The sequence below is a fragment of the Cloeon dipterum genome, chromosome 3 (assembly GCF_949628265.1).
Source record: "Cloeon dipterum chromosome 3, ieCloDipt1.1, whole genome shotgun sequence".
Taxonomy (NCBI): domain Eukaryota; kingdom Metazoa; phylum Arthropoda; class Insecta; order Ephemeroptera; family Baetidae; genus Cloeon; species Cloeon dipterum.
This window is the reverse complement of record NC_088788.1, coordinates 3,350,612-3,494,199: the sequence shown is the minus strand read 5'-3', so window position 1 is coordinate 3,494,199 and position 143,588 is coordinate 3,350,612. Positions and strand designations below refer to the sequence as shown.

At 39.6% G+C, this 143,588-nt stretch overlaps 4 protein-coding genes and 1 long non-coding RNA gene across 55 annotated transcripts; 2 read left to right on the top strand and 3 right to left on the bottom strand.

Annotated features, from left to right (window-relative positions):
- Nucleotides 1-26,848: 26,848 nt before the first annotated feature.
- Nucleotides 26,849-27,722, top strand: LOC135939444 (cytochrome b5 type B-like). Its single transcript, XM_065483839.1, has 2 exons — nt 26,849-27,052; nt 27,323-27,722. Exons 1-2 carry the CDS (start codon nt 26,942-26,944, stop codon nt 27,530-27,532), a joined length of 321 nt encoding a protein of 106 aa, XP_065339911.1. The 5' UTR covers nt 26,849-26,941; the 3' UTR covers nt 27,533-27,722.
- Nucleotides 27,723-42,051: 14,329 nt separating this feature from the next.
- LOC135939956 (carboxypeptidase E-like) lies at nt 42,052-48,790 on the bottom strand. Its single transcript, XM_065484584.1, has 9 exons — nt 48,475-48,790; nt 46,158-46,354; nt 45,948-46,103; nt 45,519-45,682; nt 45,333-45,469; nt 45,027-45,166; nt 44,835-44,967; nt 44,611-44,777; nt 42,052-42,377 (listed from the first exon to the last, which is right to left on the bottom strand). The coding sequence occupies exons 1-9, from the start codon at nt 48,719-48,721 to the stop codon at nt 42,252-42,254; spliced, it is 1,467 nt and encodes a 488-aa protein (XP_065340656.1). The 5' UTR covers nt 48,722-48,790; the 3' UTR covers nt 42,052-42,251.
- A 3,127-nt stretch (nt 48,791-51,917) lies between these two features.
- Nucleotides 51,918-55,093, bottom strand: LOC135940365 (ankyrin repeat and SOCS box protein 12-like). 2 transcript variants are annotated; one of them, XM_065485211.1, is made up of 5 exons: nt 54,757-55,093; nt 54,329-54,703; nt 54,117-54,264; nt 52,898-53,226; nt 51,918-52,316 (listed from the first exon to the last, which is right to left on the bottom strand). In XM_065485211.1, exons 2-5 carry the CDS (start codon nt 54,622-54,624, stop codon nt 52,142-52,144), a joined length of 948 nt encoding a protein of 315 aa, XP_065341283.1. In that variant the 5' UTR covers nt 54,625-54,703; nt 54,757-55,093; the 3' UTR covers nt 51,918-52,141. The 2 variants fall into 2 exon arrangements, with proteins under 2 accessions (XP_065341283.1, XP_065341284.1); XM_065485212.1 differs by having other exon boundaries at nt 52,898-53,205; nt 54,757-55,078.
- Nucleotides 55,094-55,793: 700 nt separating this feature from the next.
- On the bottom strand, nt 55,794-116,491 carry bent (projectin protein bent). Of its 50 annotated transcripts, XM_065486791.1 has the most exons (109): nt 116,334-116,491; nt 110,781-111,200; nt 109,779-109,803; nt 106,110-106,272; nt 105,084-105,225; nt 103,976-104,111; nt 103,477-103,680; nt 102,856-103,157; nt 102,239-102,459; nt 101,400-101,711; nt 101,250-101,340; nt 101,021-101,193; nt 100,820-100,960; nt 100,682-100,759; nt 100,532-100,651; nt 100,384-100,437; nt 100,155-100,220; nt 100,037-100,099; nt 99,900-99,962; nt 99,773-99,832; nt 99,661-99,714; nt 99,538-99,594; nt 99,184-99,231; nt 99,063-99,107; nt 98,650-98,718; nt 97,954-98,016; nt 97,675-97,725; nt 97,499-97,564; nt 96,967-97,023; nt 96,654-96,710; nt 96,390-96,434; nt 96,128-96,241; nt 95,067-95,687; nt 94,606-94,764; nt 93,892-93,936; nt 93,424-93,465; nt 92,715-92,768; nt 91,462-91,609; nt 91,121-91,185; nt 89,925-90,096; nt 89,736-89,869; nt 89,148-89,291; nt 88,066-88,152; nt 86,516-86,641; nt 86,310-86,454; nt 85,971-86,255; nt 85,296-85,562; nt 85,098-85,239; nt 84,818-85,032; nt 84,529-84,735; nt 83,857-84,165; nt 83,441-83,740; nt 82,904-83,060; nt 82,711-82,847; nt 82,342-82,647; nt 81,909-82,211; nt 81,153-81,437; nt 80,787-81,098; nt 80,429-80,731; nt 80,093-80,374; nt 79,732-80,031; nt 79,427-79,593; nt 73,331-79,370; nt 73,142-73,277; nt 72,850-73,016; nt 72,070-72,787; nt 71,718-71,881; nt 71,079-71,660; nt 70,529-70,710; nt 70,355-70,475; nt 70,018-70,296; nt 69,860-69,965; nt 69,593-69,798; nt 69,308-69,480; nt 69,123-69,252; nt 68,812-68,969; nt 68,514-68,751; nt 68,159-68,455; nt 67,904-68,098; nt 67,475-67,662; nt 67,147-67,422; nt 66,668-67,091; nt 66,252-66,438; nt 65,801-66,201; nt 65,185-65,327; nt 64,367-65,122; nt 64,015-64,315; nt 63,333-63,914; nt 62,970-63,272; nt 62,391-62,675; nt 62,046-62,333; nt 61,461-61,853; nt 61,041-61,338; nt 60,851-60,984; nt 60,430-60,790; nt 60,150-60,376; nt 59,797-60,087; nt 59,541-59,734; nt 59,302-59,479; nt 58,945-59,001; nt 58,637-58,752; nt 58,439-58,577; nt 58,242-58,387; nt 58,031-58,187; nt 57,849-57,974; nt 57,474-57,671; nt 57,300-57,413; nt 56,992-57,240; nt 55,794-56,365 (listed from the first exon to the last, which is right to left on the bottom strand). In XM_065486791.1, exons 2-108 carry the CDS (start codon nt 111,091-111,093, stop codon nt 57,041-57,043), a joined length of 27,027 nt encoding a protein of 9,008 aa, XP_065342863.1. In that variant the 5' UTR covers nt 111,094-111,200; nt 116,334-116,491; the 3' UTR covers nt 55,794-56,365; nt 56,992-57,040. The 50 variants fall into 50 exon arrangements, with proteins under 50 accessions (XP_065342863.1, XP_065342862.1, XP_065342861.1 ...); XM_065486790.1 differs by lacking the exon at nt 109,779-109,803 and adding an exon at nt 110,095-110,116 and having other exon boundaries at nt 100,532-100,759; XM_065486789.1 differs by having other exon boundaries at nt 100,532-100,759.
- An 18,907-nt stretch (nt 116,492-135,398) lies between these two features.
- On the top strand, nt 135,399-135,986 carry LOC135938886 (uncharacterized). The gene is made up of 3 exons (XR_010574699.1): nt 135,399-135,466; nt 135,522-135,621; nt 135,671-135,986. It is a non-coding gene; the product is annotated as an uncharacterized LOC135938886 (long non-coding RNA).
- The last annotated feature ends 7,602 nt before the right edge of the window (nt 135,987-143,588 follow it).

Here is a 143,588-nt window from a genome sequence, read left to right as displayed (position 1 = left end):
CGTTTAAATGATAAAATTATATACATGTTTTGTAATTTTCATATTATGAATATTAAATTAAAAATGAGCATTTAAAATTGTTATTATTATTTTAATCTGTATATTTTTGTGTGCTATATATAGATTGAAACGTTTTTAGAAGAAAATATTATTTTAAGTTTCTAGTCATTCTCTATTAATTATCATTTTTATTCCTCACGGTGGCGACAATTGAGTAAATGTGACCCCGGTTATTGGCCAGGTCACGGCGTGCGTGTTTTGTGGTAAAAAAAAGATGCTGCGTATGAAGGAAAATTGATCGAAAGTGGCGAATAAATGGATTTTCATGTCGGACTGCCATCGAGCATGATTTACAAGCATCGGCGTATCAATTAATCTCTGAAATAAGCGGCATAAATTAGATTGATCAGCATCATCGCAGAGGGCAGGGAGTGCGCGCGAGAAGCGAGAATGTGGCATGCCACTCGGCAGTAAAATCGAGGAAAGGGAAAATAATAAAAATCCCGGTGCGTAATTTTATTTTCTGTCGCGCGAGACGCTGAACGCAGCGCGAATAGCCGGGAAAAGTGCATATGATTATATATACACCATTCTACTGCTATATTATATAGATCAGAGTGTGCCTGCATGCTGCTTTTTTATTATATTAGCCCCCCTAAAAGGTGATGTAAATCAATGGTAATACGATCGGGCATGAAGATACGAGAGCGAGAGGAATTTCGAGAGAAGGAAATTATGATGATTATGATATATAAAATGGAGCCGCTTAAATTTAATCCGTTCTATTTTCTTTGAGTTAGAGAGCAACGACTGCAGTAAAAATTAAACTAAATTACTGCTAGATGAATTAACATATTATATATTAAATTAAATCTTTACTATTGCACGAACGTCCCGTTAACTGCGGAGCGTGCAGACATTTATGTATTCACTCCCTCTTCCAGAAAGAAAACTATTTTAAAAAGTTAGATCCAACAGTATTATAGGGGCTCAAAGTTTTTGTGATTTTTTTTAAACGGTTGATTAATTGAAATAGATTTTGGTACTTCAATTTTGAGTCCACATCATAAAAAGAAATTTCCGATTGTTGCAGTTGCATGAACCTTCGCAATGCAACAAAAGAAACAGGATTGGAATAAATTGCTTAAAGTGGAATGATACTGGGCAACAATTGAAAATTATTTGAATTGTTGGATGCCTTAAACAATGACCGATAAACAATTTGTTCAACAATTTGCAATACTAAAAAAGGACCTTCCTACAGTAAAAATTCAAATTGTGCCAATTTTCTCCAAAATTTAGAGTGCTTGAACATATTTTCTTGGCAAATTCCGATTCCTCTCTTCGAGATCTGTCCAACGGTGTATGCCACTTATTGGGGAAACAATTAAATCGGATTTCAAGTAAGGAGACAGCCATTGCCATTTGAAAAGCACGCTAACTTTCCAGCCAATTTTCTAAAAAAATTACAGCGCTCCTTAGGTCAATTTATGCTTTAACTGAATCCTAAGGGACGAGTTTATGCATTGGCAACAAGCATTTTCCAGGCTTTTCCAGTATCATTCCTCTTTAAACACAACATACAAGTCTGTATAGCTTCTAGCTTTCTACTCTTCTTGATTTTATTTTTTGTTAGAAAATTCGTAAAAGAGCAAGGTTTTTCCAATGTACATAGGCGTGAAAACTGACCATTTTCAAGCGCAAAAATGCAGCTTTCATGCGGACTTGTAGTAAAATGATATATAGAGGCACCGGCGCCGACTTTGAACGATTCTTATTGAAGCTCAAAATAACATGGGATTATCCCCCTATTGTATAAGCATTGTGTTGCTAGTCCTTTAGGGACTATGGCTGCATGGTGAGAGGTCAAAAAATAAATCCATACATAGCATAATAGTAGTTACTCCTGAGAATAGGTGAGGACAAAAATAAAAAGCCACCTAGAAAAATAAGGCCTTTTGAATCGGTTTAACTCATGTTTGTTGTTGAAAACCCTCGTTGCTTTTATCTGAATATACCAAGAATCCAGTAAAAGTCACGATCATAATTATATATCTTTTCTAATCCCGATTTCTTGTCTGAAATTAGGTTTAAAACATGCATGTCCATTTTGAAATTTTTGTACAAAGTTTGCATTTATTTCTAATGTCATATGCTCCATTTTTTGATTATTTTAGCAAAGACCTCTCTTTAAAAATTGAACAAACAAAAAACACAATGGAATTTCTGGTTAGAAACCAACGCATGGGCAGCCATAATTCATATTAATATCCACATTGTTGTGCGCCTCACTCACTCTTACCAATATTCCTCCCGAAACGCGGGCGGCAGTGCACGCAATAACTCATATAGGAGTTACGTGTGTGTGTATATAAATAATAAAAAAATAATCGGCTTCGAGCTCCACTCATCGTTCGCCCTTTTGCTTTTCGCACGCGGCGCCGAGCATTAGCGCAGACGGGTTCATAAATAAAATCAGAATTATTGTTGTTGAGCTCGCGGCGGCGGCGGCGGTGGCGGTGGCGGCGGCGGAGACTTGTAGCGCTGCGCGCTGAATATTTGCATGGCGCGTGAGAGTGAGTGAGTGTGTGAATGCCAACTGGTCGGACAGGATCCCAGGTCGGATGGCCTAAAGTATCGCCTACGGTCAGCCCAAAAGGGCTCCTTCGTGCATTGTCGTCGTCGGCGCACTACACGCGGCGGCCCCCGCGAATTCTTGAACCCACTATGTCATTACCTCTCAGGTAAAAACGCCGCGCGCGCGCGCGACTATGCTCCGACGCCACAGGGGCATACCCAAGGGGCTCTTTTGTAACACTACTAAAGCGATTTTACACATTATACACAGAGCAAAAATGCCATCAGGTGTCGTCGCAGGTCGTTCTTTGACTATTTCGTCCTCTGAACTTGTTGGAACTTGTCTCGTCGTGACTTTCAATACCGTGACAAATCGGTGCATCAGTGGATTTGCTCAAATAAATTAAGGGCATGAATGTGCATCATCTCTTTGAGAAAAATGACTGTTGAAATTGCGAGAGCTATGCAGGGATTTATTTCTAGACAAACAGCGGGGGCCAGTTTTGCGATAAAATTGGTTCATACTGCGCAGATCCAAGGTGGCGTTTGAATGTGGGAAACAATGGATTGCCGTAGGAGTGTCAAGAGTTTGTTTTTACGATCCAAAAGACCCAATTAGTTAAGAGTAATTCAAATTATTTCACAATATTGACCAAAACTTGCTTCTTTTCGCGTATTTTTACGTGACCGTACTCCGCCGGACGCCATATCTGCGCATCGCACGAATCTGGCCCCTGCTGTAGACAAATCATTTTTATTTAAATTAATGAAATTACTGTGTAATAAAAATATCAGGATTTTTGGTTTAGTCTTATGTGTTTTTATTATTTTAAGAGCAACCGTTTCACCACCTTCATGGAAACATCATCAGGTCTGCACTTATTTAAATTAAAAAATCAATAATCAATGGTGCCGAAATGTTGTTTTTAGAATGACTAAACCGAAAATCCTGTAATTTTAATTTTTGAAGATGCTATATTGTAAAATATCATCAAGTGTTTCAAAATATTAGTCAGATTCTTTTTAAAAAGCTGGTCGTTCCACACTATAAGATACAATAACGGACTTCATCGATCCTTGCTGCTTTATATATGGATTAGTCAGATTGTTTTTGAAGCTGGCTCACTCTATAAACGATCTAAACTCTTTTAAACCCCGTTTGAAAGGTTCAAAAACCTTTAAATTTTAACGATACGCAGAATTGAAATGGAGGTATGCATGAAAAGCTGTTAAATTAAAAGTAATATATATTTTTTATCAATTATATATGAGAATTTAATTTCTAATCCCAAATTATAACTCTTCTTGGCTAATGCGAAATCGATTTTGGCGGCGGTATGCGCGGGTGGTCCGCAACAGGAAGCGGCAAGCGTGCACGAGGACTCTTTTCCTGCAGCATCAAAATATTTTACTGAATTACCACCGGCGTGTGCGTGTAACTCGAGCCTCATTACCATAATATACGACAAGGGTGGTTCAACACAAAGTGGAGGGAGAGATATTGTAAAGCGCGTGTACTTGTGGACTCAAATTGCAGCTATTATATCGAGAAAAAACCCTGCTTTATAATTTATATCTCTTCTGCTTAACTGTAGATGTTTAAATGTATAATGAGATGCATTTAAATGCGGTCTCACGGGGAGGAACATGATTTTTAAACCATAATTATTATCATTCTTCCGGATTAATTTAAATTATTGCGTGCGTGCGGTGAGGCAATATATAAAATTTATTTAAAAAAGCTCTTTAGAATGTATTCATCAGAAAATGAAGATTTCAAGATTCGTGGCTGTCTGGTTCACCTTTTTTAGTAGTTGTGCCGGTTGTACACGTGTTTGAAGGCGAAGGACGAATATATTCTAATGACGAGCAGCCAAAAGCGAAAGAGCGCGCGGTTGAGGCTGCCTTTGCTGTGATTACAATTTATTAAGTGGTCGAGAGAGATTGTTTTGTGTTTGGAGACCTTTTAAGTCCGCCACTCCACCCAACATCTAGTTAGTGCCTCGATCTTTCTCTCGCCAGCTCGCCCGTACAAAAGGTGGATATTCACGCAAGATGCTTATATTTTAATTTATTCTATTTGCTCTTCCAATTAATGGCGGCGCGGATGAGGTGTCAATTGGAAATACCTGGAATTCCCACAAAATTAACCACCAAAGACGCATTCCACACATCACCTATACAGCGCGCTATAAAAGCTTTTAATGTCCTGCATTATAATGTATTTCAAAGTGTGGAAGCACAAGATTAAATAATTTTGATAACTTTAAATTACAAAGACTGTTGGGGGAAAATTTCTAATTAAAATATTATTTTTCTGGAGTTATAATTACCTGAGCTCAAATTATGGTCATTTTAAGCGACAAAGCAGATTAAAATTCGTCAAAAACTTTCCGAAACCATCTAAGAGTGTCTATAAATCCATTGAAGAGTAATTAAAGAGTAAAACTGTTCTAATGAGATTTGAAATTTAGATGATCAACTATTTTTCTGGGCTTCCAACCATTAAATATGAGTACTAATCGAATCATTCAGTTTTAAGCAACTTGAACCATACTTTAAACCGTCTAAAACTTCCAAAACCATCTTCAATTGGTTAAAGGCCAAGAAAAAGTGCGTATTTTTTACTTGATTCAAAATCTTTCTCATGGTTCCATTTGTTAGCAGTACAATAAATTTCCAAGGAAAGGATTTAAGCTTTAGGGAAAGACTTTTGAAAAAAAAATAACAATGAAGATTGTAGACGTCTTATAAAAGTTGAATTTAAAATGTTTGTTTTTTTATTGTGAAAATAAATTCCTGGCTCATGAGTAAAATAGTCGATAGTTGAAAACTATTCAAAGATATTTTAGTTAATTTTGTCCTTTTAAAAGAATGACAAAATGTGTGTTTTGATTTTTTGTTTAGTTTGGTGTCGTCATCCCTCGCAGCGACACATGAGGGCAGGAGCAACGCGGAAGGAGAAATGTGGAACACAAACAAAGTGCACGCGTGCCAAATGCAGCTCAGAGAACACGTGGTGGCCATCAGGAGGACCCTATAGCGACGCGCAGCTTGTTATCGCGACTAATTGAGCGCAGGCTGTGCGCCGTGTACAACAATCGCGAGCACACCAGGAATTATGAAGAATATGAGAAGAGAGTGAGCTAGAGCTGCGTCGCGCTCTTTTTCTAATTAAGTGAATCATTATTTTTTTCGGCCAAATCTCTGCTGAATGAATGGAAGAGCTGTATATCGTTGCGGTAGCGGCTAATGACTGTAACTACACTTGGTAGCGAGCGGCGAATGACTGGTAATTCAAATACCTCGGCGTTTTTTACCTTTAACTGCACTTCGTTACCAAACACGGTTTCGTGCGTCTTTTGTTTTTTTTTACAATGATCTACACCAGGACAAAATTTTACACCATTATGATGGTTAGAAGCGTGATTTTTATGCCATCTAGTGTATGCGATGACAATACATGCAGCAATCGCAGAAATCAAAACTCAATAATCGCCGACATTGTCATCGCCAAATCTCGGGTTTAAGACATCAGAATTACAAGAACAGCACACCGTTCAACTCGTCTAAACCTTCCCTAGATAGCAGAAGGGTTTGGAAGGTGATCAACCCTCATCCCCCCCTTCCACCCTGTGCACTACAGATAAGATAAAAATTGCGTTGCTTTGCACTTTCAGACACTTTTTCTCTACAAAACAAGTCTCTTAAATTAAAAAAATACTACCCTAAATTGCATTGGCTATCTATAGGAAATTGAGATGAGTCGAACGGTGTGCAGTTTTTACATTTTTTTGTAATTAGAACCCAAGATTTGGCGGTGGCAATGGTAGCAAAAATGCATGCACGCGCTCATAATATAACGTTTAACTTGATCTTTGCCGACATAGTCATCCCTAAATCTCTTATTCTAAGCTCTAGACGAGTCGAACGGTGTGCCGTTTTTGCATTTCTGACACTTTGAACCCGAGATTTAGCGATGACAATGTTGGCAAAAATCAAATTTTATGTATGCGTGTATGGCATGTATTTTTGCTAATATTTGTCAAATTATCACATAATTACGATAATAACCATAATAAATATCAAATTGCATAACTGTATCTTTAATTATTTGCACAAATCAATGTCTTAAGGCAGCATAATCACTTGGTAATCAAACTCAAATGTTTAATACCACCTTCAGGGTCAAGTTTTGGCTATAAAATAAATTAGTGAGACGAAGATTTCTTATGGTGTGACGGTATGAAAATAGCTTCACGATAATGCAGATTTTAAATATCGATATCGATTCTACCAACTCATAACGCAAATTTAATAAACTCGTTTTAAGTCTCTCCTGTAAAATCGGTATCGATGTAAATAAAGGTAAAAAACGCCGAGGTATTTGAATTACCAGTCATTCGCCGCTCGCTACCAAGTGTAGTTACAGTCATTAGCCGCTACCGCAACGATATACGCATATAGCAGGGTGCCGAGTAATTTTTCAAAATTACATGCGCGCCGAGCGTGACATCTCGGCGGAGATTAATAGTCTTCTGCGTAAGACTGTCAAGACAAGTGGTTATAATTATGATATTATGAGCGAGCAGATTATATATTGCTACGTCAATGTGAAGGATGGAGAAGTTACTGCATTTATCTGTTTTAAATTACTTTGTAGAAACAGACTAAACATTTTTCTTTTATTTTAAAACAATGTTTCACGAACCTTGTAACTGGTATCGAAATATTCACCGGGCATTCTTAACTTATTGAGAAGCAATGATTTTATTTTGTAGAAATTCAATTCAAAACTCGTAAAAATTGGAAAATTTCACAATTTTGTTGATTTAATCTTTTGTTTTAACCATCAGAATTGTAAAAATTATGCACCGTTGGACTCTTCTTGACTTCGCTTGACCAGTTGAAGGGTTTAAGAGTGCTTAGGATTACCCTCTATCACAAATAAGTTGCTTTACTTCAATCTTCAATCCCCTTGGAAAAGTAAAGCATTTTATCCCTTTGGATTTTTTTTTTAAATGATTTTGCACTTAATTTAAACACACATTTTTTTGTTTAGTGTTGAGAGAAGGGACGGGGTGGTAATTTAGAAAGAGTTTTGGATATTTTAAAATATGTTTAAGCCCAGAGAAGTATATGCTAAAAAAAATTTTTTTTATCGAAATTGTAGCAATGGGGTTGAAAGAGGATGAGGGTAAGCACCCCCTGAACACTTTGGCTGGTTAGTTGAGGTTGGGGTGAGTCAAACGGTGGGTAGTTTTTTTAATTCTGATTGTTAGAACCCGAGATTTGGAGGTGCAAAGAACCCAAAAAATCGAAAATGTTAATTTTTTTAAATTTCAGAAAAGGGATTTCTTAAAACCAAAAATAACATCACGCTGAAATTTTCAGCTTGGGAATTACCAGGTGCGCCCGATGGGCTATCCGGGCCTGCCTTTTAAATTAAATTTTGCCAGTTTTCAAAACAATTCTTGTTTTTTTTATTAAATAAAATTTAATTAATTTCCTTGATTCTGTAATTCGCAATACTTTGATTATTTGGCATTAAAAGATGTCAACCAATAATTTCCCTTTCAATTATTTCGGGTGCTTGGAGAGTAACAGTGAAACGATGCCATGCTGTCGATGACTAACTGTATATATAAGCTTAGCGTCTCGGTGGCAGGCCTTTTAAAGTCAATCTGCTGGAGCTGTCAACGCGGCGGACCGATTTTCGGTCGGGGGCGTAAAAAAGCGGGGTCGTCGGGGGTGTCGTCACTTGTGCCAATATTCAGCGTTCACGCGGCTGGAATTATGTGCGGAGGGCGCGAGGGCACGAGCGGCGGGCGGGCGGGCGCACAATATGACACCCAATACCGTTCACCTGCCCCCAAGACATCAGCTAAAGGGCGGAAGCAGCCTCATAATGGTCATGCACAACTAGGAGCTAGGCTGCTGCATCTATATAAAGGAATTACAGGAAACAGCTGCCTTTTCACTGAGAGCGAGAGCGAGCTAAATGCATCTCTCTTGTGTGTGGCTCTCTCAGTCTCGCCGCGCTATAAATTAGCCCGTCATAACGTTTACCTTGCGCAGCGCCCCCAAGAAAGAATACACACACACACGAGCGCGCGCGCGCACGCAAACGAGAGCGTTTATTCCTTCAGACAAAGACCTAGAGGTATGTGTGCGGTGAAATTTGTACCTCTGCCTCTCCGCAGCTCCCTGGAGAGGCAGGAACAAAGCCAAGCTCTGCAGAAATTATTAGGTGGCACCCATGCGGTATACAGACGGATTGTTTGAAAAAGTGGAAAGCATTAAAAATAATATGTAATGTATATTAAAGTGGAATGATACAGGGCAACAATTGAAAATTATTTGAATTGTTGGATGACAATTGATCGGTAAACAATTTGTTCAACAATTTGCAATATTAAAAAAGGACCTTCCAACAATAAAAATTCAAATGTTGCCAATTTTCTCTAAAATGTTCAGCGCTTGAACATATTTTCTTGGCATATTCCGATTCCTCTCGTCGAGATCTGTCCAATTATTTATGCCAATTATTGGGGAAACTCTTGCTTTTGAAATTAAATCGGATTTCAAGTAAGGAGACAGCCATTACCATTTGAAAAGCACGCTAACTTTCCAGCCAATTTTCTAAAAAAAATTGCAATTTAGGCTTTAACTGAATCCTAAGGGACGATTTTATGCATTGGCAACAAGCATTTTCCAGGCTATTGCAGTATCGTTCCTCTTTAAAAGACTTGCAAGGTAACCCTGGGCTCGTCCCACTCTAACATGCAAATATTTTGCCTGAAATGTATAGACTTTCATGAAATTAAATGCAAAATAAGCAATAAAAATGTTCAATTTAGCATATCATTCTCGAGTTTTGAAGGTAATAATCACTTTCGAGTCTTATGGGGAGTCCTAATATTAAATATATGAAGATGGGCCATTTTAATCCGACAAAATTTGGCATATATGGAAAATCAAATCGGATCGATGTGCAATTTTCATTTTTTTTTTTGCAAAAAATACCTTTGATCCTCGCTGGTGACCTGAAATTTGGTTTCTGTTCTATCAAGGATGATGAGCAGAATTTGTCAGGGTTTTGCCTGACGATATTACGAGCCATAATATTGTTATTTACATTTTTTAATTTAACCACAAGAAGATTGCATTCTCAAATTTTCCAGAGTTGCACTTGAAAACCAACAAATATGAATATTTTGAAGATTTTTTCATAAGGCTTAGGCAGAAAATTGGTGTTAATTTTCTTAAATTTGGCAAAACCATCCTGTTGCCAGTACTTTTTACTCAGATCTTCATTTTTACCAATTCACAAACCAAAATCACACATCAAGAAATAATTATTAAAATTAATGGAAGCCCTTTCGCAATTTACTAGTCCTTTATAATTATTTTTTTATTAAAGTCATTGCCAAAAACCTTAAAAATTTAATGCTGCGTTGACGAATTACACAGACTTTTAAATTTGCCTCGTACTCGTAATTTTACACTCTCTCGGCGGGATCAGGCGTTATCAGGGTCTCTTTATCAGGCAGCGAGGGCTCGTGTACAGAGCCGTGTGCGTGTATGTTTTGTACACACACACACACACACACACTCACTCGGAAGGACCACGAGGAGCTCGGAGCGTCGCCGCCGCCGCCGCGGCTGCATTTGCTCAGACACTCGAAGGAGGCACGCGCGCCCATTGTTGGCTTGCGCCGCCGCCGCCGCCGCTGGATTTCCGCCGTTATTCTTTTTTGTATTATTCCTCTAGATCCGTCTCTCTGCTGGGAGCATTATTTTTTACGTGTGTGCTTTTTTCTTTCTTTCTTTCATTCCCGCGACGACTGCTAGCTCTTGGGTCTTTATTTGATTTATTCAAGAGTTTCGCTTTGCATTTTAATCGCCGCGGATGGATGCTTTACGAGAAAGAGAGAAGGGAGAAATAATCTTTTCTTCTCTATTCCAGAAGTGATTCATTCTTCCTCCTAAATGACTAATTTCCAGGTATTGCAGACCTCCCCAGCGTGTGTGCAGCACTTGACTAGAATGCATGATGCACGAGGATTTTTATTTCCTTTGATGTATTAATTAAGTCCTAAATTTCAAAAGGGAAATATTCTGATTTATTTTATTTTTACTTTTAAATTTATTTCATGATGCAAAAAACAGCATCAAAAATTATTTTTAAGGGGTTGATTAAATAATTAATAGCCGAAATTTCATGGTAAAAGCATATATATCAGTAGGTTTTTATTTCCGAGGCTTCAAAAGTAACAAAAACGCCAATAATCATATAGTTTGGCTAGTAAATACCAACTACAAAAGGCCCACAAATTAATCCTGGTCTCCCGGTGGTGGCACCAGAGGTGGACGAGGCGTATACAATCGATCGGCAGGAGGTGGTGAAGGAGGAGGCATGCGTTGGTTCTCCAAAATTCTCTTGATCACGTTGGCGAGATCCTCGTCGAGCCCATCATATTCTTCAAACCTGAAATCAGAAAATGGAAATCTTGTTGAAAGTAGGACTTGGCAGAAATAACTTTTGCTGGTTTACAAATGTTAAGTTTTGGATTATCTGAGGGCAATTGTCATAAATGTACAAAACAAAAAATTAAAAATGAATCAAAAGGGAAATATTCTAATTTTTTTAATTTAATATTTTTAAATTTACTTGCTGATGCATCAGAGAATTAGAATTGCAATTCAATTAATAGGAGCTAAAACTACTATTTATCAGGAGTTTTAAGGGGTTGATTAAATAGCTTTTAGCCGAAATTTCATGGTAAAAGCATAGATAAATAAGTTCTTACTTCCGAGGCTTTTCAATAGTAACAAAAGCGCCAATAATCAATGTTTTGGCAAATAAATACCAACTCAAAAAAGCTTACAATAAACTATTCGGTGGACGAGGCGTGTACAATCGATCGGCAGGTGGTAGTGGAGGAGTGGATTCGAGATTTTTCTTCAACATTTTTTTGAGCACTTTGATGATATCCTCGTCGATCTCATCATATTCTTCAAACCTGAAATCAGAAATTTGGAATCTTGATGAAAGTAGGACTTGGTAGAAATCATTTTTGATTTACAAATGTTAAGTTTTGGCTGATCTGAGGGCAATTGTCATAAATGTACAAAACCAAAAATTACAAATGAATCAAAAGGGAAATATTCTTATTTATTTAATTTAATATTTTTAAAGTTTAAATTTACTTGCAAACGCATCAGAGAATTAGAATTGCATTTCAATTAATAGGAGCTAAAACTGTTTATAATCAGGAGTTTTAAGGGGTTGATTAAATAACGCCAATTATCAACGTTTGGTAAAAAAATATCAACTCAGAAAAGCTCACAAATTTTCCGGGTTTCTCAGTAGTTGCACCAGAGGTGGACGAGGAGGTATTGGAGGTGGGAATTCCAGCGAGCGTTTTTTCTTCAAATTTGTTTTGAAGACGTTGACTTCATCCTCGTTGATCTCATCATGTTCATCAGACCTGAAATCAGAAATTGGAAATGCTGATGAAAGCAGGACTAATTTTTGGTTTACAAATGTTATGTTTTGGCTGATCTGAGGGCAAATGATTTGCCCTCATTGCCATAAATGTACAAAACAAAACTTATTCTGTGCATTCTAAAATAAAATAAAATAGAAACTACAAGTAAACTTTTGTTGTTGTTCCTACTGCTAGAGAAACTATATGAAAAAGTAGTATTTAATAAGAAAAAAAATCAGAATGAAAGTGCCCTGAACTTGTTGCGAACGAATGATTTAATGCTTGAAACACCAAAGGACCAATAATTAAATTGCTTACCCTTTCACTTGTGCATCCGGACCAATCGTCGCATCTCCAGGGAATTCAGTTGTAGGCTTTTCATCACAACCGTATCGGTGCACGATTGTTTTATAGACGTTGTAATTGATGTTAAACGGGCCTTCGTCTGATTCAGAGGAGCTGCTGGAGCTGCTGGAGCTGCTGGAGCTGCTGCTCTCGTCCGCCGACTCAGATGAATCTTTAGCAGGTGGAAGTCCTATGATTTGCGAAAGGGTTTTCGCCGGGACATCTTCTTTCTTGATCGTTGGTTCGGTCTGGGCCGAGGCGTTCAAGCTGAAGGCCAGCAGCACCACCACCAAAAACATCTGGAAAAGCATATAATACAATAATTTTGTGAACCAGAATAAGCAGAAGTCGGATCTTACCCAGTTGGTCACCATCGTTCCGGAGAGGTGTTTGAGCCTTTGAGTCAGATGGCTTGTATTTATACTCCTTCTGCGGCATTGAGTGAGGCGCCGGGGAATTTTAATTTTATCAAACCAAATATTCACACGTTTGTTTTACATTTTTATGCAGTGGGTTTTTCTAATCACTAAATTGACAAACGACGCCAGAGAAAGCGAAAAAGAAAATTGTTATTGTTGTTTATTCTCACAGTTAGTCAATATACTCATGATAAATTGATAGGATATTATTATTCTTGGTTTATTTTTATTTCTTGTTGAACAAGAAATCTTTAGTGGCAACAGAAGAGATAATATTTTAGTATGATTAAACTTCATCTTTGTGGAATGTAAAAATTTATATTTTACTTTATGACCGTATTTAAAAAAGATATATATTTTATGCTTCGAATTAATAAAATAATATATATATATATATAAAATACAATTAAATTTGATTAGAAGTTTTTATTTCTTAAATAATTTAAATTAAAACGTTATAGACTGTTTTAACGGAATACTGTGAAAAAATAAAATACGTCTTTTGTCATTATCTTTCTTATTTAGAACTCAGAACATATATCATAACACCGCCTAACGGGTAACATGGCCACAGAGGAGCTTGTGCCCAATGGGAACATCTTTATTTATTTAATTATTTTCAAGTAAACAATCTTAATCAGCCCTTAGAGGCGGCTTTAGACAACTTTTCCAGTTTTAAGTGGTCTTAGACTTACTTTATTGTGGATCTAATCTCTTTTAATTGCATGATTCATGCTCGTTTTATTGCACTGTGAAAATTGGAAGCACAGAAGGAATAAAAAAACGTTTAAAATTTACAACTCCTGTCACAGTTGTACTGAAAAACGTCATTTTTCATGCCAAAAACTAAAAATGTATCCTTTGATATAACCAAAAACGCATTACCTTTTAGTAAAATTTCAGTTTATTTCTTTCAATTTGGGAATAGTGTCTTTTGACTCGAGTTTTCATGCAACTTGGACAGAAAAATCAATAACTCAAGCAGGGTTGCATTTTTCACCACTGGTTTTAACGGTTTTTACCACTCAATGTTTACCAATTTCTTGCGCAAGAATTTCAAGAAATGAATTTATTCTATTTTTCTTCTTTAAAAATCTAAAATTTTGGTCGGAGTGCTCAAAATTTCCACCACTGTGCAGATATTTTCTTTTAAATTGCTATTTTGCTGCCTCAATTTCTCCAAAAATTTATCTCTGACAATTTTTCAAGTCGCAAATAATTATTAAAAATAAGGTAAAAACATTGCCTGCAAGAAACTGGTAAAAATTGAAAAAATAACGTTTTTACCACTGCACCGCGGGTTTTTATTACACCCCTGAACTCAAGACTATCATTTTGTCTTGAAATTGGTCTAGGGAGATATTTTCAACAAAAACTGCCCTTTGTGTCATCAAGCTCTCTATGCAAGGCCGTTCTTTGTCTGGGAACAGTATAGAAAGTCAGGCAGGTAGAAAGTGATGCTTTTTTATGGAACCACAAGTCGTAACAACGTGATTGTTATATTTTTAGTCAAAAAGCTTACAATATAGTAAAAAAGATGTACATTTGAAAGTGACTTTAGGCTGCTTAAAATTCGTATAGTAATGCGGCGTGCGGGCAAGGAGTGCCAATGTCAGAAGGCGCCGAGTTAGCTGGCCCCCGGAGGCGGTGACTTGGCTGCTGAGGCCCCGGGGGCGTCGTGTCGCGTGGCTTCTGCAGAGGCTTTCATCTGTGTCGGCCTCTAAACAATAGACACGCCATCGGCACCTGCACCTGCTACCTATCTCCTGCCTCGCTGCCTCCAATGCAAACAACGACCTTATCAAACAGATCCCTCCGTGTTTTTTTTTCTCTCGCTCTCTCCGTTGCCGCTGCTGCCGCCGCCACGGCATCTCGTCTGCATGCGTTCTGCCTTTTTACCTTGCCGAGCTACACAAATATTTAGGCAGATGTGGCCCCCGAATTCACGCACAAGCCTTTTAATCGTGTCGTGTGCGTGCGCCACTTCAATTTTCCATCCGCCTCTCGATTATTTTTGTTTCCATTTCATTGGATTGTTTTGTTTTATTTATAATGCCGTAATTTTTATTCGTATAGCGTGAATGTTTTGCTTGGCTGCAACAGAAGATTGTTTATAAACACGAGGTTTTTGATGTAATTTTATAATCGGCAGTGCGATTTAATAAATGTGTGTAAATTTTTTAAATGAGCGAATTCCTTAATTGCCTATCGAGAGACCTCCCATAGATGCCTTTCAGTTTAGTATTGGGTAATTAATATGAAAGAAGAAGAGATTCTTTTTATAGATTGAATTAAAATGGTTTCACTCTTTCACTGGCAAACTTCAAATATTTTATTAGAAGGATTTTTAAAAACTATTTCCCAAAGCAATGCATGATTATAGATGGATAGCTTCGTGCAGATCCCACTAATAACAAGATTAACTCGAAATTAACTGTTTGAATTAAAATTAACCTTCTATGTAAAAGGAGAAAATGCACCAACTTCAAATTATTTTCATATAAAAACAGATCAAAAGTTATTTTATTGGATTAAACTCATTGTTTAATTGAATAGAATTTTCCCGAATAAATACTTTGCCCTAATTGACCGAAAAAACAGTTGAGAAAACTCCGAATTTCTAATTTTTGCGTGTTTTGCGGGCGTTCAAAAGTCAAAATCTGTAAATGACGTTTTTCCTTTTCTTTTTTTTTAATAAAAAATGAAAACTTCGAAAACCATGATTTTTTGAGGTTGGTGAAAAACGATGATCGACCAAATCTCGACTTCTAATCATCCTATTTTAAAAAAACCGCATACTGTTAGACTCGTCTTAATGTCCCCAAGTGCACTAAAGGGGTACGAGACCCACCAACCCCCAACCCCCTTTAAACCCCCTCAATAACGTGAAATTTAGCATTTTTTCGTCCGTTTCAACACCTTGACACGACGTTGACGAGTAATTGTCTTCTTCAAACCAATTCAATTACTTAGTTCACCTCAAGACGAGTCAGACGGCACGTATTGTTTTGTAAATAGAACCACCACAACCCGAAATTCGGGTGCGCAAAGTTTTTTTTATCGAGATGCGATGCAATAAAATGCTCGATGATCGACCAGTTAGTCGTAGTAGTTACCTCTTTCGAGCTGGACGACCCCTTGATAGCGAACAATTCGTGAAAAGAACTCGTGTCTCGTGTCAATCTTAATTTTTCAATTGTAAAGAAAACATGGTCAAACGCTTTTAAATATTTTTTTCATTTTATCCTTTAACAGGGATTAAATATTGCCTTTCTCATAGTTTAAAATTGATTATTTACAGTCTGTAAAAGTATTAGAATTTTACAGTCATATTAAAACCCGCACACAAAATAAATCGTTTTTATTGGAAAAGTAAACGGGGCCAAATATTGTTATTGAATGATGCATTTCATTGCCTTGTACCGACCGATTTCCGTAAATTTATTATGTTTACCCAAGTGCGAATCGAAATGCAGCGAAAGTGCTAGTAACCGCCAGCATTGACATGTTCTCAGAACTTTGGCTTAGCAGATAAACCTGCGAAAGTATAATACAGCGTGTTTGCGGCAATAAATATTATCGCGCATTAGCAATTTATTTAAGCGGGTGATTTATTTGGCCATGCTATCGGCCGAACTTGTAAAGAGCAATTTGAATAATATTTACCCCGTGGACGCGGGGAATAAGAAAGGACAAAAAGGCAGTCTTTATTACCAGCTTTGTTCGACGCTGCTGACATCGCGAGGGCTCCGCACGTGTGTTTTTTTTATTATTACGATAATATTATTACCGCGTGCCGTCTGCTGAATTATATAAAATGAATTGAGTGTGTACGCGGCTTACTTTTTTACTATCGAGCAGGCTTCGTCAGTGCTTGGTACACGCGGCTGCTTTTGCATTCGGAATAAAAAGCACATGCATAAAATATTTGATCAGAGCCGAAATGTCGTCACGCCACACAACAATAATCTGTTTCCACTCGGTAATGTCTATTGATTTGCCATAATGGATGGCCGCAGCATGGGACTCGCGGCTGCAAGGTCGCCGCCGCCGCTTTATTTTGAATGCATGATTATGTCATATTACAATCCGCCGAGCCGAGGGATGCCACGGCGCTTTTATGAATTTTTCATAATTCACTCGCTTTTGTTTTCAAACCGTTTCGCTGCTCTCACTGTCCATTTTCATTGAGGTATAAATTATTACGACTGCTGGAATAAACTATACGATCCAATATCCATCGGCTCTGCTGACGAAATTGACTCTTTTTAAATTTGAAACAGATAAAGAACGAGTATAATTTGGAGAAATCAGAGAATCAGTCAAATTTGCTTTGTCTCTCAGCAGTCACGAATTCAAAATGTATTCGTTATTTAACTAAAAGTAAAAGCGGTGCCGTCTGATTTATCGCAAAGGAAACGGTTTATTCGGAAGGGTTGCTTATTCGGATTCCGTGATGTGCGCCCCACGAATTGGTCGAGTGTACCAGTCACCGGATCAGAAATAAAAGACTTATAAGAACCGCGCGGGCCAACAGCACAATTCCGACATTCTGGCTTCATAAAGCATTTTGCGTGGAATTTAATATATCTTAAAGAATGACAACATTTTATTCAAAGGGAATGGAAAAATTTATTATTGCTGAAACTCTTAAAAGAGTAACCTTTCTCTTTTTTCAAATGCGAATGTTGTCTCAAATTTAAAACTGGAATGATACAGGACAACAATTGAAAATTATTTGAATTGTTGGATGCCATAAACAATTTGTTGAACAATTTGCAATAGTAAAAAAGGACCTTCCTACAGTAAAAATTCAAATTTTGCCAATTTTCTCCAAAATTTGCAGTGCTTGAACATATTTTCTTGGCATATTTCGATTCCTCTCGTCGAGATCTGTCCAACGGTGTATGCCACTTATTGGGGAAACTCTTGCTTTTGAAATTAAATCGGATTTCAAGTAAGGAGACAGCCCTCTCCATTTCCAGCCAATCTTCTAAAAAATTACAGTGCTTCTTGGGTCAATTTAGGCTTTAACTGAATCCTAAAGGATGATTCCATGCATTGGCAACAAGCATTTTCCAGGCTTTTGCAGTATCATTCCCCTTTAAAAATTCAAAACCTGCCTGGAAGAAAGCCGGAGTTTCATATTATTTTCAATGCACTTTTTGAATATCTGCAATATTCTATTTACGTGATTTGCGGTTTTAAAATGGCATATAGTGCTAACGCTAACACAACACAGATGTTTCAAAACAAAAACAAGGAAGTGGATAGCAGCATTCCTTTTATATAGTTTTATCTCTTCGTCATTGACTGCGTGAATGTCAAAATAAGTGCCGCCTCTTGACTTGCCAAACAAACCTGCCTCTGGACACGCTGTTTTTTCCACCTCGCTCACGAATGCAAATAACTCGTGTGATAAGCCTAAGCGCGTACTAAATCGGATTTACAGCTGAAATTAATTTGGAAACGAGCGATAAAGAAAAGGGGAGTCCGCGAGATTTATACACTGCTGGTAAAAAAAAGCGTCGGCGCTGCCACTGTGAGGAGATAAAACAATAACAAAGAAATGCCACGGCGGTCAATTATTAATTACTCTCGGCTTTAATGGGGGTCAGTGACGCATTCTGGCGTAATTTTAGCGCGAGACATCGGCAGTGGCGAATTAAAAATAACCCTGACCTCGCTGAAGCCGATCCTCCATAAGCCAGCGAGTCGGATCCGTATCTCGCGCGCAGCTGACCTTAAAATTAGACCGAGTTCATTGATGCCCTCGACGCGCCGAGTATAAACGCGCGGCGTGTTTTGCTTCTCATTCTCATGCGTGGCGCGAGCAATAGAGGGAGAGACGCGGCATGGGGTGTCACTAGGCCAACTGCGCGTGAATAAATCCATGAAAAAGACTCGATTATTACAGCTTTCTGGGCTAACTAAGTGGTATTGATTTGGACTTTTTTGTCGGCAAGAAAACAAGAGGTCTTTCCCTTAATACCTTTTATCTTTAATTTCTTTTTACAATGCCATTAGAATGCCATTAGAGGCCTCAATTATAGAAAGTATTATTTAATTTAAATCTGAAAATTAATCAGCTTTGCACGCGAATTACTCTCATGATAGATAGGCTGCCAGGTTTAAGTGTTTTTTAACTGGCATTTTAAAACTTGAGAATTGACCAGTTGCATAAACTCTTAGTTATTGAAGCCGCCAACAGATGGCGCAACCACAGACGTTCTTAAAAAATTTGTTTTAAGCGGTTTTAAGGCATTTCCGCTGCGATTTCAGACTCAATTTAGCTATTTTGCATCTTTCATTTAATTTGCTTTTTTTTGACGCGCTGAAAACCAAAATCGGTTCAGCCATTCGCCGTAGAAACGTTGGAAAAGATTTTTTTATTTCAAAAAATAGTTTTTCACGATTCTACGGCGATTGGCTGAATCGATTTTGGTTTTCAGCACGTCAAAAAATAGCAAATTAATTGAAAGAATGCACAGTAGCTAGATTGAGTCTGAAATCGCAGCGAAAGTGCCTTAAAATCGAAAGTTTACGGGGGCGCCATCTGTTGGCGGCTTTGAACACTTAGGGTTTATGCAACTGGTGAATTACTTCACAAGTTAAAAGAATTTCCTCACAATCAGAAGCTAAAATATTATCTAAAAATATACAGTCTGACTTTCAGACGTGCAAATAAGTTTATTGATAATTTATTTTATGCGCTATAGAAGAGAAAATTTTTGAATCTGTTGCCATACAGTGTAGGAAAATAACCGCAATTAAAAATGAGTGAGTCGACTGTGAGGTTTCAAAGTGACCGCCCGCGGTGAAATTCGACTGTGAGGTTTAACCAGCTGATTTTTTGCACATTGCGAAATTAGCGAAGCCTGTTCCAAAACCGATCTCCCAACCAATACACTTCTTTTACCTGAAAATTACATTCCTCCTCAATTTCCTAAAATACCTAAAATATTCAACTTCAATTTAGATAAAGCAACTGCGAAAATTTGTTAATTGTCGTCAATTCTATAGCACAAAACGCAACTTGTAGCTTGCCACGGATCACCAATTTTGCATTGTGTAAAAAATAACCATTGTTTTTTGCGTATAAAACCAGGGGGAAAATCCATCAGTTTTAGGTTCTACTGCATTTTCCGAAAAGGTCACATTTCGCGTCAAAAGAGTAAGGAATTTTGGAAAATTATGATGACAGTTGACCTCCTATTGATAAAATTTTTGGATTTTTTGCTGCTGTTCTAAAAATTCATTTTTTCTTCATTAAAATTGCACAAATGTGATCCGAAAAAAAGCGTGAAATTTCAGAAAAAATTGAGTTTTTTTGCAATGCAGTGTGTTTTTCCGGAAAAAAATGCGGGTTTATGCGATCTGTGCAGTTTACAGCGTGTTACAAATAAGTTATGATTTACGATTTTGAGTTATGTAGTCTTAAAAAACACATGAGCCGGTTGCAAGCCAGCCGCCGACTTCTGTATTGACGGCTCGGAGCCGGAAAGCCAGCCGCCGATGAAAATGTGGGCGGCTCAGATGTCTACTCCCGATTCATTAAACTATCATTAAATATAGTAAAAAGGTACGAACAGAATATGCTCTTACATGTAATCTGCTTAGTTCTACTCCCTGTAAATGTTAATGGTTTGCACTCCCTAGAAGTGTATTTATTTTGCGCTACTGGGGGTGCAAGCTAGAAAATGACTCAGACAGAATTCATCAACTGACTGACGCGTATTATTGTGTTCGGATAAAGAGGGTCCAATAAGGTAAAGTCGCCCTTTATGGGACACGTATAGATAGATATTTCTATTGTGAATCTCTACAGGGTGTTTTTACAACTGCCTGCAAGTTTCGACTGGTATGAACGCGATAAGAATTTATCTCTTGCATTTTTGCTTGAAAACATTATTGCTATTGACACGTGTCCACAGCATTAAATTTACAAACACATAGACTAAATTAGGATTATTATATTAGATTTTAAAATACATATCTAATCCTAACTCTGATTGCCAATTGAATTATGAATTATTGAATAATTTAGTCCATTTATGAATTGAAATTGTTTATTTCACTGATGGAAGTGTAAATTTTGTACAATTTTCCGACATTTTTCTCCAGACGATGGAGGTTTGCTTAATTTTTACCAATAAAATTTCAAGAGGGAAAATATTTGCGCTGCATACTCTGAAATTTGTTTTCATTTCATTCCTGGACATATGCGATAAAATTTCGCAGTTAATTATATTTTTGTCGCAGGAATTGAATCTTACGTTCCAGTTAATTTTAAATCTGCAAAAGTAAATTAAAAAAATTTCAGCTGCATAAAATTGTGAATTTTTTTCTGAAAACTAAAAAGTTTGGGTATATAATTCCCTTGACGTGGCTATTTTAACAACAATTCAATAAAAGGAACTATGTAAATTTTGTCTATTTAGATATTACTAACCCGTATAACCGATTAAAACGCTGAATAGGCCTGTTAAAAAAACCATAAACTTCCGGGCAACCAGTATGACGGCGTCTCTCTGTTCTGGACTACCCCTTAGGTTGTGTTTTTTTTTCGCGCCGGACATGCAAAGATAACAAACGGCCGGCAAAGGGTGAGTTTGCATGCGAGCACACCCGCGGGTTTTGCCAAGTCGATGAATATTCAAATAATCAGCCGGGATGGGTACGTCCACCTCCCAAGGGTGAAAAGGGGTGAAATGTGACACCCGTAAGTACGCGCCCCTCGTCTTCGGCTCAAACGGAATAACGCAATTTGCAGCAGAGACATATAGAATATATAAGCTGCTGGAAGTGGTGTTACGTGTTTCTTCTTGGGTTACTCTCTTTTTTCTGCAAGCGTATAATGATTAGCTGTCTGGAAATTGAATTATTGTCGAGAGCCACTCTGCGGATCGCGACACAAATGAGGCGTTCACCTACATCGTGTTTGTGTTCCGGGGAAAAGGCTGAAAAATGCGGTGCAAAATGATTTGCATATAATAAAGAAGTTTGAAAGGACTATAATTTCATGCTCGAGTCGCCTACTCTCTCGAGAGAGAAAAAAGCAGCAAAATCGTTACGATTATAAATCAGGCTTTGTTGTCTGGCACTTCTTCTGTACTTATATATACGGCCAAATTAATCGCTCTGATAATATTGGCGGGTCTTCACTGTTAAATTGCGTGGAAAGAATCGCCGAAGGCATAAAAAAAGACAACAAGAAGTTATATGTATTATGCTTTTTTGTAAGAAGCTGAAAACGCTGCAGTTTTCTTAAAAGGCGTTTTCGATCCAAATTTAAAAACAATCCTTCCCATTATTGTTTCTCGATTTTGCTGTAACGACCTTAATTATTCAGGCATTTGTTCCAATTCAGGCGGAGAGACATTGTTGCTAAATTAGTTCTGGGCTCTAAAATACAAGTAGATTTTTCAAAAATCAAGCACAAAATACAATTAACATAGGATTGTTACAATTAATTGTAAATTTATGTGCAATACCAAAATTTGCTGACACATGTAGCTGTGTAAAATAATTCATTTATTTTTATTTTTGTATAAAATCCTTCCCTTTCTTCTTTGATTCCTTATTCGCGCGAACAGGATAACTTTTTTGAAATCACTAATTGCGAAAATAAATATTACTATCTCCGGGTTTCTTAAGAAATTGTTTAAATTTAATTTGTAATTTTAAGGTCGTTGTGACAAAAAGGAAATTTCTTTAAAAAAATGTGACAGCTTGCCGTGACTACGTCTGTTTCCATTTTATATTAAAAATAAAAATATGTAACATTTTTAATAACAACTCTCATAAATTTATATTCATGAATTTGATATTCTAGCTCTTCCAAGAGAGGTTTCCGCTTAATTCTGCATTATGAGGGGAGGAAGTTGTGGAGATAAATCTTGAGCAAGATGCGCCAAATGTGATTACTCAAAGGAGCAGCCACTCGAAGAGCAACACAACAAAAGCATTATTTTCGCGAGTGTCTGCAAAAAAGGGGGCTGGACCGCCTCCAACTCGTGCGCATTTTTCACCAGAATCTCGACACTTTTATCAGAGCGACGAGCTCTTTTGTGTGTCTAACACAAATGCACCACGACAAGCGAGCGCAACCCTTGCCTCTTACTCACGTTTTATTTTATACATATATGTTAACACACACGAGTAGGGAATTTTCATTTTCTTATTTTACTAAAATGCAGACGGGAAGGCGGAAGAAAAATGGAATCGCTGCTGTCGCCGCGCTGCAAAATGCAATTATCATTTTTCACTTTATGCACTGGTCTGCGCCTCGCTGCGCTTGCAGCAATTATATTTCTCTCGAGTGCAGCTTGCTTGCTTTCTTTGCACTGCGGAGACAATGTTCTCCAGCGTTAATTGCGTGTTTATGAACCGGCTGCACAAATTGTTTGAAACACTGCAGCAGCTGTCATTTTTTGTTTGCGCAGAAATTGGTATTTAAATTTGCTGTTCATCTTCGAAACAAAGAAAAATAAATTATACTGTTCACTGCATTTAAATTTATTTAAAATAATAAATTTATCTGCAGATTGGAAACCCGAATCTTTGGATAAAAGAAAATCACAAGAATTATGAATAATTAAGTCTATGATTGGTTTTGAAATATTGATTTTCCTCTTAAAGTAGTCGTTACATTCGCTCTAGCAAATTTAAAAAACTTAAATTAACTGATTTATTTATTTTTTGTCCTCAGGAGGGCAGAGGAAATTTTAAAACTAACAAAATATTTGTTGTTCCGAAAAATTACCATTAAATATTCAAAATTTGACTAAATTTCTCCGACAAATCTGCAAGGTAATAGACGAGAATTATTTAGGCAATTGATTCTAATTTTTGCATCCGTTTATAAATATTGTAATTTTTATTTTGCAGATTTGTTAGCATGTTTTTGCCCAAAGTACTGCACTCTGAGTAGAACCGTCTGGCATGAATTTCAAAGCAAAAATAAGATGAGCTATTTAAATTCAGCTTTCTGTGGTAGACGCGAGTCCGTTTTCCGTTTCCTTGCCAAACTGAAAAAAGACGCGGCGTCTGGTGACCTGCATATGTTTGAAGAAGAGATCGTTTAGCCAGAAGTCATAAAGAACAATAATTCTGCCATTTGCGCCACGAGTAACATGTGCATATACATAATAAAAGCAAAGTGCAACAATCCAGCTGCTCTCGTTTGGCACGCAAATCCCCTGTCTGGCGAATAACACCGAGCGAGCACTTCTTTAAAAATGCATAAAAGTGCATGCTCGAGCAGGCAGCCTGTCAGACCGAGAGCATTTTTTATGCCAGCTTCAAAGAGAGAGATATTATTGAATATTTAAATTGTTCAGTTGCAGCCAGGAAGAAAGAAAGAAATACCTTTTTATGATGGAGAGTTTTATAACTAAATTGTGCTCTTCTTTATATACAGACCACCTATAAAATGTGAATTTTTTGTTTACCCACATGAAATTTTGGTGTGTTAAATCGATTAGGTAACTTTTGTTTCGTATTCTCGAACTCAATTGCACGCACGGAGCACATTCGCTTACAAAACAAAACAATACAGAAATTGGGATCAATTGTTCTCCAGCGCGCAGAGTCAATATTACAATAAGCCTGCTATTACGCTCTCGGAAAGGACAAAAAGGCTTTTTCCCACGGACAAAAGATGCGGTGCATGGTGTGCGAGCGGCTCATTTCCTAATTTGGTCAAACGCCAGGCCAGAACAAAGAAACTGACGCGTCCGTCAATGCCGCGCGGCGGTGCACCAAATAATGACACACACGCCGTCATTATCGAGTTTTGTGTCGCCGCGCGGCGAGCTAGCCTTTCGTTGTAATTTGTTTGCTCATCACGTGGGTGGCAATCGACGCGCAGTGCTTCTCTTGTTTGACTAAGATAATGGAATTGAGCGTAGAAAGAAAAAGAGTTGTATGTTGGTTGTTGATGCGTTTATCCTGCGCCTGTCTGCAGCGGCGAGCACCGATTTTCTTCAGGTGAAACGCTTTTCTTTGTGCGAGAAACGGAGCAGCAGTGGCGGATCCAGGAATATATGTATTTTTTTGTTCTTACGTCAAAAAGTGTTAATTTTGAAAGAAGTGTGTGTTGCGCAGGTGCCGCGGAGGGTTGACCTCCCCTTTCTCAGGGTATCGCTTTGAAGAACATCACGCTGCCATCTATGAGCAGATCTAGTAAGCGGATCTAGTAAGATTCACTTTCAGCATGCTCTCGCTTGCTCGGAGAGAACTTAGGGAAGTTTTTAATTCAATCAAAACTGGGCAACAATTGAAAATTATCTGAAATGTTGGGATGCCATAAACAATTGATCGCTAAACAATTTGTTTAACAATTAGCAATAATAAAAAAAGGACCTTCTTACAGGAAAAATTCAATTTTTGCCAATTTTCTCCAAAATTTGCAGTGCTTGAACATATTTTCTTGGCATATTTCGATTCCTCTCGTCGAGATCTGTCCAACGGTGTATGCCACTTATTGGGGAAACTCTTGGTTTTGAAATTAAATCGGATTTCAAGTAAGGAGACAGCCATTACCATTTGAAAAGCACGCTAACTTTCAAACCAATTTTCTCAAAAAACTACAGTGCTTCTTAGGTCAATTTAGGCTTTAACTGAAACCTAAGGAATGAGTTTATGCATTGCCAACAAGCATTTTCCAGGCTTATGCAGTACCATTCCTAAATTATTTTTTCTAGATTTCAAAATCATCATAATCGCAAAACTTGTTAATTTTTTTTTTTATTAAAATTCAGAAATTCGAAGAAATGGTCACTTCTTGGTTCCAGTCTCGCCACTGAGCCGAAAGCGGCAATTTGGTGAAACAAAAGGTGCAGTCAGCACGCCGTGTGTGGTGATGAAGTCACACAGGTATAATTACCTACTCGAGCAGAACGTCATGTGCATATGGTTCTGCGGTTTTGTCGTAAAACTTGCTCAGCCGAGTCACCTCCTTGCGTCTACTTTTCTACTAGCGATCAACACAATGCACAGGAAAAATTATTGCATCCATAGGCTCTTATGAGGAAAGTCTAAAGACAATCTTATCTGCAAACAAATGAAGCAGAAAAATAAATATTTTTGCAAGACGTCATAAAATTTAATTGAATCTTCTTACTGTCACAAATTTATTATCTTTTGCTTTGAAGGAGAGACGTGTGCACAAATCGTGAATCAGCTAGAGGTTTTGGAAGTGTGACAACCGTATAGACTTGAACCCCAAAATTAGATTAAAGTTCAAGAAATCTTGATAATCGGGTCCTTCTAAAACCATTTATCAATTTCACGTGGCTTAATACTCTGTAAAATTCCTGGGAGATTGATAGATTTTAGACCTAAACCTTCAAACTCCTAAAAATGGAAAAAAATCACGCATGTATAGGAGATAAATGACTAACCAGCGGGGTCCAGATTCGTGTGACGCGCAGATATGGCGTCCGGTTGAAAATCGGTCACGTGAAAATGCGCGAAAAGAAGCAAGTTTCAGTCAATATTGTGAATTATTGGAATTACTTGACTAATTGTGTCTTTTGGATCGTGAAAACAAACTCTTGACACTCGTACGGCTTTTGGTTTCCCACATTCAGACGCCATCTTGCATCTGCGCAGTGGGAACCAATTTTATCGCACATCTGGTCGCCGCTTTGACTAACTAATAACCAAATTTACGTAAGTTGAAATTAATATTAAGTTAGACAACAAACCAAATTATATATATAAACTTTAATTCCTTTAATTTTTCCTTGAACAGTAAGATTATAAATATAGTTCTCTGAAAATCAATCATGTCAAGTAAAAATTCCAACGTCACCGTGGTGACGAATCCACTTGTTTTCGCAAATCACGATTCACTCGTCAATCGTGTTATCAACGGAGTGTGTCATAACAAATTGGGCTGAAGCCTGTTCATCCCGCCAGCCATATAAGATTTCCCATAAAAACTGGCTCGTTATCTGCATTGTAAACACTCGGCACGATTAGAGATAAGGAGAATTCGAGACAAAATTGCATTTATCAACAATGATGAAAACGTTGAGCGGCCACACGAAACCGGCCGACTCTTTGAGGAAGATCAGCCCTCGTCTCCGCGGATGAGAAATGACGGAAATCAGGGAAATCGAGTTGGCTGAAGTGCGACAGCACAACACCGAAGAGTCCCTCTGGATTGTGATTCGAGGAGAAGTCTTCGACGTCACAAAATTCGTCAAGGTGAGACATTCAAAGGAAGAAAATGTTTTCCTTATCTAGGAGATAAATCCGTTTTATCTCTATCTATGCCGCAATTAATATGTTTGAATGAATTTTATTTATTTTACATTTAATTATATTTTGTCGATGTCTGAAGGCCCCAACAGATGGCACCACTATTAATTTTCTAGTTTGAAACCGTTTCATGCCTTATAGAAATGTAAAGATTTCTTTTTATTTCCTGAAATTAAATTAATTGTGTTTACATTTTTCATTATTTGTTGCCTTCAGGAACACCCTGGCGGTGGTGACCAGCTGCTGGGGGTCGCGGGCAAGGACGCCACCAAGGACTTCAACAATGTGGGCCACTCGAAAGATGCGCGTGACATGCTGACTCAATTCAAAATCGGCGTGCTCACTAGCAAAGACAATTTAGAAACGTCCAACAGTTCACCGTCAAAGGAAAAGGAAAAAGCAAAGTCATGCTGCATTATTCAGTGAAATCGGATCGGTTCATTATAGTGTGTTGCGACATTTGGCCTGTAATCTGACTGTTAATTTATCACAAAGTTTAATTAATATTTATACAGACTTATTTTCTGTGTATATTATTATTCCTCAAAATGAAAGCATCAATAAAGTGGACCTGGAGTCTTTCGTTAATTCGAAATAAAAAGATTTTAACTTTGAATTGTGATGAATCATGTTCATATATTGTGGCACCACGCGGCCAACCAATTCTTATCAATTATGAAAGAATAAGGCCCTCATAAGACTTTTGTCCGACTGTCAAAGCTTTGATAAGATTTCGATCCAAAGTCTCTTTGCTTACCATCCTGACATTCGCAGACGATGATTATAATTTTGGGGATTTCGGTCATTAATATTAAAGAGGAATGATACTGGAAAAGCCTGGAAAATGCTTGTTGCCAACGCATAACTCGTCCCTTAGGATTCAGTTAAAGCCTAAATTGATTTAAGACGCTCTGTAATTTTTTGAGAAAATTGGCTGGAAAGTTAGCGTGCTTTTCAAATGGCAATGGCTGTCTCCTTACTTGAATTCCGATTTAATTTCAAACCAAAAGTTTCCCCAATAAGTGGCATACACAATTGGACAGATCTCGACGAGAGGAATCGGAATATGCCAAGAAAATATGTTCAAGCGCTGTACATTTTGGAGAAAATTGGCAAATTTTGAATTTTCATTGTAGGAAGGTCATTTTTTTACTATTGCAAATTGTTGAACAAATTGTTTATCGGTCACTTGTTTGAGGCATCCAACAATTTAAATAATTTTCAATTGTTGCCCAGTATCATTCCACTTTAAACAATGATAGCTCGCTGAAATTAAATTGGATTAATACTGAAAAAAAAACAATTTTTCATAAACCGACCTTTGTTTAAGCCAAAATTTACTTTTAAATTTAATATAACACTGATTTTTTTAGAACAGTAAAAATTTAGCATGCTTTTTAGATGAGAAATGACTCCTTATACTTGAAATATTCACAACAAATTGTTCACAACAAGGAGTTTCCCGAAAAGTGGAAACTTGACCAGAGAAATCGAAGCCTGGTCATGTTCAAACTCTGTAAAGTTCCTCTTTTGACTATTGTACGTTTCTAGAGCGTTAAATTTACCAAAATATGAACTCAACGAACTATTTTCTGTATAGACAACTAGCATTCAAGTCATAAAAATTAAAGATCATAAAATAATCGGAGGTCAGATTTTGTCTATTTTCAGTGTTCGTCAAGTTTTGCAATAAGAAAAATGCAAAAAAAGCCGGAAACCCCACCAATTTTATGTTTACACGTTTTTTTCCAAATACGGCTCCTCAGTATCTCATGTATTTTGTTTCAATTTTTCATTGAAGAATATTTTTCAAAAATATCGGGGTTTTCGAACCTTGTGCAGATTTTTAAGGACATTTCCCTTAAAGCAAAATAAATCGGGATTTCAGCTGAAACAAATAGTGGTTCCTATATTTTGACCTAGTCTTCCGAGAGCAATTTCAGTAAAAAATCTTCGAATAAACCCTGATCGATCCACTTTAAATGGGAAAACACACACCTAGAGATAATAATTATATCATTTCATGCGTCCTGCACGTTGTCATGACGTCACGACAGGCGCCTAATTGAAAATAGGACGAGAGCGGCGCGCAAAGCACCGAATATTTCTGTCCGATCAATAGCCCCTGTGTGTGTGTTTGTCAGGAAATTCTCGATTAATTACAGCAGTCAGCAGAACGGCTGCCAATTAAACCGATTATTGTACGTTTCCTGGAATTGCTGGCCGCGCGCACCTTTCTTTGCTCGCACTTATCTATCGGCGGCGGCGTCGGCGTCGGCGGCGGCGGTGGGGAAGGCAATAATAATGGATTTGTACATTAGCGTGTGCCGAGATAATTAAAAAGCGGCATAGCTCACTCCCGGCGCTCGCACGTATAAACACACACTCCTCGCTGGTGCGCGGTGCCGCGGCAGCAAAAGAGACACGACGAGCGAGTAGTGTATGTGCTGGTAATGATACTCGAGAGCAATAAAAGTAACGCTTGAACGAGACGCGTGCTGCGAGTCACCTGCTGCTCGCGCGCGCTCAAATTAAGAAGCACCTTGAGATCAATCAAGTGGATCGCTCACTCGCTTCTTCGCTCGCCGACTCCAAAACAACGCGCGCCTCGCACACAAAAGCACTCGATCGACGGACCAGCATAAGCGATTCGTCTTCCCTTACCAAAACAAAATATTGCAAAATAATGTAACGTGAGAAGCTGACAATGAGTTCTTTAAAAAGAATAGGAAAATGCGCATTTTATAGTCAATTCAATTATCTAAATCACGAGTTTAAAATCTAAACGGTTTCTCTGCGAAGCTTTAAACCATTTTTCCTCACCAGAAAAAAATTCACACAAATTTTCACGTTTACTAGACAAATGAGTCATTTCCCCCCAATTTAAATCTATTTTTAAATTATTTTTTTTCTAAATCATTCAGACAGCCAAACTTTATCGTTTATCTATATTATTTTTTAGAATTATTGCCGCGAATCACACGTTTCCATCTATTTGCAAGACCGTCAATTGTGGAAATGCCTCGCCACCGAGATCTTTCAATTAAAACGCCGTGCGTTATTCACCAAAGTCTTGAAAATCGATGCCCAGAATATTTAATTGACGTTTGATACCCACAACTTGCCGACGTCTACTGGCGTTGTAGGTCAAGGGTCAAGTGGGTTCAAGGTCTCAAAACGTTAAACAAATTTTTTTATTATGCCTGTATTTTTAAATTTGGAATAAAAAATATTTTAGCGATGGTATAACGTTGTCAAAAAATATAAATTAATTAATTAATAAACCTGGAGTGTTCCACGGGCTTCTTGCTTCCTCGATTACGTCTATCGCAAGAAATTTATCGACAGTTTTGTGAATTTCCACGAGCTGTGGCAGAACAATAAAACATATTACAAAAAAAAATAAATCACCCTCTCTCTGAATACTTTACGTGTCAAATCAAGTCTTTTGCCAACTAACTTACACAACGTTTTTGTGTTAAACAATTTTGTGTTTTTTAAGGCAATTTCAGTCAGCATTTGGTTCCGTTTTCACAAATTATTTATAAAAAAAATCACGTAGCTTAATATAATTTAAATTTGGTTTTGATGACAGTAATTCGTCTAAAGCGTTTGGAAACCGCTAGAACCTTTATTTATTGAGCTCTGCACGATTATTATTATTTCTGTATTAATAAAATGTTGGAGTTCCTGTGATTCAGTTATTTTGGAATTGATTATTCAATTCACCACATAAAGCAGAGGATAGTGGACTCCTACGGAAAATCACAAAGTCAGGGCAATACATCAAATAATGCGGTCGTTTGGGCACGAACGCAATAAGTGAAAAAGGCAAGGCCCAGTCCAGTGGCGTTTGCCCCAAAATGCACAGCAATCAGCACTCATACTGAACGAGATTGCATCGCAATTTACGGCAGAAATCAGCAGACTCTATATGCGGTGTAATAATTTTCACTTTCCACGCAGAGCTGTGTGATATTCGAGGGTGGCAAAATAATGCGCGGCTGGTTTTCACACCCAATAAAGGTGATTTGAATACGAAAATGTCCTTGGCTTTCGGTGGCGACGCCGGTGATGATGATGACGAATTCGTAAAAGGCTGCCGCCGTGCTTGATTTTCACGAATATAAAAAAGGTGAGCGACAGCGACGCCAGGGAGGGCGGGCGGGGGAAAATAAAAATTATAGCGCTTTTGATAAAACCGACTGGCACGAGAGATGACAAATCGCCATTCATAATATTCATATTATATATATGTTGCGTTCCAAACGCGAAAACGCTCAATACTCGAAATTATTAACTTCCAACCTCCACTTAATTGGCTTAAAGGATGTCCACTACACGCGGTTTTGATCGAAAATCCGTGCAATCAACCTTTGAAATAGTTGGCGATTGATGAGTTAAAAAAGGTAAATTGCTGGATTGCCAGTTGACAGGAGCAGAATTACGCCTGAAAACATACGTGCTGTCGATTTAGCTCAAGGCAAAGAAAAACAATTTTACAAACTAGCAACAGCTTCCGGCACTCTAGAAAAAAATGACTGTTGGAACGAGATCACTCTTCCTAAAAGCTGATCAAGTCCCTGAAACAGAATTATCTCTGATAGTGGCATGTCTAAAGGCTTCGAATTTTGCCAAAAAGATCACGCATTTGCAAGAAGAACATGACGTTGTGCAAGTCGAAATTAAATTCAAGTGCTTCTTGCCACAACAAGTGATTTGAAAACCTTTGAATTCATGTCAGAAAATTTTGAATGCAAATTTATGAATTACTTATTTTTATTTATCTTAGGACTCTATTAGATGTAGCAATTGAAGTAATTATTTCTTTTGCAAGTAGAATCGTTATTTACCAATAATATGATGCTTCCATTCACTCTAAGGAATTTAATTAATTTCCTTAATTCACTCTGCTTTTGTTAAGCAGAATATCAACCAAGCGACAACTTTCAGCACATCACCGCAACACCGCGGAGAATACAAATATTTCGGGTATGGAACGTTAATTACCGGTATTGCGCGTTTTCGCGTTTTGGACGTAACATAGAGATATTATTCTTTATTATCGACCCCGGTGCGCGAGTCACTCACTCTCTGCGTCCGCTCATTCTACCTTCCACCGGCTTGATGGCACGCACAATATTCGCTACGGATTGGTTGAGACCCTCTTCAATCACAACGGCTTGCAGCAAAAAATTATCGCACCTAATACAAAGTAATTAAATCAGATAGAAGTTGTCCTTCCTCTTTCCAAACTGTGGACAAAGCAGAAAGTTATTTAAATTAAATTTGACTTTTAACCCTTGAAGGTGGATTAATTTATATGGGGCAAATTATACAACTTTTCCAGATTATTTTAAAAGTCTCCAAGCGAATAAACTCTATATAAGTTTTTTTAAGTTTCCAATTTGCCAATTCGGTAAGTATTTATAGTGTTCGGAGACACCAACAGATACGGCCAACGGTCGTTTACTGAAAATTGTGGTTCATCCCGCTATAAATTTATAATTTTTCTCCAAGCAACACATTTCTATGACAAAAGAATCGACATCAGCCTCAAAAGAACGGTCCAAACGAGCGAAATTTCAAGAAAATTTTAATTTTTTGGCTATTTTAATTAGTGCACTCTAATATCAGATTGGTTGTTAAGTAAATATTACAATTTTTGGCTCTGGCCCTAGTATAAGAGAAGGCCCCGAATCGCTGCCCCTGGAGAAGGATATGCACGTGCCACGAAGCGACAATAACTCATTCGAATTGATTATTTCATCGTGCTTGAATTAAAAACTCCCCGCCGGTGCACACGTTCGCTAACTAAACACCCACTCTATCAAAATATTTTGAATATTCATCGAAAGTGCAGTGTTTAATATAAATAAATAAAGGCTCGCCACCTTTTTTCACGCCATGCGAAGAGATTGCTCAATTCCCCTTCAAATTTATGCATGCATTCTTTTCTGTCTTTTCCATGCCGGGGGGAGATGCGAATCTCTTTTTATTTCATTACTGGAAAATGGGTTACTCCCCCCCCTCGCTTTAATTTGGGAAAACGATGCGAAGAATTCCACTCATAATTCAAATGTTGAAAATTACGACGGGTTGACACGTAAAAATAGAATTGTAGGTTGATTGCAGATTTATTTGAAGGTGTCTGGAGGTCATAGACGAAAAATAAGCTGCAGTCTAGCAACGGCGGCAGACTAAAGTGCATCTTTTTATTGGTTTTATTGCGTCTGCGTCGCATCGCCGACAGACCCAGGCAGACACCTAAAGGGCTCTGTGTACAAACCATCTTCTTCCCTATAGACTGCACACCAAACAGCAGCGCGAAAATAAAGTAAAAAATAAACTGCCCGCCGACATCTCAGCTGCTTGTCTTTTTGCAGTTGGTGCGGTGTTTGATGTTCGTCTGCCCTGCAGTATCAATATGCAATGACTCTTCTTCTGTTTAAAACACAAAATGATTACGTGGTTTTGTTTGACCTCAATATTTTTTTTGTACAAATTTTCCTATATAAATTAAAAAATGTGTATTTTTTGACTTAGCTGAACTTCATTTACGTTTAATGAGACTACACGAATTAAATAATTTCGACAAAAACTATAAAATGTAATATTGTAAGATTACCTTGTAAATATAATCATAACAAATTATTGAATCGACCAGTTTTTGTGCTGGTCCTTAGTGTTCGGAGCCGCCAACAGATGGCGGCACCGTAAACTTTCGTAATCAATTTAATTTTAATTCACTTCCGCTGCGATTTCAGACTCATTCCTGCCACTGTGCATTCTTCACTTAATATTCTTTATTTTGACGTGCTGAAAACCAAAATCGGTTCAGCCAATCGCCGTAGAATCGTGAAAAACTATCTCTTGAAATAAAAAATCTTTTCCAACGTTTCTACGGCGATTGGCTGAACCGATTTTGGTTTTCAGCACGTCAAGAGACAGCAAATTAAGTGAAGAATGCACAGTGGCAGGATTTAATCTGAAATCGTAGCGAAAGTGCCTTAAAACTGAATTTTTAAGAAAGTCTATGGTTGCACCATCTGTTGGCTGCTTTGAGCACTAAGGGGTTTTACAACTGGTGAATTCCTGAAATTTAAATAATTGAGTAACATCTCGAAACCTTCATTGTGATCCTTTATTGATTTTCCTCCGCAGGTGAGGTTATATACTATAATAAGACCTCTGAATGTAAAAAGAACGCTCAATAAGAGACAAATTTTTGTCAAAAAATTTCTAAAAATAGAATATACGTGGAGCAAAACCAGCTATTATATTAATTTTATACATTTATTATTTTTTAGAGTGCTCGGTTGCCTGAAATGATTTAAACTATGAAAATAAAAATAAATGTAGGGTTTAACATGAGTTGTACGCATTTCTGCGTTTGTTCAATTTATTGATAACATTGTTACAACTCTTTAAATACTTTAAAATCTATTTTGCAAAAAAAACTCGATTTTCCGGGTGGATCAGGGCAATGATTCGGCGTCGCGAGCGGCGAGTTGCAGAGGCGCACGCCTGCAATCAAGGGCATCCAGTTGAATCTGCCAGACAGAGTCACACACGCGCTCTCCTTTAATAGGATAACGACATTTGAATTTCAAAAAAGAGCAAACGCGGCGCGAGTAAGCCGAGATTTGACGCCTGTTCGCCTCCTGTTTTTTTTTTTTACTTCTTTTACTCTCCGAGTCAGTTTCCTTTTTTACACATCTCGGTGTGTGTGTGTGAGAGAGTTGGTTTGAATTGCGTCTCACTTGGGTGATCAGCCGCGGAGCAGGCACGGGGGCAGGTGCGCCCACCATAATAATCGACGACTCGGCCCGTTCCTTGAAATGCTGCGTGTAATAAAATAAATACACTTTGTATCTGCATGCGCTACCGGAGAGAGAAATAAAATGAAATGTGTGCCTCGATCGTCTGCTCGCCGAGAAGCGCAAGGGGTGAAGACACTCTGTGATTTCGCTCTTGACACCTGCTCTTTCACTTCCACCGCCGCGGCTCGACGTGAATATAAGTGTTGGTTTGTGTAATTGCACGCTTTGTTTTTTTTTTTTTTATTATTATTCAGTGTGTTGTGTGTGTGTTCCCCCATTATTTGTTAATTTGTTGAAAGAACGTTCTGTCGACTCAGACATAATTAGCTGTTTAATGTTAGATTTTATACGCTTCGCTTTCCTTACGATTATTATCAGATGGGAGATTAATAAACAGCAAAACAAAAGCCGTACGGGATTATTGAAGGAACAGTTCATCTCATGTTAAAACCGCTCGTTGTTAACTTGAATTGTTGGATGCCATAAACAATTGATCGATAAACAATTCGTTCAACAATTTGCAATAATAAAAAGGACCTTCTTACAGTTAAAATTCAAATTTTGCCAATTTTCTCCGAAATTTACGGTGCTTGAACATATTTTCTTGGAATATTTCGATTCCTCTCGTCGAGATCTGTGCAATGGTGTATGCCACTTATTGGGGACACTCTTGGTTTTGAAATTAAATCGGATTTCAAGTAAGGAGACAGCCATTACCATTTGAAAAGAAAACTTTCCAGCCAATTTTCTCAAAAAATTACAGTTCTTCTTAGGTCAATTTAGGCTTTAACTGAAATCTAAGGGACGAGTTTATGTATTGGCAACAAGCATTTTCCAGGCTTTTGCAGTAAATTTCCTTTTAAAAATCATCCAAAATAGTTTCAAAAATCCTACTTTCTGTTCTAGATTCTAATTCTAATCGACATCTGGTCTAGTGCGTGACTAATTGTCCGTAAATTGTGACTATGCATGTTTGGACCTCTAGGAAATAATTCAAAATCCATTATAGCCATTTCCAAGAGCGTTTAGAAAAATCACCCCGTTCCACTTTCCATCAAATTACACGTGGCAACCGTTGGTTTCACGCTGAACTTTGACATTAAACATCTTTAAAGTTCACAGCTGTCAGTTCGTCTATTAATTTTTACCAGCCGAAGTAATCCAAGTAAAAAATAATCCTGTCACTCTGGAATAATATGGTAACAAATTGCTTTCGGTTCATTTAATCAAAAAAGTGCGGAGATAAAAGGGCTGACCTTTGAAATTCTCGGAAATCGGGCGCACAAACGAAGTAGGCCGCAGACACTGTCATTCAACCCTGGATTGGAATACCCTGTTTGGTTGGATATATTGTTTGCAAATGGCAAACATCACACATTTGCCAAACGTCACTCTCGCTCGCGCACTAGATGGCTGGCAAAAGACAACTTTGTCTGGAAAAATACGTCAAGATTGTTCCCATTTCGCTTTATGGCTTTCAACTCGAGCATGAATGACGCACAGAACTTGTGAATGAAAGTCAATTTTGAATGAACCCTTCCTTCACACAAAGCCGGCCAGCACGGGTAGCAGAATGAAACTTTCACTGCGTGGGCTGATGAATGGATTGATTGACTATTGATCTAGATAAAGGCCATAGGGTAATGTGCATCATTCGAAGTACGTTGCAGTGTGAGCGGAAAATAATTGTTGGAGAGTGGCAAATCTTTCAGTTTTAATCAGAAACCGGTGTGAAGATGGAAGCGCAATATATTTTCTGAAAATCTAGACTAAATAATTACACGTGATAACTAATGACAATGGATTTTGAATTTCATTGGTAGGACTGAAAGTTTTTTAATTTTATTTATTTTCAAATAGTCTTTTCCTTGAAATTGTTAGTTTTTAGTTTTTTTTTTAATTTTTCGGTCAAGGCAAAATTCCAAAAACTCCCGCGCGAACGGGTAAATTTGGAATATTAATATCAATTTATTATGGTATAGAATTCAGTTCTTGTAAATAACTACAAGAATTCTGATTCTTAACCAGAAATTTCATTCAAAAGATAAAGGATAAATAAATATTTTTCTTTAATCTGCTCATTTACGAAGGAAAGGTTTTAACTTCCAGTTTCATGATTTTCTAGAATTTTTCGAATTTTTGTTATGCGGAGATTTCAACAACAACTCAGACGATTGCATTGCAAAATTTCGACCGCTTTCAAGGATTCCTGGTTAACGAATTCACCAGTTGCATAAACCCTAAGTGTTCGAAGCCACCAACAGATGGCGCCACCGTAGACTTTCGCTTTTAAGGCACTTCCGCTGCGATTTCAGACTCAATCTAGCTATTTAGCTTTTTTTAATTAATTTGCTATTTTTAGACGTGCTGAAAACCAAAATTGGTTCAGCCATTCGCCGTAGAAACGTTGGAAAATATTTTTTTTATTTCAAAAAATAGTTTTTCACGATTCTACGGCGATTGGCTGAACCGATTTTGGTTTTCAGCACGTCAAAAATTAGCAAATTAATTGAAGAATGCACAGTAGCTAGATTGAGTCTGAAATCGCAGCGAAAATGCCTTAAAACCGCTTAAAACAAAATTTTTAAGAAAGTCTGTGGTTGCGCCATCTGTTGGTGGCTTCAATAACTAAGGGTTTATGCAACTGGTCAATTCAGACAATTATTCGATGAGACTCTAGTATTTTATAGGAAAAATTACTCTTGTTTAAATTACAAAATGTTTATTTATTTTCGTGCATCTCGACGGATCCAAAATATGTAACTGAGCTTTTCGTCTTTAGTTTAAATTATTACTTATAAATATAGTTCATAATTAAGCCTTATCATTTAAATAACAAGAACTTCATCTGCAAACAAGAAGTTTGCAAAGGAAACAAAGCAACTCCCCGCTGCAGGCCCCTCGAGCAACGCAGTATGTATAAAGTTTTGGCCTGAAACTATAAAAGGCCCTCTCGCACGCTGAATAATGAAACAGTCTTTATTTCGGAGCCTGTTATTCCTTTCAATATACACTTTAATTGTTTGCTCTGGCTAGTCTGCCTGGTAGGCGAATTGACGAAAATTTCTTGGCTGCACGTCGTCGTCGCACATGCACAGCAGCTTTCTCAGCACTCCTTGTTAATAATTTATCAAACATTGAGTAGACAAATGTTTGCCTCCTTGGCTGACACTGCCAATGTGTAACTCGTCTCGATTGTCAGCAAAGTTGTGCGCGCACCATTGTTTGCCTTCTAACAAAGGAAGGCCTCAAAACCGATTAATTATTCATTAGTCAAATTCAGCGCCCGCTCTCGCAATCAGCATTTTACTACGTCCTGCCGTCAACTCTATCGATTTCTACCAGTATTGAAGTTGATTTAATCGATTTAAATTTTTAAAAAATTTATGAAAAGGAAAGAGTGAAATTTTGAAGAGAATGAATAATTCAAGTGACATGTTCTTCCAGCTATTTTGGCTCCGTATGATTCGGACAAGCAGTAAATTTGCTTTAAAACAAAATTAATGTGTCAGGGTTACCTGCACTCGTTTCTTAATTAAAGCTGAAAGAGAAAAATCTCGTCCACCCCGCCACCCACCCTTTATGTGAGTCAACTCTTCCTTTTAAAATAATTGCGATCCCAAAATTTTAGTTCCCCTCTGAGCTTTTGACCAGAAATATAAGCAAAAATCAAAATAAATATTAATTGTCTGGAAAAATCGTTTTAAAATTTCCACGATTTTTTTCCAGACGTGTAAAATTTCGCAGATTTGATCAGAAATAACAAATTCTGAGGCAGGGATGCATGCACAAAAGACTTTCCTTGATAATCATTCACTCGCAGCTCGTCGGAAGCGTTCAATATTTTCTAGTGTGTCTGTGTTGCTTCTTTCTTAAGTTGAAAATAACTGGCCTGTCCGAAATAGAACTCGCGCTCGCGGTGTGTGTGTATGTGTATAGATGTGTGTCTATTACCCTCCACTGCTGGATTCTTGCGTGTGTTTGAATGAAAGTGGTGTGTTTGGGTGTAAGTGAGCCAGAACATCTAGCCAGAGATCAAACACGGACACGTTAACACCTTGTTATTTGCGTCCGAATGCATAACGCACCTAGCTCGCTCCGCTTCCCTCCGCAGCAGTTGATTCATCATTTAATCGCATTTCAAGGACTCGAAAGGAAACGGCTGTAAATAATATGCTAACAATATAATTTTTGGAAAGAAAATTTGCATTTTATTAGTAGTGTTTTTTTGTCCTACAAAAATATCAATTAGTCTGCGCATTTTATTGTTTTATTTCGTGCACAGCTCAGTCAAACGAGGCCATTATTTTTTTTGGATTCGATTTGAATTCTCAGTTCGGTAGCACCCAAGCTCGAGATCTAAAATTGGATTTCCGTGTCTGAGAGCGTGGATATATATTTTTTTTGTATTTAATTTGTATCGGCAGCCGACGCACAAGTCTACTGAGTGAGAGCGAGAGAGGTGCCTCAACGGAAATGCCTCGCGTCGCGATATATTAAAAGTCTGTTTGGTGCACCGGAGATGCCCTTGGTTCCCGCAAAAAATATTATATATTGCCTCCGCGCAGTTCGCAGCGTGAAACTTTATTGTCCAAAGCTCATTCCTGGCGCGTGAGCCGCTCCACGGGTTTTGCAAATTAAATTAGACAATTGAATATCTTTATTTATACAACACGATCCTTATTGGAACCAAAGCCGCAAATGGATTTAGACAAAATCAGCGGGGGGACAGATGTGCGATAAATTTGGTTCGCACTGCGCAGATCCAAGATGGCGTCTGAATGGGGGAAACAAAAAGCTCTCTTTGGATTGCCGTGCGAGTGTCAAGAGTTTGTTTTTACGATCCAAAAGACACAATTAGTTAAGAGTAATGCAAATTATTGACCAAAACTTGCTTCTTTTCGTGCATTTTCACGTGACCGTTTTTTGCGCCATACTCCACAGGACGCCATACCTGCGCGTCGCACAAATCTGGTTAATTAATTGTGAGAAACCGTAAAAAATCGGTTATTTATTTTAAAATCGTTTAAAATTCACAGCCCGATATAATAATGTGTGGAAATTAAGAAAAATTATGCTACAGTTCTTAAAAGCCACGCCAAGCTGGATGGGATCTCGTGATTAAATTATCTTAAATAACAGGCAATCAAAGCCAGCGACGATTCGAGTCCTAATTCGTTCGGCCTCACATTGGCAATCTCTCAGCATCTTTCATATCTCATCAGAGTGTTGCGTGCGTGCTTGCGCGAAAATTATGAGTGCGGCGAGATGCTTGTTTTGATTGCCGGTCGTCCGTCCAGATAGATTGCTTGTTTTCTGCCGCCCGGCCGGCCGGCGTCCTTGCCAAGGTCGCAATTAAACGCACCATTCGCACACACAACACACGCACACTACACTTTACGACATTGTGGTACAGGACGCAATCACATTTTGAGATCAATTGCTCTTTTTTACGGCGCTCAACAGAAACGAAAAAAAGCCCAACCTGCAACAAACCCTTGATGTTCTTGAGAATCAAAAATTTAAATCTTGCGGCGTTATTTATTTTAAATTTAACCGCACCATAAAAATGATAATTGATGTGCTTTTTGCCCACGGATTATTCAACAAATCTCACAATTCTCGTCTAAATAGTTAACGAATTTTAAAATTTTCGATGAGCTCCCTCAAAAGAGGAATCAAACTGTAAATTTCTAGTGTTTTATTGTTTCGCATATTTATCAACTGAAATGAATCGAAAAATTTTAATATGTAACACACTTAATTATATAGCAAAGGATTTATTTTTATTTTGGAACTACAACTGCAGTTACTGGAGAGCGGGTGATAACATTTTTCTTTAGCCTTTTATTATTTTCTAGCTTCCATTCTTAGATGGTTTGCTTCTGGGAGTAGCGATGATAAAATCAATAATTTTAATTACCACTCTATAGAGGTCTGACAAAATTGTAGCCATATTTTCATTGTTACGTAATTTGACGTCCAATTTAATCTGTAACAAATCATTTTTTTTCATGCAAATTAAGGAATCTGATACATTACTCCTCAATCATGTTTATTTAAAAAGGTTGCTTCCAGAATCAGGCGTGTATGCAATTTCTTAGCAGAGGAATCGTGCAGGTTGCATACTCTCTATGCGTCCAAGCCGTTCAGTTGTTGATAGAGCTGCCACCTCTGAGCGGCAGAACAAACTGGTTCATTTAAGGGACGTTTTTAGCGGCGGGGTGGAAAGGAAATTTCTCGACTTTGCCTATATAATTTTATTTTACGAGGAGATCATCGCACCTTTCAATCAAAAAATCATGGTGTTTCGCTATCATCAGATGGTGATTGATCCAAAAAATAATAATTTGCCAAATAATGCGGAACAGTAAGTAATATCGAATAAAAGCGTCTTTTTTAAATTCAGTGCACCCCATTTCAGTTTTCTGAAATTTACGGAGGAATATTGTGCCGGTATTTATTTCGCTAGCTCAACGCATCCGCAATTTTAAAGTCAAAATTGATTTCAATTTCAAACCATCACAATTTCTTGAAAACTGCCCGATTTCAATAATTTTGACATTTTTGGACGTTGACATCAATTCGAATCAAACAAAGAGTCTATAATAAGATTTCCAAGATTTTTCCTTGAACTTGTAGCTTTTGCAGCCGTAGAAAGTCTCAAAAATTAAATATTAAAACATCCCTTTAACCCGAAAACCGCGAATAATTTAAATTCTGCATGCTAGTCGCAAGAAAAAAAATCAAATACTTATTGTTAGGTTTAATATAGGTGCACCCGCGCTCTCCTTGTTAGCTGGGGGAAGGTTACACAAATTAAAACTATAGATTTTTTTTAAATGTGTATTGGTAAATGGTGATTTTGATTACAGAGGAGATGCTACATAATTCAGAAGTACTTGGGAACTGCGTTTTGATAATACATATAATTACGATATTGTTGTATAGATATATAATATTTCATTTGATTTTGGAATTTACATATGTATAAAGTCAGTTATATTATAGTATTATTTCCAGCCAATTTAACACTTATCAACTCCGCCTTACCGTGTTCTTTTTCAAAAATATTCCAATAAGTTTTATATTTTGATAACACACGGAGGGAAACAGCACCGATATCCATATATATGATTCGCTATTATTTATTGTGAGAAGACATTTTGTTTTGTAACATAAAATTTAAATAATGTAAAAATAAATAACAGTCGAAGATATAAAATGTTTTTTTTTTTTAATGAGAAGAGTTGATCATAAGAAAAATTATTGACTTAACCAAACAACCGAAATAAATTAATTCCAGATTTCAACTGATTTGTCTATATTGGAGCAGGGTGAGGGTAGAAGCCGAAGAACCATCTCTTGCGGAGCTTGTCCATCCTATTATCCAGAGCGTCCGGCAAGTCTGCCTGCCGAGAATACAATGCCGCTGCAGAATCGTACTCCTGAAACGGAAGAAAAGCAACGTTTGTTGTGTGTTATTGTGAATTCGTTTATATTAGCTGCCAGACAGAATTATTATGGTATGTATGGGGCATGTTTGGAAATGCTCTCAGCGTGAGCGCTTGTGCTTCACTGCCATCGATTACAAAAGGAAAAAAGTCACGTTTTATGACAGACAGCAATAAAATGAAATGGGGCCGCGGTATGGAATAGGCTGCGCGTGTATGATAGGATAGAGCCGCGCGTTTTAAATTGGGTGCATAAACCACATTTTTCCTCCTGCGGGGCTGCTCTAATCACATTGATTGAGTTTGTGTGTACTGTAAAACGTTTCTGCACGTTTGTTGATAGTTAGACAGAATATATACCGCCGTTGTGTGTTCATCTTTTCATAATGGACGAGATCAACTATCTGTTTGAGAAGGTAGCCCTGCATTTTCAAAAAGAAAATGGGAATTTTATTTCAACGAAACGCACAAAACGGAATAATTGTTAATAAAACTAAAAACCATTAAACAAACTTTAAAAACAAATTATTTTTTAAGTATATTTTTCTTCTGTCCGCCGTTTTGTAAAGGAATGATTTCAGATAAAAATCCACATTTGCGAGAAAAATAAAAAGGCTGACGAGCATCGTTTTTTACCAACCTCGAAAACCAGGGTTTTCGAAGTTTCCATTTTTTAATATTTTTTTTAATGGTACCAAAATAATTTTACCTTCGAAAATAGACAGTAGGTTTATCAGGCTATATTTTTCTCCCGTGTAATGTAGTTTAATCTGACCAGCTGCTTTTATGGGCTCAATCCTCAATGGCCAGATTTCTCACAATCAGACACAACTTTTAGCACCTGGTCACAATTACCACCACTGCTGCGAACTTATTTATGGGTCTAAAGAGAGCTGTCACTGTCACTGCCGGTGGGCTCGTGTGCCTCTTTTGAAATAAGGCGAAGGTCAACCACTTTATAGGGGCACGAGTTCTATTTTAGGAGGAGGGGAGAGGGATGAAAAAGCACCTTTCAGAGCCTTGCTCCCACTCCTACATTACATATACACCTGTGCTATTGTTGAATTAATTGAAAGGCAAGGCTTTAAATGCGGTACGTGAGGGCGTTTCATTTTGTTTTTGCAATTTTTAGATTTTCTTTGCAGTTTCCAAAATAACATGATATTTTTTTCATATACAATTTTGAAACAACCAATTTGCCCCAAAGTCAATCTTCATTTACTATTCGGCCTTATATTTGCTTTAATAATTCTTCCGTTTATTACATTTTAATTTTAGCATCTTTTTGCACTACTTTTATTATGTCTCAATCCAAGAGCAATAATGAAAGAGTTTCTGAAAAGCCATTAATTTTATGATTTATGAGAGCAACTGAAAGAAGCCAATCTCATGCGATTATGACTTTTTATGGCGGGAGAGCCTCTCCAAATGCTTCTGATTGTCAGCACGCTAATTGATTTCATGCTCTCTTCCCGAACTGAATGACGAGACGAGGCCACCCTGACTGGTAACTCAGGCCACCCTGAGTGGCAACTCGGGCCACCCTGAGTGGCAACTCAGGCCACCCTGCGAGTTGTGTGGGCCCACCCTGGCTTTTGGCACCTGGCATCGAATGCCACCCATGCAGATCAAACACACACACACGTAAAGCGTATATATGGGACCGGGTGCAGTGGCCGTCCCAAGTAAATAGTGCAGCCAGAGTGTGAGTGTGTGTGTTTGTATATGTGTGTGTCAAGGTCGCGTGCAGCTGGGTGGTCCGCGAGACCTCCGGTGGCGTTTCACTGTCTGCGGTCGGACCACCCGTGAGATTCGGAGCGATTGGGTGTTATTAGTGTGGACCCACCACAGCCACCCGTGCAACTTTACAATGTGTGGCCACTTTCCTCGACGTGGAGGTCTCATTCTTCCGTTCCTTTACTCTACTACTACTACTACTGCCGCTACTCTCATTCACGAGTGCAGAAGTGGTAGTAAAATCAGCTGGCTGTGTGGCTCGTAGCCATGAAATGGGCTTTTAGTATTAATTTTCCCACCACTTCAACGGCTTGTTCAGTGGTTAGGGGGAATTATTTGCACGCCACCGTGAATTATCAACTACAATTGATTTAATATATTGTAAGCAAAAGTAAATGATGCTACAAAAAAGGTGAATTTTTCTTTTTAGACCGACTATAAAATGTTTATGTATATTGTTTAGGGCAAAAACGAGGTCAAAGCCACTTACAGGTTCGTCAAACTCAGGTTGGCCAAGCCAGAAGTCCAATTTCTGCGCCTCAGATTCCGGTGTTAGAGTGACCGCGGCTTGCTGGGTGACCGGTTCGTAGCCTTCCGCGCTTGCTGTGATTTCATACACGCCGGGAGTCAGCAGGCGCCAGTAGTCTCCTCCGTGCACTACACACAAATATAATTATTTCATTTATAATTCAATGTTAATAATTGTTGTTTAACCAGAAGTGATGTCATGATTGATTTCACAATTTTTCTCGCAGCCGTCAGTGAGGTTTCGGACGTGAATGAAGGCGTTGGAAATCGGCCTTCTAGTTTTAGCATCACGCACGACACCCTTTACCCCAATATGGGCCTGAAATATATTGAAAATAATGCTGAATATGTTGATTTCATGGTTGTGAATATATTTACCTGCCAGATGTAGTGCAGAAGCGCATCCTTGTTATTTTCCCACTCCTTCTCAAGCTCCTCTGCTTTGGGGTATTTGTCACAGCCCAGCTCCAGTGTAATTTCAAAATCGTTTGAAGATAAATAGTTAAAATCCTGCATGCCTGTAAATTATTATTTTTTAACGTTTTTTTTACATTTAAATAAATGTGACAATTTTATTTTATGGCATAAATATTTAAATTGATCAAAATTCAGTTCTTTAAAGCAATCAGAAAAATAACTCATCTCAAAACTGCCATTTATGTAATTGAAAGGAAAGAAACAAACCTCCTTGGACGCTGTACCAAGCAGCGCCGTTGGTGATACCCTTTTGCTTGCCAAAGTTGTAGCCATCATAGCCACAGCCAGACCTTTTTGGATTGCTCATGGTTGCGTGGTTTTCCGAGTAAGCCAACGCCAAGTGCCTGTGTAAAATCACCTGAGTAAATATCAAGAAGTTTATGATCTCCTCACTTGAAAGTTTGATCATCGGGACTGGTCGTGTACTCGGACATGGATCCACTCCTGCTGGCGTCGTAAGGGTAGTTCGCTACAAGGTCACCACCGTGCATGTTCGCGGAGAGAACGAATGGGGTGCTCATGATCATCTTCATAACTGCCATAGTTTCAGGTTGCATCTAGTTGTAAGAGATTGAAAATATACCGAGTGAGAATAAACTGCTTATATGAACTTTTAAAACTGATGAGAGTAACAGAACCAAATGGGGTGATATTTAATTAATCCCAAGATAATTAATTTTAAGAGATTTGGCAGGAAAGCTTCTTATAATTAATTTTAATATGACATTTTTGTAAACATTTTCTATAGAAAATAAGGAAAAAAGTTTGTTATTGAATTTATCTTTTTAAAAATTATTTAAAATTAAAATCTAGCAAATATACCGGCTCTGTAAGTCTATCAAGCTGCTTGAGAAGGTGATTGTTGTGCTCAATGTGGTGCTCCTCGTTGCTGAACATGATTCTGTCCAGGTCCGGGAAGTTCCTGTTCAGATCCACGCTGCGGTTGTTCGTTCGTCCAGTGAGGTAGTCTTTGGCGCCCTATAAAACGAACACGATCAGCGCTCGGAGTGCCTCTCACGTGGATAAACTGACCGTTTCCGTGGCCAGCTGCCAGCCATCGGGGTTCATGCTGGGCATCAAGTGGATGCGGGTCAGGTTGACCAGTTTCTGGATGCTCTGGTCGCCTGACAGGTACTGCTCGCAGAGGTAGTGCGCCAACTTGAGCAGCAACTCCCTGCCGAGCACTTCATTGCCGTGCATGTTGGCGATGTACTTGAATTCCGGCTCCCCTTAAAAATGAAAATAATCGACGTTTGAGATTAAAACCTTACATTTTTGGCTGAAAGATATTAAATATATGAGTGATGGTTAGCGGCTAGAGATTTTGATTTAACATTTTTCATCTTGAATAATTTTTAATTAATTATAGGGGTGTTTTGACCCTTGAATTTATTAGGAAACGTTTAACGGTGTGCAGTTCATTCAATAGGGCACGATGCGAGAGGAATATAAAGCAAACCTTTTATTTATTTTAAATTGAGCCCAGAGATATTTTTTAAAAAGTTCCCCAAATTAAATCCGGGATAAATTTATTTCGGTGATTTATTTTGGTTAAAATGAGACTGTTCTATTTCCGAGGAAAGTGCGTCATGCAATTTTAGAAATTACTTTTCAGGTTAGCAAACACATTCGTTAGGTATGCAACCAGTGTGCTTGTGACGTCAGACGTCACGCCGGTTGCATGGAGCAGTTGCTCGGCATAAATACATATTTATTTAACTGGAAAAAAGATTGCTAATGAACGCCAACAACTAGAACTGCTCAGAAATGACCCCTTTTCGACGACTGCGAGTGTAGTGTGCTAATTGAAGCATGCCGTTCCTCGAGAATAAATTACTCATTTTCGCGAGCGTTTGAGTGCTGCGACAACGCGCACCCTGCTTCTAATTAGCGTTCGTCTCTCAGATGATAACACTTTGGCTTAATGAACGCAGATTATGAAGCACGAGACGAACAGGTGCGTGTGCTGGATTAGCGTCCGTCCCTCACGATGCGGACGAGAAAATACATTGTGATGACGATAGAGACAAAATTTCCATCTTATGACTTTATTATATCTGATATAGCAGGTTCTGTGGGTTTTTTTATTATAAAATCTACAATTCTGTCGATTTTAAATTACAATATTTAAAATTTAGAATCGTTTACGGCTCTGTGCCAAGTTGTAGAGCAGTAGCTCACTTTCTGTATTTGCAAGACGTTGTTCAATGTTTCCGGATTATATACAAATCGAGACAGGGTTAACAGTTGATGGGCACTGGAAATTTAAAGTAATTACTTCAAGCAATGAATTAGAAATATTCGCAATTTCCCCAAATATAAAATGGGTTTCTCCAAAAGGATATTAAAATGACGCGTTTGACGCAATTATTTATTGTCTTATCAAAGAGATTGAATTTGAAATATCAGGAAATCCCAATTCAATCTTTGTGTAGGCAACTTTTGAGTCAGCATTTAAAGAAATTCGTTTAAGCCGGTCCCGCGAGCCGCCGCTTTAAGTCTTAAGTCTCGCGGCTGAGACCTCCACAATAATGCATATTCGTAAAAAAAACCAAAAGATAAAAATATGCACACAGCGATAAAAACAAGAACTCGCACTTAAGAGTGATAAACATACTAAAACGAATCCGTTTGAAACCGGTTAAAGGGTTTTTCATAACATGGCTTTGTTAAAGGGCGGATAATTGACCAAAAGACTTTTTTCTAGAAATATATGCAATTGCACACAGCAGTTTTTTAACCAACTAAAGCCAGGAATTACTCTTTCCACGATTGAAATTAAAGTTTAACTATTTGCTTGGCAATCGCAGCTGCTAAAGCGAAATGTAGAAGATGTGACACGTCGATCGTCAGAAATTTGTCTTTTCAAATAGAAATTTCACGTAAAAAACGCCACAGTTAAGCAACATTTTTTTTAAATTCAGTCATTTTACGAAGCTATATAGTGAAATTCAAGTTTGAAGTAACTTTAAAACGTGCATTTCGTTCACGACGTGTCAGGGTACTCAAATTATAAAAGCCTAAACTCTCCACCTTTCAAAACCCAGAATTTCGCAAGGTCCCTGTTGGTAGAATTTTAAGATCAGATTTAATTAAAAATACAGCATCTGGTTGATAGCTGTTTTCGTTCCCAGCATTATCGCCACTATCAAAAACGGATGTGATGTCATCAGTATAAAACTGTAGGAAATCGGATTAATTCACTCAAAACAACGAAACTTTCAATCCTGTTCTCTGAAACGTATTTAAAATTATTAGCAACTGGGTTAAAATTAAATATTCCAGATGAAATTTAGGATTTTTAACTTATTGCCGACCTTTGGCTTTCGATCAACTCGTCAATACTCACTCAGTTTGTGCAGTCCGGGGTGCGTGCTGAACTCGATGACGGAGAGCGGGACGCCGCGCACGGACGTCTCGGACAGGTTGTACACCCTGGTGATGCCTGGACAGCGTTTGTGCACCTGCTGCAGCAGGTCGAGCATCTCCTTGTTGTCGTGGTGCTTGAACTGGAAGGGCACCTCGGGCCCTTGGCGGGGCAGCGGCCCCGCCAGGGCGGCGGCCGCCATCAGCAGCACGCCCAGTGGCAGACGCATCTCGTGGACACTCGGACAGTCAGTGCCAGCCAGCGAGCCGCGTCCCACGACTCTCCGACTCGTTCAATCAGGCTTCCTTCTTCGTCTCGGCGCTCCGCTCGGCGCACGCGTCTGACGTCATTGGTGAACGGATCAATACTCCCTTTGCACCCGCCGGTGCTCACTCTTGTGCCGCTGATAAGGGTGCAGCCACCAGCCAGCCAGTGACGCTGTACACTGCGCCCACGCGTTTTGGCGCTAAAATGTCGGGGGTCGTTGCCGTGTGGCAGATGAGAGCACGAGCAGAAAGCTTAAAAGCTCACGCTTTGAAATAATAAATCTTGGGAGTAGTAGTTCACCTCGTTAAAATGAAGCAAAAAATCATATTTTCTGTAAGAGGATTTATGAAATGAAATTCCATATAGAGAAGCAAACAAAATTTGCTACGTGCGGACTTAAATCAACATTAAAGCTGATAGCAATGTTTTTAAAAATGTAATAGGCACAGGGTTCGCAAAAACCAGGGTTGCAAAAAACCCGCTATTTATTAAAAAAAAAAAATGCAGTGCAGTGGTAAAATGCGTTTTTTTTTTCAATTTTTACCAGTTTCTTGCAGTTTTCACCTTATTTTTCAATAATTTCCTAAATATTAGACTTGAAAAATTGTCAGAGCTAAATTTTTGGAGAAATTGAGCCAGCAAAATGGCAATTTAAAAGAAAATATCTGCACAGTGGAAGAAATTTTGAGCACTCCGACCGAAATTTTAGGTTTTCATAGAAGAAAAATGGAATAAATTCATTTCTTGCAATTCTTGCGCAAGAAATTGGTAAAGAATGAGTGGTAAAAACCAGTGGTGAAAAAACCGGGTGGTAAGCAGATGCAACCCTGCCAAAAACCCGCATTTTTCCGGAAAAAAACCCCACTGCATTGCCATTGCCTGAAAAACCAGTTTTACACGTGCATTTTTATTGTAGATTAAAATTTTCATGATGGATGTCCAAAAATAGGGATTTTACAAAATTAGTATAAAAATGCCACTACTGGTTTCACTTAAAGACCGAAAATTCTAACACGCTCATCGTAATTTTCTAAAGTTTCCGACCATTCTGGCGCGAAATATGACTTTTGCGAGATAAAATTCGGAATAACCCAACTCTGGTGTTTTTTACCAGCTGGTTATTTATGCAAAAAAGTGGTGCATTTTTGCGCATTGCAAAATTGGCGCACCATGAATATAAACATGACTGCAGTGTCATGTCTAGTGAGTTCTTTAAGATGTTGCCCTTTAAACTGATTGATACAATACAATTCTGCTTCATAAAGGTGGCCAAAGATTCTTAAATAAAAATAACAACTGGCTTTGAGAAAGTGACCTACGAATCGCTTCAGTGGAGCCAAAAACCGCCTAACATAGCTCCAAAATAACCATCAAAACCAAATTTTTCAAAATAATAACAGTCTTCAAAATCTGAATCCTATATAAATAAAGGATAAATTAGGCATTTTGTTGTGATATAGCAAGCAACCCGATGAAACTCCTTAAAATAATGAAATATTCGAAGAAAAAACAATTATTAAAACATGCTTAATCAAATTTTGTTCAAAAAAAATATATTTTTGGTATTTTTATTTCATAAGCTGAGTAAAATTTTTTAAAATTTCACTTATCATCTCTCTTTACTTCTATATGTATAGATTTATTTTTCTATCACAAAACACCCAAATAATGTTGAAGGAGGAACAATTTGTTAAAATTGTACTAGGAGAAAATATTTCAATTTGAAGAAAATCTGTTAATTATGAATTTAAAAATTTAATATATTTTTCAAATTATTGGCTCACTCCGGACAGTGTTTTAGTATAGTGAACTGTTTGCTCTTTCTCACATAATTATATTCTAGAATACTGTATTGACAATTATTTGTTAAAACAATGCACTGAACGTGCCTGAATGCATGTGAAAACAGCCAAACACACGCATGTATGTTTACATACTGAATGCAATTTGGAACTGTCGACGTAGTTACGACACGTATTGTGCAACGCAAATAACAAGATGTACATATTTAAGTTTGATTTATTGTTAATATATTCCTTGCCCTAAAAGCAGACTGAATTATTTTGTTTGTAATTTGTAAGTTAAATTCGAAGTGTTTAGTTATAAAAAAAAAATACATAAATCTGGCAAATCACTTTCAAATAAATAATGATATTTTAAGGACAGTTTAATGATGATCTTTGATAAATAACAAGCTCAAACGCAAAAATATTTTAGGCTAGGAATGGAAATGTAAAAGATGGAAAGTGGAAAGCGTTGCACAAATTGCACCGTGTGTGGAATTCCGCTGCTTTGTCAGTACTTGCCTCGAACAGTCTTCAGTCTTGACCCTTCTCCACGTGACTGAGCGTGTGTGTGAGGCTGTGAAGCTTTATTGTTATTTTTTTTCTCTCCTCTTCCTGCTTTTGAGTACAGTGGCAGGCATCTGCCCCCGCCCCCTGCTCCAGAGTAGCATGTGAACGTGAACGAGCGTGAAAGAGGGAAGAAATACACAAGTGCACTGAACTTTCACTATTTTCTGGCTTGCTAGCCAGAGAATTACTATTAAATAATTTCTTCTCATTTCCTTCTTGCGTGCGCATAGTGATAAGTGAAGTGATGACATTGTGTTGTGCGACGTTAACTAAAGGATTAGTTCCAGATTAGTGCTAATTATGAGAATTTTTAGTGACTTGTGCAGTGATTGTTGTGTGCAGAGCAACAAAATAAACGTGAACTCACACTTTCCGTTCACTTTAAAAGTTTAAAAGAATCGCAGTGTTGTTGACCTATCCTACCGAGAAGTTTGATTTGGTCGGAGAGTGTGAGTCTTCCCTAAAGTACAATATCAGCTGGTGTTCTTATTCCTACAATGAGTGCGCGATTTGTGTTAAAAGTGCGTTTATTGGAATTCTCTGTGGACCGAGGACACACAGGTATTAGATTTGTTTTTATCCATTATTTCTCTTCATTTAAGTACGATGCTATTACAAAAAATTATTGCCTATTACGAAAATAATTAAATTTTGTAAATTCTTCTATTAATTTTACCGTCCGAAACGACTGATCTTACTAAAATATAATTTTTCCTCTTTTGATCAATAATTTTTATATTCCAGCCATCTACAGGAGGTCGCGGGTGTCTTAATTGGTCTTGTCTTCAGCGGTAAGTGAAAGTCTTTTTGTATCTTTTTACGCATTTTTTTATTTCACACGATTATGATAATAATGTATCATTGTGGAATGAAAAATAGATCCAAATTAGCTTTTTTTCTGAATCAGTAGGGAAACGTTTCGTCACACTCTAAAAGAAATAACAAAATCGGAAAAATACACGATTGTGTCATTTACTATACAATTTTGCATCTTCTGCTATATTTGAAAAGTATTAGTCCATACATATTTAACCTTCAAACTTCAGAAAACGAAGAAGTGGATGTGGAACCATTCCATTCAGTTTTTGCACTTTGTTTTCGTAGTCTCTGCCGATGGCACTGAAGATGACCAGTCTGCAAATGGACCTCAAAGGTCTCACACTGCACGCCAACTGCTTTGCCAATTTATGAATAACTTCATTACTGGAAAATAATGAAAGCGATTATTAGACAACGGAGGGCAAGTCGTCGTGAGTTTGAATTCGAAGCAAACAAAAATATTTCGACTGTATTTTCGCAGCGAAATTGAATAAAATCGAGCAAGGAAACGTATTTATGAACTGCAAATTGCTAAAAATCGAACCAAAGTAAATTGGAAACCCGACAAAATATATTTCGGCTCTTCAAAATAAAACTTATTTCAGGGCTGAACAATTTTATTTATTTATATTCCTTCTTAAATCAGCTGGAGGAAGATTAATCGAGACTTTTCCAACATTTCCCCAAATATTTTTCTGGCACACGTTTTTTTTAATTTGTTAGTTAATGGCTTTGATATAAACTGAACTGTGTAGGTTTTCTGGTTTGTAGACAGAAAATTGTGGCGAAATTCGGGATAGAAATAGAATTTTTATCACCTCTACAACCGATAAATTTTGATTTTTTTTCTTGCAGATAGAATTAAATAGTAAAATATTTATTGCAATTAATTGTTCCATTTTGAATCTTTCTAAAACAAAGTCAGGCTGTTCAAAATTGCACTCCTGATGGAAATGATGAATTACCTGGCCTCGCTTTTGGTGTAGGCGTGGTTTTTGTTGCGCAGCCGCTGCATGGGGTTTCCGCCAAACTCGTGGAAGGTGTGCAGCATTCTGCACTTCTGCTCGGCGCTGCCGACCATCTCGTGGGCGACGAGGCGCGGCACGCAGTGCGCATCTTGCACGGCCTGACACACGCCGTGGTGCGCGGCGCTGATCATGGGAGTTGCGCCCCTCAGCAGCAGCATCCGGAACATTTCGTGGTGGCCTTCGAGAGCCGCGATGGCCAACGGCGTCGCCAGCATGAACGAGTACATGTAGCCTTCCTCTTCCGGCTGCAACCGTGAATCAAGAGGCTATATTGAAAATGAAAGGGAACAAAAGAGATTATTTTTTCCTGGTTGAATAATAATGAGGAATTAAAATACAGTGTTTACTCCAGAATGCGTTGTGCTTTGGGAAAAGTAAATTTAATATTTATATCGAGAGCTGATGGTAATGATATTTGGATTAGAAACTAAAAAAATTAAGATATATACAAACTTTTATTTATTTCAACAATGGTTTTAGAATCTTAAAGTGGAATGATACTGGGCAACAATTGAAAATTATTTAAATTGTTGGATGCCATAAACGATTTGTTCAACAATTTGCAATAATAAAAAAGGACCTTCTTACAGTAAAAATTAAAATTTTGCCAATTTTCTCCAAAATGTACGGTGCTTGGACATATTTTCTTGGCATATTCCGATTCCTCTCGTCGAGATCTATCCAACGGTGTATGCCACTTATTGGGGAAACTCTTGCTTTTGAAATTAAATCGGATTTCAAGTAAGGAGACAACCATTTCCATTTCCAGCCAATTTTCTCAAAAAATTACAGTGCTTCTTACAATTAGGTCAATTTAGGCTTTAACTGAATCCTAAGGGATGAGTTTATGCATTGGCAACAAGCATTTTCCAGGCTTTTCCAGTATCATTCCTCTTTAATTTGATTTAGAAGGTCCTTCGATTTTATTGTTAGCACAAAGGCACAGCACTGACCAAGCAACCAAGCGTTAGATGCCTTTCGACTGCTGTCAAGAGAATAAGAAGTAGTGTTTTCCTTCATGTCCAACTCCCAAGTGGTCAGTGCTTTGCCGCATTTCCGCAGAACTTTCACACAGCCAAGAAAAGTCTGATTATTCACAATTTTAAATCATATAAAGAGCAAACCAGCTTAAAATCGAGTGTCGCCGGAGTCATACCTGCAAAGACCTCAAGTAGTCAAAGTCTTCAGTGATGGCTCCGTGGTCGAGCAGCAGTTTCGCCGTTTCGAAAGCCCTCATTCTGCACGCGCTGAGCATGAACGTGCACTTGTTCGCGTAGGCGATAGCGTTTGCCAAAGCGCCATTTCTAGAAACAGAGTCTCATTTCAATACCAATCGCAAATTAATAATACGCCTGAATTTTAAAATACTTGAGGAGCATTTCCGTGATTGCGAGCGAGTCGCCGAAGACGCTGATGTGCACCGGCGCCGTGGGCGAGTCGAGGTTCGGATCGGCGCCGGCCTTGAGAAGGTGGTCCACGCACGAGTGGTGTCCGTAGGAAACTGCCCTGAACAGGGGGGTGCCGTTGCTGTTGGCAGGGTGGTGCACGTTCAGGCAGGAAGGGTTGCGTGCCAGCCGCTCCAACATCCTCTCGATGTCGTCGTCGGTCTCGTTGCAGTCCACCCAGTGCAGAGGGCCTTCATCACTGTCCTCGTCGTCTTCCATGTCCGAGGACGAAATGCTTGACTAGATTGCTCACGAAATTATGTTTCCCTCCTTTTTTGCTCGCTCGGTTCTTGTAGCGCTGGAAAGATTTGAAATTTTGGGATTGATATTTTAACTTGAACAATTTTATACCTTTCTTAAGAATATATTAGACTTGTTAAACGAATTCTAGAGTTGTTGAAGCTCGAGATGAAGCCGTAAAGGTCGCTGGAAATTGATGTAAACAAACAACGATCCGCAGCATCCAGCAACAGCTGGCGTGGGCGCTACGTATTTGAACGGAAAGAGCGCGAAAAGCACGTGAGCATACTGCGCTTTGATTACATTGCGATACTCTGAAACTGCAGCGACTTCCAGCTGAAATTAAAATAAGATATCCATTTCTCTCTTCCTGCTTAAAATAGCTTTTTTTGTGGTACAAAAAGAGTAAGAAATTCAAATATCCTAATTATAGCCAAAATGATTAACTGAAACTAGACGAATTATCTAATATTTAATAAATTGTTTAATTAATTTATATTCAGTATTTTCACGTTTGGCAGCGCAGCAATGGCTACGATCTAAGGAGAGTAAAGTACCTTTACTCACCTTACTACGATCTGGGTTGTGTATTAAAGTATTAGTATTGTTGCAGAAACAAATAAGAATTAAAAGAATTCCTGATACGTTGTTGAAATATTGTTGCAAAGATTGAAATTAATACTATTTTAAGAAACGATTCTTTTAAAAAATACTCATCTAAAGCACGTTTATTGGTCAACTCCATTATCGAGGATTCTGATTGGTTGTTATCCTCTTCTTTTTTCCAGCGGGGGCCAGATTCGTGCGACGCGCAGATATGGCGTCCAGTGGATTATGGCGCGAAAAAACGGTCACGTGAAAATGCGCGAAAAGAACCAAGTTTTGGTCAATATTGTGACATTATTTGTACTATTTGTGTCTTTTGGATCGTTAAAACAAACTCTTGACACTCGTACGGCAATCCAAAGAGAGCTTTTTGCTTCCCACATTCAGACGCCATCTTGGATCTGCGCAGTGCGAACCAATTTTATCGCACATCAGGCCCCCGCTGCTTTTTTCTCTGTTCACCCAAATACAAAAGAAGAATCCTTTTTTTTATTTTGAATTAAACCTTATAATGAGGGAGCTAAATAAATAAAACAAGCCTCTGTGTGGTTCATCTTCTTATTTATATTGGTAACCTGTCAAACATGTTTGGGGGGAGTAGTTTAATTATGTTTTCTTTTCGTGTAATACGATAACGAACAATAAATAGCAGCTCTACAATCTATGCAACCTCTCTTTTTTCGTAAGTCAAACACAAAAATTATAAATGATATTTCTGACGCGCCGACGACGAGGGCTTCAGCTCGAAAAAGGTAACAGTTTGAATTTTAAGGAGTGCTCGAGAGCAAGGCAACCTTTCGAGTCGTAAGTGGTGCAGAAGGGCGCGCCATTCGGGTCGGTGGCGGATCGCAAAAGTGTTTGGAGGACGCTGGACGCCGCCGCCGAGAGAATGGCCGCCGCTAAATCGTTTGCCCCGGTCTCGCGCACCCCTGTCGTGGTGCAGGCGAGCAAGCCCGCGCAATGGGCGCGTCACGACCCCGTGAAGGGGCTGCTTTTTGAGAGTTAAACAAAGAAAAAGAAGCTTTTAGGGCCGACAGGTTTGAGGGATGCTCTGTACACATTCGGGGGCAGGTCACTCCGCACTCCCCCCTCAGGGTTCAAATTATTTCCCGACCTGAAAGAACAAGAGGAAATAATATTTAAATAAACATAGTTGTATAAATTACTATTTAAAATTAAATAACATCGGCTTTGAATTTATACTGTTATTTTAGAGAAAAATAATGTGCATAATATTCACACTTACTTACTTGAGTCTTTGAACAAAAGATGAAAAAAATTATCATTAAATCAACAAATATGCCTAGTTTTTCTCCCACTAAGTTTTAAGACGAGCAATAGAAAATCCTTTAAGTGTAGGATTTCAGTAATTTGTACGCCCTTAACTTCTTTTTCAGATAAAGAGTTAAAATATAAAATAAATTCGACGCATTTTGATTATTTTCTAATTTTTCCCTACAATTGAATAGATAAACAAAACCTTGCAACTTGCATTCAAACCGATTTTTTTCAGCAATTGAAAAGCAGATAAAAAAATATTTGGTATAAAATTAACCTGAATTTTAAAATGATTTTTTGCACAAGCCTGTTAAGTTTACACTTTTGCACAGATTTTTTACGAATATTTTAGCTTTCAATTTCATGATTTGTGTGAATTTGATATTCCCGTGATGGCTAGGAGCCCAGAAAAAATACTTGACGCTAAAAAATTTACAGCCTGTGAAAGAAGTTGATACTCACATTTTGTGTCGTCAATAAAAATACATATTAATAAGGTTAGCGGTCTCAATTATTCGCCGGGCGCGATAACGTTGAGTGAGAATGCGGCAAACGTCTCGCCCTTCTTGCCGATCGCCTTGGCCACGTACTGGCCCACATCTGTGGCGTTGCAATTGGTGATCTCGAATTTGAACTTCTTCTTGCCGTCAAGGGACATCTTGTACTTGCCGCTGTCCTCTTCCACTGGTTTGCCATCCTTTATCCACGAAACTGCATCCAAAAGAACTTAATTATGAAAAATATTCTAAAAAAATAGAACAAAAACGTACTTTTAAGCGGCGTTTTCTCTGTTTCGCATTCGAACTTGACGGTCTCACCCTCTCGCACTGTCGCAGACTGGGGGAATGTTTTAAAAGCGGGGCTCTTGGGCTCCTCGTTGGGCACTGCAATTAATTTTTGGTCAGATTCAACACAATTTTAAGCTTGAGGCAGTGAGAGTTTACCCAAAACAACGACCGTGCAGCTGCTGAAGGACTCGCCGGCGTCGTTGAAAGCCTCGCATGTGTAGATGCCAGAGTCTTCAGGGAAGATCTCGGCGATGTTCAGTTTGTAAGAGTTGCCCTTGTTCTCGTACGCAAAGTCCTTGCTTGGCTTGATTTCCTTGTTGTTGTGCAACCAGATCACGTCAAACTTCTTCGCACCTGTGACATAATTTTGTTTTAACAGTGTTCGCACTTTTTTCCACAGTTAATTTTATTTCCAAATGAAGAAATGTCCGTAATTTCTTGAAATTCTTTTGTTTAATCGTATCAATAGTTAAGACAGTAGTTATTTTAAAAAAAAAATTGATAATGCAATTTAATATTTCGCGCACTCACCGATGATCTTGCACTCCAGGGTAACCATTTCGCCATCATTGACGTACACGGAGTTCAAATGGCTGGTGATTTTCGGTGGTTTGTCCCCTTGACTGGCTTTGCTGGCTGCTGTCGCGGCATCCATTGCTGTTTAATGCATTTTAAGTAATGAGAATAATCGATTGCAAACTCTCTGAACTTACGGAAAACTTTGAGTTTGCAAGCGGTTTCAGAAGAGCCGATTGTGTTGATGGCCTTGCACACGTAGGTGCCTTCATCTTCAGGGAACACTTCTTGTATGGACAGGGTGGCAACTCCGCTCTTGTATCTCAGATCAACAATGTCTGACGAGCTCAGCAGCTGAAATTTCATGATTTCAAACGTCAGATTGATCAAAAATATTAATTAACTCACTTCTCCGTTCTTGTACCACGTGACCTGTGGGTCAGGGTCGCCCTGAATAGAGCAGGACAAGGTCAGTGGCTCTCCATCCTTGATCTGGAGGTCAGCCAGCTTCTTTGTGAAGTTGGGCGCGCACATTAGCGAGTCATCAGGGGGCACTGAATTTTAATTAAATAAAAATAATGACATGAGGCTTCTATGCAACTCACGGATCAGTTCTTTTGTGGCGCTCCTCGATCTGGACGGGCTACTGCTGGCGTTGAGGTTCGATCCGTACTTCTTAATGTTTCTCTTGGTGGTTTCAGTAATGCTTTCTGATGATTGGCTAACTGCAATCGTGGCCGCCGACTGAAATAAAGTAAATAAATGCAAATTTCTTGCTAATTAGCGGACAAATAAATGCTTACTTTATGACTAGAGTGGCTGGATTGGCTGTAACTGTTTGTCACCGTTGTCTTCTGCGAATTGACAACGATTTCTCTGGGTGCAGGAGGCCTGGCTGGTCCTTCAATGTATCTTCGATCTGGAAATAAACTTTTTTCAGCTGCTATCCTTTTGAAAAATTGTGAAAAGCATGCTTTTATCAGGCTTTAACAAAATGCATATTTCAATCTTTAATTTTTGGTTAAAAACTAGTCTTTGTTTTTAGTACACTAAATGGAAAATTAACTACACACGGAAAATCGTTTAATTAATGATTTTCACGCGGGTTTACCTCCAGAATACAACAGTTTGTGAGCTTCGTCAAATTGTTCAGCTGAAGTTCCGTCGCCTAGTTGATTATAAAGAGATTAGTGCTAGATACAAGAGTAGCATCTTCGCGGAAAAGAAGAAACGTTATGTCAATGTAGAGAAGAGACGCATGCAGACTCATTGATTATACTTATAGATTTGATAGAAAATTTTAAGAAGTGATTATTCCAATTTCACCCTTTCGCCAAAGGAATTTGTGGAATGATGACTGAACCGATTAATTTATTTGATGTTAATACAAATTTTTTCAATTTGTTTTAACATCAGTAAATATTAGACATTGAAAGCATCAGTGAGAGGAGCATTATTAATTAATTACCTTCAACAATGACTACACAATTGGTCTCATCCTCTCCGTGCTTGTTCTTGGCGACGACCTTGTATTTTCCTGAGTCTTCCGGTTTGCAGTCGAGGATTTCCATCGTGATGACGCCGTCTGAGTGTGTCATCGAGTATTCGTATTTGGACAGTTCCCGATTGCCCTTGAACCATTTGACCTGAAATTCATTGGTTAGTTTTTATTAGTCTGTATTAATTTTTTTAATTTAGGTCGTTTACCGTCGGAGTTGGTTTTCCGCTCAGGCAGCAGAGGAGTTTGCAGGTCTGGTGAATTTGCATGACGCGAGGACGCAAAAGGAAGGTGAAGCATGGCGCACATTCCTTCTCTTCTTGCCAAAGAGGATAGCCCAGGGCTTCTCTTCTTCTTACGGGAGCGCTCTCTGCCTTGTACTGAGGAATTGCTTTAGAAACGGCTGCAAAAGGGGGAAAATTCATTTTAAAATAATTTTCATCAATTTTTCGTTTGCAATCTTACGATGGACGTTAAGGAAGACGACCTCTTCTCTGTATCCAAAGTGGTTTTCTGCCCTGATGATGTACTCTCCTCTGTCGTCGAGCTTGACTCTGTTTATGACGAAGGTGAAGTCCTCGCCGGCGTATCTCTTCATGAACTTAACACTTTGTCGCAGCTCGACGTTGTTGTGATACCACGAGAGTGTGGCGGTGGCTAGTCCTATCACTCTACACGTGAACTTGGCACTTTGTCCTTCATAGGCGAATGCACTCTGTGGCTTTATCACAAATCTCGGAGCGGCTTGTCTGCGGTCTGTAGAGAGGAAAATTACGTGTTACTTTCGCTTCGACGGGCATTTAAATCGAAATTCTCACCAAATGATGTCTCGTGAATGCGGTATTTGTCAACAATGAGCTTCCTCAGGGCGCTGTATTCAGCCAGGCGGCCGATGGGTACCAGGAATGAATCCCAATCGCTGTATCTGGCACGGATCTTGTCGCGTATCCTGAGATACCTCGATTGGCTGATAACTTCTGTCCTATTGGAGTGGTCGCCAGTCAACCACGCGTGCATCAAGCACTCATGGGCAGTCATGCGCTTCCTAAAATCACATTAATTTAATTTTTACCGACTTTAAGTATGTTCAAAACTCACTCCTTATTTTTAACCAACAGTCTTTTGATGAAATCTTTGCCTTCCGCGGACACACTTGAGAAGGTTTCCTCTTCAAAGTCCCAGTCGCAGGCTTTGACGTTCTTGAGAGTATCGATATCGTTTTCGCCCGCAAACGGCGACAGACCGCTGAGCAGCACGTAGGTGAGCACACCGACGGCCCACATGTCAGTGTAAAAGCCGACCGGCTCGCGCTCCACGATCTCAGGCGCGGCAAACTCGGCGGTTCCGGTCGAGATCTTGACGACCTCGTTCGGATCCAGCTTCGTCGCCAATCCGAAATCGATCAGCTTGACGTTGGTGCTAATGCGGGTCTGGCACATGATGTTTTCTGGCTTGATGTCTGTGAAATATCAGCGATTTAGATAATTCATGAACTAAAATTAGTTATTTGATATTTTACCGAGGTGAATGATATTTTTCTCGTGCATGTGCTTCACTGCCTCGCAAATTTGTCTGATGTAGTTGATAACTTCAGATTCTGACATGGAGTAGCCTTCGGCAGTGATCCTCTCGAACAGTTCTCCGCCAGAAAGGCTGGACAGGATTTAATGAATTTCTGCTATTTTAACGTCACAGCAAAAAATACTTACAATTCAAAGATCAAAACCATTTCGTCGTCATCTTCAAATGCATCGTGCAAGTTGATCAATTTGTTGTGATGCAGCTGATTCATGATATCAATTTCCTTGCGAATGAGTTCCTTTTCAATGGTGTGAGAGACTGGGATGAATTTGGCAGCGAAAATGTTTCCTGATTTGCGCTCCCTGCATCTGTGAACTACGCCAAATGCGCCTGTGCCGATTTCCTCGAGGATGTCGTACAAGTCGTAAACGCTGGTGGACTTGATGTCTACTGGCTGAGGGATGTACTTCGAGTAGATGTCGAATACTGGAGTGTAAAAATAGGCAATTTAGAGAATTTTATATTTTTAAGCCACTCAAAAGTTAATCTGACACTCTAATTACTTTAAATTTAAAGTAATATTTAAATTAAATGAATTTTAAACTCACCAAACTGATCGTAGTCGTCCACCTTTCCTTCAGGCTTGCCGCGAATCTTCTTTCCAGTATTATCGACCTCGTACTGTCTCTTTTTGATCTGCTTCTTGCCAGACTCCTTGGTCTTGATGGTGCTGGACACGTCGCTGGGGTCACTGCGACCGTACACGTTTTCAGCGTACACCCTGAATTCGTACTCGTGACCAGCGCTGAGACCAGTAATGGCCATCGTGCTGAAGCGTGTGCTGCCGATTCTGATCCAGCTGTTCATTGGCAACTCGCGCTTTTCCACCAGGTAGTTGGTGATGTTGCTTCCTCCGTCCCACAACGGCGCCTTCCAGGCAAGAGCCAGTGAGTCGTGGCCGATGTTGTCGGCGGTTGGGTAGCGTGGAGGATCAGGACGGTCTGTATCATATTTGTTTTAATTTAATTTTACATATATAGATAAAACGCAAAATTTATTCTGGTTTTTTTCAAAATTAAAATTTAATTAATCTCATTTAGGATTTTTGTAAACTCGATTTGATTTTTTTCAATGTTAAACACAATTTTATAGTTTTGTATTTTCAAAATAATAAAATTTGAATGAGCACTCACCGCTGATCTGGACTTTGATGATGGCCGAGTCGGTGCCAAGGTCATTCTCAGCCACAATCTTGTACGGACCACTGTCAAGCTTGGTACCGTCCCTGATGGTGAGGATGGCATGTCTATCTTTCCTCTCGACCTTGAAGTGCGCTCCAGACTCAATAACTTCGCCCTCCTTGGACCATGTGATCTTTGGCTTGGGGCAGCCAATGAAAGGAATCTTGATAACGACGTTTTCTCCCTTGTCGAAGTAGGCAGTGTCGCGGAAGCGCGGAGGCACGTTCAGTTTCGGTGCGGCTGTTAAATTCAGAATTAGCCAAATGACATTTAATTATTAAAATTTAGGCTTCTTACTCATGATAATGAGCTCAGCGCGGGTGGATTTGACTCCTCCCTTGTTTGTTGCCCTGCACACGTACTCGTCGGCGTCCTCGCCGTACACCTCGTTGACAATGAGGGTGTAAGTGTTGCCTTCCTTCAGCATGTGATACTTGCCGCCCTGAGTAATTTCACGAGCGCCCTTGTACCAAGTAATAATGGGCCTTGGAGAGCCAACGACCGTGCATTGGAACTGTCCGTTTTTGTTTTGGACGGCCATGCAGTTGCGCAGAGGTGTCGTGAACTCCGGTGGAGTTGCAGCTGTAAAATTGAATCATTTTACGTTTTAATCGGGATTCGTAAAACCACATCTGTTGCATGAGGCAATAACCTACGTAGCTTTAATTTTACGCGTTGGACTGAACAACCCAGAAAGAGCGTATTTTAAAGAATTTTAATTTTAAAATTAAAAAATAATTTGGGCAACATAAAAGAAAAATGTTTTTCGCGTTATTTTTTTAACGCGAATTAATTGGCAAGATTGCGTTTGAATGATCTGTAAACCCTGGTTGGAAAAGCGTTTCTGAATAATAATTTGCAATAATTAAAAATTACCCTTGGGGTCCTTGATCTTGACCGAGGTCGAGTTGGTGGATGGCGGCGAAATTCCAGCTTCGTTTACAGCAAAGACCTGGAACTCGTACTGGCGGTCCTCAATGAGGTTGCTGATGTTGATTTGGTTAGGCAAGCAGAGGACGTTGTTGATTCTCTGCCAAGATGAGCTGCCAGCCTCGCGTTTGTCGACCCAGTAGCCCTGAATGCGGGCTCCTCCGTCCGAAGCGGGCTTCTCCCACGCCAGGTGAACAAAGTCTCCACCGATTTCCTTGACCTCTGGGGTTCCAGGGGCAGACGGAGGATCTGTGAACACAAGGATTGATTAAATATGTCGAACCGGATGAAATTTAAAAATTAAAATACCGTATGGAGCTCTGGCCTTGATGGGATTAACTCCCTCCAGGGCGGGACCGGCGCCGTTCTCGTTGACTGCCAACACCCTGAACAGATATTCCTGTCCTTCAGTGAGACCCTGAACGGTGAACGTTGTCTCCTTGCAGTAGCTGGAGACGATTATCCAGTGCTGCAGGGTAATATCGCGCCTCTCGACAATGTAGTGCGTGACCTTCAAGCCACCATCGTAAGTCGGCGGCTTCCAGTTGAGCGTGCACATGTGCTTGGAAATATTGGACACGTCCAGAGGGCCAATCGGGGCTCCAGGAAGGCCGGTAATGTAAACATTGAAAGAGGCAGACGCACTTCCGCTGTCATTCTTGCATTTGATTGTGTACTCTCCTCCATCATCCATAACGAGGTCCTTGATGAAAATGATGAGGTACTCGTCAAACACAGTGTATTTGATGTGAGGCGATTCATGGATGGGGGATCCACCCTTTGACAGGGTGACGTCCATTGGCTGGTCTCCTGTATAGTAGATCTTGATCTTTGTGTTGTCCTTCTCAGCCAAGAACTGGTCACCAGGCATGCGGTCAATCCTTGGTGGAGCTGGAAATTAATGAGAAATAATTAAATCTTTATCATTCAGAGGGCTAAAGTCTTAACAGTCAACCCTCTTAAATTCCCAGCCCTAAATAGCTGCACTTACTTCCGACTTTGAGATATGCAGATGAGTGGACAAATCCAAGGCTGTTGCTTGCCTCGCAGGTGTAGTTTCCATCATCCATGTCAACCACCCCGTCAATAATCAACCTGAACACGCCGTCCTTGGTTTCGGCACGAGCGCGGGCTCCAAGGTTAAGTTCGCGTCCATTGCGGTACCACCTGGCTTTCGGCTTGGGATGGCCGGTGGCTTCGCATTCAAGCGTGACAGATTTGCCAAGAGGCACGGTCTGGTTGGCCAGATTGCGAACAAACTCGGGTTTGATGCCTCCGTCAATCTCACAAACCTACGCAATTGATAATTAGATAAAATAAAATGGGTTGAAGAATTTAATTACCTTAACAGGAGTTGTGCAACAGCTCGGCTCGCTCTTGCCAGCAGCGTTGACTGCAAAGATGCGGAATTCATAGTCAGATCTCTCGATGAGATTCAAGCAGCAGTAAGAGCAGTCGAGCACGTTGTACTCATTGCACTTGACCCACACTGACGGTCCGCCAAGCTCGCGTTTCTCAACGACGTATCCGGTAATGCGAGATCCTCCGTCCGACTGCGGTGGCTCCCAAACGAGGTCGACGTAATTTTTGCCAACCTTGACGATCTTGGGTGCCAGAGGAGGCGAAGGCACGCCGAATTTGCCCTTGAGCTTGAATCTGTTGGAGTTGCTGCTTGGCTTGCTGAAGCCAGCGGCGTTCTTAGCCTTGACTCTGAACTCGTACTCGTGACCAGTAAGCAGAGAATGCACGATGTACGTCTGGTCCTTGAGCAGGTAGTCGCTGGCCTGGCGCCACTGTTGGTCTTCAACGACATCTCTGAACTCGAGCTTGTATCCCTGAATACGCGCACCTCCGTCTGAGCGAGGCCTGTCCCAGGTGACAGTGACGTTGCCAGAGTCCCAGTCGACGACGCGTGGCGTTCCCGGTGGATCGGGCACGGTGAATGGGAACTTGGCAACGATCGGCTGGTCCGTTTCCAGCGGATCTGAAACTCCGTACTGATTCTCAGCACGGACGCGGAAGCTGTACTTCTTATTCGGCTCCAGTCCGATCACGTCATAGTGGCAGTTGCGGACAAAGCTGCTGACCTTGGACCACATCTAAAAATGGAGTTGATTTCATTCAATTGGGTTTAAATTAAAATATAATAATTAATCGTTACATTAATGGATGGATCAAGACGTTCCACAACGTAGTTGGTGATTGGTGAGCCACCATCGTCATTTGGTGGCCTCCAGGAAAGCGAACAAGTTTCAGGAGTGATGTCCGAAACATCAAGAGGACCAAGAGGCGGTGTTGGTTTGTCTGTAAAGAAATATTAAATTTAAAATAGCTTAAAAATGTGAAATGTTTAAATTTCAATACAAAAACGTAGTTGATTTGCTATTTAAACAACGCTGACCTTAAATTTTTATCCTGGAATTCATTTAATTTTTTAAAAAATACTGACGGCGGCAGCTTTTTAATATCATAACAGTTTTGTTCGCAATAAGAGCTTCCTTTTCCAGCTGATAACTCGACGTAATTATCTTGACTTTAAAATTTACAGGAGCTGGGAAAATGAATATGCAACCTGTGTAGCATTCCCGCTGCGCAGGTTGCGTCGAGGCATTTATCTATCTTTTCAAACTGTATTATTAACAAAACAAAGATGCTATGCAACCTGCGTGACATTTATGTAGCTCAGGTTGCGTTATTCAATTTGTCGCTCTTATTAACAAAACTCATTCTAATAATTTTAAGGAAATATGCTTGATAAAAAAATAAATTAAACTTACCAACAACCAGAACCCTGCAAGAAGCAGTGTCTGATCCCTCAGTGTTGGTGAGTTGAATGGTGTAATTGCCAGTGTCCGACCTCTTAGCAGACTTGTTGATAAACACGGTGGCGGAGACGCTGGTGTCAAACTTGATTCTGTCAGACGCCAGCACCTCTTCGCCGTTGATGGTCCAGTGCGGCTTCGGCTGAGGGTTGCCCAAGAATGGCACAGTGATGGTGAACTCCTCGCCGGCGATCACGGTCATGTCTCTGATGCTGAGATCGCTGGTGATCTTTGGTGGGCCGCGTGGAGGCTGGCAGCAAATCAGGTCGGAGGGCGAGCTGAACGGACCCTGACCGGCAGCATTGACGGCCGCCACACGGAACTCGTACTCGTGATTTTCAAGCAGGTTAATCACCCTGAAATATGCATGATTTTATTTGATTTGTGGAGTAATTATTGACATTACCTGTGGCTGAGGTCAGGCACCAAGCCGTGGACAGCTCTGATCCACTTATCCTCGCCCTTGAGCCTCCTCTCAATGACGTATCCACTGATGATGGCTCCACCGTCGCTCCTTGGCTTGCTCCAGCCGATGGTGATCGAGTCCTCGGTGGTGTCAAGGCCGCGAGGAGTGCCAGGTGCAGTCGGCACATCTAAAATAATTTTGTTTAGCGTGTTAGCATATTAATATTATTTATATCAACTTTGGAAATTATTAAATGAAACAAATATTCTTATTTTTCTGTAAAGGAATTTACAGAAAATTTTTACGCCTATTTTAAGAACCGATTTTTAAACCGATCATAAAAATATTGGAATTTTTTTCCTTTTACTTGTTAAACATATTTAAAAAAAGCGGAAATAACACTCAGATTCGCTTACCGAATGGATGTTTAGCTCTGATAGCTTCTGGAGTGACGGCAGGGTCGGATTGTCCGTACTGATTCTCGGCAATAACCCTGAAGTCGTACTCGCGACCGACAATGAGGTTGCGAATGCGGCAGAAGGTGGTCGTGACGTAGCTGCTGACCTTGGTCCAGGCTGACGTGCGCTGCTCCTTCTTTTCAATGACGTAGTTGGTAATGTCGGCACCACCGTTGTCCTTGGGTGCGTTCCACAAGAGGGTCAGAGCCTCGCCGGCAAACTCGTCCGCGCGGAGGTTCTCTGGCGGTCCGGGCCTGTCGAGGACGCGGACGTTCAGAGTGGCTGTGTCGAAGCCGTGCTGGTTCCTCAGCTGCAGGCGGTATTGGCCAGCGTCTGTTCGCTTCGAGTTCTTGACGACCAAGCTGGCGCTGTCGTCAGTGAGCTGTTGAAATTGATTTTAAATTAGCGAAATTTAAAGCAATATATAAATTAGTTACCTTCATGAAGATCCTGGTGTCAGTCTCGTCGAGGATGTTGTCGTTGCAGAACCAAGATGCAGTTGGTTTAGGGAAACCAACATAAGACACGTGAATGGAAAAGTCTTCACCGGCGCGCACAGTGATGTCCCGAACGCCTCCCAAGTCCATGCATGGCTTGTTGGGCTGCTCGTGGATCAAAATGTTTGCGCTCGGCCTGCTTGGCTCGGAATTGCCGATTTCATTAACGGCAATCACCCTGAACGTGTATTCATCGCCCTCTTTGAGGTTAGGAATCTGTGATGGATAAGAAACGAATAAATATTTCCTTAATTATGCATTTATTTACCTTATAAACGGTATGCGGGCACGGAACTCCATTGACATCAGACCATTCAGCATCGCCCTTGCCCTTCTTCTGGATAAGGTAGCCCTTGATCTTGGCTCCACCGTCGTTTCTTGGTGGCCTCCAAGAGATAGTGACACTATCCTTGGTAATCCTGTCTGCCTGAGGCTGATCAGGTGCATCTGGTTTGACTGAAATATAAATTAATATATTAAAAAATAATATTTTTTATAAAATTGGAATTATTAAATTTGAACAATCTGGTTTCCTATGGAAATTTTCAAACAATAATTATTGAAGTTTGCTTAGAATAATCAAAAGAATGATTTAAATAGAATGAATTAATTCTAGAATCCCCTCAAAGAAATTTAAAATGAAGCTAATCAGCTGTCAGAAACACTAGTTTTTGCCTAGCCAAAGAGAAAAACTTACAGCGCTGAGCTCCAGCTGTGATGGGCTCAGTTGGCTTGCTAGGTTTGCCAGCTCCAGCCTCATTGCAAGCAATGACCCTGAACTCGTATCTGTTGCCTTCCCTCAGATCCTGAACGGTGTGGCTCAGGTTGCTGATGGGGTAATTATTGCACTTGATCCATTCACCTCCGCGCTCACGCTTTTCAATGTAATATCCTGCAAAATATTTTCCCATAATTTACCTAAAATTCAAGATTGAACGGTGCTGAATTTCACCTGTAATGGGCCTTCCACCTGAGTTGGCAGGTGGAGTCCAAGTAAGGCTGCAGCTGCTTGGGCTGTAGCTCGTGATATCAGGCGTTCCGGGCGCATCTGGCGGGTCGAATGGGCTCTTGGCCACGACGGGCTTGCCTTCCAGGGGCTCACCGACACCGTAAATGTTCTCGGCGCGAACCCTGAAGACGTAACGCTTGCCGTCGTGCAAGCCCTTGACGGTGAAGGTGGGCTTGGGAATGAAGCCAGGAATTGCTCTCCAGCTATCGACGCCATACTCGGTCATCTCAACCACATAGCCTACGTTTAGGAAAAAAATATCAAATTTTTGTTTATTAAAATTATTGAATTTTTTGACCTGTGATTTCGCTGCCTCCGTTGTCTTGAGGAGGAGACCATGTGAGCGAAACACTCTCTGGTGTAATGCTGTCGTAGGCCAAGGGTCCCTTTGGAGGTCCAGGCTTGTCAACAACTTCGACTTCAATGTCGGCAGAATCCTTTCCAAACTGGTTAGAAGCGGTGATGGTGTACTTGCCGCTGTCGTTTCTAATCGACTTGTCAATTTTGAGCACAGTGGAATCGCAGTCAGTTTCGTACTGAAAAATTGCATTTATTTAAATAAATTTAAAGGTATTTTAAGTTGTTTTAGAACTCACAGCAATTCTGCTGGAGTCTGGTAGTTTGGAGTTGTTCCTGGTCCATTCGATTGTGGGCACAGGGGCACCAGATAGAGGAATCTTGGCGTAAATGGTCTCCCCAGCGCGCACCTTAATCCTCTTGCCCTTGAGGCCAGACAGGTCCAACTTTGGAGGCTCTACAATTTTTTTTTATTATTACCAACTTAATAGATGTTTTTAAACGTAGATAATTTAACTAGTAATGAAACAAAAACATTTGAAGTTTATGTTGCTCAAAATATTTGCTCTCTAAAGTATATGTTTAATATTAGAATGTAAATAAAACTTACCCTTCATTGGCTTAGCAGCGATAGGATGAGAAGTGTCGCTTGGTTTTCCAGGGCCAGCAGCATTGATGGCAGTAACGCGATACTCGTATTGTTTACCCTCATGAACATGGTCATCAAGGAACTCCATATTCTACGGAAATTTTAGATTTGAAGTACAATTTCCTTTAAAGACAGTTTTATCTTACCCTGACAGGTTCACGGCTAACTTTGACCCAGCGACCAGTCATGCGCTCGCGGCGCTCAACATCGTAGCCAATAATGGAAGACCCACCATTGCTGATTGGTGCCTTCCACTTGATCTTGATAAAGTCCTTGTCACTGTCCACTGGCTCTGGCCTGCCTGGCCTTCCAGGAACATCTAAAGAATGGAGAAAAATTTGCTCTTAGATAAAATTCAATGGAAATTAATTAAAATTGGTATAAAAAATTCGTTTCAACAAATTTTTCTGTCTATTTGTTACTTTTCCTACCGAATTGATTCTTTGCAATGATGGGCTTGTCAGTAGTGAGAGGATCTGAGCGACCCTGCAAGTTTTCAGCACACACGCGGAATTCGTATTTGGTGCCTTCGAGCAAACGCGGCACTTGGGCGTGGTTGTACTTGGGATTGACATAAGAGACTGCTGGCACCCAGCCACCTCCGTGAGACAGATCCCTCTTCTCAATGACGTAACCACTGAAATTCGAGTAGATAAATTTAAAATAATTTATTCAAGGGTTTTATTTTAATTTTTTACGTGATGTCACTGCCTCCATTGTCCTTGGGTGGTTTCCAGGACAAAGTCACACTCGAAGAAGTAATTTCTTCATATTCAAGCGGTGCCTCAGGTGGTCCAGGACGATCTAGAAGATGATAAGTATTTTTCTATTTAATTAATTGCATCAATTCTCCTACCGAGGACAATGAGCTGGAAGGAGCCTTCGTCAACACCATTCTTATTCGTGATCATGAGAGTGTAGGTGCCGCTGTCAGTCCTCTTAGCGTTGACAGTGTGCACAATCGTGTGGTAATTAATAGAAGTGATTGTTGTCCTCTCATCAGACTTAAGCACATTGCTGCCATTGGTCCAAGTCACGTCTGGATTCGGCTCGCCGACGTAATCAATGTCCACGTGGAAGATCTGTCCGGCCTTGATGCGGATGTCGCCCAGTGGACTCTTGATTTTGGGAGCCACTGAATTTGAACAAAAATTATCAAATATGCTGTCGACTTCAGAAAAATTAAAACTAACAGTTTCTTGGCCTGCAAATAACGGTGTCTGATGGCTCGCTTGGCTCGCTCTGGCCTGTCTTGTTAATGGCAATCACGCGGAACTCGTACTCCTGGCCCTCAGTCAGGTCGGGTACAGTCGCCTACGCGATTTTAAATAGTAAATTGGAATTTTTAAACTTATTTAAAGCCTTACGCTGTTTTGTTTGCCAGGAACTTGGCAAGCATTTTGCCAGTACGGGCTTCCCTTCTCCTTCTTCTGGATCAGATAGCCAGTAATCGGCGAGCCGCCGTCAGACTTCGGAACAGGCCATTCAAGATCAACATGATCTTTGTCCCAGTCGGTGATAACAGGCTTGCCTGGAGCGTCAGGCTCATCTGGAAAACGCATTAATTTTTAAAGTGTTATTTTTTAACGATATGAAAACGTGGACAGAAATTATTTGCAAACTATGCAACCTGTGCAACGTTCTTGCTGCGCAGGTTGCATCAAAAGTTTTCATACCAAAAGTAATAATTTTCTTTAAATGCTTCAGTGCGTTGCATCGTTTGAAATTAGAAATAAATTATCTGTAAACAATACGCATTACAAAATCTCATCTAATTCTTTTGAGTCACGATAGTTTAAATCACAAATTGAATTTAAATATCGTCATTTGCATAAAAATATAAAATAAATTAGTTATGCAACCTGCGTGGCACTTACGCTGCACAGGTTGCAAGCTTATTTAATTAATTTGGCTCACCAAATTCGTTCTTGGCGATGATGCTTCTTCCAAGCTCCAATGGATCGGACTCTCCAATGCCATTTACGGCCTTTACTCTGAACAGATACTCCTTCTTGTGCACAAGCCGCTGAATGTCGAAGGTGAGCGCCGAGCACTGGCCAGCTTCGGACCAGGTGCCTCTGCTGACGTCCATCTTCTCGACCAAGTAGTGCAGAATGGGGCTGCCTCCGTCGTCGGCTGGCACCTTCCAAGCGATCCTTGCGCTTTCCTTGGTTACCTCTCCGACCAGCATGGGTCCTTCAGGAGGCGAAGGCCTATCAAGGACGGTGACCATGGCTGAGGCGGAGCACGAGCCAAGGTTGTTCTCCAGCGTCAGCTGATAGCGACCGGTATCTGAACGAACCGAGAACGGAATTTCGAACACGGTCTGCTTGGAGAAGGTCTGGATGTCCGCGCGATCTCCCTGCTCGACGGGCTTGCCATTGACGGACCAGCGAGCGGTCGGTCTCGGAGATGCTTCGATCGGAATGGTGTAGCTGATCTTCTGGCCAGCCTTCACCACCAAATCTTGCAAGAACTTCTTGTCCATCGTTGGTGCCTCTGCAAATTAAAAAAAAATAAATAAACAGTAAAATTTGTAAAAAATAAATTAATTACGGAATCTGGGCTTGGCGATCACTGGACGTGAAGGTTCGCTAGGCTCTCCTGGACCGCCCTTGTTAACAGCGATAATCCTGAATTCGTATTCTTCGCCTTCAGTCAGGCCAGGAGCAGTACCCTTGGTTAGATTTCCAGGAACTTCAGCAGCCTTTTCCCAAGGTCTGTGGAATTTTTTATATTAATGCTTAATTAAGGCTTTTTTCTTTAAAAACAAATAATGTATACGGTCTTTTTTTGAATTTTTAACATCAGAAGAAAGGAAAACAAAAATATATCAGCTGTATATATTCTGATTGAAAAAATAATTGATGCGGTAATATCAACAATAATTATAGCATGATAATATTACCCGAATCTCGTTCTTTTCTCAATGATGTAAGACTTGATTGGCGAGCCACCATCCTTCTTGGGTGGAGCCCATTCAAGTTCAACACGGTCCTTGTCCCAGTCGGTTGGTTCTGGCGCTCCAGGTTTGTCTGGCTTGCCGTATGGATCCTTGGCCGTGATGGGCTCGCGTCCGGTTAGAGGCAGAGACTCGCCCTGCTTGTTGACGGCACGCACCCGGAAGTTGTAGTCGTGGCCCTCGATCAGATTCTCTACCCTGGCGGTGGTTCCAGTCACCTCGGCTACAGGCACCCATCGCATGTTTTCGGTGTCCAGCTTCTCAACAGCGTAATGCGTGATTTCAGAGCCACCGTCGTCCTTTGGTGGGCGCCAGTACAGGCTGCAAGAGGACTTGGTAATGTTGTCTGGCTTCAGTGGTCCCTCAGGAGGCTGCGGCACGTCAAGGACGACCACATTAACAGTGGCGGTGTCCTTGCCGTTGATGTTTCTTGCTTCAAGACTGTACACGCCGCTGTCGGAACGCTTGGCATCGATGATGCGCAGTTTCGTGTTGTAATTTTCGTTTGTGATTTTGATGCGGTCAGTGTTGATGAGACCGTTACCCTTCAAGCTCCATTCCTTGCTTGGAGGAGGTTCACCAATGACCGGAACATCAAAGTCGAAGTTGCCTCCTGCTCTGATTTTAATGTCCAAAAGAGCGTGGCGGTCGATGCGTGGGGGCACTAAATCGATGGAATATTAATATATAAGCCAAACAGGTTTCTTAAAAGAAAATCTAACTTACAATTCTTAGGCCGAGCAACATGAGGCTTAGTAGCGTCACTTGGTTCTCCAGGACCAGCTTTGTTCACCGCCCTGACTCTGAACTCGTAAGTGTTGCCTTCGATCAGGTCAGGAACTTTGCCAGTCGTAACGTCTCCTTCAATCTCTGCACATTTTTCCCAGCTTGGACTGCAAAATATATTTATCAATTAATTATCTCGAAGATATAAAAATATTTGGTCTGCAATTGTTGTTTTTAATATGCAAATCAATTCAACACTCTAAAAAATAAACAATATTATCCGATTTCTTACTTGAACTTATCCTTCTTTTCAATGATGTATCCAGTAATGGGTGATCCACCATCCTGGTCAGGTCTTGCCCATTGCAACTCGACAAAGTCTTTGTCGTAATTCGAAATATCGGGAGTGCCAGGTTTGCTTGGTTGATCTTAAATAAAAGAGTCGTTAAAAATCAACAAAAAACTGAAAATAAAATATTACCAAATGGATTTTTAGCTTCGATGGCCTGAGCAGTCGTCAACGGATCAGACTTGCCCTGTTTGTTGCAAGCGCGCACCCTGAATTTGTATTTGTGTCCAGGCAGGAGACCATCGACATCCAAGCTTGTGACAGGACCGTCTGTTTCACCTGCAGGCACCCATCTGCCTGTGGCTTCGTCCATCTTCTCGACGACATACTTGTCGATAGGTTGACCACCATCGTCGGCTGGAGGATTCCAGCTCAGCTTGCAGCCTTCAGCGTAAATGTCAGAAACCTTCAATGGTCCGCCAGGTGGACTTGGCTTATCAAGGACGGTGACCAGAACGTCGGCCTCATCCTTGCCATTGATATTCACGGCTGTAAGAGTCCAAGTACCCGACTCTGCTCTTGATGCGTTGCGCACAACCAATTTAGCGCTGTATTCTGGGTGCTGTATTTTGACCCTTTCACTTGATTTCTGCTCTTTTCCTCTGAGCAACCAAACGGTCGTTGGAGGTGGTTCACCGCTGACGGGAACGTCAAAGCTGAAGTTTTGACCTGCTTTAATGCGGATTTCCTGCATCTTGGACCTTTCGATTTTGGGTGGCAGATTCCTAGGCTTGGCTGTGATGGGTGGAGTTGTGTCACTTGCCTCACCTGGTCCAGCAGCATTGACGGCACGGACGCGGAATTCGTACTCAAGTCCTTCAATGAGATTTGGTACCTTGGCTGCTGTCTTATCACCAGGAACTTCCAAAGCCTTTTCCCAGTGGCCGAATTTATCCTTCTTTTCGACAATGTATCCAGTGATTGGAGAACCACCATCTTCCTTTGGTGGTTTCCATTCCAGCGCAACGAAATCCTTGTCCCAGTCAACTGCCTTAAGATCGCCTGGCTTGCCTGGTTCTTCGTAAGGGTTCTTTGCAATGATCGATTCTTCAGCCACCAAAGGCTCAGATTCTCCTTCAGAGTTGACAGCGGCTACTCTAAACTTGTATTCTTTGCCTGGTGTCAGGCCAGAAACATCCATCTGAGGCTCAAGGCTGCGGCCACAAGGAACCCAGGTATTAGTTTCTGGATCAAGCTTCTCAACCTGGTAATATTCGATTGGAACGCCACCGTCGTCCTTTGGTCTCTTCCATTTAAGTTTGCATCCTTCGTTGTAGACATCGCTGATCTGTAGCGGTCCCTCAGGATTGCTTGGCTTGTCAGTGACAATGACATTGACAGTAACGGAGTCCTTGCCTGAACTATTAGTGGCAATAACGGTATATTCACCTGAATCTCCGCGTTGCACAGGTCTAATAATGAGCTTTGTGTTGTAATCAACATTTTCAACATTGATCTTCTTGGATGGTCTTAGTGGACCGCCAGCATCACGCCATTCAACTGTTGGAGGTGGCTCACCGATGATTGCAGCTTCGTATTTAAGACTGGACCCAGCAGAAATTTTGACATCCCTAAGGTTTTTACGATCAATCCTGGGCGGCAGGTATCTTGCTTTGGCCAAGAAGGTTTTGCTTGGACTTGATGGCTCACTTTGGCCCGCTTTGTTGAAGGCAATAACTCTGAATTGATATTCATTTCCTTCAATCAAATTGTGCACAACAGCCTGAGGGAGAGCATTGTTCGTCTCCAATGCCTTCTCCCACATAGAGCTGTACTTGTCCTTCTTCTCAACGATGTAACCCAAAATGAACGATCCACCATCAGAAGCTGGCTCCTTCCAAACGAGGTCAGCATGAGTTTGACTCCAGTCAACAACATCTGGTGCCCCAGGTGCATCAGGAACGGTGAATGGATCTCTTGCAATAATCGGTGATAGAGTCTCGAGTGGCTCAGAAACTCCCTCTTTGTTGCAAGCACGCACTCTAAACTGGTACTCATGTCCAGGCGTAAGTCCGGTCACCTCCATTTCTGGATTTGTGCTGTTGCCAACAGGTAGCCAAATTCCAGAGTCGGCGTCGAATTTCTCAACAATGTAGTTTTCGATAGGCTCTCCTCCGTCATCCTTAGGTTTCTTCCATTTCAGCTTGCATCCATCCTTGTGGATATCAAACACCTCGAGAGGACCCTCTGGTGGCCCTGGCTTTGAGATAACGGTGATCTCGACTTCTGCAGAGTCTTGTCCGTGCTGGTTGACTGCTTGAATCTTGTAGGTCGCTGTGTCTTTGCGCTCTGGCTTGTCAATATAGAACTTGGTGTTGTATGGCACATCTTCCACTCTCTTAGCACTCGACTGCTTGAATGATTTACCATTCATAGCCCAAGTCACATCAGGAGCTGGCTCGCCCTGAATCTTGACATCCAAGTAAATAGGCTCACCTTCGCGCACGGTAATAGGCCTAAGATTCTTGCGATCAATTTTAGGTGCAAGCTTTCTAGGCTTAGCTGTAATTGGCTTGCTAGCATCGCTAGGTTCTCCAGGTCCAGCAAGGTTGACTGCACGAACACGGAATTCGTATGTTTGGCCTTCCTCAAGGTTCTGTGCCCGTCCACTGCAATCTGGTCCCTTGGATTCTCCGCACTTTGTCCACTTCGTGGTGCCCTTTTCTTTCTTTTCAATGACGTAGCCTGTAATAGGTGATCCACCGTCCTTCTCAGGTGGAGTCCATTTAAGATCAACAAAGTCTCTATCCCAGTCAGTGGCTTCAGGCCTTCCTGGTGCTCCAGGCTCGTCATATGGATTCTTGGCAATAATTGGTTCCAAAACCTCCAAAGGCTCCGACTCTCCTTCAGAATTAAGTGCCATAACTCTGAATTTGTATTCTTGTCCAGGCTCCAGGTTTTCGACTTCCATCTTTGTGTCCTTTGTTCTTCCAACAGGAACCCATCGTCCTTTTTCGGTGTCCATCTTCTCCACAACGTATCCTTCTACTGGGCAGCCACCATCGTCCAAAGGTGGATTCCATTTAAGGGTGCATCCCTCCTTGTGCACATCATTAACCCTCAAAGGTCCCTCAGGCTTTCCTGGTCTGTCGATAACAATGATTTCAATTGATGCTTCATCTTTGCCTGAGCTATTTTCTGCTTTGATGACGAATGTGCCAGTGTGAGCACGGGTTATGCCGTTGATAAATATTTTAGTGCGGTAATCTTCAAAGTCAACTGTGATGTTATCCTTTGTTTCCAACCTTGCCTTGTTACAGAACCAAGATTTGGATGGAGGTGGTTCACCTGAGATTTTAACATCCAATCGCACCTGCTGACCAGCCTTGATGGACATGTCATTGAGGTTGGTTCTATCGATCTTTGGTGCAGTAAATCTGTCCTTGGCCAGGATGGTCTCACTCGGTTCACTTGGCTTACTTTGTCCAGCCTTATTGCATGCGCGCACTCTGAACTGATACTTCATTCCTTCAACTAGATCAGGAACTTTGGCCTCACACTTGTTGCCAATAATCTCGATAGCCTTCTGCCATTTGGAGCTATACTGATCCTTCTTTTCTACGATATATGATGTAATAGGAGCTCCACCGTCCTTCTTTGGTGCTGTCCATTTAAGGTCGGCAAAGTGGCGGCCCCAATCCTTCACATCGGGTTTGCCAGGCTTCTCTGGAGGATCGAATGGATTCTTCGCAACAACAGGAACGTCCGTGTCCAGTGGCTCTGATTCTCCTTCAGCATTAACTGCCCTAACTCTGAACATGTACTCCTTTCCTTCATTCAATCCAGGAACTTCAGCCTCTGGAACTTTGGTTGTTGTAACAGGAACCCATCTGCCTGTGTCAGTGTCCATTCTCTCAACAACATAGTGATCAAGAGGAACGCCGCCATCGTCTTCTGGCTTCTCCCAGTTGAGCTTGACGCTCTCTGCAGTCACATCAGAAACCTTCAATGGTCCCTTTGGTGCGCCAGGAGCACTTAGCACGCAAATGTCAACATCAACTTGGTCAGTGCCGGAGCTGTTCTTAGCAGTGACTTTATAAACTCCTGTATCAGAGCGCTTTGACTTAGTGAGAGTAAACTTGGTCTTGTAGTCCACGTTTTCGATTTTAATCCTGTCATTTTTCAATGGTTGATCCTTGAGAAGCCAAACAACTTCTGCTGGTGGCTCTCCTTGCACATCAGCCTCGATGATAAGGAGTTCACCGGAGTGAATTATTTTCTTAAGTAAGTTTTTACGATCAATTCTTGGTGCGAGGAAGCGTGGCTTGCACACAACTGACTTTGATGGGTCACTAGGCTCGCTCTGACCGGCCTTGTTTTGTGCCACAATGCGGAATTCGTACTCATGTCCTTCTTCCACGTTTGTGACGCGACCAACTGTTTTACCGCCAGGAACAGTGCAGGCATCGACCCAGTTCCTTCCTTCTTTGTCTCTCATTTGAATGATATATTTCTCAATCGGTGCGCCTCCGTCGCTTTTAGGAGCGGTCCATTCAAGATCAACGAAGTCCTTGTCCCAGTTCCTGAGCTCAGGCCTTCCTGGTTTGCCAGGTTCGTCGAATGGATTCTTTGCAATGATGGGCTTCTCAGTTTCAAGCTCTTCAGATTCACCCTCCTTGTTGACAGCACGAACTCTGAATTTGTATGGCTTTCCTTCTTGTAAGCCAGTGATGTTTGCTTCTGGTTCCTTGGAAGTTCCGCAAGGAAGCCATTGTCCTGTCAAAGGATCCAGCTTCTCAATTTCATAGAAATCAATAGGAACACCGCCATCATCCTCGGGCTTCTTCCACTTGAGTTTGCATCCGTTCTTTGTAATGTCATCGACTTCCAATGGGCCTTTCGGTGTAGAAGGCTTTCCAAGAATAGTAATGGTGACCTCAGCAGTGTCTGTTCCGTTGGCATTTGTTGCAGTAATCGTGTAAGTTCCGCTCTGCGGTCTTCTCGCACGCATAATGAAGAATTTCGTATTGTAGTCAATGTTGTCAATTCTAACTTGCTCGTCAGACACAAGTTCCTTTTCTTTGAAGGTCCAAGTAATTTTTGGTGGTGGTTCACCAATGACGTTCACATCTAATGACACCTGCTGGCCAACCTTGATGGAGATGGCCTCAAGATTGGTCCTATCAATCTTTGGCGCCAGATTCCTTGGCTTAGCAATATGTGGATTCGTTTCTTCGCTCGGCTCACTCTGGCCAGCTTTGTTGACAGCTCTGACACGGAACTGATAAACATTGCCCTCTTCAAGTTTGGGAACCGTTCCTGCGCAGACATTTCCGTGTACTTCCGCGCATTTAACGAAATCTGGCTTTCCGCTGTTTTTATCCTTGAATTCGATAACGTAGCCAGTAATTGGAGCGCCTCCATCTCTGAGAGGAGGGTCCCATTTGAGCTTCACCATAGTTTCATCCCAGTCAACAATATCAGGCATTCCAGGAACTGCTGGCACATCAAATGGATTTTTAGCAAGGATTGAAGTGTCTGTCTCAAGTGGCTCAGATTCTCCTTCTTCGTTGACAGCCTTAACTCTGAAGTTATATTTCTTCATTGGCTCCAGGCCCTTAATTTCAATTTCTGGATTTTCTGGGTCGGCATTTCCAGCAGGAACCCACTTGCCTGTTGTAACGTCCATTTTTTCGACGATGTAGTTGGTGATTGGCAGGCCACCATCGTCTTTGGGCTTCTTCCACTTCAGTTTGCATCCCTCCTTGTGAACCTCTAGTGCTTCCAGAGGTCCTTCTGGTTTTCCTGGCTTATCAAGCACACAGACTTCCACAGTGGCTTCATCTGATCCAGAGTCATTGACGGCCTTCAGAGTGTAAATTCCAGTATCCTTGCGAGTTGTTTCGGTGACTGTAAGTCTTGTGTTGTAATCAACATTCTCAACTTTGCAGTTCAAGCCTGTCTCAAGGGTCTTTGGACCAATGCTCCAGGTTGTAGTTGGAGGAGGTTCACCCTTAATGTCAACATCAAACTTGACTGCTTGTCCAGCACGAACTACAACTCGTTGCATCTTCTCTCTGTTGATCGTTGGTTTAAGATAGCGTGCTTTAGCAATGTGAGGCTTAGTTGGATCGCTTGCTTCTCCTGGGCCTGCTTTGTTAACAGCGCGAACCCTGAATTGATAGGTATTTCCTTCCTTCAGCCCAGTAACGCGACCTTTTGGTTCAGGACCCTAGAAAATCAACTCGTTAGTTTCCTCTTTGGATTTTGTTTTTTCAAATATCTTACAGTAGTGGAAAGAACTTCTTCCCATGAACTGCCAAGCTTCTCTTTCTTTTCAACAATGTAGCCAGTGATTGGAGCACCTCCATTGCTCTTTGGAGGTTCCCACTTAAGGTCAACGCGATCAAAGTCCCAATCCTCGAACTCAGGTACTCCAGGAATTCCAGGAACATCTGAGATGAAGAAAAATAAATTAAAAATTTTTAAATTTGTACATTTTATTTCATAAATAATGCAAAATATTTATTATGAGTAATTAAAGACGGCATGTTTCGCTAATATTTTAAATTTGAGCATAACATAAAAATTACCGAAGGGATTCTTAGCAAGAGTAGCACTCTCAGTATCAAGTGGTTCACTCTCGCCCTCTTCGTTGATGGCTTTCACACGGAAATGATACTCCTTTCCTTCTTGCAAACCCTTAACCTCCATTTCTGGTTTGTCAGTTCGTCCAACAGGCACCCATCTACCAGTAGCAGTGTCAAGCTTTTCAACTTGATACGCCTGGATAGGCAAGCCACCATCATCCTCAGGTTTGTCCCATTTGAGCTTGCATCCGTTTTTGGTGACGTCATTGACTTTAAGAGGTCCTTTGGGTCTGCCAGGCGCAGCTATTTTAGATCGACGAGTTAAAAATGTAATAGATTTAATATTAATTAAAGCTATACTCACACAAAACAGTGATTTCCACCTCTGCTTCATCTTTGCCATGCTGATTTTCAGCAATGATTTTGTAGAGGCCTGTGTTTTTGCGGACAGCATCGCTTATTGTGATCTTGGTATTGTAGTCCACATTGATGATCTCTACATTTCCCTCGGATTTCACCTCAGTATCCTTCACGACCCATTTGACAGTTGGAGGAGGTTCACCCTTGATGTTGACGTCATATTTAACCATCTTGCCAGCCTTAATGACAATTGGCTTCAAGTTGGTGCGATCAATTCTTGGTTTCACTAGAAAATTACTTTACTAAATATCTTGCCTTTTTTAAAAAAAATGGTACTTACGAGCCTTGTGTTTAACCATGTGCATGCCAGTTGGATCGGATGCTGGAGATGGACCAGCTTTGTTCACAGCCACAATCCTGAACTGATACTCTGCTCTCTCCTTCAAGTCAGGCACCTTTGCGGCCAGTTGGTCGCCAGGAACTTCAATGGCCTTCTCCCAATCTGGCTTGTACTTGTCCTTCTTCTCGATGATGTATTTCTCGATCTTCGCACCACCATCGTTGGAAGGTGCTGACCACTTGAGATCTACGCTCTCATTGTCATAGTCCACGATCTCAGGTGTTCCTGGCTTAGTTGGTTCATCTGTAATTAAAATTATTGGTTTTTATTTTAATCATCTTTTTAACACTGTAATTACCGAATGGATTCTTGGCGGTGATTGCCTGGTCAGCAACAAGAGGTTCAGAATCTCCTTCGTCGTTGACAGCGGTGACCCTGAATTTATACTTGTGGCCTGGCTCAAGACCGCAGACCATCATATCTGGATTTTGCCTGTCGCCAGGAATCTTGCCAACGCGCACCCATTTTCCAGTCTCCAGATCCATCTTCTCGACTTCGTACTCGCGGATCGGAGAGCCACCATCGTCTTCCGGCTTTTTCCACTTGAGTGTGCATCCTTCTTTGTGGACGTTGGTGACTTCCAAAGGTCCCATTGGTCGTGATGGTTTGTCTAAAATTGAAGCTTAAATTAGATTCAACGGAGGCATAAATTTTTGAAAGTTACCAAGGACAGTCAACTCGACAGTTTCCTGATCTTTTCCTGATTTGTTTTCGGCGAAAAGTGTGTACCGCCCAGAATCCTTTCTGGATGTATTAATTATAGTGAAATCTGTGTGATAGTCAACGTTTTCTATTTTGGTAATCGCTGTGTCTGTGAGGGGAATGTTGTCTCTCCAAACCCATTTTATGGTTGGAGGAGGTTCGCCCGAAATATCAACAGCCCACTTATGGGCTCGTCCTGCTTTTATGACAACGGCCTTGAATGTCGATCGATCAATTCTTGGTTTCACTGAAATAATAACCCAATTTTTTCTTTAGCAAGTGAGTTACTCTTTTTAGCTTTAAAGAATTAAAAGCTTTCGCCATGCCTGTTACTTAAAGCGTTGATTAGAGCCGTTGAAGTATATACAATTTCGTATTAAGATGAGGATTCCACTCGTCTCAGTCTTTAATTTTTGTTTGAGGACCTTATTCTTGTTACTAGAGGTTGTGTTATGAAAAATAAGTAGTAATTTTCGATTAAGCTGTTATATAAATCTTGTTAGCCTTCGATTTGTTGGATTCCACTTGGAACCATCGTTGTTATTTATTAGATAAATCCTTTTATCAATTATGAATATCCATCCAATTTTATTATTGATTAATATATAATTAGATTTGTTATAGTCCGTTGCGTCGTGCCGTTGGATTTCGATATTAATTTGATTAGCGTGAGCTAGTCCTACAAGATCAATTTTGTTTACTAGCGGACGGCACTTACGATTCCTGTGCTTGCAGACATGGTTATCAGTTGGATCGCTAGGCTCGCCGACACCGGCTTTGTTATGTGCCCTGACCCTAAACTGATATACCATTTTTTCTTTAAGGCCTTCGACTTTAGCCTCGCATGTAGGATCGTCGGTCTTTGCCACCTGAACCCACTCAACAGACAATTTGTCTTTCATCTCGATTGTGTAGTGAGTGAGTGGGCGACCGCCATCAGAATCAGGCTTTTTCCAACGCAGGCTGACACTCTGGTTGTCGTAATCAAAGATTTCGGGTTTACCAGGACGTCCAGGCTCATCTATTATCACGTTCATTTTTCAAATTTAATTCGTATTCTTGGATTAGAGTTTTCTTTTTGCATACGTTAGTATTAAAAGATATGTTGTGCATAATGAGCGTAGTTTTTGTTTGTGCTTGAAAACACGTACCATAAGGATTCTTGGCCAGAATTGCTTCTTCCGTCTCCAACGGTTCGGATTCACCCTCTTTGTTCACAGCCTTGACTCTGATCTTGTATTTCTTCTTTGGAGTCAATCCATCCACAGTAAAGCTGTCCTTGTCAGGACCAACCTCACCGGCTGGAACCCAGCGACCGGTATCCAGATCCATTTTCTCCAGCACGTAGCCAGTGATGTCGGATCCGCCGTTGTCTGCAGGTCTCTGCCATTTGACCTTAATGTGGTCGGCTCGCACCTCTTCAGCTTTGAGAGGGCCAATTGGCCTGGATGGTTTGTCTATATGTATGAATTTGAGGTTTGGTTTGTTAAAACCAAATAATAATTGATTTCAAACTTTACCCAAAACAACCACATCGGCAGTTGCGTCCACCGAACCAGACGTGTTGGTCAAAATCAAGTGGTACTTGCCACTGTCACCACGGACAGTTCTACGCACCGTTAGCACGGTGTTACGCTCGTACTTGTCAATTGTGATCCTTCATTGAAATTTATTTGTTTTTATAATTTAAAAATAACTTTTTCGATTGTTAACCTCTGGTCTGGTGGAGGATCTTCCTTAAGCTCGGTTGTTTCCCTCTTCCAGACAACCTCTGGCTCTGGTTCACCGCCAAATTTGATGTCATAAGCAATAACTTGTCCTTTCTTGACCACAATATTGATCAGGTCATTGCCAATAATAAATGGCTTGACTGTAATTTAAAATTTTCAGTCAGTAAAGACATGGCGTTAGATTTTATTTTAATCAATTAATAGTTTTAAACTGGAAAATACATATTATAAATCAAATTAAAAAAGAAATTACTTCAATTAGGTGTGTTTTGCTTGATATATTTTGTGTGCGTAAAATTGATTATCCTGCGTGTTTCCAAAAAGTTCAAAAATTGAAACAAATTTAAATAGAGTGATCAAATGTGTGTTTTGCTAAATAATTGTGTAATTATTGGGGAAACGTTAAAATAGAGCGGGGACGCCTATTAATTGGGCTCAAAAGCTGCAATTCATGACTCTCGTATTTATGCTGAATTCGCGAAACGTATTAATTTGTTATTTCCATCAAAATTTCCTTTACCGAATCTTTCCTTCGCAATAATGGGCTTTGTTGCGTCACTCGGCGCACCAGGGCCAGCTTTGTTAATGGCCCTAACCCTGAACTCATACTGACAGCCCTCTTTCAAGCCGTCAATAGTTGCTGCCAAAACATCCCCGACTTCTTTTCCGGGAGACCAATCCTTCGCAAACTTTTCTTTGAACTCAATGACATAGCCAGTGATCGGAGCACCGCCGTCTGCTTCTGGCCGTGTCCATTTGAGGTCGGCGTGATCCTTGCCCCAATCGACAACCTCAACGTTGTTAGGTTTGCTTGGTTCGTCTAGAATAGAGAAATAATGACATTTCGAAACCTCGCTCTCGTGCGAAATTAAAAAAATCAGACGACAGCCCTAAGTCTTAGAATGAAGCTGCCCGTCAACTGGAAACTAAAATTACCCCAAGGATCCTTCGCAAGTACTGTTTTGTTGAAAGTCGTTGGCTCAGATGCGCCCATTTTGTTGACAGCCTTGACCCTAAATTTATATTCTTTTTTAGGAGACAAGTCTTCGCACTTGAAAGTTGTAGGTTGGCCTGAAGGAATTTCCGCGACAGATGACCATCCGCCTTTCACACTCAAATCCTGTCTTTCCAGGACGTAGTGCAAAAGTGGAGAGCCACCGTCGTCCTTGGGTGCTTTCCAATGCACCACGCAAGAGGTCTGGAAGACGTCAGTGACGTCGATATCTTGCGGAGATCCAGGAGCATCTACATGATAATTTTTTCATTAGCGAAATAATGAAAGCCACTCTGGTTTGTCAGTTCGTTATTGATGAGTTCGAATTAGTCCTCAAAAGATTAAATGATGAATTCTGCTATTCAAAAACGTGTCCTGTAAAGACCAAAAATTCTACGCAAAAATAAAAATCGAAGCCAAAGTTGATGAGTTGACTGATGACGCTTCAAAAAATATTAGTCCGTGATTATATTTTAGTGATATTAGACCAAAAATCCTGGAGCCAAAAACCCTTCCTGGAAGCTCAGTCCTACGGAGCTCTTAAAAGGGCAGCAAAATTGAGTTAGCTAATGTTACGATTAATTCGCGTGTCAGTTGTAGCGTTCCCTGTGTACCTTGCATGTTTATTTTAATATCTCGAGTATCATCGCCGAACGCGTTGGACAATTTGATTTTATACGGCCCGGAAAGATTTCGGACCGGCTTCTTGAACTTAATTGTGACCTTTTCGTCCTGCACCACAATCTCAACCTCCTTGAGAGGCAGCGCCTTTCCATCTTTGATCAGCTTCGCCTCTACTTGCGACTGCCTAGTACCTTCAACTAAACAACGAAATCGATTGGCGTCACCTGCACTCTCCACCCCCTAATCGGCAGGGGGCCAGATATGAGTGTTCTCCAATACCTGTGTACGGCACTTCAAAGAGGATAGGTTTGCTACAGGGGCCTTCAACATCACCTGCTGATTTGATGATCGGCTTCGACTCTCCCTTCTTGACGGTGACCTTGCAGCTCGAGCTCATCTTTCCAGACTCGCACTTGACTTCACCTTCGTCGGTCATCTCAGCGCGGTTGAAAATGAGTTGGTGCTTTCCGCCACCCAAATTCTTGATCTCGACCCTGGGGAAGGAATTTAATTTTAGTTTATTATTATTATCCAGAATAATTTATTCAGGTAATTTCACCTCTCGCCATCGGGGACAATGGGTTCTCCATTGAAGAACCATTCGGCGGTGGCAGTCTGGTCCTGCAGCTCAACTTCAAGCACCAGCTTTTCGCGCTCGATGACCACCGTGTCCTTGAGCTTTTTGTTGAATCGGTTTTGGTCTATTAATTAACGAAGTATTATTATTTGCTGGGAAAATTGTAATTAAAAAACTTACAATCAACAACAATTTCGCCCTCGGTCTGGTCGGCATTGGACTCGCACTTGAACATTCCAGCATCGGTAATCTTGGCGTCCTTGATGACCAACTTTCTCTTGCGGCCGTCCTTGGAAATGGTGATTCTTTTGTCGGCCTTGATCTCCTCGCCGTTTTTGAACCACTTGACCTCGCCACCAGCATCATCCAACTCGCAAAGTAAAGTGATGGTGTCCTTTTCGGTGCACGTCTGGCTCTTCAGCACCTTGGTGAACTTGTATGGGTACTCTGAAAAATTTAATTTAAAATTTTAGTTGGTTCTGGTTCAGTAGGAAAACTCTAAATCTGGTTTATTCGAATTTAAAATGCGGTTTTTCTTTAAAAATATTCTTTAAGCCGATTAGTTGCACGTTTTAGTCGTATTAAAAATTAAAAACGCAATAACTTAAAAGCAAGTTAAAATTTGATCTTAAGATTCATGAATTCCTCTTGCTTTAAAATTGATTTCTAACGTTTTAGAGATTGTATAAATTAATGCAGAATAACATTTTGATTGTTTCCAATTGTGTATGAATTCCATAAAAAAATATTTTTAAGCATTTCTACTATAAATGGAGTCAATCAGTATTTTGAAATAATTTTAACCTTATTAATTAGACAATTGATTTAGCTTTAAATATTTCAATCAATACTGACCCACAACACTGAGTGCCGTGGTGGTCTTGTCCTCCTGCTTTTCGATGCGGCAGGTGATTTGGCCTCCATCCGAAGCGAGAGCGCTCTTGATCACGAGGCGGCAAACACCGCTTAGATCCTTTGAGATGCTGAAGCGGTCGCCGTCCTCGATCTTCTTGTCGCCCTGCCACCAGCTGACCGCGGCCATGCTGTTGCTGACCGTGCACTCGAGCGTAACCTCGTGTCCGATGTAGCCGTTGCTCTTCTTTGCGAGAGGCTTCAGGAAGGCGTACACCGGGTCGGCCTCTGTTTAAATAAATAATAATTTTGTAATTGTTACAAATGGTAGATAAATCGTACCCTCCACTGTCAGATAGGCAGTGCAGCTAACGCCAGCAATTTCAATCGTGTACTTTCCAGTGTCCTCCACTTTGGGCGTGAAAATGACCAGTTGGTACGTGTCATTTTCGTTCTTAAATTTGTATTTGCTGCCAGGGAACAGTTCCTGCTCAAATAATTTCGTGGTTACTTCATTTTTTCTAAGATTTAGATCTCTTTAAACTAACATCCTTCCTGAGGAACCATTTGGGCTTGCAGTTGGGCCTCGAGAAGATGGCCTCGAACATGACCTTTTTGTCCTTTCCTTCCTTGGCATGCAGATCGAGCAGAGGCTTCATGAACGATTCTTGTTTCTAAAAATCGTACCGAGCAAGTTAGCAAATGGCTCGTCACTCAGACACGCAAGAGAAGAAAATCCTCAGAAAATATAAAATTAGAAAATGAGGTGTTGATGATGAAAGATATTGCTGGAGTGGTTGCTGGAATGTGCTGATCAATAGAGAGGTCACAATTTTAACTGTACAGCTCGTGGCATATTTAAATGTAGAGTATATAATATAATACATAAAGATGCATGACAATGAAGTTAAAAAACACAACAGCAGCACAGAAAGGTGCATTATTTGAATTGTTTTTTTGTCTGCCATTTAATTCATTTACAGCCGAATTCGGTTTTAAACTGATCTGTGCCGCACACAATAAACGTCGGAAAAGATATATAATAAAGAAAGTGGGTTGCCGAACAGCCACACCGTTTTTTCGGTTGTTAGCCGTCGGCTTAAAAGAGCACACGAAAGAGTAGAGGGAAAGACGTAGTGAAGAGATTTTACGAAGTAAATAATCAATCTCAGACCATGCTGTGAATTGCGTTTGTTAATCGCAGCCGGGCCGGAGGAAATTCGGAGGTATGCAACCGGCAGGACGCAGCCGCGCAGCAGGTTGCTCTCGACATTTTTTTTTGTATTTCCTCCAGCCGCGGCCTTGTGAGGTTGCGCACGCTGAAAAGATGGGTGTTACGCACCGCACGCGACAACGAGTACGAAAGACAGAAACACAGACAGACAAAGAAGGACAAAAATGGAGATTTGTCAAAGAGACTGTCAAGATTATGCAAAATAGAAGAGCGGCCGGGTAGAGAACTAGAGGGCTAGTAGAGACTGCGCGAAAATTGAGAGTCGATCAGAGAGCTAGAAACTGAAAACCGGAGAGTTAAAGAGAGCGAAGAGACAAGAGGAATCTGAAGGGGGCCAACCTCCCAGTGGTGCAGCACCGGCCAGTCGGGAATGAGGTCCGCGAGCGATCGGCGTCGGCCTGACGAGCTATTCTATAACACACGACATTGCTGACAAATGGACCACATATAACGCACGGACACACGACACAGAGAGACAGAGGATTTTTTTTTTGATTGGATGGTGACACCCAAACGCACGCACACTCATGCAAGGGTGTTGGTTGTGGGGGGAGGGGGTAGTCGACGCTTGATTAACATCTCTCGATTAATTAGATGCGGCTGAGACGGTTCACTTCCGTTTAGATTAGTGCTTCGCACAACTCTCGGATTTAGTACGTTTCGTTATTATTCGGCTGTCAAATTATTTAGAAGATCGGCTCTTCCCACCGTGCGACAATAATTTCGGTCTTAGTGAGTGCGGGTTGTTGTTGTTGTTGTTGTTGGTTCGGCGGTTGATTAATAGAGATTAGAAATTCGTTTGTTGTGAATTAATCGTGTTTTGCCAAGGTCCGTTCCTTAGGTCAAAGAGAATTGGGGCCAAACCTTGAGCTGTTCTCGGTCCAGTACGGTCAGTTTCGGCCAATCAATCGTTTCTTCGATCGACTTTCGCCTCGTTTTGCCGAAAACATCCTAGATTGGTTTGCAGGTGACATAAACAGAAATTAGATTTAAAAGACTGTTTAATTAATTAGCGTCGCGGGTATCTTGATTTAGATTGATTTCTGGCGTCTAGAAAAATTTCGAATTAAGGTCCGAAAAATTTGATTTTAAAATATAGATCGCCTTCAGTTTGTTTTAGGTAAAAATTATGTTTTTGTTGTCTAGTTAGAGTGCGGGAATTTTAAACGCACGCTGACGTTGTTTTTTTTAGCCAATCAATGTTCGTTCGTATAATTATGTTTGAGCCGTCTCGCGCGGAGATAGAGATGAGCTCCCTAATTTGATTCGCATCATGCACATCTCAGCATGGCAGCTAATCAAAAGTATTAAGTTTAATTAAATTAATGACACCTAGAGGTCATGCAAAGGGCAGACATTCTCTCAGCACCACAAGCAGGCGAAGCAGGCACTCATTTGAACAGACCCTAAACCTTGCCTAGGCGAATCTGGTTTTTCTTTTTTTTTTACAATAATTATTTTTTTGCCGTTTGATGAGTGCGATTTTTTGCTTTCATCATACATACCTAGCAATCGCCTCTGACTATCGTGAGCTGAAATATTATTTGCTTTAAATCTGCTTTTTTTCTTAGTAATTTCATTATGCTTTTGCCTTAGTTGCGGCGGAATTTCGCGGTGTATTATTTTTAATCACTCTTTTTATTTTATTTTTGTGCTTTAATGGTGATGATGGAGTTAAATGCAGCGTATTAGGAGGAAAAAGGTTTTCCCTTCTACTTGTTTGTTCAAATTTTATTCTTCCATTCATGCATTGCGAGGCTCGGTGAAAAATCAAAATTGGGAGCATCATTTCTAATCTCGGTCATGTTTGGTGTGTGGTATTAAAAATTATGTTTTTTTATGCAAAATTTTTCACGAATTTTGACAGTCAAGGATGGTGGAAGGGAAAGGCTTCGTGTAGCTATTTGTGCTGTCAATTTTGAACAATTGAACGAGCAAATCACTACCTTCAGCCACTGCCAGTTCATGGCGTTCGCTTTCTGGCCGGCTGCGACCTTACACAGTTCCTTGCCGTCCACTTTCACAATTACCATTCCAGTTTCAGGATCGTCGAAGAATCCCGTTTCTAATTCGCCATTTTTCTCCTCTGGCTGCAATCATTGCTTTTTATTTAAGAGCACTGAAATTGCGTTAGTTTATATATCAAGGCGATTCTCTACTGCGTTTAATATCCGGAAGACATTAAGGTCGGTTTTTTAGTGATTGTTATAAAATTTATCTCATTTTTTTATTTAAAACCCGGAGTAGGCAAATTGATTATTTAGTGTGGGCGATTTTAAGATTTCCTTTGGGGATTTTACCGCGGGTGTTCCAACCTAGGCAAGGTTATCGACATCGAGCGTGTCTGAATTTTACACATAAAATGAGAAAACACATAAAATACATAAAGTAAAATGATGTTGGCCTGTACACTTAGGCAACACGTAAAGCGGAACATATATAGACAGTAAGAAACACAGACGTAGAATCGAGAAGACGAAGAAGAGCTGTGGAAAAAATGTTGATCGCAATGAGCGTGAACTGAAACTACTCACTCTTTCGACCTTCTTAAGCGCGGGCTTTGGCGGCTCGACTGCCTTCAGGTCGACCTCCTCCTTCTGCTCTTCGTTCTTCCACTTGGCGTACTTGCGTTTGCGCAGCATGGCACGGAAGTCCATGCCGCTAGCGTCTGCGCGGGCAGAGCGTCAGTAATTCGGCATTAGCTTGCGGAAATTGCGTCTTACCAGAAACGTAGAGCATCATTTCAGCCGAATCCTCTCCGTGGATGTTCGAGACGACAATTTTGTAGGTGCCCTCGTCGTTCGGCTTGACCTTGCGGATGCACAGGGTGATCGAGTTGGTTTCGCCGTCAGTGACAAACTTGTAGCGACCCTCATCCTGGATCTCGGTCATACCCTGAAGTCGAGGGGTTTTAGTTAGTAATTCATATCTTTGAGAATTTCAGACAGTCAATTTTTCACAATAAAAACAGTTAAAATCGCTATTTAAATCCCATTAACGTGATTTTTTTTCAACAAAAACTGTTCCTTATTTAAATAGTTGCTAAAAGAAACTTGTTGGTGCTTCTAGAAATTTAATATAAAATTTATGCGATGATTTCATATATTTGAGCCACGAAAATTAGGCTTCAAATCACATTTTTCTTGTTTATTTGATCTAGTCTTTCTTGATTTGTTGGTCATTTTATTGTTACCATAAACAGATGGTTTGGCAAGTAATTCAACACTCGTTTATGATGCATCTTTGTAAAAAATAATCAATTAAATTTGGTAAAATATTCCAAAATTTGCAACCCCTGTAAATTGCCAAGAATGAATTTGATATTAACCATCTAAAACCGTCTAATTTGGCTCCCAAAATAATTTAAAAACCCTTTAAATGCCAAAATCAATTGAAATAGGTAGCATTTTGTCGTAAATATTCCCAACCCTACCTGCGAGCCACACTTTAATTCCGATTCTTTTGTATATCATTTTGCAGCTCAACATGGAGCATCACTACAAGAGCCAGTTGCTAAACCAGCTACCCCCGATCACCAGAGTGGCTGTGGCTAACCCTATTTAATCAAGACATCAACCAGTTCCTCAAGTATTCGAAAATAGGAAATTCGAAAAAGGTAGGAATTGTATTTTTATCCCAAAACCTTTAAAAATCGAGTAAATCGCTTAGCAAAAATTAATGTGCTGAATAATTTGCAAGGACGAGGAAGCAAAAAAAACGAAATTCATCTGAATTAAACCATAAAGCTAATTTAGAATCTTAAAATATGTAAAATAATTGAGACCCCCCCGTAAATTTGATATTATTGGTAAGACAACCTTGAGAAAATTGGGTTACAAACGTCTGAGTTCTAAAAATATTTAACTTCATTCTTACAAAAAACCATGTAAAACTCGCAACTGAATAATTAAATACAAACCTTGAACCATTTGAAGGTTGGCGCAGGGTTGCCCTCGACCTGGACCGTGATGTATCCGACTTGGTCTGTTGAGAGGGTTACAAACGCGTTATTTATTTATAATTATATAATAAACTGAGGGAGTGCCAAGAAAAGAAACTAGATTTATAAATAAAATATCAGCGAGGGCATTAATAAATTCATAAAGGAAATAGCGGTTTCGCCTGCTCAAGTGTTGGCAGCGACTTCTGCTCAAAATTTATGACTTGTTGGCATTTTTAGTACGCGTATCAAATCATTTCGGAATTCAGCTGCTGTGACCTCATCGGCGACAGCACAGCTATTTTTCGTTCGTTCCTCACCTTCTGTGGCCGAGTAGCTCTCCTGGACGTCGACGATGGCCGGTGGTCCGGGCGCGCCGACGGGCTTGAGCGGCGTCGACGGCTTGTCGATCATCTCGCCGGCATCCGCCGCGCTCGGGCGCCGCGCATCCGTGCTTGGGCGTCGCCTCTGTATTAGTAATCAAATCAGTTTACGGAAGGACACGGAGGGCAAAACGAACAGTGGAACGCACACAAACGAAAAGTATAAACATTTTGCACGTTGATCAAGGATTAGCTGCGTTATCTTTTTTTTATTTTAATTTCCAATTTGTTTGTTACAGTTGGTGAGGCCAAAACAGGGTTTGACAATGACACTGTCTTAGGTTTTTAATTTTAAACCGGAAAATTAAGGGAAATATCGCAAATTGTTTCGCAAACGGACGTAACTGCAAACCCTGGGCCAAAAGGTATTCATTTTGCACGTGAGCAATATAATATGTGCATATCTCTTGCTCTCAAATTCCGAAAAATATACACGAAATGCACCTTTTATCACTCACGTTAAAAGAAACCCAGTGCAATCAAATTAAAATTAAGATGATTCAAAATTTTGAATAGTTTTTAGATAAGCTAGCGAGTTCGAACTACAGAGTTACATTATTTCTAATAAAATTTAATTCATGCAGAGCTAAATAATTTTCTTTGCTTACAAGCTTGAAGATTGTTAAGTGAAAGTGAAGATTTTGTGTTTTATTTTTTTTTCTTGTGAAAATGGATGAGTTTTGAAGCAACTTTGTGAAAGGAGGCGTTAAATGTTTGCAAAATACAATGGCGCAACATAAGAGAGAAATGGAAATCATAATGAAACTGAAAACGAAAAGAAAAGGAACACATAAATGGGACGAGAACTGAAAGAAAAGAATAATCAGGAGCACTGATAATGAAACGAAAACCAAAAAAACATGGGAAAACGAACAGATAAGAAACCCCACGTAAAAAGAGAAACAGCACGAACCATGTCTCCATGGCAGAGTCCAACACCCTGTGCACCACGGCGACGTGCATCGCCAGATTAGAGCCTGCGAGTGGACTGAGCCGCGCTCTTTAATATTAAATTCGAAAATGGGGACTTTCGGGAAACATAGTGTTATAAGAGTTATTCTGAGATACAGAGAGGCGGAGCTTATTAATTATAAACTATAAAATGCGTTTAAAGAATGGCTGTTTTTTGGCGCATAGGGTGGTGGACGTGCTCTTTTTTTCACTCTATTTTTAGCACCAGGTTTTCTAACCTGCTTGGACATGGCTTCCTCCAATTCACCGGGACGGACCCCTTTTTTCTGATTCTGATTGGTAAAATGAGAAGAAATAAAAAGTAAAATAAATGGCAGTAAAATAATGCGCTGGTGTGAACAACGAAAGTCATTAATAACAGAAATTAAATAAATGGCAGTAAAGAAAAAGAAAGAGTGAGAACAGAAAATATAGCGGGTATACAAAACAGAAAGAAATTCGGAGAGAAAACAAAGTAAAACAATAGATATGTAGAAATGATAGGAATAAATAAACTCTAAATCGTATTGCAACGCACGCCGGTGTCAATTGTTTTACTCAGTAGCTTGCTAATCCTCTATTTCAAACTGTTTTGGCATTGATTTTTGAGAAATATCCCCCGAACAAAAAATAACTGAAAAGAAAAGGCAGATAATACATGCAGCAATATAAAGACAAAATAATAGTTTGGCCCGACACGCAAAATTGCATATGATTTTAATCTGGAAATATTTTTCGGGCGGATAAATTTCGCGTGTGGAGCCAGAAATAAAATAAAATATCAAATAAGGTCTATTTCCTACGAGAACCAAAGCACAAATCTACGAAAGAAAAGAACAGGAGAAATGAAATAATAAATCATAATGAAAGATTCGCGACCAATGCCAAGGAAGAGTCGATAATAATATAAACCCCAATAGCGGAAGGTGCGACATTTAAGAATCTCACCTTCGCATCAAATACCTCACCGGGCCGCAATTTATTCCCAGCCTGTAGAAATCAAAACAAGAAATAATGGTAAAACAACAACTCATAATAAACTCAACTAAACAATCAATGCAGAAAAGAAAATTAAATTATTACCCCACAGGTTGAGAGTGAAAGGTCACGTGTGGCGAGACAAAAATTAAATTATTGCTCTCTCGGAAACATTAAAGAAACATAACAGTTGGTCGGAAAAGTACCAAAAAATGATAATAAAACTGTAGTTCGTTGAGAGGTAAAGAACTAAAAATGAACCTAAACTAACTAAGGAAAAATAGCAAAAAGGCGTATATCAAAAAGCGGTAAAAAAATAAAATTCGACTGTAGCGTTTTTAGGCGTGAGATTTGATTTAGCGAGAGACGTGCAGAGGCGGAAAGATAGAGATGACAGTTATTCGTCCTGAACGTGCTGGCAAGCACATTCTGTCTCACCTTTCGCTCTTCCACAACCTCTCCTGGACGCAACTTCCTATTTTCCTAGAAACCACCAGAGAAATTCAACAAGGTTAGCTCACACGCGGAAAACACAATGCGCCACAAGAAACCATCGCAAGTGCGTCTTCCATTGCCGGACAGCACCTTGTGGGCGAAAATTGCTGTTAGATATAAGAGTCGACAGAGAGAGAGGTTCTCCACTCCAAGAGTAAAGCCACTCAAAAAAATATTCGAATTTCATGCGATTTTGAAATTCAGCTGCTCGTCTCGACACCTGAAACCTGTTCAAGTAATCTTATTAGATCGCGAATCCGCGCGGCAGCTGCGGCCTTTGATGATCTGTGTTTCAGTTTTTCATATATTTACTGTCGTGTGTGTTGAATGAAATCTTTCTAACAGAGGTGAAGAGAAATTCGTTTAAAGAGATTCTAATATAGGAGAGGGCGATTAAGAAACTATGGATACTTGTGCAGCGACATGATAAACCAGAGCATGCTCATGAGGTCAAACGATTTTAGTCTACTGCTTTTTAGTCCTGTAGAAGAAGCAGTATTTTTATACGACACCCTCGCGTATTGCATCAGAACGAACGCTAACTTGAAAACTTTAAATCTATCTTCTATTTAAAAGAGCTGCGCTTGCATGGTGCGTGGGATTTATGCTGTTGCTTATTATTGCTTGGAAATGGACATTTTTGCCAATCGACCATACCTCATCGCCGATGAGCAAGCTGGGACGCCTCGGCTGGTCCTCGGGCGGAATAAGCGAGCCTCGGCGGCTGTTGCTTCCCGAGCCGGGAGCCAAAGAACCCTTGCGGCCCACGTCCGGCGTCTTTTCGCGGCTCACCTCGATGCCTGGCACTTTCTTCGGCTGCGAAAATTGAGGCTAAGTTAGAGTTTGTTCCGCACTTGAGAAAGTAGAGGCGCCCTTTAGTCAAAAATCAAAATTTAACTCGATCTCGATATATTGTTTGCTTTAGGTTTAAAAGTTCAAAAAATAATAAAATATTTTAAATGAAAAAGCGATTTACTGCTACCACCTAAATGCAAAATTCGTGTGAGGCGCTAAAATTTTGGAATTCATAGAATGGGTGACAGAGAAACAAGCAGAGAACACAAACATTCTTGGTTAGTAAAGATCGGTGCGAAGTTTCCTTCGAAAGAATTGCCAACCTGCTCGTCGTAATAAAAATCGTCTTCTTCTTCGCTGTACTCGTCTGAGTCATACCTTTTCTTGAAAACAACTTTGGGTGGTGGCAACGCGGCCAAGCCGGTGCCCGTGCTTTCTTCTTCCTCTTCGTCGTCGTCATCGTACTTGTTGAACTTGAAATTGATCTTGGGAGGCGGCAGACCAGAGAGCCCCGGTCCTTTGGGCTCCTCCTCTTCTTCCTCTTCGTCAATTCGTTTCGGCAGACTGATTTTCGGGGGTGGCAGCCCCAGCAAGCCGGGCCCGGCAGGTTCCTCCTCCTCATCATCGTCGAATCTGTTGAATTTAAGGTTGATTTTCGGAGGTGGCAGTCCCTGCAGGCCGGGACCTGCCGGCTCTTCCTCCTCCTCCTCCTCGGATTCCTCCTCTTTCTCTTCTTCGTCGAACCTGTTGAATTTAAAGTTGATTTTCGGCGGCGGAAGGTTGGACAAGCCGGGTCCAGACGGTTCTTCCGGCTCGGACTCTTCGGATTCCTCCTCTTCCTCGTATACTTTTTTAAATTTTGACAGATCGACTTTGGGAGGGGGAAGGGCAGCGAGGCCGGTGCTCGCTGTTTCTTCCACCTTTTCTTCTTTTATGATAGGGATCTGGTCAAAATCGTCAGGGACAGAAAAAATGATCAAATGTTTGCAGATCAAAATGCAAAATTGATGAAAAATTTACTGTTTGCCATGCAGCAAAAGTTACTGGTTGGTGTTCAAAATGCAAAATTAGATTGTTTTTTCAGCATTGGCGTTTGGTTGAGTTGTTACCAACGTCGCGCAGACATCGTTGTAAGTCAGCATTCGCTGGCGTAAATGCCTACCTATGTTAAAGTATCGGCCCTTTATGCTTGAAAAACGTATATTTGCTTTATCAAATTACAAAACGAGTGTTAATTAAAAAAGCACGTGTTTATGTATGCGTTTCAGTTTATTTAGATCGTCTTAAAAAATAAAAATTGCTCTGCGCGCAAAAAGCAACGGGCTAGTTTGAGAGCAAAATTATAAAAAGCCACTGATTGCTCAAAATTCGAGCAGTGGCTCACCTGGAACGGAGACTGTTTCGGCTGCTCTTCTTTTTTTACCTCCTTGACTGTTTCAACGATGGAAACCTCTTCCTCGGATTCTTCCTCCTCTTCAGAGTATTCTTCGATAATTTGCTATTTACACGCAAATTGACTCTTAGTGAGAGACGAGAAAAAACACACGAGGTAACTCGCGGAATTAATAGGAGGATCATGCATACGATACTTGAAAAATGTATGTACAAAACGAGGGAAGGAGAGGAATTGTTCAATTTTTATTCACCTTTTCGATTGGCCTCATTTCCTCCAACTTCGTCCTGGGAAGATCCTGAATAAAAAAAAACCAAATCAGCCTCTTGCATCTCAAAATGTAAACATATATATGTTCCATATGGATGATGACGTACAAACATATGAACAAATACGCATAACGAATACATCATGACTGGGGGTACAAAGGTATCTGACAGCTTTGCATTAGCCCAGTTTGGTCAAGGTATTTTTTTTTTGTTTGGCTGTTTGTTTGTACTACCACACCTAATATTACCTTTGGCGAAGCGGCAGGTTCCACTTTTTTCGGTGGCTCGATCTTTTTCTCCTCGACCTAAAACAACATGAACCTCAGCCACACCGTAAAATGACAAAATTGACGGCCGTGAACGGATTAACTCAAGATTGATGAAAAAGAAAGACCGATGATAGAGAGAAGAAGAAGTATATTTTCCAGGTAGAGAAGTTGCGAAAGAGAGTATGACAGAGCCTTTATAGGTGATGGGATTAAATAACTGAAAATAAGAGACGAGTTCCAAATATGTGAAAGAAAAAGTGAATTGTGATTGATCAGGGTCTTGGCTCCATACCTTTATTATGGGAATTTGCTCAAACGGTTTGAGTCCTTCTAATTCAGGGAGCTCCGTCTGTAAATTGGTCGTCCACGTGTATAATATCAGCGAATTATTGTGAATTAATCTCAAAGGGAAGGTGTGTCATAACATGCCCAAAGGTTGGAGAAGAGAGCGGCAAAAAAGCATCGCTTAAAACCTGTGCAGAAATAAACAGAGGGTGCGGCTCGCTTGAAATAATAAAAATCGAAACAACTGAAAAGGAAGAGATCAATCCAGACCAAGAAGCTAAAACCGCAGAGATCCGTTTCACCAACCAAACACCAAGAGTGAGAGAGAGCGAGTGCTGAGAGTGATAGTGAGAGAGCTGAAGTTTGTATGTACAACAGAGAGACAGAAAGAGAGAGAGTTTGGGATTTTCTTCGCTTGCTTGATTCGTATATTTACAATGGGAATAATTATGGTGAGAAAGATATGTACACAAGATGAGGCAGCGCAGAGGTGGCAAAATAGATTGTTCACCCTTATTTACAGGCGGTTGTTTGTCTACCTTGGGTGGAGGCGCTTTCGGCTCTCTCTTCACCGGCTTGAGGATTACATCAAATGGCGATACTGGCTAATCACCCCCCAAAATCATTTAAGAGTTTATTTTTGTTTTGTTGTATAAAAAAATAGATAGATATTTATTAAATATAGCCTCTGTGTACTCAATACTGATAAATATACCTTCGGTTTTTCTGTGATTGGAGGTAGTTTTTTAGATCCGCCACCGGAGTCCTTGCAAAGGGAAAAATTGTGTTAGAATCGTTTATCTTTGAGTTTTCATGAAGAGGAAAGAGCAGAATTACAGACTGAGAGACCAGAAGAAGAGACGTTGAGAAGAAGTAGAAGAAGAGAAAGACAGAGAAAGGAAGAAACCACTTGAGAAAGTTGCCTAAAATGTCATTAGAAGACGTAGAGAGAGAGAGATCTTAAGAAATAGCTTAATGGACAAACAGAACAAACCTTTGGCGCTTCCTTGGTCTTGGGCGGAGAGGCCTTTCCGTTGGTCAGCTCTGCTTTCTCTTCCTAACAAAATAAGGATCGTCAGTTAGTTACATCACGTTCTAATTCTGGACTAATGTCGATTATTTTTGGGAACACAAAAGGTTTAATGGAATTCCGAAAAATAAAATGATAAAACTTGACATGCAAAATAAATTGCCAATATAAGAAATTATAAAATAAAAATTCACATAATGCACTCAAACCATTTATCTATGTACAGAGGGGGACCACGTCTTTTGTGGCCTTGTGTTTATGTTTCATTTTTTTTTAATTTTATAGGTTTAATTGTTTTAATTGCGTTAGAAAAGTATGTATATAATAGTGTAAATGCTGTGGTGAAAGAGAGTATAGAGTGAGGTTTGCGATCGCTCCAAGGCCACTGGAGATGAGACTAAATTTTGCTAAACATATTGAAAAAAGAAACGATGAATTCGACAGATCATGCCAGAGAGAGATTTTCCAACATTGATGGAGAGGATCACTTTATCCACATTGAAAATTACCGGGATTTCTTTAAGAATTAACGGTTCAAACGGCGGTGGAGATCTTGGCCTTGGCTGAAAGCGTAAATTATTTGGTTTTATTTGAAATTGGGGACTTAATAAAGTGTTTTTTTTTTTTTCGAGCTCTGGCTATTTTATGTTGGTAACATACCGCTTTCTTTCTCTCGGCCACGGGTTTAGCCTTTTTAGGGATTGGTTTTAAGTTGTACATTTCGGCGACCTGCGATTTTGGATTTGTTCATATTAGAATAGCTACACACTAAATGTTTGTCGACCCTCGCGTGGAAAAATAGATCACAAAATGCTTTTGTGATGGAAGTGAAAAATGTTTTGAAGAATGTTGTTGTTAAAAATTAAAAAAAGTCGATGTTAAAAAATATCACAAAATTCAAAAAATGTGATTCCGGTGAAAAATGTCAAAAACCTGGGTTAAAAAGTTAAAATTATAAAATTAGCATTTAAAATTTGTACACATCTCGTTTAAGATTGTTACAAATTTATATCTTTCTTTTTTATATATATATACAGTATTTACAGACCAAATAAGGAAAACTGCAAGCATACCTTCATGGTCTCGGTCCTGATCTCAGGAACCTTCACTTCAGGTCTCTGAAACGTGATGCAATGTCAGTAAATGCCACTTTTGCGTGAGCATCAAAATTAATGGTGTAAATTGTATTTATACCTTCCTCCTGGTTGGCTTTAGTTGGGTTTGTGTTTTAATTTCGATTATCTATAAGAGAGAACACATACAGAGGGTTAACATTTAGTGGATTTTAAGGGTTTTTTATATGTACAGTATGTACAGATCTGGAACCTTTTAAATTATTTTTTTATTTAAATTATTAATCATAGTTATTGTTAATATTTAATTTGTTTTGTTTGAAGTATTTAAAACCAGGACGCAGTCAGAAGAAATAAGAGTCTTAATGTGTTTGTATATTTCCTCAGACAGTTCCTGGATATTTCTGTTCAAAGTATTTAAAGTATTTTAAATTTGTTATATAAGTTTAGCGAAGATTTGAGGCGGCAAACACACCTTTTGTTCGGTCTTTTTCAATTCGACCTTCTTCGCCTCTACCTTAGCCTCCTCCTTCTACAAAGAATGCGTGCAAAGTGAATAAGATTCTGTTATTCGGACAAAATACAACAGGAAGCACACCTTTTCCACCTTCTTGGCCTCGACCTTCTGCTCAACTTTCTTCGCCTCCTCTTTCTGCGCGTAAACAGGAAGTTATTTATAAACACGAAAAAATCGAGGTGGACAAACACACCTTTTCAACTTTGACTTCTGCTTTTTTCTCCACGCTGACCGCATCTTTGGTTTCCTCCTTCTAAACATAACACAACGAACACAAAAGTGGTGAGAAAAATTACAGTTAATCAGGTGGCTAAACACACCTTTTCAACCTTGACTTCCGCTTTCTTCTGAACATTGTTGACCTCCACCTTGGCCTCCTCTTTCTGCAACTCAATTTGACACCACAATAATTGACAGATAAAAATGAAATATTCAAAAAAAGGCAGGTCGCACACACCTTTTCAACTTTAACTTCGGCCTTTTTGGCCACGTTGTTGACCTCCACTTTCGTCTCCTCCTTCTGTGCAATCCAAATTTCATTAATACCTTCCTTGACCTATCTATTTACAAGAGACCTTAGCCTCGACCTTCGCCGCGGTCTTGACCTCCACCTTCTTCTCCTCAACCTTGACCTCCACCTTCTGAATAGGAAATGAATTAAACTTAGTAATGTATATGTATTATTGTGTTTCAGTCTATATTAAAGGGAAAATTCTGGAGATTTATATATATTTACAAGATGGAATCTAATATGCGCATTCAGGTTCAAAAGGGGCAAGCAACACAAAAGGTGGACAGACACACCTTTTGAATGGATTCAACTTTTTGTTCCATTTTTGTTTCTTGGACAACGACAATCTATAAATTGGAGAGATTTACAGTTGGTACAACGAATAAATAATAATAAGAGAAAATAATAAATCGTAGGCCTGAAATTGAAATCCGAAATCACCTTCTCCTCCTTCTTTTCCACTTTTTTCTCTTCCTTCTTCTCCACCTTCTTTTCCTCGACCTTTTTCACTTCGGCCTTCTTTTCCTCCACCTTTTTCACTTCGGCCTTCTTCTCCTCAACCTTTTTCTCTTCGACCTTCTTCTCCTCAACCTTCTTTTCCTCCTTCTTTTCTTCTTTCTTTTCCTCCTTCTTTTCCTCCTTTTTCTCCTCCTTCTTTTCCTCCTTCTTCTATTAAAAATAAAAATAGATAGCCAAATTGGTTAAAAATAATATTGAATAAAAGGTTACCTCCTCCTCCTCCTCTGGGATGTCGACCACCTCCACAGCTTGAGAGGTAGCTTCACCCTTCTCGTTCTTCGCAACCAACTTGTAAGTGCCCTTGTCGGTCTTCTGGCAGGACTCGATCTCCAACTTGATCGCGAATTCACCCTGAGTTTGGGATAGTATATTTAATAATAATCGGCAGTGGAAAATACAATTGTTACTTGCCTCCTTAACCTTCTCCACGCGAACAAAGTGCCTAGAGTCTTGTTTCACAGCCGTTGTTTCCTTAAACCAAGTGCACTGAGGCTCGTACTGCGACTGCACATGGCACTCGACCACCACGGTCCTCCTTTTAACGATCTTGATCACCCTGGGTCTCTCTCTGATCACAGGCACGACTGCAAATTCATAAATTAGTGCGGGGTTGCCGTAAGGTCCATGCGTGCATGCATACTTTCGATATTGAGCGTCAGGTTGGCGTTGAGCTCCCCAAGGGTGTTTTTAATATTGCACTTGAACAAGCCGCCATCTTCTGGTCCAGGATCCTGCCGAGTCAAATAAACTTTTCATTCCAGAGATCTATAAAATTAAATTTTTATCTTACAGTGAGTTCTAGCCTAACGTAGTAGATATCGTTGGTTTGCGTGATGGTCATTTTGATCTTGCTAGACTCCTTGATGACGGTGCCATCTCTGTACCAGGTAACCGAGGGCTTGGGGTCGGCCTTGATCTTAAAGTCCATAATGACCAGCTTGCCGTTTCTCTCCGACGTGATTCGCGGCTTCTCCACAAACGTGGGACCTGAGCCCTCCAACTCAGGCTCGGATTCGATGTTGAGGTTAAGGTTGGCGTTGCTCTCGCCGTATTCGTTCTTCACGTGGCACCTGTAGGTGCCACCGTCCGCTCCTGATGGGTCCTGAACGAGACAGAAAAGATGCATTTATACAGTTTGGGCTTTGAATGATAGAATAATGACTATTTTAATAACATCTCCAACCGTAATGAAATCAATAAATGCGTCTGAAATTGCCATTAAAGCCCTTTAAAATTTGTCTCTAATAGTCTCGTATTTGAAGTTTAAAAAATGCAAATATAAATAATGTTTTTGTCCGTTTAATTAGGCACTATTTGGATTTTAACTCGAGATATTTAAAATTTTGTGGGCTCCATAAAGCTTTTTTTCTAGATTTCGTCATTATTTTCTGGATTTTTTCGCGTAACCTGGAGATTACGACTCATTAATGTGTCCCCAACAGTATAAATACATAATAATCAAAATTTAATAGCGGCAAAAATTTTAAAAAATTGCTGACTATATTTATGCCTAATATTATTTCCTGTCTAATAAGTTTTCATGTACCAAAAAACGGGTTTAATGCAATTTTCTGGCAACTTTGGTAATTTTTATTCTCTTGGGGCAAAAGGAAATGTTAAACAACAAACCTTGATTTCCATGGACAGTTCGTAGGTGTCGTCGCCCAGGTCGACGCACTTGATTTTGATTCTGCTCGACTCGGAAACGGAGGAAGTGCCGCGGAACCACTGCACCGAGGGCTTGGGCTTGGCGCGGCACTTGCACTTCATGGTAATGAGCGTGCCGTCGGCGTTTGGAATGATTTTGGGCTTTTCGACGAAGGACGGCGCTTGACCGCCGTCGTCTCCGCCTGCAACACACAGAGCAGAGGCTCAAATTGGTCGCTGCTCGGCGGTGGGCACGCGAGTGGTCGGAGAAACAGATAGAGAAAATTTGTGACTATTTACAACACGAGAGTTTGCACGGAAACACAGAAAGCAAAGTGGAAGACGCCGATGGCCGCCGCTCCTGAAAGTAAGACAACTCGACAGAGAATCAGTGTTGGGGTGTGTGGGGTGAGACAGGGGGAGAGTCACGTGAGGGATGCACATTTTGGCCGTTTGAAATTATTGCCATTTCCGCGGGCGCAGAGTTGGAATATGTGTGTGACAGACGCACGAGAGAACATTTAAAGGGTCTGCGCCCTGGGAGGGAGTGTTTTTTACATTTCGGCGGCCGGGGGTGCATCCCTGCTCGGGGCGGTTACCTTGGAAGTTTAGCGCAATGTTGGCATTGCTCTCTCCAAAATTATTGAACGCGTTACACCGGTAGTTGCCGCCGTCATCGATGGTTGGATTTGTGATTTCCAGCGTGAGCAGGTACGTGTCTTTGGTCAACTGCTTGCTGGACATGCGCACGCGAGAGTTGCTCGAGATGGTTTTGGTACCCTGGTACCAGGTGATGTCGGGTATGGGGTTCGCCTCGAGCATGCACTCCATCACCAGGTTGTCGCCGTCCTGACGGATGGTCGGCTTTTTCGGGAACCGCGGCGCTTTTCCATCGGGGATCCTGCAACCATTCGTGCCGTGTTTAGACTCAAATTAAAATTATTGGAAAAATAAATTCAAGAAAATCAGGGTGGAAAAATTGTCAGAGATAAATTTTTGGAGAAATTCATGCGGCAAAATGGCAATTTAAAATAAATTATCTGCACAGTGGAGGAAATTTTGAGCACTCCGGCCGAAATTTTAGATTTTCACAGAAGAAAAATGGAATAAATTCATTTCTTGCGCAAGAAATTGGTAAAAATTGAGTGGTAAAAAACCGGGTGGTAAGCAAATGCAACCCTGAAGAAAATGCTGAGCGCAGAATTTAAAATTGAGCTTACTTGGGCTTGTCTCCTCCCTCGAAATTAAGGTTGATGGTCGCGGTGCCCTCGCCGTGCTTGTTCTTTGCCACAGCCTTGTATTCTCCGCCGTCGCTGTTTTCGACGTCGGAGATCTCGAGCTTCGTCATAAAATACAGCTTCTGGTCTGGCTCCAATGAGAATTTGAAACGACCTCCATCTTTCAACGCCTTCGATCCGTGGAACCTGCAACGAGTACCGATCCATGAGAAAAATGTTCGTTAATTTGATCAGGTTGGGGAAAATTTTCATATTTCGTTTGTTTGTTAAACAGAAAAATAAAATCTCTAATTTTTTCTGTCCAGCAGCATGTTAAAAACTCCATAGCTGGTAAAATTTTAATTTAAACGTGCTAATTAAATAATTTTCCCCAGCCTTAGTTTCAGTAAGTGGCTTAGCACACACATGAGATCATTAGTTTGTATCACTGAAGCTAATTAGCTCGAAAATTTTGATCTCGTTCCATCCTTTTGGCACTCACCAGGATACGGTGGGCTGTGGGTCGCCGACGAGTCGGCACTCAAAGATAATTTTATTTCCGTCTTCCGACTGCCTGATGACGGGTCGTTCGGTGAAGGTGGGCTTGATTCCGTCCGCAGGCAGAGGCGCCGCATCGCCTAAACGAGGCAAGAAGGAAGGCAACCTAGACGCGTGTGCTCAGCTCTCAGTGAAATGAGTGTCTCCGACAAGATGACTCTCACAGCGAGAAAAAAAATTAAAAATTCGGGAGGGCTGCGGGGGTGGGCTCGGGCGAATATTATAGAGATTAAAAAGCTCAGCATCTGGGTCTGATTCCTCCAACTGCTGTCTGTGTTTGGCTCTGTGTTAAAAAGTTGATGATTTCTCTTGGCTGTTTCAGCGGCTTCCAAGAAAATTAATATCAAATTCACATTTGCGATTGTTTTTAAAAAAGACATCGAAATTTGAGTTGCGTCATTTTGCAAAAACATGCCAAGCAAACCCTTTGCTAGTACGATTTACTTTTAAAAATTCGAATTCTGCGTAACGTCACACGATTTTGTTTAGTGTTATTGGTGAGAAATCTAGCTCATAATTTCATATTATGAGTAATAACTGACGTTTCGTAGTCAGTGTTTAATATTTTTTTAAATTTAATTGCTGGTCAGTTTTCGCATCACTTTCCAGGGGTGTTGTGATCCACAAAAATTGTGCGAGGTAGTTAAAAGTGTGAGAAAAGGTCACACAAAAATATTCTGTGTGCAACAAACCACAAAAGAGAAAACAAAAAGCTCTTTCCTGGTGAAAATAATTGATTTGTGTTTCAACCAAAATTTAAGAAAGTCAAAAACTAGAGAAATTTCTTGCATTGCGTGTTACGTGTAAAAATAAAAACTGTGAGTGAAATAATGTTGTATTAAATGAAAAGCGGACACTTTAAATAAGAATAAGTGTGTTTAAGAGTGGGGTTGGGTTGTTACGAGGAATTTTATTTACCACTGGCCGAACTCTTCAGACTTTAAGTGATTAAAAGCGAGTTGAGAGATATACGGTGAGAGGTGAATATAATCGACTTATTAATCAAAAAGTGAATCTCGAGAGAAGCCATCTGTCAGCACACGAACACTTACTGTCGAAATTGAGGCTGATCGTGGCGTTGCTCTCGCCCAGCTCGTTCTTGGCTGTCACCTTGTACTTTCCAGCGTCCTCCACAGTGACATTCTTGATCTCCAGCGCTGAGTTGTAAGAATTGCCGTCCTTCACAACTGTGATCTGCGGAACAAAATATTATTTATTAAACATTCATCAAATTGCTTTTGTCCGAGGTAATTTTTGTTTGGAGGAGCCTCGGATAGATAAATTTCCGGGATTTTTTACTGCAATTTTAGATTAAATTATTTGAGGTGCTGAAAACCTAACGATAATTTTTTCAAGATAAAAAATCCTTGCTGTCTTTACTATATAGGGTGTCAGCACATTTTACGCCAGAAATCGCAGAAAATTGTAAATGAATGCTGGCGCCTTCTGTAGGCTGCTCCAAAAATTAAGGAATTTTTCAATTAGCAAAATTTATCTATGAGATTTCTGTGTGACTCGTGCGTGGGGTCCACTATTAGTGATTTGGAGTAATAGAAAATGCGCAGCAGACCGAAGCAGTCTAAATTTAGCACCGTTCTTAAACTTCACGCACTCTTAATTTTACGAGCATGCGGTTCGGAATTTATGAGCACTGCTGGCGAGAAAGCGGGCTTAGCGCAAATTTCCTGCAAAGCTCGAGACTTTTGCGAAAGGTGCTTAAGGTCTCTGCTCTTGAGTCTCAATTGCACAAGCCGAATTAGACCCGGCCGCTGGGCTCTGTTGCAATTCGGACCAAACGCGGCGTGACTCACAATGTACCAACTAAATAATTTATTGCGAATGCACACGAGCGGCCACTTGATGATGTTGGCACATATTAAATTACAGACGATCTTGTATACAATTCGTTTGAAAAGGTAAAAAAAAAATACTTGAGGACAAATTCTAAATCTCCCGTTTCAGATTTTGAACAAGTTTAATTTTGAAATTTTACGCGTACTTCTAAATGAGCATTTACGAGGGGTTTTAAATTTTTTTCTGGGTTTGAAATGAGTAATTTGACAAAATAAAAGGCTTACCCGGTGCCTGGCGGAGTCCTGCACCAATTCTCCGCCATGGTACCACGTGACAGTTGGTTTCGGGTCGGCTTGAATTCGGCATTCGAATAAGAGTCGTTTTCCATCTTCCTCCTGACGGATGGCCGGTTTCTTGGCGAACGTGGGAGCGATTCCGTCGATTTGCCTGTGTTTCGACAAGGTCATGAGGCAATGAGTGATGAATTCTTAACTGTTCAAAAGTGGAAGCTCTTGTTTTTCAACCAAACATGAAAGGTAAAAGTGAAGTGGAATGAAAAAGGGCAACAATTGAAAATTATTTGAATCGTTTGATGCCATAAACAATTTGTTCAACAATTTTCAATAGTAAAAAAGGACTTTCCTACAGTAAAAATTCAAATTTTGCCAATTTTCTCCAAAATGTACAGAGCTTGAACATATTTTCTTGGCATATTTCGATTCCTCTCGTCGAGATCTGTCCAACGGTGTATGCCACTTATTGGGGAAACTCTTGGTTTCGAAATAAAATCGGATTTCAAGTAAGGAGACAGTTCTTTCTGTTTCCAGCCAATTTTCTCAAAAAACTACAGTGCTTCTTAGGTCAATTTAGGCTTTAACTGAATCCTAAGGGACAAGTTTATGCATTGGCAACAAGCATTTTCCAGGCTTTTGCATTATCATTCCTCTTTAATGGAATTAAATTGGCTAGTGTTTGAAATAAATGCTTTGTAGTAAAATTTCAAGAACCATGTACCTCAGAATTTATTTTCGCAAACAGAGCTTCCGCTTTTGCGTGCATGTCTACAATGTGGCGAGACAAGTAAGCAGTTGTTCATTCATACAAACACGCAGACACACATTCGTCAGACGCGCGTCGGTGCGCTGCGAAAACGTCCGAGATGCCACCAACAATTAGAGGTGCGCACCCCTTTCCGCTTTCACTCTCGCTTTCGCAGCAGCACAATAATCCCGACTTTTTGGCAGCTGTGTTCGCCGCCGCGAAACGCACACCGCGCGCACGTCTCATATTTTGGAGTGATTCATCCGGTCGAATCAAGTGTCGGTGCGCGCGGAGATGAAGAAAAATCCGGCGGTGCCGAGTGAAAGTTAGCTTTTGCCCACTCGTTCCGCGGCTCGTGTTGACTCGCGGCCAAATTTCTGCTTAACTCAACCGGAATCCTCGCTCGGCGGGCGTACAGTAGTAAAAGGCTATTTTCGGCACTCTGACCTTATAGACACGGACTCTACCGCGGCTGCTGCTAATCGAGAGCTACATACAATGGTTATCTTTCGTCTGATTTCGATGTGCTTTCATGTCAAATTTCAAACCGCGTTGTAGCAGTTCTGTGAGAAACATGGTGTTGGTTTCTCCGTCCTTATAGAAACCTCTACTTTATTTATAGGAAATTTAAGATGGTGCTTTTATCTCAAAACCATCTTTATTTATTTAAGAAAATTTCGGAATTACAGTTTTTTGCCGGGAAGTGAATTAGGGATGCCAGAAACAAATCAAATAAGGAATTCAGAAAGTAAATGGCTTAGAAAAAACTATTAATTTATACTGGAAATATCAATTTAAAATTAAAATTCCAGTTTTAACTAAGAGCAGATTTAAGGAATGATCACTAGACCAAAATTTAACCAGAAGACAGCAACAATTAATCCAGAAAAAATATTTTCTTCTTAACATCTTCCAGAATTGGAAATACGTGGTTTTTGAGTTGTGGATATTGCAGATAAGGCTTTATATTTGAACGACTTTGAGCGCTAGTAAAAAAATCTTACCTAATTTCATAAATTAAAAATTCTGGAAATAAATTTCCGGCGCTCTCCAATTTCCCACAAAAACAGCGGGGGCCAGATGTGCGATAAAATTGGTTCGCACTGCGCAGATCAAAGATGGCGTCTGAATGTAGGAAGCAAAAAGTTCTCTTTGGATTGCCGTAAGAGCGTCAAGAGTTCGTTTTCACGATCCAAAAGACACAATTAGTGTGTCACAATATTGACCAAAACTTGCTTCTTTTCGCGCATTTTTACGTGATCGTTTTTGGCGCCATAATTCACCGAACGCCATGTCTGCGCGTCGCACGAATCTGGACCCCGCTGCAAAAGAAATCTGTTAAAAACATTACTCGTATTTAGCTGCAAGTTATGCAGCCCTAAAAAAATGAAATAAAGGCAAAAAATTAATGAAAAAGAAATTAGGAAAAATTCGCCCTTCTATAAGCTAATACATTTTCCAAGAATCCTTTTGGTAAAATGACAAGCTTTTATCAATTAAAGGAACCTGGTACTTTTCTCGGCGTTTTGGCAGTGAACCAAAGCTTTTAACAATGCAAATTCGCAGACGAGGGGCTTTCCCTCTTCACTCATTAACCTTTGAAATGATTTAAATCAAAGAGTGCCGGCACTCGCACGAAAAATATTTCCCCACGAACGTCAGCGGCGCGAGCAGTTGACATAAATTAAAACACACACATATATATATTTCAGTAATCTTAACGTGGTATTAATTTCCACGAATTCCTGTCGTCACCGGCGTCAGTTAAATCCTTCGGGAACGCGTGATAAATTACCTGAAGTGCGAGCCCAGGAATAGAATCAAACAAACTTTCATAATTCGCGCCGATTGCTTAATCCAGCGGAAAAATTTTCCGAGAAGCAGCGGCAACGGCGGCGGCAAAGAAGCCGAAACTAAACTCTAAATTTAGCCCCGGCACACATTCACTCGGTCTTTTTTCTCTCGCTCTCTCACTCCGTAGCGCGGCCAAAGCTTTATAGCAAGTTGGTTAGTTCTTGATGAAGGGTTAGCGCACACACGACGTGGGACACAAATTCTCGAAACGTGTCGTTCGCTCGGCGGGCAAGTCGAGATTTGCTTTGAGACAAAGGACAGAACGACAAAGCTGTTTATCGGCCGAGAAGAATAGTTCTTGCATTTCAAGCCCGCACCTGAGAGAGCCCGCCCATCACTCTTGTCAGTCCGAATTTCGCGGCTTTGAAGCGCATTCTGACTGATCGTCTTCTTTCATTGTCCAAGAGTCTGACACGCAAGCCGCACGGACGGAAATAACAGCGTGGGATTCGAGACGTTCTCAAGGTCAAAATTATGCAATCAGCGTTACGGGGCTCCAAAATAGGATATCATAAGTTAAAATATCTTAATTAAAAAAAGGGATTTTACCAGAGTGGAATAAAAATGTTTTTTTTTAATAATTTCAGAAATATTTCAATTCAACGTAATTTGAAAGAAATATCCAAGGGGTTCAGTCATTTTTTAATTAAAAGTTGGTAGGAAAAAGGTTTGACCGAACTCTGCTACATATTAATAAAAAATTTAAAATGATATTTCCAATTGTGCAGCACAACTGACTTGACAATCAATCTAATTTTGTTTATTTTGTTGGTTTGTTTTGCTCTCCTTCCTTTTTTTACTCATTTTTCCCTTTTATTGAATTTCATTGAGGAAATTTGACAGAACGCATCGAAAAAATAACTTTTAATTCTCATTTTTTCCACACAAAATGATGAAGTTTTATTCAAAATTTTAGAAATTAAATCTTTTTCTACAGATTCATCATTTAAGCTCAGGTGCAGGAACGAAATGGACTGAACTGTCGGCTCTTCTCGACCAGAATAAAAACTTACAGTCATTAGGACAGATTGTAATTATTCTTGTTATTGGGGACTCACCGTTTTTTACGCGCTGCTTCAGCAGCTGAAAATAAAAGTTAAAAACGGAGTGCAAGTCAAGACTATTGATTAACAGGGGCTAAAGAAAGATGCTTGGAGTGTGTGTTGTGCTATTAATGTTTCAGCCTGCTGCTAAAAATAGTAAGTGTGTTGTTATCACGGAGAACGTTTTAAAGAGAGTGTGTTAAAAATTAGCTTTCCACTGTTGCGATTAGTATTCAAGTGCATGTGCGGTGCAGGACGGATTATCGATTGTGAATGCCATCTGTGAGTGCCAGAGAATAAATAATGTTTTCAGTGGGTGATTTCGACTTACTTTTCTCTGGGTTCGTCAGCCGCTGAAATTAAACAGTGAGTGTACTGTATTTGTTACATCAATTTGAGAAATTTCGAACGTGACTCGGTGTGAAATGTCTCGTTTAATGATATTAAATGCTCGGGCTGAGATCTTTTTATGTTTTTTGTTCTCTTATGACTGTCGAGGGTATTTTTTTATTTTAATTCCAATCGTTTTGAAATTCTGTGCGGGTTGCAAAAGTGATAAAATTTATTTGGTATTTTTGTTCGAAAAACTCGAATTTTCAGCCGTGCTGCTGATTGGGAGTGCAACCAAAAAAGAAAACAAGTGACGAATGACACAAATGCACCTTCCCTGAGAAACAAAAATATTTAGAAAATTTCCCTCATTAATTTCTAAATCCTTCTTCATTTTATTTTCCTTTTGCAGCCTATCAGAATTTCAAATTTTGTTGATTTTCGTGTTTTACCTTATATCTAAATTTTTTCCTTTCCGTGTAATGATATTTCATGAATAATTCGTCCTAATTCACTACTTGTGAAAGCGTTTGAAACCGCTAACAGATGGCGCCACCGTATAATTCCGATTAAAATGCCTTAAATTCTGAATTATACGGTGGTGCCATCTGTCGGCGGACTTTCGCAAATTGCGAATTGGCTGCGAGTATAAAAAAGCCCTCATTCTGTCGAGGGTGGGGTACTCACGACTGAAGTTAAGGTTGATGGACGCTGCAACCTCGCCCATCTTGTTCTTGGCCTTGACCTTGTAGAGGCCGGCGTCCGACTCGATGACGTCATCCAGCTCGAGCACCACGAGGAACTTGTTAGCTCCAACGGGCTGGATGCGCATGAAGGTGCGTCCGTCCTCGACCAGGTGAGTTTCGCCCCGGTACCAGTCAATGTCAGGCTTGGGCGAGGCCAGCAGCTGACACTCGAACACCAGCCGGTTGCCCTCATCCTCTTGCCGCAGCTGAGGCTTCTGCGTGAAGCTCGGCGCGAAGTCGTCGGCCACCCCCATCCTGGCAGGTCGGCACCACTACCGCCTTCCTGGTGGATGTGGCTGGTGGTGGCAGTTCACCCCCTAAAACTAGGCCGCCTTCCTCACGCTGTTACTTCTACAGCGTCCTGTCCAACAAAGAGCAGCCGAAATTTAGTTTTTTTTTGTTAAGTGGATACAAGGCAACAATGGAAAATTATAAGAATTAAAGAGGAATGATACTGCAAAAGCCTGGAAAATGCTTATTGCCAATGCATAAACTCGTCCCTTAGGATTCAGTTAAAGCCTAAATTGTAATTTTTAGAGAAAATTGGCTGGAAAGTTAGCGTGCTTTTCAAATGGTAAGGGCTGTCTCCTTACTTGAAATCCGATTTAATTTGAAAACCAAGAGTTTCCCCAATAAGTGGCAAACACAATTGGACAGATCTCGATGAGAGGAGTCGGAATATGCCAAGAAAATATGCTCAAGCACTCGAAATTTTGGAGAAAATTGGCAAAATTTGAATTTTTACTGTAGGAAAGTCCTTTTTTACTATTGCATATTGTTGAACAAATTGTTTATGGCATCCAACAATTCAAATAATTCTCAATTGTTGCCCAAAATCATTCCACTTTCGCTGTGGCAGCGCCTTTTCCCAGTCACTGCGTGTCAAACTTTTCGGGGAAACTTTTTGATTTGAAATAAATTAAGATTTCAAGTAGAGAAACAGTCCTCGCCATCTTGCGAACTTTGCAGCCACTTTTATTAAAAAAATTACATCGCTACCTAGGTCAATGTGGGCTTTAACAAAATCTTTTGGAACTATTTAATGCATTGGCTACAAGGATTGCCAACGGAATTTTGCAGCACCAATCCTCTTTTAATATTAAAATTAAAAAAATTGCGATTAGTTGCTAATGATAATGTCAGCCCGCCATAGCAGCAAAATCCCAAATTCTAATTATAATTTTTTTATCTTGATCCGAAATAATTACAGGTGTGATTTTGGACTACGTCAAAATATAAAAATTAAAAAAGTCGAGTAAAATTATTTAAAATAAAAAAGTACTTTTAATTTTACAATTCACGGAAATGCAGATGTCATGTGCTGAGTTTCAACCAATGCCATGACTAGCAATCCTACCACAAAATATCGCAGGATTTTTATTTAAATCGGAAAAATGCTGATCTTCTCTCAATTGTGAATTAATTGTGACACAAATTAATAGACAAAATCTGCCACCGGCACAACAAACGCTCCGAACAGGTTGCATAACCCCTCTATTTCAGGCAGATTGAAAGAGTATATATTCACAGTTTTATCAAACGTGAACAGCAGTCACGTAGCAAAGACCGGGGACAAAACGCGCTTGAAAAATGTTTGACGCAACGCCGCCCACTGTTGTCGTGTTGGGCGCAAAAAGCGAATTTGTCATCCGCTAATTCCACTTGTCGCGACACTCGTAATTACCTCGCGTGGTGCTGTTTTTTGATGAAAAGAGCAGTGCAAAGATAAATACTCTAGTTGTCATCAGCACTGCTTGTATTTTCAGGCCGCGGCGTTTATCGGCGGCGGCGCCTGGACGCGCAGAAAACGTAAAAATAAAACAGCGGAACGCGAGAGAAAGGCGGTCGGATGAATCACGCGATTCGGGACGTGCAACAGCGCTCACGGTCAGGTGACCGCGACCATTGTCACCTCTTGAAACTCGAAACGCGAGAATGTGTGCGTCGGTGACATGTTTTGGCCCCTCGGCCAGCCGATTGGAGACGTATAATTAATATTGAAGGTGTCCGTCCCGTTTGCGAAAAGAGAAGCTTATGCAAGCAGCTGGGCTATTTTCACTAGCGTTGCTTTGACTTTCGCACAGCGGGCACCGGATTCGTGCGACGCGCAGATATGGCGGCCGCTGGGGTATGGCGCGAAAAAACGGTCAACGAAAAGAAGCAAGTTTTGGTCAATATTGTGACATACTAATTGTGTTTTTTGGGTCGTAAAAACAAACTTTTGACACTTGTACGGCAATCCATTGTTTCCCACATTCAGACGCCATCTTGGATCTGCGCAGTGCGAACCAATTTTATCGCACATCTGGACCCCGCTGGCCCAGCTGGGATTTTAATTCGTCGTTGGATCATCTTTCGAAATCGCGCATAGGTATGAATTTAAACTATCCGTTGAGGTGCTAAATTAACTGGCAAGGTCTTGCAATTTCAAACCATCCATTTGTCCGCGTTTCTACGAATCCAGCTTTCCTTCCCTCTATTTATGTTTCTTGGCGTGCGCGAAAGTGTGCATGCTTAAACAATGCCATTAAATCTGTTTAATGTGCACCAAGCAAGACGTGTAACAGATTCACATAAATTCCACGAAAGCAGCCATTTCTCGCAACACAATTAAACGACGCCTTGCATAATTTCGGAGCCAATTAGCAAGCACGTGCAAACTACTTTGTCACGCGGGTTATGTAACAAGATGCATTAATTGTTCTAGATTCGCGCGGCCACTATTAATTGCTTTGGCACGCCGCACAAAAGAACTTGGCCACTTTAATTGGCCGAATGGTGCACACAAACACGTTTTCTGTCAATCTGATCGAGAGCGTATTAAAAAAAAATCGGCTTTAGAGTAGATTCTGAGGAGCCAATCGCTATTTACGTTAAGTTTCTTTATTTAACTGTGTACGAACTTTGGTTTAGAACCTTTAAATTACTCACAAAGAGACTTTTAATCAAGAGTTGGGATTTTTAAATTAAATCTGAGTATTTGCAGCTATGGTAGATACAAAAAAAAAATACTTAAAAAAAATTTGATGTCGTTTTTGGCACGTAAAATTAAAACACTCTACGCCAAGCATGCACAGAAGCAGAATTGGATCAGGAATCGCTTTGCGAGCTTCAGGAAATTCTAAATGAACAGTGGCACCATCTGTTAGCGGCTCCAAATGCTAAAGACTGTCCCAGAAGACGAACATTTTATTGATTTTCTATAAACATATATAATAATATTATGAGATGTTTCCTAAAAAAAACTGTTCTACAGTTTCAGGCAGTGCTGGCAAGATGCACAAGGCATGAAGGTATGACTTCGGCTGGGGTTCGGCGCTTTGAGGTGGGCAAGTTAAAAATATGTAGTAATTAGAGTTGCATGAATTAACTACGCCGATCAGATAAAAAAAAACACTCGCAGTACGGTAAACAAATTTAAAGAGCTATTGGCCGCCCAATAATTTGACGGGAAATTATTGCAACCTCGGCTGGCTTGAGGAAAATTAATGATGATAGAAGAAAAATTGAACAAGTTGCAGCTGATTCTAAAATTACGCTTCAATTTTTTTTAATGAAGTTTTAATTTTTATCTTAATTACATCATAGTGTTTTAGAGGAATCCTTTCTAAGCAATACTTAAAATAGATTATAATTTTTATATCGCTTGCTAAACAAGTCCAATAATCAGTGAGACTTTTAAAACCATTTTTTATTTGAAATTTTCAGTTTTAAATTTAAGCTAGGGTTACAATTTTATTGGAATGATGACCAATACTTTGACATTAAAAACTGGAGGTTGAAATTTTCTATTCGCAATACAATCTCTTTCCACAATTTTTTTAACAAATTCTCGTGATTTTACTAGCAAAAATTGACATGAAAATTTCCACCCCACTTAAGAATTTTCCTTAATTTTTATTTTTCAACCTTCTTGGTAAGTTATCTTCATATAAAAACAGAACTAACAATTTCCTCGTCCTTTCTGTCTGCAGATTTTTGGCCGTCGCAGCATCCATATCCGTCCCGTGTAACCGCATTGGTGAGTATTAATTCCGATCGATTTCCGTACGCGTGTTTGGCTCACAATCAGCTCGCGCCTGGGCCGGATCAACGGCCGCGTGCAGCGAAGAATGCGATCGGAAGGAGGAGGCGCGACCGAATCGAGTCATTCGCGGATTATGGCGGCGGCTGCCAAATGGCGCGGCTTAGTCAGCGGCCGCCTTCTGGCTCACGTCAGTCGGAGAATCGCCCGAAACGGTGCTGAATCAGCCGTTTATGCAACGCAAATAATCGCGCGCCGAGACAATCGGCTCGAGGAAATGCGTCCGTCGGCTTCTCGCAAACGCGAACGCGCGCTCTCTCTCTCTATTTTCAACTGTGATTTGCTCTGTGCAACCAAAATAACCTGGCACTGCCACTGACTTGTTCTTCTTGCGAGCCGACGGACGGACGGACGGGCGAGAAAACCAACGGCCGACTTGACTGACTGAAAACGCCTCTGCACGCGGCGAAATGCAGCTCAAAAGTGACATCTGCCGCGCCAGCGACCTCAATTTTGGAACGAATGCACGTCCGCGTTCGGTTTGGCTAACGACTTCTAATTACCGCAACGAAAAAAATTAATTTTTTACGAATGAACAAATTAAAAAAAGAAATTTAAATAAAGACTAAAACTGGACACTCAACTAATCGAATTTTTTGAGATAGAAGATTTAAATTTAAATTGTTTTTCAGTCTCTTTGAAGGTGAAGAGTAATTAAAGTTGGGAATCCCCCTACATTAGACACGTATCACGAGGTATTTGGGGTCAAATTTTGATAAATAAATTGGCATTTAAACTAAAAATTGAATTTTTAACTAATTGAGAAGCAAAAACAATTTTTAAATGTTATGACGTTTATAGTTTAATTTTTGAAGAACTTATAGAGTACATTTATTACCAAAATATTGACAGTTTGAAAAGAGAATCCACCAATTTAATATTTTACCCTGAAATTTATTTATTTGACATTTAAATTTGTCAGCTTAATTTATTCTGGCAAAAATGCAGCTTAAAAGGACTTCATAGTTGAAATTACTATTACATAATTCGTAAAGATAAGCTCCCATGGCAATCTTCTGTCCTTAAAAATCATCGAAATAAAATTTAAATAAAAAATAAATCTTCACTTTGTTTTTAAATAATTATTCCATTGCCTGAGACAGTCCCAATTTCGTGAGCACACATAAATAATGTTATGTTATGTAATTTTCTATTTGAAAATTTGGAGAAGAAATAATTCAATTCAAGCCCAAAATGCCAATTTCAAAAATACAGTAATTTTTATCCCATATCCAATTATGAAATGTTATGGTAGCCATTAATGCATAAAACATTTGCTAATTTGCTATCTCAAAGTATTAAAATTCTGTCTGAAATCCTGAAAAAAAAGGAATACAAAAATAGGTAATCGGCAAAAATCTGGTAATGTCAAATTGTCGGAAAAACCTGGAGCAGCAATCACGGACTCACAGTGTGGCAAGAAAATCCAAAAACTAGCGGCACAGTCGCGCAGGAACGGCACTCTCAAAACTAAAACTGCCTCGGAGGCGCGGACGGGCTGAGGGACGAGGAATCCAGCAACCACTTCCACCACCACCGCGGCCGGCGGCGCACGGACGGACGCTCGGACGGTCGGACACGCGCGGGGACAATGGACGCGCGGCGCACCCTCGGACGGGCGGCTGGCTGCGGACCGGGGGGCGGGGGTGCGACCTACCTCGTCACCCTTCCATGCACTGATTACACCACTTACCACGCGAATTATTATTTTTTTTTGTTTGGAACGCGGCCGTCTTCGGGACGTCAGAGTGGTGCTCCGTGCTCACCACCTAGTGGCTCGCGGGCTAACCACACTCCGGGCCGGCGCTCCCGAAATAGCCACCGTGCCTGCGGCGGGGCGGCCCGTAACCCTATAGCACGGCCTTATATAGCACGGCCCCTCTCCCCTCCGGCCCTCGGACGCCAACAGGTGGCCCCCGGCCCGCCCCCGGGCCCTCCGACCCAACAGATGTGTGTCCGCCTGATTGACACGCTCTCCTCTGATTTGTTTTTAGAAAAAAAAATAGATGCCACCTACTGGACCTGATAGATTCGCTTTTTACGCGTAATGCGTTCTTGTTTATTGAAGTTTGTTTGAAGTTTTGTGTTCAGTCATTCGCCAATAAGATCAGAAATAATCTACATCAATGTAGAATAATATTAAACTCTTTACTCTTTGGATGAAAAATTGCCCCAACATTGCTGGGCTCAAAAGTCAGGTTTTGAAAAAATGAAGAATCAAAATATACCTCAAACCTTACAAAGACATCAAAACTTACTTTATAATTCCTGTAGCTCCTGCTTTTTATTCCTCTCGTCGAGATTGGTCCAACGGTGCATGCCAATTTTCGGAGACACTCTTTGTTATGAATTAAAATTATTATTTCAAGAAGGGAGACAGTATTCGTCATGCCAAATTTGTTGTCACTTTTCTCTAAATTTTACAGAGCTACCTAACTCAATTTTGTCTTGAAATAAATCCTAGATTTAAAAAAAATTATCTCTTTCATGACAGAAGGTGTCAAATAATAATAATAATTGGTTCGTAAAGCGAAGTTTCATTTACTTTCACCAGATTTTTTCAAAAGTTTCAAGGAGCATAGTTTTTCGTCTGACATTTTAACATTTTAAAGAAGACAATGGTCGCAAAGAGTGACTTAACTCATTAAAATGAAATAAATGACGGTTTGATTTATTACAAGCAAGGATAAAAAATTAACTAAACAGAAAATTCCATTTCGGGGCGGGTTACCGATACCGACAAAAGTTAAAGCAGTGAATGTTGATAGTTTTTGAGCATTTGTCTATAATAACCATTGCGGTCGAAACATCTGCCTTCCAATGTGCGCGTCTCTTTTTTTAGCTCGAAAGTTTTCTTTCATTTGAGTCATTCCCTTCATGGCTCAATTGACGCGAAAATTGAACCATTTTGACGACGGCCCGCCTCGCTAAACAAACACACACATATAATCAAAAGGTCGAGGAACTATCCACCATTTGAAATTCTAAGTTTAGCCAGCACAGTTCTAATCATTTGTGGCTGCTCGGCCTGATTTTTCAAAGACAAATAACGCGCTGCCGCGTTTCCGCGGTGACAAATACGCCTCTCGAACCGTTCTGACGTTCGAAATCTCTTAGACCTCGATTTATTGTGCATTCAAACTGTCGTCACGCATTCCCCAGTCGTAAATAACCTGATTTTTGGGTAAAATTGCAACATCGTTCTTTGGATGTTAAACAGGAAAATAAATCTCTAGATGGAATTGAAATAAAAACAATCAAGATTCAAGAGCTAGGATTGACAAATAATCGGAAATTTACAAAATTGATTCACAAGGTTGCATTTGCTTACCACCCGTTTTTTTCACCACTGGTTTTTGCCACTCAATTTTTACCAATTTCTTGCGCAAGAATTGCAAGAAATGAATTTATTCCATTTTTCTTTAGTGAAAATCTAAAATTTTGGTCGGAGTGCTCAAAATTACTTCCACTGTGCAGATATTTTCTTTTAAATTGCCATTTTGGTGCCTCAATTTTTCCAAAAATGTATCTCTGACAATTTTTCAAGTCGAGGTTATAAGCTAATAATTAGAAAATTATTGAAAAATAAGGTGAAAAAGCTGCCTGCAAGAAACTGGTAAAATTTGAAAAAAAAAAAACGCATTTTAACACTGCAGTGCATTTTTTTTAAATGCGGGGTTTTTGCAACCCTGTTGATTCAAGCAGCAGGTTTTCTGATTGCCTGACTGACCGATCTTGACTGACTGTACGCAATCTTAGAAAAATTATCTTGTAAACATCTCCAAAATTTTAGCATTCATTCAAATCTTTATTTCGTAAATTCCCTTTCAGATGTAATTAAGGTCTTCAATATGATTATATATAATTTTAAAAAACCCACATTTTTTCATTAACGAGATTTAGGGCAGAGTTTAAAATAGAAATACGCTTCTCCAGTTTGGCTCAAATATCATCTAGTGAAACCAGCAACTGACTGTTTTTAAACAGACCTCTTGCAGAGGTGTTAAAACACATTTTCCATTTCTCAAGTGCCAATTAGCGCAAAAACACGGTACTGGAGTGAAAAAGTTTGGCAGCGGCTCTCTTTGACGGGCCCGTTCGGTCTTTGGTTCGTTCGAGCAGGGAATTTCACGGTCACCGGTTTCATTTGGCTTAATTTTTGGTGCGTGCCGAGTTCGCGCTCTAATATTAGCTGACCGGTGGGTCCACATCCACAACAAATGGGACAGCTATGAATGATGGAGGCCTGGCCGCCGACTAGCCAGCCAGCACGATTGTACCCGCCGTAAAAAAATCGGCATATTCAACAGCAGGTGATGCCCTCAATAAATAAGGATAATAATTTGTACGTTGCGTACGTTATGTTTTGGGGACGCTTTGATGTTCGCTCGCTATCCTCGTGGGACACGGCAAAAATCAATCTAACGCAGAAAATAAAAAAACTAAAAACAAAAAACAAAGGACAGATAGCATAAAGCTTAGAATAGAATTGGAAGAGGAAGGCAAGCAATCAATTAGGCTGAGTATTATGGACGTCGGCTTAGATAAATTAAATCAGGGCTCAGGGTTGGACATGTGAATGCTTGATTTCATGAAAAACTATAAACTATTTATAAAAAACTCGCAGCACGTAGAAAAATGCCTTTACATGATTTTAAATGTATGTGCATCATTTTACAAGAATACTTTTCTGCTGGATAATCTTCAACAAATCAAAACAATTTTTTTATTAAAAATTATGCGAAAACGAATTTCCATAAAAACCACGAAATAAAAAATAAATATATTTGTACTTACAGTTTTATTTTTTGACTCATGAAAATAAACCCGTCAGAAGACGAAAACAACATTTGGATCCAGACGAAAACAAAACAGTGGTGCTTTGCTAACAAAAACAACTTATGCAAATTAGCTAGCTGCGAATGACAAGGTCTTTGTGTGTCTGGGCGCCACCATATTAGCTTCATCCTAATTGATTAGCTGTAAAAAAGTCAACTAATTAATTCTAAAACGGCGGAAACTTAAATCAAATGAGGAGTTAGACTCGCCTTGTTATTAAAATCGTTTCTCCTACGATTTGAAAAACTTTCAAGGATTTTAAAAGACCTAGATCATAACCATTTCTAATGCTAACTAGGTTATAAATTTATTTATTTCTTAAATAACCTATATTTTATGTCACAAACTGAGTAGTTTTTTCAGTATAGACTAATAGCTCTTTGATGCTTTTTTTTCTTGACGGTTTAACTGTCTAACTAACTAGTGCAAGGTTTTCTGCACCAATTTAATCTTCTGTTGAAAATTGGCGCTCGACCGATTATTGTTGTTTGCATAATTAGTAAAAAGCAGCGGAGTCCAGATGTGCGATAAAATTGGTTCCCACTGCGCAGATGCAAGATGGCGACTGAATGTGGGAAACAAAAAGCTCTCTTTGGATTGCCGTACGAGTGTCAAGAGTTTGTTTTTACGATCCAAAAGACACAATTAGTTAAGAGTAATGCAAATTATGCGTCACAATATTGACCAAAACTTGCTTCTTTTCGCACATTTTCACGAGACCGTTTTTTCCACTAGACGCCATATCTGCGCGTCACACGAATCTGGCCCCCGCTGATAAAAAGATGTCAACTAGACTTACCTGTCCGGTTTGTATGGAATATAAGCTCTAACATCAGGTCCTCGTCACCGGAAAACTTTAAAGAATATAATTAATTAATATAATAAGTCCTATAACAATTAAAAATAATAGAACATAAATTAATGAATAAATATTATTTAGTAATTAGAGAGACTTTGGCCCGTGGAGCTTGGAGCGAGCGCACATGCATTTGTCAGGCAATTAGAGCCGTTGAGTACGCACGCGTGGCGCAATGCATCAGTATTTTTGTTGATCGCACGTCCAGCTGTTGCGTTGGCTCAAAGAAACACACACGCATATCTGCAGTAAAGATCGCACACTTGTCGTTAACCCAGATTTTGGGGTCGCACCGCACGAATATAACTGAAATTAATGTCGCACTATTTGTTTTGGCCGAAATAGATTCGGGCGGGTGCAAGCCGACTTGGACCCATTTCCTGTTTCATTATTTGCGCAATCACTGCGATGATAAAGTCGCGCGATGTTTGTCTTTTCTATCTTGGCCGAGTGAGCTTCAACAAAAAGGTTTCGCGTGACCGGCCGCGTCCCAACATTTGCTGCCATCTATCACGTGAAAATTCGCGTTTCAACATTTTAATTGTTTTCGCCGGCCGCTTTTATCACTCGCGGCACAACAGAGACGTCTTGTGAGCCAATTTTTAATTGAGAGCCTCTATCGAAAATAATTTCGAAAGACAAATAAAAACAGACAACGGCTTCCTTCTTGTGGCGCTAATTAAAAAGGTCCTTGTGCGTATATGCCCAAAGACAATTCAGGGGATTGTTAGCAAAAAGGACACACAGACAAGCGAATTTTAGGCACTGTTTTTTAGATTAATTGAATATATTTTGAGTATTTTGTGTTAGTTAAATTTACAGGGTTGCAAAAACTCGCATTCTTTTTTTTAAAAACAAATGCAGTGCAGTGGTAGAAAACGTTTTTTTGTTCAATTTTTTACCAGTTTGTTGCAGGAAATGTTTTCACCTTATTTTTTAATAATTTTCTAGTTATTAGCCTATAACCTCGACTTTAAAAAGAGTCAGAGATAAATTTTTGGAGAAATTGAGGCAGCAAAATGGCAATTTAAAAGAAAATATCTGCACAGTGGAGGAAATTTTGGGCACTCCGACCGAAATTTTAGATTTTCACAGAAGAAAAATGGAATAAATTCATTTCTTGCAATTCTTGCACAACAAATTGGTAAAAATTGAGTGGTAAAACCAGTGGTGAAAAAACTAGGTGGTAAGCAAATGCAACCCTGAAAATTTACGGTAAAAATATCAGATGAATTTGACTATCTCTGCCTACACATCTTTTTTTTGTAAATGTGCAGAGGACTCATTATGTTTTGACCTTTTTATTTTTTATCTTTTTTTTTCGGAAGAACCACATAGCAAAAATATTGTTATATATTTATGACAATTTTTATTCATTTCAAATAATAAATTTCTTGGTCAAAACATCAGGTTAATTTTTAACAAAGCCATTTTGTGCTTGCATGAAGATTGTTGATCTTTAAATTTCATTTCCTCGGGGTACTTTAATAAAATTTAGTAGAAATTTGAAGAATGTTAATATGTCATCAAGATAATGACTGTAGCAATTTCAAAATAATCAGAGTATGATCAGAAATGCGAACGGCGCATTTCCTGCCTACTTGCACATGTCGCGTGCGCTCCGCCTAATGGATTGCAATTACATAAAACCTCTCAGCTCATTTGTTTGTTGCGCTTTGTTGTCGGACAAGCTGAGAAGTGGCGTACACAGATGTTGATCTGGCAACGATTTATCTCTGCTCTGCTCGGCTCAGTAGCAGCAACTAGTCTCGGTCACTGCACTCGCACGCTCGCTTGCAAGCAAGTGCATTTTCGCCGTTAGGTAAGAGCTGAAAAAGCGCGCAGAACTCGGCGAACTCATCTCGACGGCAGACGGCTTCTCGAAATAGCAGGCCTTTCCACTTAAGAATAGATCGAGTGATACAACCAGCAGAGAGGCGCGCTTATGAGTGAGAATCGCGAGAAATCCAGCCCGCATTTCTCGAGAGGAATATGAATTTAATTGCGCAAACCTGTAGAGTTCAAGGATGGTAACAAAATGACAGTTAAATTTTTACTCTTCTTCTGGTCCATGGCTCATTCATCCCTAAAACTTGGGAAAACGGTGATTTGTTGAAATCTAGAATTGGTCTAGCCATTTTTTGAAATAACAATGGCAAATCTTTGTTTTTTATGTTCTCTCGGCATTTTTCAATTAATTTCTCTTCAAATAAAAATAAAACTGTTAGAAAATAAAGATGATTTATTTTTAAAATATTCATCGGGGGTCAGATGTGCGATAAAATTGGTTCGTACTGCGCAGATCCAAGATGGCGTGTGAATGTGGGAAACAAAAAGCTCTCTTTGGATTGCCGTACGAGTGTCAAGAGTTTGTTTTTATGATCCAAAAGACACAATTAGTTAAGAGTCATGCAAATTATGTCACAATATTGACCAAAACTTGAGTCTTTTCGCACATTTTCACGTCTGCGCCGCACGAATCTGGACCCCGCTGCACGAAAGAATAAAATTTCAACTTTTCTCTGAGCTTCAAAAAATTAATTATTGCTCGATTTTTCTCTTTAAATATCGTCTGCTACCATGAACTTAAAAACAGCGTCTATACTAAGAGTTTATCTTGTGCACAAAGTTCTTTTTACGTTAATATGTTGCAAAAGACTGAATTTTCATGAAATCAAGACGTTATTCCGTGACTCATCTATTGAAGGAGCCAAAGTGATTTTATTCTTTGCGCAGTCTTTGAGTATTCTTCGCGCTTCTCTTTGTGGCTAAACAGCTGCCTTCCTGTTTATTGCTGGCCCAAAAGGCAGCTTAACGCTTTTCTTTATTGTCCCCTTGGCGACTCGCTCTGAAACTCACACTCGGCCGTCTTAAAACAAAGCGGGCGTCATCAGAGTGGACAGAAGCAACATTGTAACATAAAAAATTAATTCCTTTACCGCGGCGTACCGGCTGCTGATGTTTTTCACCCGCCAAACCGAGACTTGATTGACGTATTAAAATTTCTGGAGGGAAACTCAACGCCTGCAACTTTCAGATATATGCAACCGGCTCAGCGCTGGATAAAAGCCGGTTGCGTACGTCGTGACAAATGTGAAAATAATATATTTAAGCTTGCAAAGAAACTGTTCCGAATATTTTATATTTTTAAATTCAAATTTAAAGAGTCTGAGCACACTAATCGATTCTTGAGGGTAGAATTAGGTTAAATGGATATTTTTTCCGACCAAAAAGTCCAGCAAGAAGTGCGAACGTTTTTTCCCGCCAAAACAATATGAATGCGAGAAGTGCGCATGCGTCAGAGCTGGCTGGAGCTGACAAAGAAGTCATTTGTACAGGCAAGTGATCAAACCAGCATGCGCAGTTCTCGCATTTATATTTTTTGGCGGGAAAAATGTTCTCACGTCGCGCTGGACTTTTTGGAGGGAAAAATGATCCTCTTTACCTAATTCGACCCTCAAGAATCCATTTGTTTGCTCAGAAACTGCGTCAAAGACGGTCTTTAAGAAGTGTCAGTTTCAAACTAATTCTACTACTTGTTTTTCTGCCAAAAAACAACGTTGATTTCAAGTTTCCCTTGGCGTTTAATAATTAATTAAATTCAGAGTTAGCAAAAAGGCAAAACGATTCAACCATGTCGGCACGCAGACAATCTGAAATCTCGCAACGCAGTTTGTTTTCCTCGTTTCAAACAGAGGCAAAATTCCTGCGTGCAGTTTCTCAACACTTAGAGCCCGCGCGTGACGTCAGCGCCGCAGCGAGTGCAGAAGCAGAAGCGCCATGAATTAAACAGCACTGCTTAATTATCCGAGCGCAAAGCGAGAATTCCGTTCCGTTGCCGCCGCCGCCGCTGCTACTCTGCTGTGCTGCTGCACTCTCTCAGGACGGTCCATCCATCCATCTGTCTCGCTGACCCTTTTTAAAGCACCGTCGGCCGGCTGGCCGGCTTGTTTATTATTTCAGCGGCGCCCGAGGCCGCCGCAAACCGAGTACGCACCTCGGACTGAAGAAGCCCAGCGCAGTTTGTCCTTCACTCTCCTTTTATTCAAAGTGATCCCGGCAAATGATTGCACGCACCGCTGATTGAGTGGCCGGGGCTTCCAATACACACTCGCTTGGGGAAGTTTACTTTAAAACTCTCCACGCTAGAAGCTCGAACGACTCGTATTCAAGGAAAATTTTGTTAGATGGTTTTGGAATTTGATGGCTTAGTAGAAAGAAGAGTATATTTAGTCAAAAAGTTTAATGCGACGCGCAGGTATGGCGTCGCGTGAATTTTCAGCAAAATTTTAAAAATAATTTTAGAATAATAAACTCACTCGCGATACTCGAAAAAATGCAAAAGAGAGCTCTTGGATCTGAGCGGCGGGAAATAATTTCCCCACTGCTTTTTATAAAATTTGGGTTGTCTGTTCCCCAAGGTCAATGTTATAAAATTTAGTGTAAGTATTGCAGCAGTTAGAATTGATTTTCTGGAAAAGGATTCAGAACCCAAGCGAATGAAATATGATTTTTTTAAATAATAATAAAAAATAGTGGACTTAATTCTAAAAATAGTAAATATATTTTATTTTTTAAATTTTTGATGCTTTTACTTCACCACTCATTAATTTTTAACATCTGTACATACATTGCTACCATTACACCAGCGTGGTCCAGTTTTGTGCGACGCGCAGATATGGCGTCCGGTGGAGTATGGCGCGAAAAAACGGTCACGTGAAAATGCGCGAAAGTTTTGGTCAATATTGTGGCATAATTTGCACTAATTGTGTCTTTTGGATCGAAAAAACAAACTCTTGAAACTCGTACGGCAATCCAAAGAGAGCTTTTTGCTTCCCACATTCAAACGCCATCTTGGATCTGCGCAGTGCGAACCAATTTTATCGCAAATCTGGACCCCGCTGTACGCGTGCACTATTTCTCTATAAAATGCGACTTGGAAGAAAATAAACAATATAATTTTATCATTTATTTATTTATAATCATGCAAAAAAACTACCCAAAGGGAGATTAGTATTACTGGTCCATTCTCATTTGGCGATGTGATCAATGCGCTTGTCACTTCTTATTTTCAGTGGCATGACTGCGAAAGCGGCCCGCATTAGACACCGAAGGTCGGCGAAATTTTTCAAGCGAGCTCGTCAGTCAGCAGCGTAATCCCTCCCTTAGCTTGCGTGGCATTGTTACGCGCAGCCAAGGGCCAAATCGTCATTTGTCTGACAGAACAGAAACATTGATTGAGGGGTGTTGATGGACGCGCCGCGGAAAAATATCACCACTCGGTTGACACTGCTTTTATTTTCCAACTCTGATTCATCGAGGTAGCCTTCTTTGAGTCATTTTGCAGTGGGAGGAGATAAAAATTGCTTCACTTGTTCCATTTTAAAATACACGTCAAAAGCTAGAAGAAGAAAAATCAACAAATAAATTAATGGCATTGGGAAAGGGAGCATACTTTTTTATAAGGGCAAGAAAAAACAGACATAATATTTTTTTTTAAAAAAGGTTAAATTTAAATTGGTAGCCAGTTTCAATGGACATTTTTTATTTTACAGATTATAAATACGTGCTTGCCAATAATTTAAAATTATTTAAGAACAAGCGATTATATTTAATTTTATTATGTATTATATTAAAAATTAAATTTTTTCCCGAAAACACAGTCTCATCAATTGTTTTATCGTCATTTAATTGTTAAACACTATCATGTGTACAACGATATTGTTTTATCGAAGAATTTTTTTGCATTTTGAAAATGAAATCAGGAGAAGGCGAGCGCCGGTTTAGTTGCGAATTACGCCTCATTTAAAAATAATGCGCGGCGGCCGGCTCCCCGCGCTAAAAATATTTTTAAAGCATTCATTTCATAAATTATTCCTTCCTCTGCTCATCAACGCGGGCATGTGCGCGAAAATTAGTCTTCAACGCGGCTGCGAGAAAATAAACGCGGTCTGCTATGCCCGAAGCTGAAGAAAAAATTCCTCGCGGCGGTGGATAATTGAAGTTTTTAGTTTTGGGCGCCGCTTGAGAGATTTAGGGGCCGGCCTCGATCACAGCAGGCCCAGCGACAATCGCGAGAGAGAAAAGAGAAACGCCGCGCCGCTTTTTGAGTCGAGTGTGCGACGAGCGTGCCAAAAATTTCATTGACTCTGCAATCCTTTTCGTCCCACGCTGCACACGTTTACAAAGTTTGCCTGCACTGGTCAAATCGTTGGCCAGCCGATCGTATTTCATGGCTATTTTCACCGTGACCAGATCGCTCAATATCTGGAATGAGAAATATTGAAACAGAAAAAATTTAATAATAAGTAGGAATTTACTGAAAGCAGATTTTCAAAAGTATCTTCTGTTTCATTTGTAAAACTATAATTTTTACCAAATTTGAACAAAATTAGCGTACTGGGGAGTACGATTGGTTTATTCACCAGTTGCAAAAACCCTTACTTAGTGTTTGAAACCGCCAACAGATGGCGCCACTGTATACTTTGGTAATAAATTTAATTTTAATTTAAGGCACTTCCGCTCCGATTTCAGACTCAATCCTGTCACTGTGCATTCTTCACTTAAAATGTTTTCTTTTGACGTGCTGAAATCTAAAATCAGTCCAGCTGTTCGCCGTAAAATTGTCGGGAAAGATTTTTATTTCAAAAAATAGTTTTTAATGATTGTACGCCGATTGGCTGAACCGATTTTGGTTTTCAGCACTTCAAAAGAAAGAATATTAAGTGAAGAATTTACAGAAGCAGGATTGAGTCTGAAATAGGAGCAAAAGTGCCATACAAATAAATTTATTTCGAAAGTATACGGTGGCGCCATCTGTTGGCGGCTTCGAACACGAGGGGTTTATACAACTGGTCAATTGGAAAAAAACAATTTCAATATTGCAAGACCTTAACTCTGGTAGCAGCACGTTTTTTAGTGTTTTTCTAGATCAAGAAGGATTTTTTAAATAAAAAAATTCATCTTAAACAGTTTCAGAACAGTAAAAAACCTCCTGGCTGGATTTTTAATTCCTGTCTTCAGCAATTTATATATATTTTTTTGCAATTTTACATGACATTTTGACTGGCCAATGATACAAATTAATGTTGAACATTTTTTCCAGCATCTATGAAGGCATAAAAAATATGCAGAAAAGCAATTTTATCCGGTTACTTTATTTATTTATTTTTGAGCAATCAGTTCGTCGAAATTCCATCAAAATGTCTTTAGATCGAATAAAATTGAACTTAAGCCGTCTGAAATTTTTAAGGTAAAAAAGGACTAGAAATACTCCTGGTTTATTAAAAAAATGAATAATCCAACTAAAATTTCATCAAAAACACCAAATAGAACCAAAAACCAGTAAGGAAATGTACTCTCAGACAAAAATACTTTCACTTTTATTGTAGCTATGCAAAAATATTGACAACATTTTGAGGAAAATCAACAATGATAATTTTTAATGGTAGCTTGACGATGTGAAATTTACTCTGAAATTTATTCTGAAATAACTGTGAATTTTATTTCAATTTTCATATATTTTGATTATAAAAAAGGTGGAAGTAAATTTTCTGATAAAGCAGCACGGAGCAAACGCTTAGGGTAATTTTAATTTTTTTCTCATAGTAAGATAAAAAATGACTCCTCAATAAATCGATTTCCTTGCAATTCATTACAGCATTTATTTCAAGTCAAATATAGAATTTTTGGCCTGTATAAAACTCTGAAATTGTGAAAAATATGACTTCTGAGCTTCATTTACAGCACGACAGGCGACAAAAAATTTAATTAATTCTTCTCCTACTAAAAATAGCTCCGTGCTGAGAAAAAATAATTAAATTTAATTACGTAATTCGTGCAGGTTGATAAAAAAAACAGTTAAAGAGAATCTATCTCCCTGTGGATTTATTTTTAGAACATCCTTGTCAAAGAAGCCTAGAAGAACCCTAACAAAATGATTGCCTCTTTCCATTTGAAATTAGTTTTGTTACAGTTACAAATTATTCGTGGTGGTCTTTGTTTATATGGCTTGAGATTTGCACCTTGCACAGCGCGCGGATTCGGCGGCGAGCGAGAGCGGTCGTCACACAAACTCTCTCGCACTACACTGGACTAATTTTAACCGGCGTTTGAAAATAGCCCTGCAGAAAAACACGTCCACCGAAATACGCGCGCACACACCTCGCACCGCGCGTTCTCATGGAGCTGCTCGTCGCTGCGGCTGTGTGTTCTTTGTGTCCGCTTTAATTAGCGCGAATTGCGAGATTGCGCGTGCATTCAGCGCTCGCACGAGTGCAGAAATCGGCTTGGCCCCGATTGTCGCCCGCCGACTCACTGCAATGAGGAAAGAAAGAAGGAAAGAAAGTCTTTTGTAACTGCCATTCTCAATCGAGTGACTAACACGCGTAATTGGGCAAAGCTGTAATTTTGGATGGTCAATCACGCATGAGTACCTGCTCGCTCTGACGCATCCGTTGCGTTGTTCAATAGACTGATGTGTTTTCTTTTCTTTTAATGAATTGTTTCATTTGATTTTGTAATTACGTGCTTTGAATAAATGATAAGATCTGCCCATTGGATAAAGTCATTTTTTTAAATTATGAATTGAAACGGACTTCATCCTTTCTGCTTAAAACTTTTCCTCGAATTCGGCGTCACAGAAGCACCCTTTACCAAACAAATAAATAAATTCAGTAAATTTAAATCGATTAAAATAATTTTAAGAATTCAGAAAAATTATAATTCACAGAAAATCAGAACTAGCCACAAAAAGAATGCGGGAAAGTGTTTTTACCAGGTCAAAGTTTAAAAAATTATAAAGTTATTGTGCCTCAAGAATTACCAAAAAAAAAAAGATTTTAAAACGATCGCATCAATATTTATTTTGAGGAATAAAATCACGCTCTTTTCAGTTTGTACTCTATTATTTAATTCCTTATTAGCCTTATTAAATCGTTCAAAAATAATCTAGCAGAGAATTTAATTTAATTCGATTGATTAGGCTTTGCCTTGATGAATTGGTGTTTTAATTTAGGATAGAGACTTAATTTTAAAGAAAATGCAGCACTGTTTCAGCTGTGCTTTGGAATGTAGGTTAAATGTTTATTTTTTCTTGCAGTCGCGTCACTTCTTTTGTTTTCTTGTTCTCTCTTTGACCTTCTTCTAAATTTCAAGTCCGAATTGTGTTGGAATTTATCGAGAATTTAAGATAATCGTATAATTTTCCATGCTTCTGATTTCATTTTAGACAAACTGCATTTTAAACTTAAAATCAACAAATTATAAAACGTTAAAGCAACACTTAAAAATGTGTTTGCATCTATTTTTGCCAAATTCTTAAATTGTTTAATTTTTTAACCACTATTTCTGTAGTTTAGAGTTAATTTTTATTTTAAGGATTTTGTTTTTATGCTGAAATTCGGTTGTTGACTTCAAACGAAATTGGAAAAGTTTCCGAACAAACACAATTTGCAACTGTGATTCATTTTCGTCACAAAAATTGGACTCAGCCAGTTCTAAATTTAACCTTAAAGCCTTTCTAGAAGAATCGATTTATGTGAAAAACAGTCCAAAAAATAAAATAAAAATTCCTTTGGATGATTTAGTGGTTCAGTGCAATTCTACAAAGACAATGATCAGCTCAGTTTAATGTGACGAAATAGATTTCTGGTTCAATATTACGAAGAGCTCGAGCGGAAAATTAGTCTCTCTCTTAAATTTAATTAATCAAAGGCGGATTTACTTTCGCTAATAAAAGGGGTGCTGCTGGCAGTAAATTGAAGTGGCGGCTCGAGACATGTTGCGAGTTCTTGATTCGAATTACAAAGGAATGTTTATTGCGTCATTACTTTTATTCTTAAAAAAGTTAGGACATGAATAACTATCTGCCCGCATCACAAAGCCCGTGTATTTTCAGCCCGTCCACAATCAGAGTTTGATTTCTCCTGTTAAAACGATGTTGCTAATGTGCAAGGTGACATTAAATTTCCTTTCAAGTGACCGTGCGTTGAAATTTGTATGATATTTTATTTCGCTTTTGAGAAGTAATTCTACTAGAGCGACTTAAAGCTGGCAAAGCTGGCCAAAATAACTCCCACTTCGTTTTGAGTGATGAGTCGCGTCCTTTGTTGTTAGCGCTGGCTTATAAATAGCTTTTTTATTCATCAGTTGAAAACTCGACTGCCGATTCAGGTTAAATCAAAATTTAAACTCTGATTAATTGACCACACTCGAGATATTTTTACACGGATTTCTTAATTGAGTAAAAATTGGAGTATTTTTTTTTAAATAAAGGTTCAGCATTAATATACTTTTCAATATTAGTGAACGACAAGTTTAGAAATATGTAAAAACCAAAAGAGGCTAGAAATCTTTTGAGACTGCTAATTTTCTTAATAAATTAAATTCACCCCGATAATTTTTATTTTTCGATTTAGCAATACAATAAAATTAAATAAATTGAAACAAAGGTAGAGGCGAAAGCCATTGCTCTTGTCCAAACGATTTTATTAGCTGCCCAATCTGCTATTCGATCGTGTAGACGTTCGGATTCATTTGAGTTTCGTCCGAGGTGTTGATTTTGCAGACTCACGTGCATTTAAAAATAGACCGCCTTACTCATCATTATGTAGCCTGAGCGGGGCTATTCCTAGATATTATCAAACATTCCGGCCAGTTATTATTAATAACTCGTTCAGTCGTCCAACTCCGACGGTGGAGCTGCAGGCCAGAAGCGCACGAGAACGCAATCTCTACGCGCACACCAGAACCACATTTTGTTAAAGATAACAAATTCACCGTTGACTCTCCTGGAAACTTACACTTTTTTTACACGCCCTATCAAATTTTCTTCTAATTTTTTATTTTTAATCGACTGAGAGTGAGGAATTATCCTGCGTGGAAAAATCCATCTGTAACACTAGTTAAATTAATTAATTATTTTATATCGATTTCTTCATAGTGATAATGATTTTCCCTTATTTTAATAGAAGAATGTATATAGAAAAGCAGTGTTCTATAAAAATAATTTAATCTTAGCCGTTTAAAATAAACTTTAAATCAACGTGTCACTAAACTAGCTGGGGAATGGACTAGGACGCCATCTCTGAGAGAGAAGCTGTGCTTTGCTATTATATAAGTACTCATCTCACTAAGTTGACAAAAAATATATACAAATCAAATTATGTTAATAGCTGTTTAATTATATAATTCCAAATCAATTGGGAAATTTTCTTTTTCTAAACGTCATTTTTACCAGTTAGGAAATTGTCCCTTAAAAATTTTCATCATGGTTGATTTTATAAATTTACCATAAATCAAGAAAATGCCACAAAGCTTGAACTAATTCGGGGGACCGGTGCGATATTCTCCAGCCTTATAGAAATTTAATTCACTTCTTCTTACACTTTGGTTGCGAATTGAGAGTCGAGGCGCAATCTCGCGCCTTGAGAACGAACCTCTCAATATGCGTTGTGCTTATTCCAATTCCTATTGCGAGCTCGTTTCTTTCAGTATCAATTTACAAGCAACAAGCATGAGCACCGCCGGCTCTATTACGCAAACGCTAACAGCGCATTTATGCTGATGAGTAATAAATTATTATTATTTTTGTTGTCGCTCTTCAATGTTCCACTGTGGTAATAAGAGAGCGAAGGTCACAGCCGTGCGAGTTTCTCTCTCGCTCTCTTCCTCTCTACATTACGCACGTAAAGCACTTAATAATATTGTCCCACATGTGTGAGATTTATTTGTTTTCTCGGCGTCCAATCATGATGTAATGCAACTCGGCCCCTTGATACCTCGATAGCGTGTCCAACACTGCACTTGATAAAACCGGTGAAATGCGGATCGACGCTGCATTATTTACTTTGAAATGCAATGCAAGCCTATTTTTATCAATCTGACATTTCAACAGACAATAAAATTGAAGTAACGCTTATTTTTCTATTTAATTATTGAAGCTCCAAGAAGACTGTGGTAGCAATCTATTTATTATTGAAAAATAAGCTTGTTGTTGCACGAAGGGAACTTGTTTGTGTCTTCTTTACATTTATTGCATAGTAAAATAAAAAAATGCTGTATAAATTCGTCACACCATTTTATTCTTAACCGCATTTATTTTTCTTTATTTTTTGCTCTTTTTATCCCTGAAGGGCCACTTGCCTCCGCACCGAGGACTGCATTGAAGTGCTTGACATTCGTCCCGTGAAGCCAAATCACGCATGCTGGAAGGGTGCAAACCAGCCCGTTGAGAAATTTGATAATTTCGAGTCACTAAACTAACCACTTTTTGCCATCTCTGACATTCGGTATTAGCTCAAATACCTCCCAATTGCTTTGACACTCCTGAAAAATGCCTTAACAGTGCGAGCCAACGGGCATTATTCAAATTATGGAAATTTTTCAGCTAGCACTGATGGCTATCTTCAATTAATCCCAATTGAAAAGCTTTCAGAGTTCAATTTAATTAAAATGAGTGCATTTTGCAATTCGGGAAATTTTTCTCCGCACAGGATATGTGTGTGCGTGGTGGAATTTCAGTTAAAGTACAGTGCGATGAAAGTTACCAGACTATTCTGCAGCGCACAAAATGAGCTTGGTTTGGTTTTCTTGTTTTGTAAAATGAAGATTTGTTTGTTTGCGTCAAGGAATTACTTTCGTTTCTTTAAATCAGGTATTTCTGAATATGTATCTCTCATCTGCCCAAAAACCATGCAGCCACCACGATGAACTCAGATCGGTTTCAAAAATTTCAAACCTCTTGCCTTCACCTATTTTGAAATCTTTTTTAAAAATAATTTTAGAACATTAAGAAAGATACTTTTCCAGAAGGTATAAAATATAAGCAATAATTTAGGCTTTTAACATCCTATTCTATTTTATTAGATTTCATTCAGCGGAGTTCGGGTTTAACTTGTAGTTTATATTAGTTAAAACATTTTTCTTAAATTATCTATGCAGATAAACTCACCAAGTTTGTCCCTGGAAACAAGGTGCTTGGGGGATTCATTCAAATTAACGGTCGTTCTTACTATGAAAGCCTTGCAAAGGTTAATATTTTAGGAATTGCTCCATTCATTTCAGCATTAGTAATTTTTCAACTTGAAGGAGAACTTCAGAGATGCTTTGAAATCGTGTTTGCTGAGAAAATTGGAGCTTTTGGCACTGGAAACTCCGTTGGAGCGCTCATCAAAATTTTGGCGAAGCACAACCCAAAAATTGCACACTTTGAAGAAAGGAAATGGTTTCTATTATTTATGTTTTATTGTATTGACACGTTACGTTGTAAAATATGTCCCTAGAAGTAATGAAAAAATAATTCTGAATTTGTACAGACAATCAGAGTAAAATTACAAAATTTATCCAGCACAGGTTTGTGTTGCAGTTTAAATTTTAAATTTCTATAGGTTTGGGTAAAATTTAAATTTTAGCTAGCTATTTTAACATTTTTTATAGCTTCTTCTCGACCATTTTCCTATTACATATTTTTATTTTCTAAAATCAGACGCACCACTAATTTGGACCAGCGCGTCTTTTGGTTGCGTGAACAGTTCAGTGAAGTGCAAGAAAATCCGATGGTGTACTTCAGACACCTCGCAAAACTTGAGCTACACAATAGCGGCGAAGCCTCCTTGCGTGGCCCTGAACAGAACAATCGGTCGTCTGGTGGCGGTCAAGTGCAATGTGAAGTTGCCTTTTTATTGCGAGGTGCCAGCACAATTTAAATCAATTTAAACTCCATTAATTTAAATAAATTTTTGTTAGACCAACTGTCAAGCTGCTATTTGCCCTAGCAACAAGCTTTGCGATGATTTGGTAATATTTTTCCTTTTCACGGAATTCCAGGTAATTTTCTAATTGATCATTTCAGTTTCCCTTATCAACTAGCCCAGTCCTTGTTGTAAAAGGTGCGATTATATTTCCCATTTTATTTTAGATTTATCCATTAAGATGATTTCAGACGCCAATATGTTAGGAGAGTGGCGGTTGTTGGGAAATAGAACGGTTTTATTTGGAAACGAACTGGTTTGAATAATTATTTTATTGCCGTCGTTCAAATTCAAATTGAGTTTTTAAGGTCGACTGGAAAGGCAACTGGCAAAAATGTTGCTCGCTAGGAATGAAACCTTTGGCAATGCGAAATTACCTAAACACGTTCTATAAATACAGTCCCTTGAAGACTCCTAACAATTATCTAGACGATGATTTTCTTGATTTTTCTAAAAAAGGTCATTATGGAAACATTTCCCTAACAATTATTTATATTGTAATATGCAGATTATACCAAGAACCGGCTATACTGGTCGGCCGCCACGAGGCTTCAGTGCGTAGGACAATTCGACAACTGTTTTCACAGCAATTCTGTCCAACTGGAGATCAAAGACGAGGGAAGTGGCTCGTGCATTGCTTTCGTTGCTTTGCAAAAATACTTGTTGGTTGCTACGACCATGTGCACCTCAAATCTCTTTTATGCTTGCGAAACAACCAAAACAGTACAACTTCAAAATAATTCAGCTCTGGTAATTAATATATACATGTTAAGGAAGAGAAAGAATTAAAGAAAGAATTATTCATGATGTATTTAATTAAAGGAGCAAGAAAACTGCAGCCTTCCGGATACTGCCAAAGATTTTGAATGCATTCCCAATGTAATTTTATTCAATGCTGTTACAAAATAGGAAAAACATTTTTTGTTTGGGCAGGAAAGCCTATTCTTGAGAAACAATTATGGCAGCTCTCTATTCAGTAAGTAATATCAAGCTATAGATAATTATTCATTGAACGCAATTTCACACCAGAGCCATATGTGTATGGAAACTGGCATGCCAGCTGTGGCGCAGTATATCTTGATCCGTATCAACCACCGGTTTGCTATTATACACAATCGGCAATAAAACTCTTGGTTAAATAAGTGTATTTAGAAAACTTGGATGGACGCTCACAACTTTTGCTGTTCGCTGGGAATGAGTCTCATCACGCCATACAGCGAGGAGAAGAATTATTGCCTGCAACAGGAGCTGCGTAATAATTATTTATTTTTAAACAAAACCCAAATTAATTTTATCTCCAGTAAATGGCCTCGGCAATGGGGAATACTGGACGTCGGGACGTGACTCCAAATACTGTCCCGGTCGCTTTAAGTGGTGCTCCCACAAACTGCGTGATTTCGTAACCTGGAATTTAGCGAGCAACAATAATTCTTGCCTTTTCGTCAACTATAACGAAGACGCCACCAACATTGTCTCTTTCGGAACCGCAGACTGTTTCGAAGAGAAAAAGTTCATTTGCGAGGTCCTTTCAACAGAGGAAATTCGCATTATTTTAAATTTAAGATTATACTTGACAGGGTCGCAGCTCAGTTTACAACTTGGCTGAATCTTTTACCCAAGAATGCTCTCGATTCTACGAATACCGCAGTTGTACGTCTTGTGCATTTTTTTATTATTTTATTTCAATATTGATTTGGTGTAACAGACTCTTTGCAATTTGTATTCAACATGTCTATGTCAACTCTGAGCTACAAATCAAAGGTAAATTTTTTAAACTTTAATTCGATTGTACGTATTTAACATTTTATAGTGCTTCCTTAACTGCATTGCTGAACATCTTGGAGTTGTAACTATAATCCAAATTCTTAATTGATTGGAGTTTTAATCTTCTTTATTTAGCTCTACGCAGGGAATAAATTCAGGGATACTGAAGCCTTGGACCTCATCAGATATATTTACAAACTGTAAAATGTTTTCAAGTAGAATTTTTTGTACACTATTAATAAAATTGTCTGAAATAATTCAGTGTTGGTGGCGCTAGTGGTGAAAGCATGTCTAGAGGAATCGATACTTCATTTTTGTTTGATGAAAGCGAAGCTTTAAATATGAAGGAGATAGTTGTGGATGAGGTGTATTCATTTGTCTTACAAGGTACCGCTGATGATTTCGACCTGCTCGTCAGATTGTACAACAAATACTTTGAGTGCAAAAATTTAAATGGTATTTTTTAATATTTTTTACTTAGATATTTGTTTGATTTTGTTTACGTAGGGTCATGGTTAAAAGACGCATCCTCTTGCAAGCTTACTTACGAAACGATTGTTTGTATGGCAAAAGACGATACAATTGCCAATATTTGGGTGTGGCATTGGACCCTTGTAAAGGTTATTTATATGAATTTTAGACTAAATTTGACATTAAAAATTAACTGCAAATTCAGGAAAGCACTGCTTTTAGCAATATGTTGAATTACGATTCAAATAATTGCCCCTATGAATTTACAACTGAAATAAATGTCAAAGGTGAGAATATAAAAAAATATACCATAAACTACTGTAAAATACCCAACAACAAAATAGGGTTGGAGGTACACAACTCCAGCGGATTCATTTTCACCTTGCACTCAGTGCATCCTGATCAGGTTATTTTTTGGTGCTAAAATCACTGAATGAATGCTAACAATGTTCTATTCAGCCTCTTTCAAACGTGATGTCTCTGTGTGAAACCTTTGGCGGGTTCCTCCCGAGTGCATCTTCTCCTAATGCGATGAAACAAATCCTTGAGTTGCTCAATGGTTCGTGTTTATTTAATCTCATGAATATTCATATTAAAAAAAAAAACACCGCCACTTTGCTCGAGTTGAAATAAGTAAAATCGACTCCAGGGAACGTAAGAATTTAAAATCTTGGAGAGACAATTTGCATTTTTTTTTAATAAAATTGCAAAATGTCTCTCAACTAAAGGGGACGCAGTGTGCAGATTTAGGAAACGCAGCATTGACTGTTTTTTGAGTTTTTTGACGATATTTGGGCGAAATAGTTTACTAATTTATACTTTATCAGATTATTTATTTAATTTTTCTATTATTTGAAGTTTAAAACTTATTTCAGGGAAGTATAAGTCGTATATTTCACCCTAGTTAAAGGTTTCATAGCAATTTTTGTCTATTTTTTTAATTCCATAATTTTCAAAGTTGATGTAAAGCAAACAAGTAAACAACACATAAAACATTCGAAGCGTGAGCGATAAAGCAGAAGTGCGCGGTGTTATTGAATAGCTGAGATACATATAAAATCAAATCGGGAGCACACAATAAATACGCATTACATCATCACGTGTTCCACGAATCCATGAATAATAAAAATCGCACGATGCGAAAGAACGAGAAAGGTCGTCAACACGTTGCTGGAGTCAACCAGTCTGCGACGCGGGTTTGTTTTCGTCTGTTGCTGCTTTAATTTTTGAAGTGTCCTAGTCGATTAAATCTTATTTTAGGGAATTATAAGTCGTATTTCACCCTAGTTAAAGGTTTCATAGCCATTTTGTCAATTTTTTTAAATCTATAATTTTCAAAATTTGAATATCTCAGGATTTAATTTTGTAAGGAATGTCTTGAAGTCCGTTTTTTAAATTAAATTGAATTGATTAAATTAAAACAGTTTCACGTGTAAGAAAAAATTGTGACGATTCGTCTCAATGACCCAATAATAAACGGATTGTAGCCAATTAGATAGTTTTCATAGTTTCAGATTATTTTAAGACGATTTTGGCAGCTTACACGTTTCTTAATATTGTTAAAATTACATTAATCGTGTTCATATGTATTATGACAGTTGGAAGCTAAAAAATTCACAGCCGTGAAATTTAAAATATTTTTATTCAAATAAAATCTTACACAGGCACGAATTTTCCGATTGTGTGGCAAGAGGCTTTCTTGGATGAAAACGGAAGTCTGCATTGGTGCTGTTTGCGAGGGTGTCTGCCCGATTCAGATGGTCCATTCCAACAGTTTGCGTCACCTGCATCGTCCCTCTCGTCCCTCGGTCCATTCGTCGTGGTGACCTTTCCAGGGACTGATGCTGCTGTTAAGTTGGTGCCCATTAGCGAGAAGCTTGATCTGAAACGGCTCGTTTGCTTTTACGAACCCACCAAATTCTTAGCTGACCAACAAAGAATTGCGGAGGCACTTGAGCAACAGAGGATTGCTCAAGATTTGATGCGAGAGGCAAATTTTTCTGATTCGTTCATCAAAAATTATTTGGGGCTAGATTGAACCAGAAAATAATTCAGTTTTGATGGATTTAAGCTCTTTTTGATGTGTTTTTTCGCTTTAAATTGAAATTATTTAGAGGTAATTTTAATTCAACGTTTTTTGGTGGTGTGTGTTTTAATGTAGAATAAAAAATAGCACTATAACTTCATAAATTCCTGCAAAAAAATTGTTTCTTCTTAATATTGCATACATATATTCCGGCGCTCTCTTTTAACCGATGATCGTTGCGTGTGCACTGTTTGTTTTGAAACGCAACCCAGTTAGATATTATCAGCTTTTAGTTCTATCCAACCTGTTTTTTATTGCTTCCATGAAGATGACTCTGCATAACTGAGGGTCAAAACACTTAACGATACACACACAAAGTTTAAAAGGTTAAGTCTTTCAATATAACGAGTAGGACAAAAATTTTGTTTGTTTTGAACTCGTGTCTTATGAATTGAAGAGCACGCTGATAAGTTTGTTTGTGATAGCTGTAGAAATAGGAAAATAAATATTAATAATTTTGAAACCAATGATGCTATCGAATTTGCTGCACGTGAACCACTTTGAAAGGATTTTGCATGTTTTCTGTGAGCCATAGTTGGTTTAATGAAGTGCATAATGTAGACTGAAATATTTTTCACCACTTCAAGGTCTGAATTGTAAATTTCTTCTAGGATTTGGCAAACTATATTTTTGCCGCACTGGAATTTACTATCATTAACGAATATTTGGTATTTATTGTAGACATCGATGTCTCAAGAAAGTTAAATCACAGATTTGGACAAAACAGTCGTTCTCATGAACGAGTTTATGGGCATACCAGGAAATTTCCTTCCTGAACACCCTGGGGGCGTCTAAAGGGGTCGAATAGCACATTATTATTGTCGGCTTGGCCGTTCCTACGATACAAAGAAACCAATACAACGTCGTACAGCTGTTGGTTGCATGGCTAAAAATGGGAATTTAATGATATCAATCGTTTAAGGCCAGGTAGGGTTTCTGATGACTCTTTTTCATCTCCATTGCATACCATATATCAAATCTGCGAGCGCGGGGAAGCACTCTTTTAGAATAAATTTGTAATTAAACCTTTTGTAAGGTTTCCCATTGTTCTTATGCAAATTAAACGCGGCTTCAAAGCCTCAAAACTCGATACTTTATTATTATAGTAGTCATTTGCCCTGAAAATTATGAAAAGGGGTGATAAGAGGCGTATCTCTGTGTATTATTTTGTCGAATTCCAAGCAAATATAGATTGTTTGTTGTATTTTGACTACGTTTCTCATGCGCAATCAGTTAGGGAATCGAATCGTCTCTTGATGTAAAGCAAACAAGTAAACACACACTCAAAACATTCAAAACGTGAGCGATAAAGCACAAGTGTGCGATGTCAGTGAATAGCTTGAGATATAAAATCAAATCGGGAACACAGTCACAATAAATGCGCATTGCATCATCACGTGTTCCACGAATCCATGAATAATAAAAATCGCGCGGTGCGAAAGAACGAGAAAGGTCGTCAACACGCAGTTGGAGTCAACCAGTCTGCGACGCGGGTTTGTTTTCGTTTGTTGCTGCTCCGCTGACCAAGCAAGCCACTTCCTTTTATTTCTCATTTCGCTCTCCCACGACGACGTCTTATGTGACACCCAAAGCCGCCGAGGTTGCCTTTTATCCTCTTATTGCGTAACGAAGAAGAATCAAACTTGCAGAGCAAGCAGATGGTCGAAATGAGAAATCAGGTGACGAAGGAATGCGAAAATCTTTATTGGTATTTTTTAAATATCGACTTTGACGAAGTTTCTGAGCATACCAATCGATTTTTGAGGGTCGAATTAGGTAAAATGGATCATTTTTTTCTCCTCCAAAAGGTCCAGCGCGAAGTCCGAACTTTTTTCCCCGCCAAAACATTATGAATGCGAGAAGAGCGCATGCGTCAAAACTGGTTTGAGCACTTGCAGGGCTACCACCTGTACGAATGACTTCTTAGTCACATCCAGCCAGCTCTGACGCATGCGCACTTCTCGCATTCATAATGTTTTGGCGGGGAAAAAAGTTCGCAAGTCGCGCTGGACACTTTTTGGTCGTAAAAAATATCCACTTTACCTATTTTGTCCCTCAAGAATCCATTGGTGTGCTCAGAAACTTTCTCAAAGACGGTCTTTAATCATTAAATCATCATGTCAGGGGTTTAAGACTCTCAGCATATCTTTTACCTTTGAAAATAAAATTAAATGAGAACTCTCTTTTTATAATTTGAATTAAGTCTTTTCAGGCTCATGCCACGTCTTAACCCGTCTTTTGAGTTCAAAGACGTCTAACCAAATACCTTAAAATTCAACGTTTTTCAAATTTGTTGATTTAAGAAATAGAACTGCAAGTTAAAATTGCGAATATGTTTATAGGTCTACAACTGTATCGGTTAACTTCGCAAGAATATCCAAATAATGCGTCTTAAAAAAATAATTTTCGTAAAAAGGCATTGGAAAAAAACTACCGACCTTATCGACATTTAAAAAGGATCATCTTAACCCTTTAAAATTAATAATTTTTAAATTCATTACATAACCATATTCATTAATAATTGCTAAAATGTTTGAAATTTTAAATATAATTCATGTATTTCATGTTCCTTCTGCCTCTATTTCAAACTTAATCCTGCTGTTCCTTACTTAAATATTATACTTTATTTCAATTGCTGGAAACAAAATTTGTCCTGCGTACTTCAGAAGAAATGTTTATTAAATATTCAAGAGTTTATTTTTTATTTAATACTAATGAAAAAATTTCAAATTTAGAATTGATCAAATTTTATTGTTTGGTACTTCATGCTTGGCGACCATCGCCCTTCTTTAGAAATGTCTCTACACTGTGATAGTTGTGAAATTATATCGCTGTAATAGCAGAAGATATCAACAGTTTACGCTTATTGAAAACTCGAACTATGCAATACCTACAATTAGATATTGATTATGAAGCGAAGGATCTAGAATATTCTTCTGATTGTAATCTAAATGTATTCCCAGAAAAATAGGACGCATTTACATAATATGAACAAATTGGTAAAAAACTTCTTTAAATCGTTTTAGTGATGGTTTTCCCCACATAAAACTTAAATCCTCGTCCGAAATTAACTTTCTTCATTTACGCGTAGTATTATTTTTATCATGATGGAGCTCTCATGGTTTTAGCTTCCGCTCTTGAAGCACGCAATAGAAACCAAAAGCTAAAGGCGAGCGGCGGGCGATTGGAGCACACGCGGCCCACGTGCAGGAGGTCACGTCCTTTCATATTTTCACACAAATGTAGGTGCTCAATGTCTCGAAAACGGTTTAAAAACTGGAAAGGAGACGCGCAGATATAGGGGGAAAACATCAACAACGCACAATGACAACTGACGCAAACTAACCCACAGCGACGACGAGTGTATGCTACACATTGACAATGCACGCGGATAAATAAAAGGAGGCAAGTACGTAGGAGAAAAGGGACGGTGCACCCCGAAAGCGACAAAATGACCACTGTTACGCCGACAGAATGGCCGCATTGATTACATAATTACTAAAATTACTAATGGATGTTTATGTTTGAATTAATTAAAATTCGACATGAAATACAATTAAAGGCAGTCTTTGACGAAAAGTTTCGGAGCTCACCAATTGATTCTTGAGGGTCGAATTAGGTTAAAAAAGTCCAGCGCGACGTATGAACGTTTTTTCCCGCCAAAACAATATGAATGCGCGAAGTGCGCATGCGTCAGAGCTGGCTGGATGTGACAAAGAAGTCATTCGTACATAGGCGGTCTCTCTGCAAAAGTGCTCAAACCAGCTCTGACGCATGCGCACTTCTCGCATTCATATAGTTTTGGCGGGAAAAAACGTTTGCACGTTGCGCTGGACCTTTTAGAGGGAAAAAATATCCACATTACCTAATTCGACCCTCAAGAATCGATTGGTGTGCTCAGAAAATTCGTCAAAGACCGTCTTTAAAATATTTCGTGGCATTTTATTTTCTTTTGAAAACCAACACATCTTATACAGATCTCAAAATCATCATTTAAGCCTGATTCAGTTGATAGCAAAATTTAGATTTTTGGGTCGAAGTCAGTGTACATTTCAAGAGTTAAATTTCTTATTATTTGAAAATTTCCTTTATTGTACTCCTGTAAATTCAATGTTTAAGAGATATAAGTTCGAGCTGCTATTAGTTTTTCGAGGTATCAGAAGTTTTTTTATTTCCAGAAAACATATGTTACCGCTTATCTCCCACGTATTCCCGTTCAAAATACAAAAATGTACGTTACTAGAATGATATTATTAAATTCTTTAAATTTCCCCAGCAAAGACGTCTAAAAGCAAGCATCGGGTTATATTTAAAAAATTATATATGCTGTAGGTTTTTTTAGCAATAATTGTTAATGATTCGGCCACGGTTTGTTTAATGTGAATAACGTAAAAATATAAGGATATTATGTTTAACCTGTTTAACGGGGAAATACCCCCATTTGTAAATAAAAACTGGGGACGCTAAAATTTGTAGATTAACGTTTTCAATAACTGAACATTTGACATTAATTTACTCACGCAAACTTGTTGAAGCAACCCTCAAGACCCTCAGTTTATTACTTAAGATCATGATTGTAGTTATTGCCCGAAATTTGGCAATAAAAATATTTGAATTAATTGAAAATCTCGAATTTTTCAAGGTCCCAAGTGGAGTTTCTCGAAAACGAACCCCAGTCCGAAATTTTCACACGTGCTTTTGGGACCACGTTTGAGAAGCTTCTAAGATTTTTCTGTTAAATTAAAAAAAAATGATCTGTACAGTACAAACCAATGACCTAATTTTTATATTTTTTGTTTATTTGAAACCTCGAGGAGGTGAGACGTTGTGTTCTCAAAAAAAAAAAATTAAAAAGTACTGCTAATCCGAGGTCTTAAGGGACCAAAAGAGCTGCTGTA

What these genes read in the sequence shown, in the direction of transcription:
- LOC135940365 (XM_065485211.1), bottom strand. Translation starts at nt 54,624, where the DNA reads ATGGAAGACGACGAGGACAGTGATGAAGGCCCTCTGCACTGGGTGGAC. An exon ending in ATCACGGAAATGCTCCTCAA is followed by an intron (nt 54,265 to 54,328) that starts GTATTTTAAAAT and finishes CTCTGTTTCTAG; the next exon opens with AAATGGCGCTTTGGCAAACG. An exon ending in ACTACTTGAGGTCTTTGCAG is followed by an intron (nt 53,227 to 54,116) that starts GTATGACTCCGG and finishes TTTTCAATATAG; the next exon opens with CCTCTTGATTCACGGTTGCA.
- LOC135939956 (XM_065484584.1), bottom strand. Translation starts at nt 48,721, where the DNA reads ATGCGTCTGCCACTGGGCGTGCTGCTGATGGCGGCCGCCGCCCTGGCG. An exon ending in GGCAGCTGGCCACGGAAACG is followed by an intron (nt 46,104 to 46,157) that starts GTCAGTTTATCC and finishes TTCGTTTTATAG; the next exon opens with GGCGCCAAAGACTACCTCAC. An exon ending in CCCGATGATCAAACTTTCAA is followed by an intron (nt 45,470 to 45,518) that starts GTGAGGAGATCA and finishes GATTTTACACAG; the next exon opens with GCACTTGGCGTTGGCTTACT.
- LOC135939444 (XM_065483839.1), top strand. Translation starts at nt 26,942, where the DNA reads ATGACGGAAATCAGGGAAATCGAGTTGGCTGAAGTGCGACAGCACAAC. An exon ending in ACGTCACAAAATTCGTCAAG is followed by an intron (nt 27,053 to 27,322) that starts GTGAGACATTCA and finishes TGTTGCCTTCAG; the next exon opens with GAACACCCTGGCGGTGGTGA.
- bent (XM_065486789.1), bottom strand. Translation starts at nt 111,093, where the DNA reads ATGGGGGTGGCCGACGACTTCGCGCCGAGCTTCACGCAGAAGCCTCAG. An exon ending in TGAAAAAGACCGAACAAAAG is followed by an intron (nt 99,232 to 99,537) that starts GTGTGTTTGCCG and finishes TCTCTCTTATAG; the next exon opens with ATAATCGAAATTAAAACACA. An exon ending in TGTCTGCAAGCACAGGAATC is followed by an intron (nt 81,438 to 81,908) that starts GTAAGTGCCGTC and finishes TTATTATTTCAG; the next exon opens with TGAAACCAAGAATTGATCGA.